Source organism: Manis javanica, chromosome 2 (genome assembly GCF_040802235.1).
Source record: "Manis javanica isolate MJ-LG chromosome 2, MJ_LKY, whole genome shotgun sequence".
Taxonomy (NCBI): Eukaryota; Metazoa; Chordata; class Mammalia; order Pholidota; family Manidae; genus Manis; species Manis javanica.
In genome coordinates this window covers 26,532,094-26,676,272 of record NC_133157.1, presented here as the reverse complement: position 1 = coordinate 26,676,272, position 144,179 = coordinate 26,532,094, and the positions used below count along the sequence as shown (strand labels likewise).

General features: G+C 35.9%; 5 protein-coding genes and 1 pseudogene across 5 annotated transcripts; 2 read left to right on the top strand and 4 right to left on the bottom strand.

The window, feature by feature from the left end:
• Window positions 1-2,219: 2,219 nt before the first annotated feature.
• On the bottom strand, window positions 2,220-3,173 carry LOC108388366 (olfactory receptor 13C3). Its single transcript, XM_017646838.3, has one exon. The coding sequence runs from the start codon at window positions 3,171-3,173 to the stop codon at window positions 2,220-2,222; it is 954 nt and encodes a 317-aa protein (XP_017502327.2).
• A 16,634-nt stretch (window positions 3,174-19,807) lies between these two features.
• Window positions 19,808-20,782, top strand: LOC108401859 (olfactory receptor 13C8). Its single transcript, XM_017668054.3, has one exon. It carries the CDS (start codon window positions 19,808-19,810, stop codon window positions 20,765-20,767), a length of 960 nt encoding a protein of 319 aa, XP_017523543.3. The 3' UTR covers window positions 20,768-20,782.
• Window positions 20,783-45,641: 24,859 nt separating this feature from the next.
• Window positions 45,642-104,746, top strand: LOC140847222 (olfactory receptor 13D1-like; annotated as a pseudogene).
• On the bottom strand, window positions 50,492-51,451 carry LOC140848087 (olfactory receptor 13F1-like). Its single transcript, XM_073230370.1, has one exon. It carries the CDS (start codon window positions 51,449-51,451, stop codon window positions 50,492-50,494), a length of 960 nt encoding a protein of 319 aa, XP_073086471.1.
• Window positions 80,233-81,583, bottom strand: LOC118966934 (olfactory receptor 13C2). The gene has a single exon (XM_036990562.2). The coding sequence runs from the start codon at window positions 81,581-81,583 to the stop codon at window positions 80,630-80,632; it is 954 nt and encodes a 317-aa protein (XP_036846457.1). The 3' UTR covers window positions 80,233-80,629.
• LOC118966935 (olfactory receptor 13C9) lies at window positions 95,570-96,526 on the bottom strand. Its single transcript, XM_036990564.2, has one exon. It carries the CDS (start codon window positions 96,524-96,526, stop codon window positions 95,570-95,572), a length of 957 nt encoding a protein of 318 aa, XP_036846459.2.
• Window positions 104,747-144,179: the final 39,433 nt, after the last annotated feature.

The window sequence follows — 144,179 nt, the reverse complement described above, 5'->3', positions numbered from 1 at the left end:
ACAGAGCTGTAAACATGTTTAGATAAATTCTTATAATGGTATTTAGGGTGGGTAATACCCTCAGACCTTTCTGAGGGTAATTTAGCCAGAAACTGAAGAAAGTTTATACCACCTGCCATATTAACTTCACTTCTTAGAAATTATCCATAAGTGTGTTGTACATCAAAAACAAAACAAAACAAAAACAAACTTTAACCTCAAATGTTCATAGTACATTAAGTGGTATATCAAGATAAAAACATGATGACTGTATTAACTTCTCATTACTAGGGGAAATATTTAAAATGATATTTTAGGAGGTGACCATAGTGAAACATTTTTTTACACTTTTTAGTATTTTTTAAATTGAAAAATTATTCATTTATTAATTAGAAAATAATATACCTAAGAATTTTTTGGAGATTTCCTGACTTTCTAGGGAGGGCAACTTATTATTGAATCTGTTAATTTTCTGATCATTGATTAGCATAAGCATCCTTGTTTACATCAAAGCCCTACCGAGTCGAATTTTATATACTTATGGAACATTCTAGCAAGTAGAGAGTTCAACCTGAAAACTTTCAGATAAGATACTGACATTCTTGGTATTGTGGGGGAAAATATAAAAAATTAGGGTGCTAAAGAATTGGTTAAAACAGTATAAATAATAACTTCACAGGCCTAAAACCTTGCTGTGGGTCAAAAGTTAAAGGGAATTTGAAACAAAGATCAAATACAAATGCGGGGCCTCTAGTAAGGAAGGAGGAGGAGAAACGCTTGAAGTTCAAAAGGCATCATCCACAGATCCTGGGACACCTTTCTCAAGAGAACCAAACCAATGCCAATGTGATCTAACCCAGAGAACAAAGAAGAACAACTGGAGGTTTTCTACAGTAACAACACTCCAATGCTGGTGAGACAGTGACAGGACAGCAGAATTTAAAGTCCAGATCATTTAAGTAGAAATTTGGATCAACCCAAAGGAAGTGGATTGGCAAAGAATTAAACCTTTAAGTAGGAAATATGGGATCATGTTGTGGCTCTAAGTCAAACAGAACAGAGGAAAACTGAGTAGGAAAATAAAATCAAAGTCCAGCTATCACAGTGGGCTAGGAGATTATAACAAAGTTGGATAGTGGGCACCAAAGATATACTGTGCTCAACACTGGCCTTCTAGAAAAAGAATCTACCGAAAAAGGGAGGGAAATTACAGATCTACTGAGGAGTTTCAACTGATTTTATTTCCCCCAATCATTGCTTTTAGCATTCTTTCTGAGCCTATAAGAACATCTCAGGCAGATTTTAACATTTCTGTTTATTTTTGACATAAACTCCCACCTTCCTCCCTTTTCTAGACAGCTCCTCTGCAGCTTCAAAAGCTCTGCAGACCTCCACTCAAGCCAGAAGCCAGACTCTCTCTTTGTAGGACCCAAAACCTTAAGAAGCTCTTTTGCAACTCCCCTCATTGAGTTTGTATTGAAAAAAATCAACTTTCCCATTTGTCCACAGAAACTATAGTGAAACGCCTCCCACCATGCCTCCTTATGCACTCCCTGCAAGGTAGAACACTCCCTTATTTCTTATCCCTGCCTGAACTTCTTTTTATATTGATATAGGGGGAAGGCCAAGGAGAATGTGATTTATATTAACAGAGTGACTTTAAGGGGGAGATATCTAGCTCTCATAATTACTAGCTTAGGATAAAAGAGGTGTTCACTAGTAACTTTCAGTCCTGGATTCGGATTCTTACCCTCAATTCTGAAATTCTAGGACACTGTGGAGCTGGAGCTATGCTAGGTGCTTCTGCAACCTTCTGAAACTTAAAATGGCATTGGGACTTGGTTTTATTTATTTCCTTATTACAATATAAGGTAATTATGGCTTATAAAGAATAGTCTATACAATGCCATTTACATAGTTTGTGGAATTGTATATTGACTCTGTATTTCCAAAATCCTGTGTGATCATTTTCTACTACATTTCCACCACAGTACACTAGAAGGATGAGATTCTGATGGAATTAATCATGCTTGTAGGATCTGAATCAGGATATGTTGGAAGCTGAGCTTATAGCAAACTACAGCTTTAAGTAATTCTAGCTGATTAAGGCTAGTGAAGGGGAAGAATACAAATATCTCTGCTTAACCAGGGCTTCCCCAAAGCAGGTTCTTACTGATTTACCTACAAGTCCATCTCTGTACCTGTTACACAAAGATATACAGTTTCTGAACAGAAAATACTTACAGAATAGGTTTTCGGTTTAGCAGATATTTTACAGCAGCTTTTACATCCTTATTCCTCAAGCTGTAGATTATAGGATTTAGCATGGGGGTCACTACCCCATAAAATAGGGAAATGAGCTTGTCTGAAGTTTGCAATTTGTTTTCCCCAGACACTTCTTGAGACTTGGGTTTGGCATACATAAAGAAGATGGTACCATAAAATATGATCACCACAGTCAGATGTGCTGAGCAGGTGGAAAAGGCCTTGCGTCTCCCTGTGGCTGACTTCATTCTCAAGATGGTGTAGAGGATGAACATATAGGAGAAAACAATGACCAGCAGTGGAAGAACCAGGAATGCCATATTTGATATCACCATGGTGATAATATTGAGGGATATGTCAGCACAAGCCAACTTGAGGACAGCTAATATTTCACATGTGAAATGATTGATAATATTATTTCCACAAAAAGGCAATGCCATGGCAAGGGATGTTTGCACAATTGAGTTGATTCCACCGGAGAGCCATGACACAGAAGCCATTAGCACATACACCATCTTGCTCATGATGATGGAGTATCTCAAAGGGTTACAGATGGCCACATAGCGGTCAAAGGCCATCATTCCAAGGAGCAAACACTCGGTTGATCCCATTGCAAACCCGAAGAACATTTGTACTGCACATCCAGAGAAGGAAATGTTTCTTTTCTTTGAGATTAAGCTCACCAGAGTTGAGGGGACAGAGGATGATGTATAGCAGATATCCAGGAAAGAGAGGTTGCCCAGGAAGAAATACATGGGGGTGTGAAGATGGGAATCAAAGATGTTTGCTATGATCAGAAGACTGTTGCCAATTAGAATCACTAGATACATTACTAAAATTATAACAAAGTAAATGATCTCAATCTTTGGATATCCAGAAAGACCCAGAAGAAGAAATTCTGATACAAATGTCTGGTTAATTTTGTTCATGTCATCTGCTTTCAGGAAGATCTAATATGAAATACATTCACAGCCAAGAAATAAATGTTACAAATTACCTGACCAATTCATTATTTTTTTGGAATGTACTGTAAGAAGTGTTTGCTTGACACTGACATCCAGTTACCTTCAACAATGTGTGTGACTAGAACACAGTGAAACTGGAGATGATGAAGTACGCATGCCCACTGCTGATACGTGAAGATGTACCTGTGATCAGACAAACACAGAAGTAATCTTTTCTGCTGTTGCAGGCATGTTTCTGGGTTGAGGTTTCTAAAACTCCTGACTAGTTATCGATCATAATCTTGACTTCTTCATCTGCCCCAGAAAGCAAGCAGGAGAGATGGCAAAAGACTGCTCAACAGGGAATGGTGCTGAATAAGCAATTATGAATGATGGCCAAAATTTCATAGCAACTTTTATATTTTTTAGTGCATATTTCTTCCTATGCCTTACACTGCATACCTGATATCAGTCAGTTTAACTTTGTATTTTATAGATGTTTAATAATAACAAATGGAATAGTGAAAACTGAAATTTAACATCTGTTCAAACATAATTAGTTGTATTTTTTGTTGATCTCATATTCCAGTCCCTCTAAGTATCTTGTGTGACTGTTCCTATGGCAAGACCATTTCATAGATCAGCTTTGCATAACTGTTACAATCTTTGGAGAACATTACACAGTCTCTTATATAATTCTGTAATTTCAGAGTGTATCTATAATTTACTCATTTAAGTCATCCTAAGAAAATAGTAATAAGATTTAAATATTGTATATAAATATGTATGTGTGTATAAGCACCACTTACGCTTTGTAAAACATAATCATTCTTTATATATCTCCATTTTTTTTCAGATATAAAAGAAGAAAACTTGTTCAAGATTAACCAGGTGGTAAATAATAAAGTGGAGCTTGAAGCTCAGATCAAGTCTTGTTCACAGTTTCATTAATTTTCATGAACATATAAATTGTCTGTGTATCTTGAAAAAGTTCAGATTCTAGTTCAGTGTTCAGGGCAGGTCCTGAGGTTCTGCATTTCTCTTAAGTTTCCAGGTGACATTTATGCAACAGGTCTTGGAAGCACTTGAGTGGCAAGGCTTTAATCTACACTATATTGGCAGATTATCTATGTTTTCCTGATTCAAATGTGTTTTCTTTTGCTTTATTATGGGTTGGAATGCCAACCTGGAAAATGACTAGTACACAGTTTCATGCTTTCCAGAAAACTCTATTCATATCTGTTGTTAAATACTCTTAGGAAAAAAAGAGTAATATATCCTTGAAAGAGACATTTTTTAAAAGCATGTTAAACTTGTTGCAGACTACTAAAATAGTTTTAGAATATAACTGACAGCCTATCTTGAACCCAGTCATATTCCAAACACAATAAGGATAAATGAAAGAATAATGTAAAGTATCTGCCATTACAAAGCTCATAAATTAAGTTAGGGATATAAGAAAAGTACTTATGACAATATAATATAAATATAATTACCTTACATAGCCTAGGTGAAAATTATATATTTTCCTAAAAGGAAGAAGTTTACAAGAAATAAACTAGGCAAGGGAGAATTCAGGAAGAGTTTCAGACTGAGGCCAGATCTAGAAAGATGGAAAGAATTAGACATATTTGGAAGAAAAGAGGGGAAGTGGAGCATCCCAAAAGTGAGAAGCTGAGCCAAAGTTAGGAGTAACAGATTGGCAGTGCATCCCCTTTGGATGGGGAGTTTCTGTAGCAGGATGGTTGACGAGCACAACTGAGAAGGAAAGTATGGCAGAGGCATAGAAAAACCCTAAAATCAGGCAGATAATTTGGCTCTTTGTTTGGTGGAGAAGGGGTCCATCACCAGAAAGCACAGAGAATGGTTGAGCACATAGACCCTGTAATATTAGTACCCTCCAAATTTGACATTATACTTAGGATTTTTTAGCAGAAACAACATTTCTTAGTAGAAACACAAGGAATTAAGCTATTTACATTAATGTAGTTGTCATGAATTACTGACTAGAGTGAAAACCAACCTTTCCATAATCACCACAGATTTGACAATAGTCAAAATCACAAATACAGGCCTCTCGTGGACTAGCGGCTTTAAGAATTTCAGCAAGCCACTCTTCCCCGACTCCAATACTTAGTTTGTCATGTAATAGTTGATAGGAAAATTACTGTAGAGCAGATATTACTTAGAGTCAGAAGCCCAACCTGACAGAGGGATTCTCACTACAGGAACAATTTAATTAGAATACACAATAGAACTATTTCAACTTTGAAGAGAAAGACAAACAGGAGAATATAAAAATCTCAATTTTAGAGATTAAAAAGTTAGCCCATAAAAGATTGTTAATTTTTATTTATTCAGCTTATGGCCAGGATTTATTTAAAGGAGAGGGAGAGAGAGAAAGAGGAAAAAGAGAGCTCTTCATTTAATTTATGTAGCCAACTCTTATTTAAGGATCCTTTGTGCCCTGTTTTGGATTTGAAATTAGTTCACCTGGCTGAGATTACATTGTTTGTAATGGGCAGAGGAAAAATCCAAAGCCCATTATCTTTACATTACTACCATACCTAACTGACAGAATTAAATAATTTGTATAGAAATCAAATGTCTATAGCAGGGAATGGTCAGCAAGAACCATAGAATAATTGGAATTACAAAGAAAACTTGACTATGTATTCAATATTGCCTAAAAGAAAGGGGCAATGACTCGAACTCTATACCACTTTCTATAATAAATAAAAATTCTCCCCAAGTGGGGCTTGAAATTGGTCAGAGGTTGCATTGTACAAGTGACATGAGCTCTTGGATCAGCACAGTCACTAATGCAAAAGGAAGAAGAACAGCAAAGACTCTGACACGTGGAGATGATCCAAGCCTGGAGAGCCTGTTGGCTTCCCCTTCCAGACAAGTGTAATGACACGCGCCACCAGAGGCTACCTAAACAATTTCTCCCTGCCACCTGCTTTAAGCCTCTCCCTTCTAGGCAGGAATCTCTTCACTAACTCAAACCCACCTTGAGCCAGGCTTGTCTTTCTACATTTGGTTTACTTCTGCTCTCAGTACTTTAAGTTGGTTATCATTTTAGATTGTGAGGTAACAAGAGACTTGGGGGAAGGAGTTCTATCTTGCTCATCCTTCTAACATTTAAACCTAACAAAATAGCTGCACATAATAAATGGGTTTGACTCAAAAGGTAAAGGCTCACTTTCTAGACTCAGATAATTTCCTGTGCAGTATTTGCTGTCTAATTATCAGGCAAAATTTAGTATGTTAGATTTATTATTCTGCTACAGGCTTTAATTTTTTGTAAGTATCTTTCAGTCAGTACTAATAAGCTGCTATCTTAGTAGTACACATAATTATCAGTTTAGGCACTGTAAGTATAGGGGATCACCTAATACTCATGGGAATATATATTACATGGATTTAGCATGTTGAAAAAGTGCCTCAGATTAAAATCAAAGTCTTTGGGGGGAGGTTTATACTTAAAATTTATAGCCTCACTCCTTTCATTTGTAAAACAATGATAAAAGCACATGCTTTATTTTCTTTACAGGGATATTATCAGGAAATACAGAGATAGCATGTGGAAATTGCTTAAAGATTAATAGGCATTATAAAAATCATAATAAAATCATAATAAAAATAATGGTTCACGGCTGTCTTTTGATGATAATAAACTGGTACCTGTACTGCATCAGGTTATTCCAATTACAGATTCATACTGAATAAGAGCCTTTACTATAGATTGAAAAGGTATAGTTTCATGGTATTCAAGACCTACCTTTATACTGATAACACAACTCCTAGAAAAACCAGGTACTTTCTTCTTAGTATTTATGTCAGCATTCCAAATTAAGGTCAGGGTCAACAAACAATGCCAGATTCTGCAGATGTAGAATAGTCAATATTTGTTATGCAACAGTTGTTGTAATTGTCCCCCAGTTCCCAAAGCAATTAAAGTTGGAATGAGAGAACTGTGGAATGAAGAAAGTTCTTTGTGTGTTAGAGACAGTGTCCCACAGACCCAATTAAGAGTGGTATTGGGAATATACTGAAGCTGACCTAAAGCTCAAAAATGAAAAAACATTCTCCCACCCATGTAACTTTTGGAAACAGAGGCAAATGTTCACCAAAGAAATATTATGAAATATGAGAGCTTTTTAGTTTCAAAATATATTTACCAGAATTCAAAGTAAATCATAAATCAAATGATAATTATTAAAATGAAATACTAGAACTTAAAAATGACATAGATATTAAAATTAAATAAGACAGATATCTGCTGTGTTTTAAATGCATAGTCACTTAACTTCTTTCCTTTATTTTCATTCTTTTAGATGAATTAATTTCATGCAGGATGTCATCACCAACCATGAAATAAAAAGAAATACAAATAGTAGTAAAATAAATTCATAGGATGAAAGTGAATCCATATGTTTTAGAGCATACAAGTTAAAAAAAAAAAGTCCAGAATGGATGCCTTGGGACATGAATTCAGATAGGTAGATAACACATTAATTAATTAAATCCTTTAGGAAAATGCCCTGAGCTATACTGTAGATATTAACACTGAGGTTCTGCAATGCTATCCTTCATAAATGAAGAAGAAATAGACTACCAGATCAACAAAAGCTGAGGGAGTTCATTACCACTAGACGCCCCCCTTACAGGAAATGCTGAAAGTTCTTCAAGCCTAAATTAAAGAATGCTAACTAGTAACATGAAAACATGCAAAAATATACAACACACTGGTAAAAGTAAATACATAGTTAGAGTTATAAACTGTAATTCTGTAAAAGGATGTAAAAAACCACTTAGCTATAATACAAATATGAAAGGAGAAGAGCATTAAAAATTACTAAAGCTACTATAATTGTTAAAGAATGAATGATATAAATAGAGGGAGGTAAGCTGTCACATTAAAAACATAAAAAGGAATAAATAAAAGGGGAGAGTTTTTGTATACAATCAAAGTTAAGTATCAGTGTAAAATAGACAGCTAATATCTTTATGATGTTTTATGTAAGCTGCATAGTAACCAAAAAGTGAAAACCTATAGTTGATTCACAAAAGATGAAGAGAAGAAAATCAGAGCATACCACCAGGAAAATTCACGAATCCACAAAGGTAGCCAGCAAGAGAGGAAAAAAGGAACAATGGAATTACAAAACAGTCATAAAGCAATTAATAACATGGCATTAGTAAGTCTTTATACATCAATAATTACTCTAAATATAAATGAATTGAATTCAATCAAAAGGCAAAGAGTAGCTGGATGGATTAAACAAACAAGAACCAACGACATGGCGCCTATATGTCTCGTTTCAGCCTTAAGGACACACATAGGCTGAAAGTGAAGGGATAGAAAAAAAAATAATCCATGCAAGTAAAGCCAAAAGAGTGGGGGTAGCTATACTGAGACAAAATAGATGTTAGGACAAAAAATGTTGTGGGAGACAAAATAGGTCATTAAATAATGATAAAGGAGTCAACTCATCAAGGAAACAACACATTTATAAATATATATACACGAAACATCAGAGCACCCAAATATATTGTGTAAATATTGAAAGATATAAAGAGAGTAATAAACAGTAACAATAATAGTAGAGGACTTCAATACCCCACTTTCACCAATGGATAGATAATCCAGACAGAAAATCAACAGGGAAACAAATGGACCTAACAGACATATATAGAACATTCCATCCAAGAGCAGCAGAATACACATATTTTCTCACATGTACATAGAACATTCTCCAAGATAGATCACATGTTAGGCCACAAAAAAAGGCTTAGCATATTTAAGAGGATTAAAGTCATACCAGGTTATCGTTCAACAAGAGGAAGCTGAACAATTTACAAACATGGGGAAACTGAACAACACACTCGTGAACAACCAAAGGGTCAAACAAAAAATCGAAAGAGAAATGGAAAACTGTCTTGAAACAAATGGAAATGCAAACACAATATATCAAAATCTATGGGAAGCTAAAAACAAGTTCTGAAAAGTTTATAGTGATAAAAGTATATATTAATAGAAAGATCAAAATAACCTAACTTTACACCTCAACTATAAAAAGAAGAACAAATGAAGCCCAAAGTTACCACAGGAAGGAAGTAACAAATAGAGTGGAAATAAATGACAGAGTTTACAAAATAACAGAAAGGACCAGCAAAATCATAAAACAGAAGAAAACAAAGGGGGAAAGTTCCTTGACATTGGTGTTGGAAACTCTATGTTGGATATGAGCAACAAAATCAACAAGTGAGACTACATCAGACTTAAAGCTTCTGTATAGCAAGAGAAACTATCAATAAAATGAAAAGGCAACCTACAAAATATGTATCAGATAAGAGGTCACTATCCAAAATATATAAATAAGTCATACAACTCAATAACAAAAAACAAGCAATCCAATTTTAAAAATGGACAGAGGATCCAAACAGACATTTTTCCAAAGACAACATACAAATGGGCAACAGGTACTTGAAAAAATGCTCATCACTAATCAGGAGAATATAAATCAAAACCACAATGAGATAGTACCTCGCACCTGTTTGAGTATCTACCAGCAGAAAGTCAACAGATAAGTATTGGCGAGGATGTGGAGAAAAGGGGACCCTAGTGCAGTGCTTTTGGGAATGTAAAATGCTACAGTGACCAGGAAACTAATATGGAGGTTCCTCAAAAAATTAAATATAAAACTACCATATGATCCAGCATTCCATTTCTGGGTATATATCCAAAAGAAATGGAAACAGCATCAAAAAAATATCTGCACTCCCATATTTGTTACAGCATTATTCATAATAGCCAAAACATGGAAATAACTGAAATGTCCATCAACAGATGATTGATGAAGATATATGTGTGAGAGACAAAGAGAGAAAGAATGGAATATGATTCATCCATGAGAAAGAAGGAAATCCTGTCATTTGGGATAAGATGAATGGACTTTGAGGGCATTATGGTAACTGAGACACACCACACACAGAGAGAAAAATACTGTATTAATATCACATATATGGAATTTAAAAGGCTTAACTCATATAAAGAGAGACTAGAATGGTGGTTACGAGGGGCTGTGTGGTGAGGTACGTGGGGAAATATTGGCCCAAGCACACACAGTCGAAGTTAGAAGAGGAATTAAGTTCCAGGAATATAACTGTGATCGTGGTATTTAATAATACTGTATTATATACTTGAAAGTTACTAAGAGACTAGATCTTAAATGTTCTCGCCACAAGAAAGAAGTGATAATTATGGGGTAGATGGTGATATTAGCTAATGCTACAGTATTATTCATACTGCAACATATAAGTATGTCAAATCAACATGGTGTATACCTTAAGCTTATACAATGTTATATGTCAATCATATGCCAATAAAAATTGCACAGTAGCACATAAAACATATAGATTGCAAGAAAGAGGCTAGAGAAAGAGGACACAAGCTCTGCTTCCTTTCAGGATGCTTCATTTGTTCAATAGCCCTGTGAACCATTGAAAAGCACCACTGCAAACAATAACTATAAATATTAAAGCAACACATAATTTCATAATATAAAAAATATAGAGTACCACAGGAGAAACTTAATGTATATGCTAAAATTGTCCATTTGTCCACAACTGTGTATTCTGAGTATTTACCACATTCAAGGTACATCTTGAGATGGTGCTGTGATACAGAAGAGTAAAACAGAAAATTATCTGCCATTAAATTGTCTTCAGTCCCTTTAGGGAATCCTGTTACATGTAGATACACAGGGAATGAATAATATCATTTTGTTCCACAATCTTTGTTACCAATCTTTAAAATGAAGATAACAACATTATGTATCTTATAAGATTGTAATAAGGTTTAGATAAACTGAATACATGTAAAGTACATAGAAAAATGCTCCTTCCCCCCACTTACTTGGTATTATCCATTATTATTTGTCATTAGATGTCAGGTGCCTGAGCAGCAAAACTTACAGTAAGTGAACTAAAGAAGAAATCTTTAGAAGGTTAAGGAGAAATTACCAATTTGAAAAACTAGGCTTGTCTGAAAATGCTTTAACAGGGGAATCCCGAGAAAGGAGGATTCATTTCTGGCACAAAAGATGAGTTTGAATGCAGACTTTTGTTATTAAAGTCAAAGAGGAATTGCTTTTCCTAAAAGGTCACATTCTCTTCCACATGCTTCAACTCTGACTTGGATTTAGAGTGAAAATAAATCGCAGATTTTATTTTTTATTAACATTTAATTGTCAGTTTCAATTGTTTATTCTTCTCATCTAACTTTCCTGCATTCATTGCAGACTGGGGATGCAATACTCTAAAAGCTCACTTCAGGTTCCCACTCATAACAAATGAGGCAGGACTGTAAATAGATGCAGAGAGCTGAAGTCACAAAAGCAGCATCTGAGATCTTTTTACCCTCTCACATACTGGCTGGACAACGTTCAGTAAAATATTTCACCTTTCAGAGTCTCAGTCTTTACACTTATATAACAAAAATAACTGTAGTAACTCATGGTAGTATTCTGAGAACCAAGTTAGATATTTTAAAATTCTATGCAATGGAAGGCAATTTATGCTAATAATCATGGAATGTTTTCAGATCATGTCCAAAAAGTAAAAATAATAATTAGAGACTTTTTTTCTGTTTTGAGCATTAAAAATCTTCAAATACTGTGTTAATGTAGAGAATGATCTGTTTCTTACTTGAATTGCATTACAAGAATATACCAATTATATAGTATAATTGGATCTAGCTACACTCTCCCTGGAGTTTTGGAAACTTTTTAATTCTCTGTGTTTAAATTCCTAACTTCAGTTTATTGTAAATATTAGGCTCCACCCTGACCAACCCCAAAAAGAATTTAAATTGCCTTGTTACACTAATGGTGGACTTTTGGAGGATATTTCTGGAGCTTAAAATGTACGGAAACACTTAGATAACCACAAAGGACCCAAGAATCTATGGGTCATCTTACATATTTTCTTTTTCCAAGACTAAGAGAACTAGTCTTGAACTAAAAACTCTGAGCCTGAGAGTCAGAGTATTTTAAACAGACACATCTATCAGTTGTACCAGAGGAATAAGCTGCTGGTAAGTTAAAACTGGAACAGAATAATTACAGCACCATGGTTGCTATCTATATCTAATTAATAACCCCTCACTTTATCTGGCTAATTATTACATAAAATAGAGAGAATTTCTTGAAGTTGTAAAGCAAAGCAGCTGTTAAGGAAGAAGATTGATCTCAAACTAAGCAAATGAAAACATTCTTAAGGCTCAGAGGTACATAAATGACATCATATTGTTTTCTTCTCTTGTAAATATTGTTTTTCAAATTATGGGTAAGATCAATTCTATAGGCTTTAACTGGGCATATTAATTTTCTCACCTGTCAAGTTTTCATCATTTAGTGTCATAAAACTTTGCATAATATTTTAGACCATTGCTGGATAACTTTCACAACAAAGCTCTTAGATAGTGATTGGCATGATTTCAAGAATAGAATACAGGTGCTTCCAAATCTTTGAGTTTCAAACTTAGGTACTCTAAAATAAAATTCAGTGCTCTTTGTCACACCTCCCTCTTTTATTTATTTTTTATTTTTTCTTTCTTAAGGTATCACTGATATACACTCTTATGAAGGTTTCACATGAAAAACAATGTGGTTACTACCTTCACCAATATTATAAAGTCCCCTCCATACCCAATTAAAGTCACTGTCCATCAGTGTAGTAAGATGCCACAGTCATTACTTGTCTTCTGTGCTTCACTCCCTCTTTAAAACATTCATTCTGCCTCTTCTCCCCACCCTAGCCTCCAACCCCGAGCAGACAGAATGAGAATATTAGATCTCCATTTGCTCTTAGAGGTATCGTTGCAAAACAGTCGTGTTCTCCCTTATTTTCTTCAGCTGTCAAGCAATTTGAATGTTATCATTCGATCTGTTACCTGCTGAAAAAAATTAATTCTATGTCACAAATATGTGCAACTGCAATGCAGTTATTTAACCATCTTCAACAGTTGCTATGACCACCATGTTTTTTAAAGATACAACTGATCCTTGAACAACACATTCTGAAATCATAGGTCTACTTAGAGGTGCATTTTTTTCAATAAATATACTGGAAAATATTTTGGAGATTTGCAGAAGTTGAAAAAATTTTTTTCTTTTCACTAGCTTACTTTATGTAGGAAAACAATATGATACACATACAAAATACATGTTAATTGACTGTTTATGTTATCAGCATGGTCCCGTCAACAGTAGGCTATTTGTTATTTTGGGAAAGTCAAAAGTTATACACAGATTTTTTAATGTGTTGGGGGCCAGTATCCCTAACCTCCATGATGTTCAAGGGTCAATTGTATTTTGAAATATTTTTAAAATAGCTGAGATGTCATACTACTGGTATGGGTATATTCAAAATAATTGTTGAATTCAAATTAATGAAAACAAAAAATATGATTCTTATATCTAACTCTGTAAATATGAATCAACATAAACTACCTCTTCCACTAACCACATCTGGAAGCTCTGTCATCCATGATCGCTACAATTAGTACCTCATTATACTAGTGCCCCTTAGTTCCAGTGTAAGATTTTACTTTGGAGAATAAATTGTGGGAATTAAAAATATACCAAAGGCCATTTATCTCTGTTGTTTTGATTACTTTTGACTGGGATTAATCTTGGCTAACAGAAATGTTCCAGAAAAAAAAATCTGAGCATCTACTCTTACATTGTGCTAAGCGCTTTAGCTTGTAGCATCTAATCTGTGGATGTCATATTCTCAATGTGTCTGTCATTCTACTTGGATTCCAAGTTTAACTAATTTAGCTTCTCTCCAATTGTCCCTAAAGCCAGTAAGATTAACACAGCACACATTTCCCTCTCTGAGATAATACAGTGTTATGGAAAGAGCATGGGCTTTAGAACCAATCAGTGCTTGCTTCCTACTCACAATTAATTAGGCCCAGAACACTAAGTCATTTACCTTCCCTTACCATTGCTTTCCTTGATTCTAAAGTGAAAAGGCAGTAGCTTAAGACAATTCTTTTGAAGCTTCAAAATAATAAAACTATATGAAAGGAAGATATTAAATTAACAAATACTGAAATATTTGTATAAAGAATTATTCTTTGGTTTTGAGATAAACCCATTACAATGACTTCATTTACTCATCACCATCCTCTCATCACCAACCCTAGTTATATTGCCTAGCATACACTAGCCTATTGCTATATATCTGTTGAAAGAATGAATGAACAAATATTTGGATATTACATTTAGCTTGCAATATGCTTTCATTGTACCATACATTGGATTCTCTCCTTAAGTCTATGAAGAAGCTATTGGTAACATTATAGATGAGATCATCAGACTCTGCAAAAAAGTGCAGCCCTCACTTACCTAGCCTTTGAAAGATCTGGCATTAGAGTTGGGTTTCCTAATAATGTAATTTCAGGTCTCATACTCTTTAATTGCAATAATTATGACCCAAGGAAGAATCAAATAGGTTTAAAGTTCCTATTCTATAAACTTAGCCATAAATTAACATAAACTTAGCATATGTGATAACAGTCAAACTCAGACCAGGCTGCCCCAATAATAGCAGAGCCCACAGTTGCTGAAAATGGCTATAAAATTAGCATAACATCACAGAGCTCCTGAGAGATGCAGCCAAGATTTTTTCAGCTCATGTCACTTAACTACTGTTGCTTATATATCCTACAAACTCTGGGACATCTAGAGGAAAAACTGAAGACAAAATCAATGTGTCCTTCTTTATCCAGTGAGCAATTCCTCAATAAACTCACTACTTCTGGAAGAAAGTTTCTAGGTGTAAGAGATGAAAGTCTTCCCTCCAAAAAGATATGGAATCTTATCCTGGCCCTCTCTGAAATGATATCCCCTTCTTTGAAGTCTATTTGTATTTAATTTTTGGAGTTTGGATTAAACATGGGTCATGATTCAGAGGCTTCCCCTAAGGGAAGCTGGCTGTTTCCTATAAACAGCCTCACTACCAATATTGTGAGTTCTTTTTGGTTTTTGGTTTGGCCTTTTTTGTTGTGTTTCTTTGTTTGTTTACAAAGTCCACATTCTGTTTCTTAGCTCCACAGACTAAAAATTGATTTGTAAGAACAAAAAGAGGCTGGACCTCATTCACAGGGATTGACTGAGACTAGGACACAGATACTAGTATGAAGCAGAGTACCATGCTTTGCAACGTGAAACAGGAAGGCCAATGGGGAGCAACCACTTAGTTCCTCTGCTCATTCCATTATTTCCTTCTGTGCAAGTGACCTGGATGCCAACCTTCAGAAAGGCCAAACAACGGGGTTGCACCTACAATAGCATATTTAGTGGAACAAGGCTAAGAGGAATTCCAGGGTAATCTATCTCTAAACTAGGGATAACCTTCCCAGTGGGACCCCAAGACATGAAATCTGTTCAGTAAGCAGTGTCTCCAGTTGACCCTAGGAACTTCCTTTCTGCATTGCTGACCAACAACTTTATGACTTATTTTTTCTTTTGCTAGATTTAAAATGTCATTTGTAAAGTGGCTGGTCTAGTTTTTAACTCATTTTTTTCTTTTAAGTGTCTTAATTATTTCCCTCCAATCCATTATGTGTTGTTTCACGGTGCCAGAAGTCAATTTTTACACTTATGATAGTCCTTTCTATTAAAACTGCATTTCTTAGCAGAGCTCCTTTATTGGCATATGTCCTATATTGCTCTGTATGATTTTTATGTTTTCATTTGTTCCCTTTTTAAAATTAGGTTTTAGTTCATCATATTCCTCTGTATTTCATTTTATATTCCTCTGTACATTATTTTCGTCAGTCCTTACAAAGCCACATATATTCTCCTATAATCATTGATTCCACTAATATTCTTCACCCCACTCTTATTTGATTTGTTCCTAAAAATGCATGTACCTTGTAACATATGTATTTCAAATTTATATGTAAACTTAATGTGCTATAAAACACAATATTGCATACTTTTTAAAACACTTTTCAGAGTTGTAAATATGTTGCTATGCAGACATCTAGTTCATTTGCTTTTCATTTCTGCAAACTGTTCCATAATGCAGGCTCTCATATGGTGAAACTATTACTCAGATGATGGACATCAAGGTTGCTCCAAACTCTTTTTACCACAAGCAGTGCAATGATGAGAATCCTCATGCTTCTCCTCTTATAGTCCTGGACAAGAACTTATATGGGACATATTCCCAGGAATGGAATCACTGAGTCCTGCCCAATTTTAATACAGCCACAGAGTTTTCCAATATACCTGTGTATACTCCCACTAGAATCCTACCCCTGACATGCTTGCCAACATTTGGCATTATCTACTTTTCTAATGAAATGAATGATACTTCATGGCTGTTTTAATGTTTTATGTTTAATGTTTTAATGAGCACTTTTCTAATTTTGAACATTTAATGAGCATTCTGCAGATTTTCCAAGTGTGCAAATCTCTCCATATACCTGTCAGCCATTTAGGAATTCTCTTCTGCATGTCACTAATTCATGTCCTTTAAACAATTCTCTGCTTTTTTAAAGCTTTACCTTTTTGATAAGCAAGAGGGTTTTTTTGTTCTCTGCTTCTTTTTTTTTTTGGTATATTCTATCAAGGGGGTTACTTGCTAGTTTCAGATATAACAACTATCTCAGAGAGTCTGTAAACTTTATCTCTGATATTCTTCACTGATATTAAACCCACCAAATTCTGCTTCTTAGTTTGTGCCATTTGGATTTTGTTTTAAAAGCTTTTTCTCTGCTACAAGTTCACAAAAAGTTTCTATATTGCCCTTTACTAATTTTGCAACTTTTTTCACATTCAAATTGTCAATCTGCCTGGTTTCCACCTTTATTTATAGTGATGCAAGGATCTAATTTTATCTTTTCCTCATATATAAACATAGTTTCCTAACATGGTCTCCTAAGCTGTTACTCCCTCACTACTTTGGGGTGACCGTTTTATGATATATCAAATTTTCATATAAACATATCTTTATGTGAGATCTTTTTTCCCTTCCAGTGGTTTATTAAATGTCCCTGAGCCATTATCATAATATCTTTATTATTATACCTTTGTAGTATGTTACAAATGTGTATGCCCCCTTACTTTTCTTTTATAAAATTAACTGTGCAAGTTGTGTACTTTTATTCTTCCATATAAATTTTAGAATGTATACTCATATAGCTAAAAAAAAACCCCAGCTAAACTTTAGAGCACATTTAATTGAATGTATAGACTAATTTAGGGGGGAAATGACAACCTTATATTGTCCCATCCATTAACATGTTCTACCTTTTCAGTTACTCATATTCTGTTAAGCTCTTTATGATAATTTTTAAATGATTTATGTAAGAGCTTTTGTGTGTACTTTATTAGGATAAAATCTACTTTGTTAATTTTATTAAATTCAATTTTATTATGCTTGCTAATCATAGTGCTAATACAGAGAAGCCTAGTGATTTTTCCACTGATTGTACTTCCAAAAGTCTTACAAATTTTTCTCATCAGTTCTTATACATTTTTTAGTCCCTTTTTACTGCTACTTCTACCATTTTTTTGTCTTATGATTATGACGAGGACTACCAGGTCCACATTAAATAGGAGCTATAAGAGTGGGCATCCTTATCTTAGTCCAGATATTAATGAGAATGTATAAACTGTCTTTATTATTAGGGAATAGCAATTTGCTATAGGTTTCTGGCGTAAGTTTTCTTTCAAGATTAGGAAATTACTTTCTGCTTGTGAACTTCAAATAGTTTATATGAAAATTCTGAATTAATCTTCACCAAATTTATTTCCTGCATCCCTTGAAATAATTTGTTTTCTTTAGTATGCTTATATCATGATTTATTGGTGATGTTTACAAAATCTTAAAGGAAGTAATTCACATGTCATACAATAATAGTCCTGCCTCCTTGAATTTAATGAATAAAACTATGTATCTGAATACATATTTAGACATACAATAATCTAATACAAATAAATAGATACACTGATTAGAGACTAATCAATACATAAACTAATATTTCATTATTATTTTACCAAAACTACAAAATGCAGAGTATTCATATTACTTCGCACTGATTACAATGGTGGTTTTCATACTATGCCCCTTCGTTTCAATGCTAGGCCTCCTTCTTAAACTCAATCAAGGGAGAAAGAGTAAATAAGGTACTAAAGGGATAGGGCTTTATCTTCCCTGCAAACCAGTGTAACTCCAACTAGGAAAATTGTTTTTTTGTTTGTGTTATATGTTATGCTTCTGTATAAATCCTATTTGCCAAAAAATAATGGCTGCAAAACACTGGTTTGGTTAAATGTATACATTTTGAATGAAAGCACTATTATTACTGTTACTCCCTAAGTGATAGTTCTTGCATGCAGTGAAAATAAGGAAATGAAGTGGGGCCTACAATATACAACACCGTATCTCTCTGCTCATGATAAAATTGGCTTTGTAAATACTTCCTATTTGTTTGTATTAAAGAAAATATTTATTTGAACACATACTTCCTCATCATATTGAGGTAGAACTGGAGTATATAAATAAATGTCCCTTTTTTTGATGAGCCTGATTTTTGCAATAAGGCTATAAAAAGATATTTAATGATGACACACCACCAGAACAAAAAAAACTGATCTCTAAAAAGAAATTCAACCACACAAAACTGCATTATGAGTTTAATAGCCCTGGACACTTGTACTGTCATGGGTTCTTTATTCCATGAACTAATATTGAAATTTCCAGCTTACATCTGCATTAGTTTAAAGATAAATATACTAATGTTATCTATTAAAACTTAAAAACTCACTTATTCAGATTTTAAAAGAAATCAAAACATTTTTTATTTTTGCTTCTAATGTATGGTAGGCCTACTATGCCTAGTGGATGGATGAGTTGGCTCTGCAGCAATGGGTCAAAAATTCAAATACATATATGATCCTGTCAGGTAATACAAATGACTGAGATAAACTGAGAATAATATGTTTATTGGCAACTATTATTCACTTACACTAACAACAAGATGAGAGGGAGGAGGTTAATCTGTTGGAATGGCGAACAAGCTTCAAATGCAGTGGGTAAACTGTAATAGGTCTATAATAGAAATGGGCCAGTGTTTTAAAATATTACAATTTATTTGAAGACAAACTGAAAATATACATTTTTATAACATATCTCCCGCTTTTGAAATGTTGACCTCTAGTTCAAATTTAAAGCATACTGCAGGAATCACAGCCAAACAAAACACATCTTTCTGCTGCATCCAGGCTGTAGGCCACTGATTGATGGTCAATATGTTAACGAATAGAAATGGCAATACACTGGTTTGGGATTCAAACATCATAGAATCAAATGTACCTCTCTTAACCCTGGGGAAATCAGAATAGGATTCCTACTCTAGTGGCCTGGATTAACAGTATGAAATTTGCCCCAGGGTTTTATTATTGCACGCAAATATAAAACTAAGTAGCACAGATTGTGACTCTTACAAGACATAGCTCTTACAGACACTGTATTAACAAGTATCTGTTCTATCATCCATAGAGTGCTGTAGAAGAAGAGGTACATGTAATATGGAAAGAAGCAATGATACCATACTGACAGAATTTGTTCTTGTTGGGCTTTCTGCCCACCCAAAGCTCCAGACAGTTTTCTTTGTGCTAGTTTTGTGGATGTACCTGATGATCCTGCTGGGAAATGGAGTCCTCATCTCAGTAATCATCTACGATTCTCACTTGCATACCCCCATGTATTTCTTCCTCTGTAATCTTTCCTTCCTGGACATTTGCTACACAAGCTGTTCTGTCCCACTAACCCTTGACAGCTTTCTGACAGTAAAAAAAAGGGTTTCCTTCTCTGGGTGCATGGTGCAAATGTTTCTGTCCTTTGCCACGGGGGTCACAGAGTGTGTGCTTCTAGGCATGATGGCACTTGACCGCTATGTGGCCATCTGCTACCCACTGAGATACCCTGTCATCATGAGCAAAGGTGCCTACATGCCTATGGCAGCTGGATCCTGGGTTACTGGGTTTCTTGACTCAGTGGTACAGACATCTCTTGCAGTGCAGTTACCCTTCTGTGCTAATAATGTTATTAACCATTTTGTCTGTGAAATTCTAGCTATCCTAAAGCTGGCCTGTGCTGATATTTCAATCAATGTACTCAGCATGGCAGGGTCAAATCTGATTGTTCTCGTTATTCCATTGCTAGTAATTTCCATCTCTTACATTTTTATTGTTGCCACTATTCTGAGGATTCCTTCCAGTGAAGGAAAACATAAGGCCTTCTCCACCTGCTCAGCACACTTGACAGTAGTCATTATATTCTATGGAACTACCTTCTTCATGTACGCAAAGCCCAAGTCCAAAAGCTCTGGTGGCACAGATAATCAGGACATCATTGATGCCCTCATTTCCCTCTTCTATGGAGTAATGACCCCCATGCTCAATCCTCTCATCTATAGTCTAAGGAACAAGGATGTAAAGGCTGCTGTGAAGAACATGGTGGGTAGGAAAAACTCTGATGGAATATGAGTACTGCTTTATGCTATGTGACTCCGAACCCACAGTGGCCACAGACACAAAATTCATAAAGAGAAAATCACCATGTCAAAACAAACTCACTATGTGACATTCAAAACCGTATGACAGGAATATTTAGGTTTGTTGTTGTCACTTAGCTTTTTGTTCTAACTTCAGAAATAAAATATGATTGTGGTTTAAAAAGATACTGTTAGGAAAATGCAAAATGTTAAAAATTTCTTAGGAAGCCCCAGCAAAATACAATCACCCTTAAAACTTTAGAAAATAATAAAGGCATAAGGAGTTCTCAAAAACACTTTGTAACCTAAAATATGTATACTGTCATAAATTATGCAAAGGGAATATTAATTAGAACATGACATATTATATATTCATTTCTAATTTGTTCATTTATTTACTGGTTATGTCCACTTTACATATGTGCTCTCTGAGAGTGGAAACTTGTCTGTTTATTACCCTACAGCAGAGACCTAAAATATAGCCTGGTACATACAGATGTTCAACAAATTTTTTTCATCAAGAAATGAACTGTACCATGAATAAAAGTAGAAATGTATGTCTGTCATACCTGAGGTCACAAATTATTCAAAATGAAAGTTAAGTCAATGCAATGTTATCTAAATAAACTATATTAACAATTTGTCATATGAACTCCCATAATATTACCTTTTATTTTCTATGTGATGTGTACTATAACACAGAAGAACTAGACTTGTTTACCAACTACGATAACTTTTCTAGATTTGAAACACAGTGAGACTAAGATGACTGAAAGAGTCCCCTGGTAATGCAAACTAAGTTGTTTTTTATTGAAATATTGTTGACATGCAATTTATATTGGTTTGAAGTATACAACACAGTGGTTTCTAAGTTTTGACTTAATGAAGTAGAGGTGGCATGGTAGCAGAGTTCCTCTTGGAGTTTGAAAAGAGACCACATTGTGATGAGGATTTATTTCCTACTTTGCATTAGATAACACAGTTCCTAAGCAGTAAAAGAACTAGACAGAACTGGTAATTGGCAAATCTTGCAATAGAAGGATAAGAAGGGGCAAAAGAGCAGGAGACAACTTGTTCAATAAATTGAAGAGCTATAGGGTTTTGGTGTTTGGCAACAAGAGAAAGATAGCTCAAAAGTGAGATCTCTCTTGACTTGATGAGCACAGCCACATGGCGGAGTGCCAGTGTGAGGATGGGAGCCCGATTTCAAATGAAGGAATTGAGTCAAATATGTCAATAGAGAAAGATGGTGGTGTGAGACGTGAGATAAAGGCATTCTCCCAAAACCACATATAATATGAAAAGATAATTAATACAAATACTGAAAGAACAACAGGAAAGAAGGGTACACCATGCTGCACACACATGGATAAAAGAACTGACCTCAAGGAACAGGTACCAAACCCATGATCTGGTGGGACCCAAGCCCTTCCCCCACACCAGCTCACCCGGCGGGAGGAAGAGAAATGAAGTGAGGAGAGAGTGGAGGCCAGAGACCATTGAACACCTAGCACTGGAGATCTCTGGGAGCACGAACCTACATTGCATGGTGCTCCGGAAATTAGTGAGATTGGAAAGCTGAGACAGTCATAATATCCTGAGAGACTGAGATTCCAGCCACTTGTGCAAAACAGGGATCCACATCTGGCTGCTCTGGGACAAAAGAAAGGCAGGCAGGCTGAGAGACTTCCTAACAGTGAGAGCGCTGCTAAAGGGGCAGAGACTTTACAGAGCTTACCGCTCCGGGGAAAGGAGAGATGAAAAAAGTTGCCCTAGAGCACTCTGCACAGAAGGTCGGGAACTTTCAAGACCTGAGGTGCTCCATCCCTCAGGCTGGCTATGCAGCTACAAGGCCCCCCACCATGATACACAGCCTGGTGGACTTCCACCCAGCTGGCCCACACCTGGTATGCAAACTGGCAGCCACTGCTCTGGCATCAGGCAAGTCAGAGGGAAGTCCTGCCTACAGCAGCTAAAAATGCAAAGCATACAGGCTTACACCTGTATATTCAGCACACTGGGTTCTGGCACTGGAGATAAGCATAGAAGATGGGAACCAGGAAACAGCTGTTTCCTTCCCCCAGTCACCAGCACTGCTCCTTTGCAATTGCTGACATCACTCCAGGTGCTGAGCAGCTCCAGAGAGTAGAGCTTCTGGGAAATAGAAGGTGCCACATACAAATATAAAACATGAAAGAAACCTGATTCAAACCCAAACCCCACAAACACAAGAAAAAGGGCCAAGTGAAACTGAACTCATCAATCTTCCAGAAAGAGATTTCAAAATAAAAATCATGAACATGTTCAAGGAGGAAGAGAAAAATGTTCAAGAATTCAGTGAAGAATTCCAGACAGAGATTCAATAATTACAGAATACAGCATCAGAAATGAAATATACAATGTAGGGACTTAAAAGCACTCTAGATGTAGTAGAAGAGATGGTAAATGGAACAGAAATTAGAGAAAATGAATATAAAGAAGCAAGGCACAAAGAGAAAAAAGAATCTCTAAGAATTAAAGAATATTAAGAGAACTGTGTGACCAATCCAAATGGAACAATATTCATATTATAGGGGTACAACAAAAAGAAGAGATAGAAAAGGGGATACAAAGTGTCATTGGGGAGGTAATTACTGAAAAATTCCCCAATCTGAGGAAGGAGATAAGTCTCTCAGGCCATGGAGGTTAACAGATCTCTCAACACAAGGTACCCACAGAAGACAACACCAAGACATATAATTAAAATGGCAAATATCAAGGATAAGGACAAAATATTAAAAGCAGCCAGAGAGATAAAAAAAGACTACATACAAAGGCTCTACTATCAGGTTATCATCAGACTTCCAACAGAAAGCTTACAGGCCAGGAGGGAGTGCCATGATATATTTAATGCAATGAAGCAGAAGGACCTCAAACCAAGAATACACTACCCAGCAAGTTTATTATTTAAATTTGAAGGAGGGATTAAACAATTTTCACATAAACAAAAGCTGAGAGAAGTTAACTCCCCAAAACCATCTCAATGGTGTATTTTGGAAGGACTGCTTTAGAAGGAGGTGTTCCTAAGGCTAAACAGCTGTCACCAGGGGTAATAAAACCATAGTAAAGAAAGTAGAACAATTAATTACTAAGCAGATGCAAAATTAAATCAACTATCCCTAATGTCAGTCAAGGGATAGAAAAAGAGTACAGAATATAATACCTAATATATAAAGAAAGGAGGAGGAAGAAAAAGAAGGAAAAAAAGAACCTTTAGATTGTGTTTTTAAAAGCATGCTAAGTGAGTTAAATTAGACTGTTAGATAGTAGAGAAGTTACCCTTTAATTTTGGTAAACATGAATCTAAAACCTGCAGTGGCAATAAGTACATATCTATTGATATACCCTAAATGTAAATGGTCTGAATGCACCAGTCAAAAGACAGAGAGTGACTGAATGGATAAAAAAACAAGACCCATCTTTATGCTGCCTACAAGGGACTCACTTCAAACCCAAAGACATACACAAATTAAAAGTGAAGGAATGGAAAAAGATATTTCATGCAACTAATAGGGAGAAAGAAAGCAGGAGTTGCAGTACTTGTATCAGACAAAGTAAACTTCAAAACAAAGAAAATCACAAGAGACAAAGAAGGACATTACATAATGATGAAGGGGTCAGTCCAACAAGAGGATATAATCATTATAAATATCTATGCACTCAACATAGGATCACCTACATATGTGAACCAAATACTAACAGAATTGGAGGGGGAAATAGAATGAAATGCATTCATTTTAGGAGACTTCAAAACACTTCTCACTCCAAAGGACAGACAAAAAAGACAGAAAATAACTACAGACATAGAAGCATTGAACTACATATTAGAACATATGGACCTAACAGACATCTACAGAACACTCCATCCAAAAGCAGCTGGATACCATTCTTCTCAACTCCACATGAAACATTTTCAAGAATATATCATATACTAGGACACAAAAAGAGCCTCAGTAAATTAAAAAAGATTCAACATGTACCAACCAGTTTCTCAGACCACAAAGGTATGAAACTAGAAATCAGTTATGCAAAGAAAATGAAAAATCCCACAAACATCATCAGACTTCCAACAGAAACCAACATGTTCCTAAATAACCAATGGATCAATGACTGAATAAAAACAGAGATCAAGCAATATATGGACACAAATGACAACAATAATTCAAAACTGCAAAGTCTGTGGGATTCAGAGAAGGCCATGAGAAGTGGGAAGTATATTGCAATACAGGCCTACCTCAGGAAAGAAGAAACATACCATATGAACAGTCTAAACTCATAATTAACAAAAGTACAAAAAGAACAAATGAGGCCAAAGTCAGTAGAAGGAGGGACATAATAAAGATTAGAGCAGAAGTAAATAAAATCTAGAAGAATAAAACAATAGAAACAAACAGTAAATGCAGGAGCTGGTTCTTCAAGAAAATAAACACAACAGATAAACCCATAGCCAGACTTATATAGGAGTAAAGAGGGTCTACACACAAAAATAGAATCAGAAATGATAAAGGAAAAATCACTACAGACACCACAGAAAGATAAAGAATTATAGGATAATACTACGAAAAATTAAATGCTAACAAACTGCATAACCTGGAAGAAATGGACAACTTTTGAGAAAAATACTACTTGACAAGGTTGGCCAAGGAAAAAACAGAAAATCTGAATAGACAAATTACCAGCAACAAAATTGAGTTGGTAATAAAAATACTACCTAAGAAATAAAGGACTGGAGCAGATGTCTACACTGCTGAATTTTATCAAACATTTAGTGAAGACCTAATACCCATACTCCTTAAAAATTTTGAAAAAGTAGATGAGTAGGGAATACTTTTAAAGTCTTTCTATGAGGCCAGCATTACTCTAATACCAAAACCAGGCTAAGATATGATAAAAATGAGAAAATTAGAGACCAATACACTGATGAACATAGATGCAAAAATACTCAACAAAATATTAGCAAACCGAATTCAAAAACACATTAAAAAGATCACCCATAATGATCAAGTAGGATTTATTTCAGGGATGCAAGGATGGTACAATATTCAGAAATTCATCAATATCATCCAACATATAAACAGAAAGAAGGACAAAACCACATGATCATCTCCATAGATGCCGAAAAAGCATTTGAAAAAATTCAACATTCATTCACGCTAAAAACTCTCAATAAAATGGGTGTAGAGGTCAAGTATCTCAACATAATACAGGCCATATAAGACAAACCAATAGCTAACATCATACTTAACAATGAGAAGTTTTTCCATTAAGTTCAGGAACAAAACAAGGGTGCCCATTCTCTCCACTTTTATTCAGCATAGTTCTGGAGGTACTAGCAACAGCAATCAGACAACACAAAGAAAGAAAGGGCATCCAGACTGGTAAAGAAGAAGTTAAACAGTCACTGTATGCAGATCACATGATATTATATGTAAAAACAGTAAAGAATCCACTCCAAAACTACTACATCTAATATATGAATTCATCAAAGTTGCAGAATACAAAATTAATACACAGAAATATGTTGCATTCCTACATACTAATGATGAACCAGCAGAAAGAAAATCAGGAAAACAATTCTGTTCACAATAGCATCAGAAAGAATAACATACCCAGGAATAAACCTAACCAAGGAAGTGAAATAACTATACTCTAAAAACTACAAGACACTCATGAGAAAAATGAAGGAAGATACCAATAAATGGAAATATATCCCATGCTCATGGATAGGAAGAATTAATATTGTCAAAATGGCTATCCTGCCTAAGCAATCTACAGCAAATGCAATTCCTATCAAAATACCAACAGCATTCTTCAATGAACTTGAGAAAATAGTTCTAAAATTCATATGGAACCACTAAAGACCCCAAATAGCCAAAACAATCTTGAGAATGAAGAATAAAACTGGGGGGATTACACTCCCTGACTTCAAGCTCTACTACAAAGACACAGTAATCAAGACAATTTAGTACTGGCTCAAGAACAGACCCATAGACAAATGGAACATACTAGAGAGCCCATATATAAACCCAAGCATAAATAGTCAATTAATATATGATAAAGGAGCCATGGATATAAAATGGGGAAATGACAGCCTCTTCAACAACTGGTGTTGGCAAAACTGGACAGATACATGCAATAGAATGAAACTGGATGATTGTATAACCCCATACACAAAAGTAAACTCAAAATGGATCAAATACCTGAACGTAAGTTATGAAACCATAAAACCCTTAGAAGACAACATTAGTAAAAAAATACCCTGAATATAAACATGAGCAACTTTTTCATGAATGCATCTCCTTAGGCAAGGGAAACAAAAGCAAAAATGAACAAATGGGTCTACATCAAGCTAAAAAACTGTACAGCAAAGGACACCATCAGCAGAACAAAAAGGCATCCTTTGGTATGGGAGAATATATGTGTTAATAACATGTCAGATATGGAGTTTACATATGAAATATATAAAAAACTCACATGCCTCAACAACCTAAAAGCAAATTACTCAATTAAAAAATGGGCTGAGGAGCTGAACAGATACTTCTCCAAGGAAGAAATTCAGATGGTCAACAGGCACATGAATAGATGCTCCACATCGCTAATAATCAGGGAAATGCAGATTAAAATCACAATGAGATATCACCTCACACCAGTTAGGATGGCCAGCATTGAAAAGACTAAGAACAACAAATGCTGGTGAGGATGCAGAAACAGGAACCATCCTACACTGCTGGTGGGAATGTATACTAGTTTAACCATTGTGGAAAGAAATATGGAGGTTCCTCAAAAGACTAAAAATAGAGATATCATTTGACTCAGGAATTCCACTCCTCAGAATTTACCCTAAGAATGCAGGAGCCCAGTTTGAAAAAGACATGCACCCCTATGTTTATTGCAGCACTATTTACAATAGCCAGGACATGGAAGCAACCTAAGTGTCCATCAGGAGATGAATGGATAAAGAAGATGTGGCACACATACACAATGGAATAATATTCAGCCATAAGAAAGAAACAAATCCTACCACTTGCAACAACATAGATGGAGGTGGAGGCTATTATGCTCCGTGAAATAAGCCGGCAGAGAAAGAGAACTATCAAATGATTTCCCTCATTTGTGGAGTATAAAAATGAAGCATAACTGAAGAAACAAAACAGCAGCAGACTCACAAACACCAAGAAGGGACTAGCACTTACCAAAGGGGAGGGGTGGGGGAGCATGGGTGGGGAGGGAGAGAGAAGGGCATTGAGGGGCATTATGATTACTACACACGTTGTGGGGGGATTATGGGGAAGAGAGTGTAGCACAGTGAAGACAAGTAGTGACTCTGTTGGATCTTAATACAGTGATGGACAATGACTACAATGGGGTAAGGGGGGCACTGGATAATATGGGTGAATTCAATAACCACATTGTTTTTCATGTGAATTCTTCATAAGAGTGTATATCAATACACTCTTGATAAAAAATTGTATAATACACTTTTGTGTATACAAAAAATTGTAAAATACACTTGATAAAATATTATATAAAAACATATGTCAAGATTCAAGATGGCGGCCTGAGAGGTGAGAAGGAGAATTCCTCCCAAAACCACAAGTATGAAAATATAGTCAATTGCTACAACTGACCCTAAAACAGCAACAAAAAAAAAGGCTGAACCAGACTGTATGCAGACCTCACGGACAGAGCAGACTTCACGAACACAGAGTAATGTATGAAAGCCTTTATCAGGCGGGACCCAAGCCCTTCCCCAACACTAGCTTACTGGCAGGAGGAAGAGAAACAGAGCAGGGGAGTGGGTGGAAGCCTAGAACTGAACACCCAGCCCTGGAAATCTGCTTTGGGAGCAGAAACCTACACTGTGTGGTGCTCTAGACGTTGGGGAACTCAGACAGGTGGAGGGTTTGAGAGACAGATCGCAGCCATTTGTGGAGAAGGGATCCACACCTGGCCGCTCTGGGACAAAGGAAAGGCAGGTGGTTTGGGAGGCTTCCTAGCAGTGAGAGGGCTGCTGAAGGAGTGGGGTTTGCATGGAGCTTGCTGCGTGGGGGACAGGAGAGCTGGACAAGGTTGTCTGGATGTGCTCTGCCCATCTGGTTGGGAATTTTGAGGAGCTTCAGGCATCCCATCCCACTGGCTACCTACTCAGCTCCAAAGCCACCCACTGTGACACGCAGCCAGCTACACCTCCCTCTTAGCCTGCCAGCACTGGTTCGCAAACCAGCAATCACTGCACTGGTGTCAGGCCAGAAAGAAGGAGGCCCAGCCTACAACAGATATAGACACAAAGCAGAGGCTTACACCTGTGTGCTTGGCCAACGGGCTCTGACACTTGAGACAAGCACTGCAGACGGGAATCAGGAAACAGATCTTCTCTCCCCCAAGGCACAAGCCCCATTCCCCTATGACCCCCAGTTTAACTCTAGGGGCTGAGCAGCTCCAGAGACTGGAGCTTCTGGGCACTAGTGGGCACCACACAGAAAAATGAAACATGAAAAGAACATGGTTCAGACAAAAATCACACAAACCCAAGAAAAAGGGCCTAATGAAACTGAACTCACCAATCTGCCTGAAAGAGAGTTCAAAATAAAAATCATAAACATGCTTATGGAGGTACAGAAAAATATTTAAGAACTCAGGAACAAATTTAAGTTGGAGATTCAATCATTAAGAAATTCCATATCTGAAATGAAACATACAATGGAGGGATTTAAAAGCAGATTAGATGTAGTAGAAGAGACGGTAAATCAAATAGAAATTAGAGAAGAGGAATGCAAAGAAGCTGAGGCATAATGAGGAAAAAGAATCTCTAAGAATGGAAGAATATTGAGAGAACTGTGTGACCAATCCAAGTGGAACAATATTAATATTATAGGTGTACCAGAAGAAGAGAGAGAAAAAGGGATATAAAGTATCATTGAGGAGGTAATTACTGAAAACTTCCCCAATCTGGGGAAGGAGATAGTCTCTCAGGCCATGGAGGTCCACAGATCTCACAACACAAGGGACCCAAGGAAGACAACATCAAGACATATAATAAGTAAAATGGTAAAGATAAAGGATAAAAACAGACTTTTAAAAGCAGTGAGAGAGAGAAAAACACATACAAAGGAAAACCCATCATGCTATCATCAGACTTCTCAAGAGAAACCTTAAGGCCAGAAGGGAGTGGCATGACATATTTAATGCAATGAAACAGAAGGGCCTTGAACCAAGAATACCATACCTGGCAAGGTTATCATTAAAATTTGAAGGAGGGATTAAAAAATTTTCAGATAAGAGGAAGTCGAGAGAATTTACCTCCTACAAAAAACCTCTACAGTGCATTATGGAGGGACTCCTACAGATGGAAGTATTTCTAAGGCTAAATAGATGTCACCCAAGGGATAGACAAAGAGCACAGAATATGATTCATAACATACAAAGAATGGAGGAGGAAGTAAAAGGAGGAAAAAGAAAAGAGAAGAACCTTTAGGTTGTGTTTATAATAGCACATGAAGTGAGTTAAATTAGACTGCTAAATAGTAAGGGAATTACCCTTGAACCTTTGGTAACAATGAACCTAAAGCCTGCAATGGCAATAAGTACATACCTGTCAATAACCACACTAAATGTAAATGATCTGAATGCACCAATTAAAAGACATAGAGTCACTGAATGGGTTAAAGAACAAGACCTGTCTTTATGCTGCCTACAAGAGACTCACTTCCAACCCAAAGACATATAGACTGAAAGTAAAGGGATGGAAAAAGATATTTCATGCAACTAACAGGAATAAAAAAGCAGGCATTGCAGTACTTCTATCAGACAAAATAGACTTCAAAACAAAGAAAGTCACAAGAGACAAAGAAGGACATTACATAAGGATAAAGGGGCCAGTCCAACAAGATGATATACCTATTAAAAATATCTATACACCTAACACAGGATAACCTACATATGTGAAACAAATACTACCAGAATAAAAGGGGGAAATAGAATGCAATGTATTCATTTTAGGAGACTTCAAAACACCACTCACTCCAAAGGACAGATCAACCAGACAGAAAATAAATAAAGAGACATAGGTACTGAACAACATAACAGAACAAATGGACCTAACAGACATCTACAGAACACTCCACTCAAACACAGCAGGATACACATTCTTCTCAAGTGCACTTGGAACATTTTCAAGAATAGATCATATACTAGGACACAAAAAGAGCCACAGTAAATTCAAAAAGACTGAAATTCTACCAACCAGCTTCTTAGATCACAAAGGTATGAAACCAGAAATAAATTACACAAGGAAAACAAAAAACCCCACAAACATATGGAGGCTTAATAACACGCTCCTAAATAATCAATGGATCAATGATCAAATAAAAACAGAGATCAAGCAATATATGGAGACAAATGACAACAATGATCCAGCAACACAAAGTCTGTGGGATGCAGCAAAGGCCGTGCTAAGAGGGAAATATATTGCAATACAGGCGTCCCTCAGGAAAGAAGTACAATGCCAAATGAACAGTATAAACTCACAATTAATGAAACTAGAAAAGGAAGAACAAATGAGGCCCAAAGTCAGTAGAAAGAGGTACATAATAAAGATTAAAGGAGAAATAAGTAAAATTGAGAAGAATAAAACAATAGAAAGAATCAATGAAAGCAGGAGCTGGTTATTCAGGAAGATAAACAAAATAAATAAACCCCTAGACAGACTAATCAAGAAAAAAAGAGAGTCTAAACACATAAACAGAATCAGAAATGAGAAAGGAAAAATCACCACGGACACCACAGAAATAAAAAGAATTATGACAGAATACTATGAAAAATTATATGGTAACAAGCTGGATAACTTAGAAGAAATGGACAACTTTGTAGAAAAATACAACCTTCCAAAGCTGACCGAGGAAGAAACAGAAAATCTGAACAGACTAATTACCAGCAAGGAAATTGAATTGGTTATCAAAATACTATGTAAGAACAAAATCACTGGACCAGATGGTTTCACTACTGAATTTTATCAAACATTTCGTGAAGCCCTAATACACATCCTCCTTAAAGTTTTCCAAAAAGTAGAAGAGGAGGCAAAACTCCCCAACTCATGTGTAAGGCCAAGATTACTCAAATACCAAAACCCGGCAAAGACACCACAAAAAAAGCATAAAATTACAGGCCAATATCCCTGATGAACATAGATGCAAAAATACTCAACAAAATATTATCAAACTGAATTCAAAAATACATCAAAAAGATCATTCATCATGATGAAGTGGGATTCATCCCAGGGATGTAAGGATGGTACAGCATTCGAAAATCCATCAATATCATGCACCACATCAACAAAAGAAGGACAAAAACCACATGATTATCTCCATAGATGCTGGAAAAGCATTTGACAAAATTCAACATCAATTCATGATAAAAACTCTCAACAAAATAGGTATATAGAGCAAAAACCTCAACATAATAAAGGCCATGTATAATAAACCCACAGTCAACATTATACTTAACAGTGAGAATCTGAAAGCTTTTCCTATAAGATCGGGAATAAGACAAGGATGCCCACTCTCTCCACTTTTATTCAGCATAGTTCTGGAGGTCCAAGCAATGGCAATCAGACGACACAAAGAAATAAGAGGCATCCAGACTGGCAAGGAAGAAGTCAAACTGTCCCTGTTTGCAGATGACATGATATTGTACATCAAAAACCGTAAAGAATCCATGCCAAAACTACTAGATCTAATATCTGAATTCAGCAAAGTTGTGGAATACAAAATTAATATACAAAAATCTGTTGCATTCCTATACAGTAATGATAAACTAGCAGAAAGGGAAATCAGGAAAACAATTCCATTCACAATTGCATCAAAAAGAATAACATACCCAGGAATAAACCTAACCAAGGAAGTGAAAGACCTATATACTAGAAACTACAGTAGACTCTTAAAATAAATTAAAGAAGACACTAATAAATGGAAATTCATCCCATGCTCTTGGCTAGGAAGAATTAATATTGTCAAAATGGCCATCCTGCCTAAAGCAGATTCAATGCAATCCCTATCAAAATACCTACAGCATTCTTCAATAAAGTAGAGCAAATAGATCTAAAATTCATATGCAAACACAAAAGACGCAATATAGCCAAAGCAATACTGAGAAGGAAGAATAAAGCAGGGGGAATATGCTCCCTGACTTCAAGCTCTACTACAAAGCCACAGACAATTTGGTACTGGCACAAGAACAGAACCATAGACCAGTGGAACAGAATAGAGTCCACATATTAACCCAAGCATATATGGTCAATTAATATATGATAAAGGAGCCATGGACATACAATGGGGAAATGACAGCCTCTTCAACAGCTGGTATTGGCAAAACTGGACAGCTGCATGTGAGAGAATGAAACTGGAGTGTCTAACACCGTACACAAAAGTAAATTCAAAATGGATCAAAGACATGAATGTAAGTCATGAAACCATAAAACTCTTAGAAAAAATATAGGCAAAAATCTCTTGGACATAAACATGAGCAACTTCTTCATGAACATATCTCCTCAGGCAATGGAAACAAAATAACAAATGAACACATGGGACTACATCAAACTGAAAAGCTTCTGTACAGCAAAGGTTACCATCAGTAGAACAAAAAGGCATCCTATAGTATGGGAGAATATATTCATAAATGACAGATCCAATAAAGGGTTGACACCCAAAACATATAAAGAGCTCACATAACCTCAACAAACAAAAAGAAAATAATCCAATTAAAAAATGAGTCCCCTATCCAGAATTTTATTGTTGTTAACAACCATTTGATCAATAAATATGAGGGATGCCCTCTCAAAAAAAGAAAATGGGCACAGGATCTGAACAGTCACTTCTCCAAAGAAGAAATTTAGATGGCCAACAGACATATGAAAATATGCTCCACATCACTAATCATCAGGGAAATGCAAATTAAAACCACAATGAGATATTACTTCCCACCAGTTAGGATGGCCATCATCCAAAAGACAAACAACAATAAATGTTGACAAGGATGTGGAGAAAGCGGAACCCTCCTACACTGCTGGTGGGAATGTAAACTAGTTCAGCAATTGTGGAAAGCAGTATGGAGGTTCCTCAAAATAGAAATACCATTTGACCCAGAAATTCCACTCTTAGGAATTTACCCTAAGAATCCAGCAGCCCAATTTGAAAAAGACATATGCACTTCCATGTTTATCACAGCACCATTTACAATAGCCAAGAAATGAAAGCAACCTAAGTGTCCATCAGTAGATGTATGGATAAAGAAGAGGTGGTACATAGACACAATGAAATGTTATTGAGCCATAAGAAGAAAACAAATCCTACCATTTGCAACAACATGGATGGAGCTAGAGGGTATTATGCTCAGTAAAATAAGCCAGGCGGAGAAAGACAAGTATCAAATGATTTCACTCATGTGTGGAGTATAAGAACAAAGAAAAACCTGAAGGAACAAAACACCAGCAGACTCACAGTACCCAACAATGAACTAACAGTTACCAAAGGGAAAGGAACTGGGGAGGATGGGTGGGAAGGGAGGGATAAAGGGGAAAATGGGGCATTATGATTAGCACACATAATGTAGGGGGTGGGACATGGGGAAGGCAGTATATACAGAGAAGACAAGTAATGATTCCATAGCATCTTACTACACTGATGGACAGTGACTGTAATGGGGTATGTGGGGGGGACTTGACAATAGGGGAAGTTTAGTAAACATAATGTTGTTCAAGTAATTGTACATTAACAATATCAAAAAAAACATATGTCAATAGAAGAAACACTCTATCCCTTTGAGGAATCTATGGGAGTTTAAATATAGGACACAAATCTAAAATAAAAGTCTATAACTACTTCTAAATTGTAAGGGTAAGCCCGAATATCTTCTTTTCTTCCTAATTACTGTTACTTCATTAGATTAAAAAAGTAAATTCATACATTAGCACTAAATAGTGCTGGATGCAGGCTATTAAACTACTTTTTTTAGCTTCAAATCCACTTTTCTACACTCAGCTTTGTGACTTAGGATTAGGACACTGAAAACCACATTTCTCCTTTGCTACCTAGTTTCTGCTAAATTCTTCCGAAACAGTAGTTACTAGAGAGAGAATGGGAGGTTGGATGAACAAAACACAAGGGCCTTGAGCCTCCCTGTTTGCTTCTTATTCCTGCCAGCACCACTCTGGCTATGGTTCATCACCATGAAAATGGCAGCTTCTTAGCTGCTTCCAGTACTCGTTTCAGTTTTTGTTTATTCCTTTCTATAACCCAGAACCAGTAGCCTTCTAACGCCATATCTTCAGAGGTTTGAATCTGTCGCTCAGCTTTTACTTCTAGTAAATAAACAGCTCTGTCAGGTGTTTAGTTTGTATTGACGCATCTTTAACAGCAATGAAATATGCAGTTCTCTCCTTCAGAAATGTAGGAAATCAGAGCAAAAGCAGTAGATTTGGTCAGACTGTCATATCCCTACACAACTCAGTAAAAGAAGGTACTGGGCGAGATGTTTATATTTATTCTTCAGTTGCTTTCTCATTTTAATAATGTAGATTATGAAAGTCTCTTAAGTGTACTAAAAATGACAAAATAATAATAATATAACCATATGAAAAGACAGCACTGAGTAGTTCACCAAATACTGAAATACTTGTGAGAAGGGCTAAAATTATAACTTTGAGAAAAAGAAACATAAGTATAATTTTTTTCATTAGTGCACACCTAGAAGGCACCTAAGATTTATGCCTGGTGCACAGTACACTATTTCCATAAATATGTGGCATTAATGCATAAGCAAGTAAATACATGAATAAACAAATTGAGGATCATACATAGAGTTTCCAAAATAATTTATCAAGATCATATTATTGGATCTCGTAACTCTTTAGGAGCTGATATTTCCCCAAGTTACTGAAGAGAAAACCTGGTTCCACAAGTGTAGAAATATTTGCATCCAGAATGGATATGAGAAGTCTTTCATTTGAAAAAACCACAATTATCAAGCTTAATAACCCAACCATTATGGAATATAGATTGTTCTAAGCATATATGGAACATATAAAAATTTCTATTCTGTTAAACTAAAAGCAAGAAGAAGCAAATTTCAAATAAACAGTCCATATTCTCTCAATTAAAAATAATTTATTAATTGATTAAAAAGCTCATCATCTGGGATAATTACAACACATGTCTAAATGAATAATGAATAGCAGTGATATACAAAATGTTTAAAAACTTCTATGGCAAGGACTTCAATATATCAGAATGAATACCTGCCATAAATAACCAGTGTGACCACTGTAATGTATGCCAATTAAATATCAACTTGGCTTATTGATCAGAAAAAAAATTACAACCAAAAAATTAAAACCTCATAAAACCAGACCTGAGCTTGTACCCAGAAGTGCAGCTGTACTAGTTATTTATAGTTGTGTCCTTTCTGATTGGTTGGTAGCTATGCCATAGTCTTTGCAAAATATGTTTAATATTACCCCTGCTAAGAAACCAAATATGATTGAATTCTGCCAAATTAAAATTTACTGGATAAAGAAAAAAATTTGGAGGGAAGTATTCATACTTAAATTCTTATAGGAAACTCGGCTTCATAAAGAAGAGAAAAAGTAAGAAACAGAAAAGGAAGATAAGGATAAGAAACTAGAGAATTTGACTGCAAAGCTAAAGTGCAAGGCATTGTGCTATATACTCACATTTTACTATTTCTTACTAAATTTTCACAATAATCTTCAACGGTATGTATTTCCTTGCTCTTAACTTATAGATGAAAAGACTGAAACTCAGAAAAGTGAAGATCATACAGGTTCTAACTGGGAAAGATAGTTTTCAAATCACAGTCTTGACTATAAAAATATATTATTTCCTTTACTGCTTACTTTTCATGAGGGAAATATCCTGAGGTCTGGTTCCATCTAAAACAGGAGAATTAATCCAAAGATATTAGAGGTAAAGAAAGTTAATATATTCTTACTGGACTTAACCTCAGAATTTCTTCAAAGCTTTTAACTGGATATGTAGTTGAACTCATGGAACTACAAAGACCAATCTTCTGTGCTTGTGGCAAAGGCCATGAATAAGAGTGGATAATACTTTGATTTTGTCTTGAGCCCAGTAATTCATTATACTGAGAAATTCAGTAATATTCCTGTACTTACAGGTAATACTAATAATCAAGAAAGAAGTGTTTTAACCAACCAGAAAACTGCTGAATAAACCTAGGTTCATGGGTATTTCAGTGATGTACTTTAGAGAAGCTGAATTTTTAGGGTGCAAGAATGTTTAGTTTATCAAGGGAGGCAGGAAACATTGAAGTTAGGAGACTGGATGTGCAGTCAGTCACACCATTTAGATGGAAATCTCACTCCACATCTACCTTAGCAGTCTATAGCCTATGTAAGTAATTTAACTTCTCGGAATCTCAGTTTTCTCAATGGTGTGGATCAAATGTACCAGCTCATCCATCCACTTTTCACAGCACTTCTCTCACTCTGTGGAACGTTCTTCATTTGAAAAACTAGGAGACAGGGGAATAGGGAGAGTTCTACTCTAACGGGTTTCCTTGCAGTATTAGTGAATCACTAGCTTGACGGCATTTAGCCAACATATGAAGATACAAATTAAACGCTAATATTGGATATTCAGTTTTATGCTGCAGAATGGTGTGATGTTTAACAAAAATATTACAGGTAATGTCTTTGCAATAAGAGAAAAGCAGAGCAACTATTACTAATCATATTCCCCTTCTTAGGCAAGTATGAAATAGAACCAGTAACAGACAAGGCAAGTAGTCTGCCCAAGAGGTAGAAAGAGAGGCATGGCTATGTAGAGTCACCAAGTTCACAAAAGGGAGAGCCTCAAGAAGCCTACAAGGAAATACCCTTAGTCTAAGAAAAGAAATGAGAGATACAGGCATTGGTGATATTAAAGATATTAATGTGGAGAAAAGGGACTATTACCCACTTGGTTCAGGAATGTCTCCTACAGGGCAGGCTTTGGAATGTCACCAGTGGTAAGTCCAAAGTAGTCATAGGATCGGTAGGACCCTAAACAAAGAAAAATAGCAATAATTTCACTGACCCCCAGATAGGAAATTCTTATAAATTCCTCTGGACAACCCCAGAGAAATTGGAAAAGAAAGATCCCTCTTTCCTATTGCAGATTAATTAGAAATAAAGCAATCACTTCAGAGAGTAATGTTTTCTGTTGCCCAGGGAAGAGAACACATTAAACATCACTAATGGTGCATATACATTTAATCCTCAAAAACCCTGAAAATATACATTGTTTTACACTGTAAGGAATGTGATGTCCAAAAAAGTTATACAAATTGCTCCAGATCACACCACTGGAAGTGGCACAGTGGGACTGGAGCACAACTGAACAGATTCCTAAATTCATACACTTCCCATCACCCCATCATATATCTCAATGTTTTTTAACTGCTAAAAGATCTTCCTATCCATCTAATTTACAAATAAACTGAGGACAGTTTTCAGTTCTAAATGACCTCTAATCATATAAAACATAGTAGTTCCAAAGAGGCCAATTGACCTAGGAAGACACCATTTCCTTCCTTTCTACTTGTTGTTTTATAGCCTAGTAATCTCTTCCCACAGGATTATAAAGCACAGTCTGATATTTACACCAGGGCACAGAACAACATCTCAGAGGACATCATTAAAAGTTGAGTGACCTACTTCTCTCTTGTATCAAGGTATAAATAAGTTACATAGGACAGGGATCCATGTGCTTGCAACAGTCGAAAGTAAGCTTGTTAAAGTGAGCTTGTAACTTTTTAACAACCCCCTTCCCTTCACAGGTTTTCTGGAGGGAATCTGGGACTGTTCCTAGGAGGTTCGTTTCTCTTTAGTTACAACTAAACAGTAAAGAATATATGAGATCATCATGTGGAAAATTCTAAAAGTGAAATCATTTTTTTCTGCAAAGAGAAAGCAGTTCTCTATACACTGCCATCAACAAACCATTCATAAAAAGTAATTATATAGGGTAAAGAAGACATATTCTCATGAAAACACTGAGTAGTAAGAGGTGATAAACTGCTGGGAAAGTGAATTTTATAGCACATGTATTTTGTTTAGTTCCATTGAATTAAAGAGATTTGCCACACTTCTCACCCCTCCATACTGCTTTAAACATAGCTTGTTTTACTCAAGTACATTAATTGCTTAACCGTAAAGATATTTGTGTTTATTACTCCAGAAAGACATGCAGTCATGCAGATAGTCCATTTTTATTCTTGGAAATTAAGTGAGTATAATCAATGTTGTGAGTTTTAAAAAATCCCAGAAATTGACCAAATCACATTTTCTGTTCTTGGATTTTTTTTCATAATTGCTCAAATTTTCAATGTAATTTTAGAGGACTCAAATTTGAAAATATCAAATAAATATATCATTTTAAATATTAACTTAGCACTCATCAGAACTCAATCAGTATTTGCAAAGTTGTTTGTGAAAAGAATGATCTAACTTTTGAACTGAAGAGTTCTTTTACTACAGTATTCACTTAAATCCAGGAATACCATACATCAGAAAAATCCTGTAGCATCTAGATTAGCATTCAGTAAGTATTCTGATTTTTACCCTGAATTTACATAATGTAGAATAGCATTTGAATATGGCACAAATTAAGTGTTCAGCTCAGGACCAGTAAAATGATAAATGGCAAATAAATAAAGAAAGGTATATAAAAACTCATACTAATCAGCATACGCTTGTAACAAGACTGTTCATCCATTAGAGTCAGAAATACTGTGGGACAATCATGACCACCCCCAAAGAGCAATTTTTTCTATTAGGGTTCTTTGGGGGGATACAGATGAACAAAGTATGTGTTCATGTGCATCTGGATACATGATCACATATTACAGCTTACATATATGTGGATGCCCAAGGTTCCTAAGTAGCTATATGATAGCTATTCATAACATGATCTATTGAGAGAATATTTGTGCTAAATATAACACAAATGTGAGCCAGGGCACTAGGGTTGACCAAATCACATTTTCTTTTGTTGGAGATTTTTTCATGATTGCTCAAATTTTCAATGTAATTTTAGAGGACTGAAATTTGAAACTATCAAATAAATAACATCATTTTAAATATTAACTTAGCACTCTTCACAACTCAATCAGTATCTGCCCCTTTAGCATCTAGGAGCATTGGACACAGGTATCTGCAGTGAGAAGGGAATCTGACCATGCTGACCTGTAACTCCTGTGCTCCTGTCATGCCCCGTTCTTCACCACCCTGCTCCACACAAATCTCCAGGAGAAGTAGGATGTGTACCTTGGCTCTGATGGCAAACAAAACATCCAAAATTACACACATGGTAATGACAGTCCTGACCCTTGAAAGTATGAGCCCTGCTTCTTCCAAATATTTTTTCACTTTGTTTTATAGGAAACTGCTGCATGTGAAGTAGAGAACATGTAGCCAGATTGCAGTATCTTTCATTCTGAGACACCATGCTACTACCTAGAAAATAAACTGAATGAAGGTAAGAGTGGAAGTTGAAAGACCAGTTACAAACTGTTAAGAAATGCCATTTTAAGGAGGAGTTCATGGTTTCTAAGAGCTGGACATTACTTACCTTTGTCCTTGCACAGTTTTTGTTCTGCAATGCTCCTGTTTAGCTAAACTGACTTGAATATACTTATCAAGCAAAATAAGCAGTTACGCCATTCTGAAAAAAATGTGTGTATGCTCTACACATTAATGATAAAAAGAGTTTAAAGACATGGAATCACTATTTAGAATAGGCTTGACCTAGGGTTATTTGTGGAATAAAAAGAAAACCAAATTCTTGGGAAAGTTTAACTTTTCTGAGAACTTTCGAACATACTCTGATTCTAGCCTCATTTATCAAATATAGACATATTCAATGAATACTCCAAGTATGACTGGGGAAGGTTTTCTTTAAGTCAAGATAATTGGGTCTATGGAATATGCAGAAGTCAGGGACTTCATCTCGGAGAATCCCAAGTTTCTGACACACATCCTCAGAGACTGAAGAAGTTTTTAAAAGTGCTAAATTGATTTCCAAAAGAAGCTGAGTCTCTTAAATATCAACTTTGGGACAAATCATAGGAAATTAGACTTGTATCATTGTTCTTTACTTTTAACATGTGTTCTTCCCTTGACATCCCCTTGAGAAGATTCATGTACAGACAAATTGCCTGACTGTAGCTATTCTATCTCATATTTCTTTTTAGGAAGGAGGAGAAACCACCTTTCAAACTGATAAGCTTCTGGTCTCATCTGAAAAATGCAAATGACATTCAAAATCCTGGGAATTTTTTCCATTACTTAATTGAATCGAAAGGTATGGATGATTTTAAAACCCAGTCAGGGGGTAAGATAAAGAGACTTTTTTGTTAAAATTATTTCAAAAGAAAAAATATTCTACCAATAAATACAAATATTTTTGGGTTGAGGTGGTAATTGCTGGTGAGATTTTGAAAGTGTGTGTGTGTGTGTGTGTGTGAAAGAAGTACAAACACAAGATATTTCCAAGACCAGGATATTATTTACATTTCTTTAAAAATCCCAAAATACTCCATGGAAGAAACTAGTAAGGAAGACAAAGTTGCTTGCAATGCAACAGACCCTTAAATATAATAGGCTAATGACTACTGTTATTAAATGTACAGTTCACTAAAATCTTAAGGAAAAAAAAAGTCCATGGTGATTTATTTATTATTCACACGTAAATTATGCACAAAAAGCATTTGAGAAAAAACATGTTATTGAGTAAAAACAGAATTAGAAACAAAAAAATGTATGACAGAAAAGTAACTATAACCTTTAGTTTGAGCTGCAGGTGATCAAGACAAAGGAAAACATAGTTACTTTTATTGAGTTCTCATTTATATAATTGAAATCCATTATCCTAGACCTTAATTCTCCACACTCTACCAAAAGGAGTTTGGGGCACATTTTTCATTTGAATTTGATACTGTGGATAATGTCTTGCTAAATAGAAGACAATGAATGTCTTAAGTGCTTTCAAACGAGGCAAATATATTTTACGTGAATATTTATCATATGACTCTTTGATGAAAGTTAAGTGCATCATACTAAATTGTGGTTTTATAAAAAAAATTGTATTAACAAGTAATTGTGCTGTAGTAGTAAAAATGGGGGTGGAGGGATCATAAAGATAAGAGTCTAATCATAGTTCTGGTATTTACCAAAAAAAGAAAACATTGAAAATTGTACTTAATCTTTGAAATTCAAATTAATTTTCTCCTCAGTGAATAATGCCTAATAATATTTGGGTTAAACTGAAGATTAAATAATAAAAAATAGATGAAGTGCTTCACACTAGGATCTCATATGTTGTCACTTACTCTCCCTCTTTGTGAGCTAAAATAATACACCTTTCCTTGTGATATATTACTTGAAGTTTAGAGTTTATAAACTCTATAAATTGAGAATTGGCAAGTCCATTCATATTTCCTAGTATCAATTGTCTTAACTGATCTTTTTAGGATAGCAGGATTATTTCCTCTAGTGAGAATTTAAAGTACAGGTGGTTTGTATTTTTCATTGAAAAATCTTAGTATTTTAAACATTAGATCTTCAAGTAGCTAAGTCGATAAAACAAAACAAAATAAAAACTTACAGGAAGTTAGAGAGCTTGATTTCTGGCTTAGATTAAGAAGTCATAAACTTTCCTTAAGTCTCTTGGAATAATAAAACAGTGCCAAGATGAAGTCTTAGCATTAAACCACAGAGTAGTTATTTCTTATAAAGACCAAGGGTTGGGAGAAGGGAATCAGAGGATGGCTAGGATCCAGGCTGCTCAGATGCTTTACAAATACGAATGTCATCTTCTAGTGACCAGGCATCAGTGATCTACAGTCTCTTTTGATAACATCTAAGTAAGGCAAGAACTCAAGTTCTTTATCTTTGTGTACCTCCTAGAGACAAGAAACATTGTCACCTGGAAAATTTTGACAGTAGAGATTATAAATGCTTTTGGTCCACTAAAAATAGTGTGTTCCTATAGATAACTGGACAGAACACGCCAGTATAATTCAGCATCAATGTGTAGTCTAGAATCCTAAGACAATCACTGTAATATTTAAATTGTTTGAGCATTTTTTATTCTGAGTTAATCTCCTCAACATAATGGATATCTACTTCAGTCTTTTTCTCTTTTTTATTATATTTTTCATTTATGTGTATCAAGTTTAGAAATTTGGGTGATTTAGCAAAGTAAAAAAAAAAAGATCTCTAAGATAACCATTAATGTTTTGGATAGTTCTTTTCCATCTTTCAGTTTCTGTTTTCACTTAATCACTTAAATTCCTGTTTTCTGGAGTCCATTTTATAGGAAAGTAAACTTTGGTGGAGAAAAAATTTCAGGCACAGTGCTATTCAACAGAGTACTAGCCGACTGCTTCTTAAAAGTTGCAATAGTTTTGCAAGAGTAATGAAAGGGATTTTCTCCACACTGTCCATTAGTCCTTTTTCCCCATTTGAAAGCATTAAAGCAGATTGGTGGTTTCTCTTGTGGATGTTTGTGGCTGAAATTTTTTTTGCAACACCTTTTTCAGGGCTGTTAAAATGCCTACCATAATTATTATCTGCAACTAATTCCCTAATGGAAATCAACCTTTAGGAGATGGTCCTAGAAAAGAGAGGGTATATGACCTGATTCACATCTTCCCTGCAAAAATTTCACTACAAACCCCAGGCAACTGATGTTCCTTCAAAGCCTGTATCAGAATTTTATTTCCAGATTAAAAGTAGGTTGTCTACATTTGCCTCTATTAACCTACAGTCAATCAGACTCCAATCTTCATACCGTATAAAGTATACCCTGGCCTACCCAACCTTTCCTACCCTCTTTATAACATATGTCTACAAAGTAGGGTACAGCTTGAATTGAATGAAACTCCTCCTTTGCATAGCCAATACATGTATAAACATTCTATTATGCTGGTTAATATGTCTCACTATCATAAACTGGAGCTTCATAGAAAGCAGCATATGATGTTGGCAAATGATGATCACAGAATGAAATGGCAAATCCTATACTAAAAACAGCCATTGTTTGAAAACACTAAGCAGAAACTCATCTGTTGGATTAATTTTTTTCCTCTAGGGATAGTTTATTTTTATTTTTATTTTTTTATTTTGGTATCACTAATGTACAATTACTTGAACATTATAGTTACTAGACTCCCCCTATTATCAAGTACCCCCCACATACCCCATTACTATATCCATCAGCATAGTAAGATGCTATAGGATCATTACTTGTCTTCTCTGTATACACTACCTTTCCCATGTCCCCCCCCCTTCTACATTATGTGTGCTAATCGTAATGCCCCTCATTCCCCTTATCCTCTAGGGATACTTTTTAAGATGAGTAGAATAACTTGAAGATGAGGAGGTATTTTAAAAATTATGTTCTTTGATTTTATTATAAAGAATGTCATCTATTATTATGTATTCTTTAAATTCGTTTACAATTAAAGTCATTTGCTCCATGCTCTATGTTACACAACTTAAATGCTTGAGCTGACATCAGATTCCTTTTTTTAAAAAATATTGACCCTAATTGCAAATTCAAGAAATGGAAGAGGAAATGACTTTCATGGACAGAAATAAAAGGCAGGCTCTTCTGTATGCAATACGGTTAGTTGCTTACATATCTGCAAATCTAAAGAATATAAAACTGATTGCAAAGCACTTACACAGAAGTCTCACTCCAGGCCTCACAAAATGTTCAGCTGGGCCTCTACTATTCAGCTACAATCCTACATACAACTGAAGCACCCACGGCACTCTCCAAAGGTACTGGAAAGAGATGGTCTGAAAAGCCTTGTAGTCATCTGAGTTCTGTAGACAAGCAGCATCTGCAGCATGTCTTATATGCATGCCTGAAGAATTCGTTCTTCAGGGACTTTCGGAGTACCCAAGAACAGAGGGAACATGTTAATAAATGCAAATCTTAGAATCCACTTTAGACCCACCAGTTCAGAATCTTTTATAATGATTGTCCACATGATTCATCTGTATATAAAAATGTGAAAGCTTTCCATTACACAAGTGGCTCTCTTCCTAAATTGCAAATTGGGGTCATTTGGAGAACATTATGTAAAGATGCTTCTCAATCCATTGAAAATTTGCATAATTTTGCAAGGACAATAAGCATGTAGTTAAAAGGGGGGAGGGAAGTGTTACAAAGTCACAAAATGCAGATTTGAATAGTATCTCACGCAATTACTGTGTTTTTATATAGATTTTACCACTATGGATTTCATTCTCCTCAGAGAACCATAGTGATGATAAAATGAGTAATGTGTGTGAACATATTTATCAACGGAAAAACCCTAAACCAATGGTACTGTTAATGACTGGTGTGGAATAAAATAGATCTTTTTAAACAGATTAAGCATGCCTTCTCTAAAATTATATTTAACACAAACCCTGTGAGTGCACTGAATTGGAAATAATACATGCTTGTTAAAAATTCAAATAGTTCTTCCCTGACTCAGAACTTGTACATAAGGATCTCAGAAAGTGGAATACAGAATTCTGTATTTCTAGTAAATATGCAGTGTAATTATTACATATTCAATCCCCTGCCTTATGACATAGAAGAAAAATTTGAAAAGCTAAACTCAAAGTTGTTAAAACCCTTCTGAGCAGTGCTAAATTGTCACCCTCCTCCAATCACTTTATACAACAACACTGGACAGATTTACTAAACTCATATGCAGCTTTCTCTTCTGGATTACTCCCGGCATAAAAAAGTGAAATGGAAAGGACCAACTGGACAGAGATTGAATTCATTCCCCAGGGACTTTCGGAGTACCCAAGAACTGAAAAACTCCTTTTCGTGATGTGCTTGATGACGTACCTGGTGACCCTACTGGGGAACAGCGCCTTGATCATCCTAACTTTCCTGATTCCCTCCTCCAAATGCCCATGTACTTCTTCCTTGGTAATCGTTCCTTCCTAGGCATTTCGTACACATCCTCCTTTATCCCTTCAATATTGACACACTTCCTATCAGAGAAAAAAACCATCTCCTTAACTAGATGTGTTGTTGACACATCTGTCTCCCACACTATCGGGTCCACAGAGTGTGTGCTCCGGGCAGTGATGGCATATGACCATTATGGGGCCATTTGCAACCCTCTGAGATACCCCATCATCATGAGTAAGACACTTTGTATTCACACGGCAGCTCTCTCCTGAGGACTGGGTTTTCTCAACTCATTGACAGAAACTATTCTTGCAGTATAGTTGCCCGTCTGTGGAAAAAATTGAAGTAACAACCTTATATTGGTTTTAAATATACAACACAGTGATTCAGCAGTTACCTGTATTGAATCCTCACCCCCACTAGTTTAGTTACTATCTGTCAACATAGGAAGATGTTACAGAATCATTGGCTATATTCTCCATGTTGTACTACCATCCCTGTGACCAACTTATATTATGAATGAGAATTTTTGTGTCCCTTCATCACTCACCCTCCCCACCCACCCACCCCAACCCATCCCCCAGGTAACCATCAGTTCCTTCTCAGTGTCTATGAGTTTACTGCTGCTTTGTTCATTCTGTTGTGCTTTGTTTTTATATTCCACAAAAAAGTGAAATCATATGGTATTTCTCATTTGTCTTTCTCCTTCTGGTTTATATCCTTGAGCATAATACCCTCCCACCTATATATTTTTCTGGGATTTTTTTTTTCAGTATATTTCATGATGAATGGCTATGGAATAAAGCTGGAAGAGAAAGAGATACAGATAGACAGACAGAGATATCTTGGGGAGTTTTATGCTTATTTCGCTAGGCACTGCCAGAGAGTTAGGCCTACACTTTTAATACAACAATAGACATTCAATATATTTGAAATTACAAGTATATTCCAACTGGCTGAAGGTAGAGTCTAGGCAGAAAAATAAAGTTCAAAAACTGATTCCGTCTAAGTGATAAGCTCATAACCCCAGTTGATTTGAGAGGTGGTCTTTTGGAGTTTACAAACAAGGCCTTTAAAAAAATAATTAATATATTATATAAATTGCGCCTATTTCATGGAAGAGGAAATTAGACTAGGATGTTTAAGAAATTGCCTAATATCACAGCTTGTATAGAAAAACCAAATTGGATTTCTTTACTTCAGTTATCAAGTGTACTGTTCTTTCTCCTATACCACAGCTCTGACCAATTATAGGAAAACATAGTCAATCATTTCATAATCTGTCCTAAACTTCTCCCTAGACAACGTCATGCACACAGGGATCAATTTCCATCTCTGTGCAAAGGACTTCCCAATATATAGCTTCAGACATGATTTCTTTCCTCTAGGTGAAGACACTAATCTGTCCTCACCCAGAAGTTTCACCCTTAATGCACAGTCAACCAGTCAACCAATTTACATCCTTATCTCTGTGACATCATCATCGCTAATCTTCTCTTCTCATTCCATCAGTGGCTGCATCAGAGATCCTTGTTTAGACCAATGGAATCATCTGTGATGACTATTTGTCCATATCTGCTATATCCTCAAATCCAAACCTACAAATCTGTTATTTCCCATATTCATCCTGTCTTCATCAATTGTGTTCTTTTTAAGTCTTCATTGTCTCCACGGGCCCTAGTGCAACAGTCCTCTAGCTCATCTTTCTCATTCTCAATCAATCCTCTATACTGTCACAAGACCAGAGTTTCTAAGAGTCCAACTGATCACATCAAGAGTGAAAGGAAATCTTCACTAACTTTCCATTTTTACATAATAAAGCCCAAGATTACAAGATTCTTGACAATCCTACCTCATCAAAATATTTCACCTTCATCTCTTTAATGAATGCTAATCAATGTCCTGAAGGGATCTTTCCCTTCCCTTGCATTTGGTAACAAATGAGTAGCAATTAGTTGCTGGTTTGGATTTCTCTTCTCACTTGATTGTCAGAACAGCCTCATGATATAGGCATTGATGTATACATCTTCCAAATTAAGTAATCAAAGCTCAGAGAGGTCAAGTTCAGTTCTACAAGGTCACACAACTAAGAAGTAGAAGAGCAGGAATTCAATCCTGAGTTCTTTAGTCATAAAGCCCACAATTTTCCACAATACCACATCATCACTCCTGTTGCAGCAAGAACTAAATTAACAAGTAGTAACATTATAGATGAGAAATGAATGTTTTTCCCCCAAATTTTAATTTCTTCAACAAGAGTATGTACAACATTTGGTAGAGTAATGCTTTGTGATTTTGAGAATCAGGTTGTCATATATTTTATTTTATTTGCTAATGAGGGTTCAGTGGAAAGGATAATGAACAGGATTCTTGGCATTAACACTCATTCCCACTTGAACATTGCTCCACTTTTTTTTCACAGACCTTTTTGTCATGATATACACCTATTGTTCTTCAATACAGTCTGTGTGTTTTTAAAAGGGATTATTTCTTATGTGGAATATACCATTAAGCCTGACTTCCAATCTCTCCTTTTAATTGTATTTTAAAATAAGCAATGCTAAGCCCATCCTGCTATTACATGCATTAAAATAACCAATTATAAAATATAAAAATGATTAGTTATAAGCAATAAAAGAATGAGAGATTCATAGTTATCTGGAGTGTGCTACTGAAATTCACTCAAATCAGTCACAGTAAACCACAGGGCTAGTACCTATGATCCTATCAAAAACCTTAAGAGGTTTTCACAGAGTGAAGGCAGCATAATAAGCTTGTAGATATTTGGTGAAGGTAGTTGTAAAAAGGTACCACTTGAAGATAATAAACCCAAGGCCAAATAACAGAAAATTTTTAAAGGAATAGAAACTTTACTTAGGAAGGCTCCATATAGAAATAGAGGTTTGTAAGGCTTGGATCGTTTGTACCTCCTCATCCATAGATCAGATTCACCCACCCTTTACGCAGGCAGTAAAGATGACATATCTGAATGAGAGTGGAATGAGTGAATATGACTAGTTGGAATTAGGAAGTACCCTAAGTCTGAAAGCTCTTCCACTGTTACTTAGGTACACTCTCCTTCTTCCATTACCTCCGCTCTCTGACCCTTCTATTGCTCTTCCAATGGCCATAGATCATTGCCTTCAAGGATTATCACTGAATCATGATTGGTCAATCTACTGACCCCAGTTTAATTGCCTGTCTCGAAGAGGTTCACTCTGGATAGACTAGATAAATTTTTGGTATTATTTTCTCACATGCCCTAAAGTTATCCCAATACATTTTCTGTCTCTTTCTTGTTCATAGATGGTCAACACTCCACCTGGGTCCAAGCCATCACAATTCTATTGATTCCAGTGACAACTCCATGATAAAGAGCAACTAAGTTTTACACATCAACAACATAGTCATATTGTTCAGAGGGGGAATACAAATGTTATGCTGCTGAGTATACATTTTTTAAATTTCTTGTACATTGCAGTTTATATAATGGGATGTCATATATTTAATACTTTACACCAATTTAGTGGGTTTTGGAAATTGATAAGTGTATAATACAGTGTCATTACTTTCTTTTTAAGTGCTAATGGCTTCATTTATCTCCTTGGATGTAAGAAACCAGGTGTCAGGCAAAGACACTATTTTAAAGGGTACTAGTAGTTCTCTGAAACACACTTTACTTTCTCTGGATTTGTACAATATTGCTAGCACCCTAAGACCAAAAACATACTAAACACTATGAGATTGTTTTTTCTCCTGACTGCTACTCCTCCACCCTATTTAGGATATACTGTGCAGACCTTTTACATTTGTGAATAGACATTCACATCACACATCTAACTGCATGAACAAATATATCCATATGTATAAAACACAGCCACACTTTATAGAATATGCAATTATTTCCATTAAATTTAGCTGTGCTGAAAAAGAGTTAATATTAGTTTCCTAAGGCTGCCATAACAAAATACCACAGTTTGGATGGCTTAAACAGAAATTTATTTGTTCACAGTTCTGGAGCCTAGAAGTCCAAGACTAAGGTGTTGGCAGGTTTGATTTCTTCAGAGGCCTTTCCTTAGCTTTCATATGGCCATCTTCTTACTATGTCCGTTCCTGTGCATAAGATCCCTGGTATCTATGTGTGTCCACATTTCTTCTTCTAATAACCACACAACTCAGGTTGTAAAAGTACTCATACTAATAGCATCATATTAACTTAACCACTTATTTAAAGGCTATATCTCCAAATACAGACACATTCTATAGTACTAGGGATACTTAGAGCTTCAATGTAAGAGTTTTTTTAGGGACATGAATCAGCCTAAAACAAAGGTCAATTATATATTGGCTTAAAAATCTACTAGAGTTATTACATTTGTATATTATATATGTATAATTTTGAATATTCAAAAATACACTAACTGAAAGTTCTATTTATACCACAAATCAAAAATTGAAATTTGTCATGAGACCTTTTCCATAAGATATTACAATGTATATCAAATTCCATATATTCATATGTAAGATATATCTATATTATCTTAGAATTTCAGTGGTTGGTCAAGGAAGAGACTTAGGAAATCACACATCTCATTTAAAATGAGAGTCTTACCCCCATTATCCCAATTTTCTGGTATATATAAACAACTGAACATCCCTTATATTAATATTTATCAAAATTATTTGCTACTAGTGATTAAAAGAGCACAAAGGTTGTTCCTATTTAACAATTTTTTCACAGCCGCCTTTACCTCTTTGTTCCGTAGACTATAGATGATAGGATTCAGCATGGGGGTTACTCCAGCATACACCAAAGCCATAAATTTATCTATTTCCTGTGAATCTACAACTGAGGGTTTTAGATACATGGAGAGAGCTGTCCCATAGAACAAAACCACAACAGTCAGGTGGGCTGCACACGTTGAAAAGGCTTTGCTTCGTCCATCCACAGAGCTGATTCTCAGGATGTTGGAGAGAATAAATGCATAAGAGATACAAACGAGGAGCATTGGCATAGGGAGAAGGAGTACAGTGATCACCAGCATGATTAACTCCACCTTGGGTTTCTCTACACAAACCAGTTTCAAGACAGCCAGAATTTCACAAGTGAAATGATTGATGATGTTACTTCCACAGAAAGACTGATGCAGCACAGACGTTGTTTCCACCAGGGCAGTGAGACAGCCTGTCACCCAGGAGAAAGCTGCAATCTGCACACAAGCCCTCTTGTTCATGATGATGGGATATCTCAGGGGGATGCAGATGGCCACATACCGGTCATATGCCATCATGGACAGGAGCACACACTCAGTGGAGCCCATGGCAAGAGAGAAGTACATCTGAGTGGCACATCCTGAGAATGAAATGGTGCATTTCCCTGAAATGAAGTTTGCCAGCATTGGAGTGAAAACAGAAGAGGTGTACCAGACATCCAGAAGGGAAAGGTTGCTGAGGAAGAAGTACATGGGTGTATGTAGGTGGGAATCCAGGATGGTGATAGAAATCAGAATAACATTACTCAGCAAGGTGATCAAGTACATCAGCAGACACAGCACAAATATGATAATCTCAATTTTGGGGTAGTGAGTAAATCCCAGAAAAATAAAATGTGAAATGACTGTCAAATTGGCCTTGACCATTTTATTCCTTCTTGTGCACCTGGGTTAGTAAATCAAAGCATAAGAATGTCAACTCTACCAACTTTCAAGGGGTTTTTATTAGGACTACTTTAAAAGAATCATTATTCTGACAATATCATATTAAATATTCATTCAATCATTCAACATTTATTGAATATAAGTCACTGAAGATCTAAAGCTGAATTATATAAAAGCTACTCTCATGCAACCTACAATAAAACATAAGACAGTCAAGTAAAGAAATAATTACAAAGAACATGACATATGTATGCCCCAGGGAACTAGGCAAAGACAGAGAATAAGAATCCTAACTCTATGATGAGGATTGTTGCTCTTTGAGACATTTTGAGACTTACTTTATGGAAAAATGCATTGGACCTAATCAAGTTAAGAACCAGGGAGGGCTGCTGGGCAAAGAAAAGATTTTTTGTAAAAGTTGCAATGAAGAAGGTCTTGATTGTACTTCATAAACTTGGAAATTACATATGTAACAGATGGACAGCTACACACTAAGGAATACAAATAGAAGATAGACAAGAGTCCAATCATTATAATATTGCTACCTGATTTCTGTCTTTAAGAAGGCATTTATAAATAGTGAATGATCTTGAGCCCATACTCTATTAGAAAGAAGTCATTTTCAAAGTTAAGAATTTTCTAATGCAAATCAAATTACTTCAATATATCTCACAATTGATTATATAAGGTATGTTTAAAAACTACTGTCCTACAAGATTGAGTTCAAATGAAAACAATTAAAAATACACAAGCCTCACTTTTTCATCAATGCCTACTTTTCCAACATCATCTCCCAACATTCTACCTCCACACTCTGGTCTGAAACAACAACCAGCTCATGGTTCCTCTTACATTCCATGCCATTTGATATTTATGCATCTTTAATCAGAAATTTATCTACCTGGAGTGCCTATCCTTTCCAGCTCCAATCTTGTTTTTCGTGAATATTTTATCCAGTCATCAAAACTGCATGACATTGTTTTAAGCACAGCTTTATTATCTGTAGATACTTATGCTCGAGTATATCACACTCAGCTATAGCATGTGTGTACATCCCTACTTCTCTCACTCCTGAACTATGAGCTTCTCAAGAGCTTGTTTCCCACAATACTCACAAAGTAATTATTCACATTTAAGATTTTTAGTAACACCCTGCTGCCTTGAACATGGTAATTTTTTAAACATGTTCAAATTAGTACACTTCCACTTATCTGAGACATTAAAGAACCTAGTTAAGAAACAAAGTTGATGACCTCTTAACTTTAAATATTTGATGCAGAGTAAAAGTGGGCAAAGGCAATGACCACTTGTTCTCTTGGAAGACGATGAAATGCTTCCTTCCCAAGGGTCCATTTTCTGTAGGGAATTAAGGTACTGTATTAAATCCAACCATGCTACTAACTGATTCGCAAAAGTATGCCAATCACTTGACTTCCTTGAAACTTGGATTTCTAACCTATACAAGTAGGATGACTAATTCCAATTTCTGCAAATCTGAGAGATCTCAAATAACTTATTTCAAATTCTCCCTGCACCACCTCAACTCCATGGCCTCTATTTTTCAGAGAATCACAAAGGATTTATGATTTCATGGTCTGCTTTGCAGACCCTTAATTGTCTATGTTTGGCTCCAGTGCTAGTCCATATTGATTTGGATAAAAAACTAAGCACCTTCTTCACAATATATAAAATTTCAATCCCAATCCATTAGTGAATATGAAACACCTTACTGATTATTTCCAGAAAGATCAATGTTAGACATTCCTGGTCTCAAGTCCATTTCAGTCAGCATGCACCACTACCTCGACTGAGGGTTTCTCTGGTAGTCTTTCCCCACCCAAGCACCCAATTTTCTTGCTCTAGCTCTGGTTCCTCACTTGCTTTCCCCTTTCTCTTCTTTTTTCACCATGGTTTTTTCCTCCCTTTTAGAAACAAAGCCTTCTCCATTTCTCATGCAGATTGAATTCCCACTCACCCCCTTATTTTTATCTTACATCTTAGTCAGAATCCCATTTATATGGTCATTTTCTTCACATGCTTTCTATTTTTCTGAAAAGATTTTTTGATTCCAGTGCTAAATATAAAATGTTTCCCAACAAACTCCCTTGCTTTCTAATTGCACAGACTGAATAGACTCAGAGACTGCTGATCTAACCTTTATTTTAAAGTTGAGAGAGGCTTAGAGGGGTTCATGACTTGTCTGATGTACATGAGAAAGTCAAGGTCATAAAGCCAAAAGTTCTATGCCATATTCAGTTATTTTTTCAACCCAATATTTTTCTTGACAATACTACTTGTTAAAGTAAATATCAACTCTATTCTGATTCTCTGGCCTACCTGAAACCCATTAGTACATTTTGTAAAATTGAGCATGCAGAAAGATAAGGATAATATCTAATCTCATTTACCTCAGTGCATGTGATGAGCATCTTCCTTTTTGGCTAGTATGTCCTTCAATATTCAGAGTTAAAGTTGATCTTCAGTATATTTTTTCTTCTGACTCTTGTACAGTGTTCCACAGTGTAAAAGAAACTGAATTTTGTAATTATGATAGTAGTCTGTGAAACCTATTAAAGTGAGTTGTACAAAGGTACTTTTATTTAGAACATTGCAATGAAAAAGGATATGGATGTTCTAAGTTTGCAAAAAATTAACCTGTCTTGTCTGATTCAGAAAGTCTCAAAATATATTAATTATAATTTAAAAAATAGGTTCTTAAGAGAAATCATGGCATGATGATTTGTTCTGCCAAAATCACTACCTATGATATGCTCCAAAAAACTTTTTAGTAGTCTTAGTTCTGGGGATAACCCTCTAAGTCTTATGTTACTATTGGGGACCTTCCAAGTCCCTTAACAATTTAAAGTTGTGATTCTGAGACATAAAGAAGAAACTTTCCAGTTCTCAAGAGTGTGATTCTCCAAGTTCTATTAACTAATTAGGAACAAAAAGTTAGGTAATTTTTTGAAAAACTATTTTGTTACTTGGGCCAGTAAAAGACCTGATTCCTGTGTAGCATATTTTTATGGAACCAGGTAGCTCTATTCTTTTTTTCCTCTCTTTTTAAACTTCTTAATAATGTTTATAATTAAGGTACATACAATAGAATGCACAAATCTTAGTGTACAGCTTTTTGAATCTTGACATGTGTATACACTCATGTAACCATCAGCCTTGTCAAGATATCAAATTTTATCACTATTTTTTTTTCTCTTTGCTGAGTCACTCATCCTCCTATCCTCCATCCCCTATGGTAACGAGCAGTCTGGTCTCCGAATTTACAGTCTATTTCAATTGTGTTTGTTTGTTTTGTTTTTTAGATTTCACACAAAAGGGAAACCATACCATATTTGTCTTTCTCTGTCTGACTTATTTCAGTTAACATAACACCCTCAAGGTCCATCCATGTTGTCACAGACAGCATGATTTAATTCAATTTTATGGCTGAGTAATATTCCAGTGTGTATATATGTACCACTTCTTTTTTATCCATTCATAGATTAATGGACACTTAGGTTGTGAAATGCAAATCAGAACCATAATGAGCTATCACTTCACCACAGTCAGAATGGCTAATAACAACAAGGCAGAAAATAACAGGTGTTGGCAAGTATGTGGAGAAAAGAACCCTCATAAACTGCTGGTGGGATTGCAAATTGGTGCAGCCACTATGGAAAGCAGTATGGGCATTTCTCAAGAAAACTAAAAATAGACATACCATATGACCCAGCAATTCCACTTCTGGGAATTTACCTGAAGCAAACAATATCAATCCAAAGAAGATACATGCAGTCCTGTGTTTACTGAGTAGCATTTTTGAAAGCAGAATTGGAGGAAACTATTTGCCTATTTCATTCCTTTTATAGATTGCCCTTGAGATTCACAGCAAGTGTTGCAACAAACAGAATTGTAGAAATGCCTTTCCATATGGTCTTTGAGCTTGTAAAGTCACCTATTTATTTTCAGAAATATGTCCAAATATCTCAGTTATCTGAATAATAAAAGATAAAACATCCTTACTGAGATTTTAAATAGCAGCAAAATGAAGAGAGAGGAATGATCAATCAGATAATCTATTATTATCAAATGCCACATGAATAAACTAAGTTCCTAGGACAATATTTGTGATTTTATAAAGATTATATAATAATCTCTGTATTCTTAATTTATTCCTAAGCTCACCTACTCTGGTTTTGGCTACAGGCATGCAATTTGATATGGTCACTGGGCATTAGCAAATATGATGCAAGCAGAGACTTGTAAACCACTGACACACTCAGGTGAGCCCTTTTCCATTTCTGCTACTGTCATGAGAGTATGTCCAATTAGCCACCTGGAGGATGAAATACACCCTCAGCAGAGATGAGTTGCCCCAGTTGCCACAGCCAAGGACAACCTCCATGAGCCAGCAGTTAATCCCCAACGAGTGAGTCCAGAACAACCAATAAGTCAACTCACAGCTGATTTAAGATGCAAAGGTAAGTTAACTGAGATCACCAGACTCCAGGCCAGGTAAGTTGTATTTTGTAGACTTAAATACATCTTTACCAACATTGACTTACCTGGACCTTTGTCCTTCTTAAAAGAACTACTGTTTTATGAATTCGTCTATCCCATTTTTATCCATAGAAAAATATCCTGATTAGTCCAAGCCTAGCAACTTACTTTCTAGAAGCTTTACATTTTTACTCTTCATATTAAGAAACATAATTCACCTGAAATTAATTTTCCTATATATATGAGGAAAGGGCCAAGACTTACTTTTTTATTACATGGATAATATTTGACTCAACATGATTTACTTAGAAGAAACCTTCCCCACTGCACTGCAATGCCACTTTTGAGATAAACTACTTGACCATATTTGCTTGACTCTGTTAGGGTCTCTTGTTCTGTTCCACTGGTCTACCTGTCTATCCTTTCACCAATACTACAATGTCTTATTAACTGTAGCTCTATAAGTCTTGATTTCAGGTCCTCTAAAATTTTTCCTCTTTATGAATTCTTTTGCTGGTATTGGAATTCACATATTTAGCATCTGCTTATCAGTTTTCACATTCTACCTTCTAGAATTATGATTGGGATTGCCTTCAATTTACCTGTCATTTTAGAAAGAACTGACATCTTTTATATTACTGAATATTCTAATCCATTAGAAATATTTATTTTCCTTAGAAAGATATTTAGGTATTCCTTAATTTCTCTCAATAATGTTATACTGGTTTTTCTTGTATAAATCTCTTCCACAGTGTGGACTCTGAGATTTTTTTCATATATTTTTATGTTTTCGATGCTATTAAAAATTATGCTTAAAATTATATTTTCTACCTTTTTATTATTGGTATATAATGATTTTTCTTTGTCTAATTCATATTAGCAATCTTGCTAAATCCACTTATTAATTCCAATACTATATAAACTATTGGGTATCCTATGTACACATAGGATTATTTGTAAATAACAGATTTTTTCTTTCTCTCATTTATATAATCTGTCATTACTTATAGTATTGATTACGGATTACAGTACATCATTGAATATAAGTGATGACAGCATGCACTCATCACATTTTACTTCATTTATTATAAATACTGATGTATATGAATTTTTATTTAACAATTTACTCTTTGTTTTCTATTAGTCCCCAATGTTCTATGTTATCTTTTCTCTCTCCTTTTGTGTTTTCTTTGGAGCAGTTTGTCATTTACACCTTTTTTTGAAGTTTTTTTTGAAGTGTAAATGGGCATAGAGATAAAAATATATATCCCTAATTTATAAGGTTATAATATATATTCTTTTATCACCTTCTAGAAAATGCTAAACCTTTAGCTCCAATTAACCTGTCATAATTTTTCTGTTTTGCTATTACAAGTTTCAATTCTACATATAACTTAGAAGCTGAAAACATTATGATTTTTTGTTATACTTGATGTTCATTTAGATTAACACATATATTCATCCACCCTCCTGCTTATTATTCCTTACTACCTCTAGACAATGTTTTTCTTATATAAAGAAAATTCACTCTATCCTCTAAAAAAAACTTAGAGTAGGGGAAATTGAATTTATCAAGAAGGATTGAAACCATTTATAGTCAGATTTCAGATTTTGAAAAGTTTAGCCACAATCTGCTTCATCTCCATTTCTACATTTATCTTTCTAGGGTCCAAACTGAGACCCTTGAGTTTATATAAGGGAATTTTTGCTTTCATGAGTCCCAGACTTCAATTTTTACCTCATACGCACTGTGAAACTGCGGAAATCCCATCTAACATGTTTAGTCCCTTTCTGCTCAGTTTCCAGGCCTTTAACTCTAGGCAGCCTAAGAATCAGCAAATGCCCCATGTAAAAAACCAATAAAACTGTTCAATCGTTTATCTGTACCTCTCTTCAATTCAGGACCTTGGCCTCCCTTAAATTCAGAATGGGATGTCTTGACAGGTCCAAGCCCCAAGATTTGTCTTCTGAGACCAAGGAAATCGCCCAAATCTGTTCTTACTTTTCTGTCACAAAGCAGCATCCCTCTGCTGAGTTTCTAGCCTATCAAGGGGCAAAACTGAAGAATCAGCAAATGTACCAAGAGAAAAAAAACAGAATACAGACTGTTTGGCTCACATAAATGAGCTGCCCTTCTCTCCAGAATCTTAGCTCTTCATATCCTGACTTCCTCACAAGCAATCTAACTAATTCTTTAAAATTACACTACCCAGCTTGTCTAGTTTTCTTAAAGTGGAACCATTAGTTACTCCACTTAGATGTTCACTGTTGTTAGCTTTTCTTTACTTTTTAACAAATCTACCTCCCTGACTAGAGTGTAAGCGTAAGTGTCTGTTATGTTCATCAATGTACTGTGTGTGCCTAGAAGCATGCTAAGGAAATTCTAGGCACCAGAGAATGTATTTGAATTGTATTGAGTATGTTCCCGGGACTGAATACATTCTCTATTGTGAAAGAAGATTGTTTACAGCTTACTACTCTATAAACTTCTAGTATTTTAGGGTGCATTAGTGTTTACCCCCTTGTACTAAACGGTTCTGCTCATATTCTAGATTAGGAAGAAATGTTTAATCCTGGGTAAGTTATTATAGAAATAAGCAATATTTACTATTACAGTATATTCTTGAGTATATGGGTATATTCAGGAACTGAGAAAAATAAGGTAAAATGAGGCAATTTAATTTGAAAAATTTATTGGCACCTGCCTGAAAATGGCTAAAGACTATTTAAAAGTAGCTTTTCAGATTCCTTAAAAATTAATATTCCCTCTTTGACACAAATAAGTAGATTGTAGAAAACATAAACTACTTCTAGACTCAAAATATGACAAATGTAAAAATTCCATTTCCTTAGTTCAGGTATAAATAAGCTCCCATGGATCCTAGAAAACATCTAACGTTTTTAGGGGAACACAACAAAAAAGAAAATAAATCCAACAAAAAACTCTTGGTCACAATGTGATGTTTAAGAAATTAAAAGCAAATTATAATTTCATAGTAAATGGTGGAAGAGATCATTATAATAGAGTATCTGGGTAGATCTGATCTGGCCAATAAATCTGTAGTGTGAATAGGTTCTGAGATAGAATAACTTGTGCCAAGGTAAAGGAAGCCCAAAACCTCAGTATGAAGCTTCACATGTTTTAGCAGAGACCAAGATCAACTGCCCTGAAGACCTTATGTCCTAAGATAATTTCTGCTCATGGACCATTAATAGATTCTCACATATTATAAAGCTTGTTTAAAAACATAAGTTAGAAGAATAGTAGAGGAAAGGATTAAACATGGTGGCATAAGACGTGAGACAGAGGCCTCCCACTGAAAATACATATAATATGAAAATATAATTCGACTAATCCTGAAAGAGCAACAGGAAAGAAGGCTGCACCAGACTGCATACACCTGGAGAAAAGAACAGACCTCAGGGAACAGATAATGTACAAAAGCCATGATCCGGCAGGACCCAAGCTCTTCACCCACCCAGATCACCGGCAGGAGAAAGAGAAATGGAGCGAGAGGGAATAGAGGCCTGGGACTGCTGAACACCTAGCCCTGGAGATCTGCTCTGGGAGCATGAACCAACATTGCATGGTGCTCTGGAGATTAGTGGGGTTGGAAAGCTAAGACAGGCAGAATATGTGGAGAGACTGAGATTCCAGCCGCTTGTGGAGAGTATGGACCATATTCAGCTGCTCTGGGACAAAATAATGGCAGGCAGTCTGAGAGACTTCCTAACAGTGAGAGGACTGCTAAAGGGGGCAAGGATTGCATAGAGCTTGATACCCAAGAGAAATGACAGGTAGAGAAAATTATCCACCTGCACTCTGCCAAGCAGGTTGGGAACTTTGAGGAGTTTCAGATGCTCAATCCACCTGGCTGGATACACAGCTCCAAGGGCTCCCACCATGATATGCAATGTGCTGCACATTCCTCCTGGCGAGCCTGACCCTGGCTCACAAACCAGCAGCACCTGCCCTGGTGTCAGGCCAGCCAGAGAAAAGACACACCTATAGAAACTACAATCACGAAGCACAGAGGCTTACACCAGTGTGTTTGGCCCACTGGTTCTGACAGTGGAGACAACCATAGCAACCAGGAAGCAGGAAACAGCTCTTTCCTACCCCCAGGCTCCAATACCGCTCACCTGCAACCTCAAACATTGCTCCAGGAGCTGAACTGCTCCAAAGGGTAGAGCCTCTGGGTAGTACTGGGTGCCTTATACTAATATGAAACATCAGAGGAAACCGGCTCAAAGCAAAATCCTGCATACACTAGAAAAAGAGTCAAATGAATCCAATCTCATCAATCTTCCTGAAAGAGATTTCAAAATAAAATCATAAATATGCTCATGAAGGTACAAAAAAACTTCAAGAATTCAGGAACAAATTCTGGTAGGAGATCCAATCATTAAGGAATACAATGGAGGATTTTAAAACCAGATTAGATATGGTGGAGACGATAAATGAAATAGATATTAGAAAAGAGGAATAGAAAGATGGTGAGGCACAGACAGAAAAAAGGATCTCTGAGAATGATAGAACATTGAGAGAACTGTGTGACCAATGCAAATGGAACAATAAAGGTAGTACAGGGGTACCAAAAGAAGAAGAGAGAGAAAAAGGGATAGAAAGTGTCTTTGAGGAGGTAATTGCTGAAAACTTGCCCAATCTGGGGAAGAAGATAGTCCCCTCAGGCCATGGAGGTCCACAGATCTCCCAACACAAGGGACCCAAGGAAGACAACACCAAGACATATAATAATTAGAATGGCAAAGATTTAGGATAAGGAGAGAATATTAAAAGTAGCCAGAGAGAGAAAAAAGACCACATAAAAGGAAATCCTAACAGGCTATCATCAGACATCTCAGCAGAAACCTTACAGACCAGGAGGGAGTTGCATGATGTATTTGATACAACAAAGCAGAAGGGACTGGAACCAAGAATACTCTAACTAGCAAGATTATCATTTAAATTTGAAGGAGGCTTTAAACAATTCCCACATAAGCAAAAGCTGAGAGAATTTAGTTCCCAAAACCATCTCTACAGTGTATTTTGGAGGGACTGCTACAGAAGGAAGTATTCCTAAGGCTAAACAGCTGTCACCAGGGGTAATAAAACCACAGTAAAGAAAGCAGAACAATTAATACCTAAGCAAATGCAAAATTAAATCAAATATCCCTACAGTCAGTCAAGGTATAGACAAAGAGCAAACAATATGATTGTTTAAATATTTAAAGAATGGAGGAGGAAGAAAAAGCAAGAGAAAAAAGAACATTTAGATTGTGTTTGACATAGCATACTGAGTAAGTTAAGTTAGACTCTTAGATAGTAAGGAAGTTAACATTGAACCTTTGCTAACCAAGAATCTAAAGCTTGCAATGGCAATAAGCACATACCTATCGATAATCACCCTAAATGCAAATGATCCGAATGCACCAATCAAAAGCCAAAGAGTCACTGAATGGATAAAAATCATAAGACTCATCCTTATGCTGCCTACTAGGGATTCACTTCAAACCCAAAGACGTACACAGACTAAAAGTAAAGGGATGGAAAGAGATATTTCATGCCACTAATAGGGAAAAAAAGCAGGAGTTGCAGTACTTATATGAGACAAAATAAACTTCATAAAAGAAAGTAACAAGAGACAAACAAGGACATTACATAATGATAAAGGGATCAGTCCAAAAAGAGGACACAACCTTTACAAATATTTATGCATCAAACACAGGAGGACCTACATATGTGAAACAAATACTAACAGAATTAAAAGGAGATATAGAATGCAATGCATTCATTCTAGAGAACTTCAACACTCCACTCACTCCAAAGGACAAATAAACTAGACAAAAAATAACTAAGGAGACAGGGACACTGAACAACATATTAGAACAGATGGTCCTAACAGAAATCTACAGGACTCTACACCCAAAAGCAGCAGGATACACATTCTTCTCAAGTGAACATGGAATATTTTCAAGAATAGATCATATAATGGGCCACAAAAAGAGCCTCAGTAGATTCAAAAAGATTGAAATTGAATCAAGCAGATTCTCAGAGCACAAAGGTATGAAACTAGAAATAAATTACTTAAAGAAAATGAAAAATCCCACAAACACATGGAGGCTTCACAAAAAGCTCCTAAATAACTAACAGATCAATGACCAAACAAAAACAGATCAAGCAATGTATGGAGATAAATGACAATAATTCAATACTGTACAATGTGTGTAATCCAGTGAAGGCTGTGCTAAGAGGAAAGTATATTGTAATAAAGGCCTACCTCCAGAAAGAAGAATCCCACATGAACAGTCTAAACCCACAATTAACAAAACTAGAAAAAGAAGAACAAATGAGGCCCAATGTCAGTAGAAGGAGAGACACAATAAAGATTAGAGCAGAAATAAATAAAATTGAGAAGAATAAAACAATAGAAAGAATCAATGAAAGCAGGAGCTGGTTCTTCGAGAAAATAAACAAAATACATAAACCCCTAGCCAGACTTAACAAGAAATAAAGAGAGTCTACTCACATAAATAGGATCAGAAAAGAGAAAGGAAAAATCACTGCAGACACCACAGAAATACAAAGAATTATTAGAGAATACTATGAAAAATTATATGCTAACAAACTGCATGACCTAGAAGAAATGGACACCTTTCTAGAAAACTACAACCTTCTAAGCCTGACCCAGAAAGAAACAGAAAATCTAAACAGAGAAATTACCAGCTATGAAATTGAATTGGTAATCAAAAAATTACCTAAGAAACAAATGCCTGAACCAGATGGTTTCACTACTGAATTTTATCAAACATTTAGTGAAGACCTACATCCCATACTCAAAGTTTTCCAAAATGTAAAGAGGAGAGAATAATTTCAAACTCATTCTATCAGGCCAGCATCACTCTAATACCAAACCAGGCAACGACACCACAAAAAAAGAAAAGTACAGACCAATAACCCTGATGAACATAGATGCAAAAATACTCAACAAAATATTAGCAAACTGAATTCAAAAATGTATAAAAATATCATCCACCATTATCAAGTAGTATTTATTCCAGGGATGCAAGGCTGGTACAATTTTTGAGTATCCATCAACAACATCCAACACATCAACAAAAAGGACAAAAACTACAGGATCATCTCCGTAGATGCCGTAAAAGCATTTGACAAAATTCCACATCCATTCATGATAAAAACTCTCAACAAAATGGGTATAGAGGGCAAGTACCTCAACATAATAAAGGCCATATATGACAAACCCACAGCCAATATTATACTTCACAGCAAGAAGCTGAAAGCTCTTCCTTTAGATCGGGAATAAGACAAGGATGCCCACTCTCCCCACTTTTATTCAAAATAGTTCTGGAGGTACTAGCCATGGCAATCAGACAACAAAAAGAAATAAAGGGCATCCAGATTGGTAAAGAAGAAGTTAAACTGTCACTGTTTGCAGATGACATGATATTGTACATAAAAAACCCTAAGGAATAAACATCAAAACTACTACATCTAATATCTGAATTCAGCAAAGTTGCAGGACACAAAATGAATACACAGAAATCTGTGGCATTCTTATACACTAACAATGAACTTGCAGAAAAACAAATCAGGAAAACAATTCCATTCACAATTGCATCAAAAAGAATAAAACACCTAGGAATAAACCTAAACAAAGAAGTAAAAGACCTATAGCCTGCAAACTACAAGACACTCATGAGAGAAATTTAAGGTACCAATAAATGGAAACACATCATGTGCTCATGGACAGGAAGAATTAATATAGTCAAAATGACCATCCTGCCTAAAGCAATCTACATATTCAATGCAATTACTATCAAAATACCAAAGGCGTTCTTCAATGAACTACAGCAAATCATTCCAAAATTCATATGGAACAACAAAAGACCCCGAATACCCAAAATAATCCTGAGAAGGAAGAATAAAGCTGGGGGGATTATGGTCCCCAACTTCAAGCTCTACTAAAAAGCAACAATAATCAAAACGGTTTCTTACTGGCACAAAAACAGACCAATAGACCAATGGAACAGACTAGAGATCCCAGACATAATAAACCCAAGCCTATGTGGTCAATTAATATATGATAAAGGAGCTATGGACATACAATGGGGAAATGGCTGCCTCTACAACAGCTGGTGTTGGCAAAACTGGACGGCTACATGCAAGAGAATGAAATTGGATTATTGTTTAATCCATACACAAAAGTAAACTTGAAATGGATTAACAACCTGAATGTAAGTCATGAAAACATAAAGCTCTTAGAAGGCAACATAGGCATAAATCTGAATATTAACATGAGCAACTTCTTCCTGAACGCATCTCCTTGAGCAAGGGAAACAAACCAAAAATGAACACATCGGACTACATCAAACTGAAAAGCTTCTGTACAGCAAAGGTCACCATCAGTAGGACAAAAAAATCATCCTACAGTATGGGAGAACATTTGTAAATAACATCTGACAAGGAATTAACATCTAAAATATATAAATAATTCACATGCCGCAACACCTCAAAAGCAAATAACCGGATAAAAAAAATGGGCAGAGGATATGAAGAGACAATCCTCCTAAAAAGAAAGTCAGATGGCCAACAGGCACATGAAAAGATGCTCCACATCACTAATTGTCAGGGAAATGCAATGAAAACCCACAATGGGATATCACCTCACACCAGTTAAGCCAGTATTGAAAAGACTAAGAACAACAAATGCTGGCAAGGATGCATTGAAAGGGAAACCCTCCTACACTGCTGATGGGAATGTAAACTACTTCAACCATTGTGGAATGCAGTATGGAGGTTCCTCAAAAAACTAAAAATAGAAATGCCATTTGACCCAGGAATTCCACTCCTAGAAATTTACCCAAAGAATGCAAGTTCTCAGATTCAAAAAGACATATGCACCCCTATGTTCATTGCAGCAGTATTTACCATAGCCAAGATATGGATGGAACCTAAGTGTCCATCAGTAGATAAATGCATAAAGAAGAGGTGGTACATGTATACAATTGAATACTATTCAGCCATAAGAAAGAAACAAATCCTACCATTTGCAACAACATGAATGGAGCTGTAGCATAGTATGCTCAGTGAAATAAGCCAGGCAAAGAAAAACAAGTGCCAAATGATTTCCATAATTTGTGGAGTATAACAATGAAGCAAAACTGAAGGAGCAAAACAGAAGCAGACTCACAGTCTCTAACAAGGGAGTAGTGGTTACCAAAGGGGAGTTGTGTGGAAGGGCAGGTGGGGCGGGAGGGAGAAGGGGATTGAGGGGTATCATGTTTAGTACACATGGTGTGGGGCATCACAGGGAAGACAGTGTCGCGGAGAAGGCAAATAGTGAATATGTGGCATCTTACTAAACTGATGGACAGTGACTGCAATGGTGTATTGGGGAGGACTAGATAATATTGGTGAATGTAGTATTCACACTGTTTTTTCATGTGAAACCTTCATAAGAGTGTATATCAAAAACACCTTAATAAAAAAAAAGAATAGTAGAGCCACATAATAGAAGCAGTAGAGATCCTAAACGATTTTAACATAAAAAGGTGTTCAAATTTTGCCAAGTGCTTTTTCTGCATTGTGTAATTTTTCCTTTTGTTCTCCATTAACCTAATATCTATACTCCTAAGTCTATTTTAGTAATAGATTTTTCTGACATTAGACCACTTTTGAATTCTTGGCATATATGCTGGTTAAACATGTTATCTTTTTAAATACACTATTTGACTGGGTTAGCTAATATTTTAATTAGGGATTTTACATTTCTGGTCATTACAATGAAACTTATATATTTTAAATTTGTTAAAACTTGCTTTATGGCCCATTATTTGCTCAATTTTTTAGAAATGTCCTACTGTACTTGAAAAGAATGTTTATTCTGTAGTTGATAATTGCAGTGTGCTAAATATATCCATTGGATCATAATAGTTCAAACTGGGGTTCAAAACATCTGTATACTTAGTGATTTCTTTTACCTGCTTGATCAATTATTGAGATGAACTACAATCCCCTATGAATATAGATTATATTTGTCTATTTTTTCTTCCACATCTAAATTTTTTGTTTAATATAAAAAAACTTAACTTAAAAAAAATACCTGTCAGTAAAAATATTTATTTCCAGAGTAGATGAGAAATTGCTCTGATTCACACTAATTTAGTCAGTGTTATTAGTGATAGGCTGGCATCCCTTCTAACTGGATCCAAACATTAAAAAATGAGCACACATATACTCATCAGTAAATGTGGATCTATTAATTTATTAAACATTCTACCAAAATTTGACAGCTGCTGAATTCTTGACCAAATTTGTTTCAGACCAGTATTTTCTATGTGTATCAGGCAGGATGCAGACACATATCTACATGTGTCCAGAATAATGCTTTATGACTCATGAGGGAATTTGACAAGAAAAACATTACTGTGCTTGTAGTCTTACGGTGACCTTTCTTCAAAATTCATTCTGTATGCAGGGCATAGCTTCCAGAGGGCTCAATATAATCTAAGGAAGGCAGTAAATTCACAGAAAATTCAGAAAAGTGTTATTCTTCAAAACTCAAGATATTTCACGGATGTGATAACTCAATGTCATATTAACCAAGTACATTTTGTCCCAGATTTACACAGATTCCAGGAACTAATTCCCCCAATCTAACGGAGAGTGGAAAGTGTATTTTTTCATTTTTTAATTCATTCATTCATTCATTCATTCATTCATTCATTCATTCATTCATTTGTCTATCTGTTTATTTATTGCATTTTTTAAATTTTTGGTATCATTAATATCCAATTAAATGAGCAACATTATGGTTACTAGATTCCCCCCATTATCAAGAACCCACCACACACCCCATTACAGTCACTGTCCATCAGCATAGTAAGATGCTATAGAATCACTACTTGTCCTCTCTGTGCTATTCTGCCTTCCCCAGGTCACCTCCCCATCACCAATACATTACAATAGCCTTTTGTCCCCTTATCCCTCCCTTTCAACCCATTCCCCCTTGTCCCTTTTGCTTTGGTAACTGTTAGTCCATTCTTAGGTTCTGTGAGTCTGCTACTGTTTTGTTCCTTCAGGTTTTTCTTTGTTCTTCTGCTCTACAGATGAGCGAAATCATTTGGTACTTGTCTTTCTCCATCTGGCTTATTTCACTGTGCACAATACCCTCTAGCTCCATCCATGTTGTTGCAAATGGTAGGATTTGTTTTCTTCTTATGGCTGAATAATATTCCATTGTGTATATGTACAACTTCTTTATCCATTCATCTACTGATGGACACTTAGATTGCTTCCAATTCTTGGCTTTTGTAAATAGAGCTGCGATAAATACAGGGGAGCATATGTCTTTTACAAACTGGGCTGCTGCTGTATTCTTAGGGTAAATTCCTAGGAGTGGAATTCCTGGGTCAAATGGTATTTCTGTTTTTAGTTTTTTGAGGAATCTCCATACTGCTTTCCACAATGGTTGAACTAATTTACATTCCCACCAGCAGCGTAGGAGGGTTCCCCTTTCTCCACAACCTCACCAACATTTGTTGTTGTTTGCCTTTTGGATGTTGGCCATCCTAACCAGTGTGAGGTGATATCTCACTGTGGTTTAAACTTGCATTTCTCTGATGATTAGCGATGTGGAGCAACTTTTCATGAGCCTGTTGGCCATATGAATTTCTTCTTTGTAGAAGTGTCTGCTCAGATCCTCTGCCCATTTTTTTAATTGGCTTATTTGATTTCTGTTTGCTGAGGTGCCTGAGTTCTTTATATATTTTGGATGTCAACCCCTTATGAGATATGTCATTTATGACTATATTCTCCCATACTGTAGGATGCCCTTTTGTTCTACTGAAGGTGTCCTTTCCTGTACAGAAACTTTTTAGTTTGACATAGACCCACTTGTTCATTTTTGCTTTTGTGTCCCTAGCCTGGGGAGATATGTTCATGAAGTGGTTGCTCATGTTTATGTCCAAGAGAGTTTTGTCTATGTTTTCTTCTAAGAGTTTTATGGTTCCATGACTCAAATTCAGGTCTTTGGTCCATTTCAAGTTTATCTTTGTGCATAGTTATGCAGTAATCCAGTTTCATTGTCTTACATGTAGCTGTCCAGTTCTGCCAACACCAGCTGTTGCAGAGGCTGTCATTTCCCCATTGTATATTCATGGCTCCTTTATCATATATTAATTGACCATATATGCTTGGCTTAATATCTGCACCATCTATTCTGTTCCACCGGTCTGTGGGTCTGTTCTTCTGCCAGTACCAAATTGTTTTGATTACTGTGGCTTTGGAGGAGAGCTTGAAGTAGGGAAATGAGATACCCCCTGCTTTACTCTTCCTTCTCAGGATTGCTTTGGCTATTCAGGAACTTTTGTGGTTCCATATGAATTTTAAAACTATTTGTTCCAGTTCATTGAAGACTGCTGTCGGTATTTTGATAGGGATTTCATTGAATCTGTAGATTGCTTTAGGCAGGTGGCCATTTTGAAAATATTAATTCTTCTTGCCCAAGAGCATGGGATGAATTTCCATTTATTAGTGTCCTCTTGTAGTTTTCAGGGTATAGGACTTTCACTTTGTTTAGGTTTATTTCTAGGTATTTTATTCTTTTTGATGCAATTGTGAATGGAATTGTTTTCCTGATTTCTTTTTCTGGTAGTTCATCATTAGCGTATAGGAATGCAACAGATTTCTGTGTATTAATTTTGTCTCCTGCAACTTTGCTGAATTCAGATATAACTTCTAGTAGTTTTGCAGTGAATCTTCAGGGTTTTTTATGTACAATATCTTGTCATCTGCAAACAGTGAAAGTTTGGCTTCTTCCTTACCAATCTGGATGCATTTTATTCCTTTATGTTGTCTGATTGCCATGGCTCCAGAACTATGTTTAATAAAAGTGGGAAGAGTGGGCATACTTGCCTTGTTCCAAATCTTATGGGAAAAGCTTTCAGATTCTTGCTGTTGAGTATGATGTTGGCTGTGGGTTTGTCATATATGGCCTTTATTATGTTGAGGTACTTGGCCCTCTATATCCATTTTGTTGAGAGTTTTTATCATGAATGGATGTTGAATTTTGTAAAAAGTTTTTTCGGCATCTATGGAGATGATCATGTGGTTTTTGTACTTTTGTTGATGTGGTGGATGATGTTGATGGATCTTCGAATATTGTACTATCCTTGCATCACTGGAATAAACACTTATTGATCATGGTGTATGATCCTCTTGATGTATTTTTTTGTGTGTCATTAATCTACAATTACATGAGGAACACTATGTTTACTTTACTAGGCTCCCCCCTTCACCAAGTCCCCCCCACAAACCCCATTACAGTCACAGCCTATCAGTGTAGTAAGATGCTGTAGAGTAACTACTGGTCTTCACTGTCTTGCACATCCCTCACTGTGGCCCCCACCACACATTATACATACTAATTGTAATGCCCCCTTTCTTCTCTCCCCTTATCTCTCTTTTCCCACCCATCCTCCCAGTCCCTTTCCCTTTAGCAACTGTTAGTCCATTCTTCGGTTCTGTGAGTCTGCTGCTGTTTTGTTCCTTCAGGTTTTTCTTTGTTCGTATACTCCACATATGAGTGAAATCATTTGATACTTGTCTTTCTCAGCTTAACTTATTTCACTGAGCATAATACCCTCCAGCTTCATCCATGTTGTTGCAAATGGTAGGATTTGTTTTCTTCCTATGGCTGAATAATATTCCATTGTGTATATGTACCACATCTTCTTTATCCATTCATCTACTGATGGACACTTAAGTTGCTACCACTTCTTGGCTATTGTAAACAGTGCTGTGATAAACATAGGGGTGCATCTGTCTTTTTCAAACTGGGCTGCTGCATTCTTAGGGTAAACTCCTAGAAGTGGAATTCCTGGGTCAAATGGTATTTCCATTTTGAGCTTTTTGAAGAACCTCCATACTGCTTTCCACACTGGTTCCCACCAGCAGTGTAGGAGGGTTCCCATTTTTCTACAACCTCACCAACATTTGTTGTTGTTTGTCTTTTGGATGGTAGTGATCCATCCTGGTGTGAGGTGATAACTCATTGGGTTTTAATTTGCATTTCTCTGATGACTAGCGATGTGGAGCAACTTTTAATGAGCCTGTTGGCCATCTGAATTTCTTCTTTGGAGAACTATCTGCTCAGCTCCAGTGCTCATTTTTTAATTGGATTATTTTCTCTTTGTTTGTTGAGGTACATGAGCTCTTTATATATTTTGGATGTCACCCTTTTATCAGATCTATCATTTATGAATATATTCTCCCATACAGTAGGATACCTTTTTGTTCTACTGATGGTGTCCTTTACTGTACAGAAGTTTTTCAGCTTGATATAGTCCCACTTGCTCATTTTTGCTTTTGTTTCCCTTGCCCAGGGAGATATGTTCATGAAGAAGTCGCTCATATTTATGTCCAAGAGATTTTTCCCTATGTTTTTTTCTAAGAGTTTTATGGTTTCATGACTTACATTCAGGTCTTTGATCCATTTCGAATTTACTTTTGTGTATGGGGTTAGACAGTGGTCCAGTTTCATTCTCTTACATGTAGCTGTCCAGTTTTGCAAACACCAGCTGTTGAAGAGGCTCTCATTTCCCCATTGTATGTCCATAGCTACTTTATCATATATTAATTGACCATATATGTTAGGGTTAATATGTGGACTCTCTATTCTGTTCCACTGGTCTGTGGCTCTGTTCTTGTGCCAGTACCAAATTGTCTTGATTACTGTAGCTCTGTAGTAGAGCTTGAAGTTGGGGAGCAAGATTCCCCCCCACTTTATTCTTCCTTCTCAGGATTGCTTTGGCTTTCAGGATCTTAGGTGGTTCCATATGAGTTTTTGAACTATTTTTTCTAGTTCATTGAAGAATGCTGTTGGTAATTTGACAGGGATTGCATTGAATCTGTAGATTGCTTTAGTCAGGATGGCCATTTTGATAATATTAATTCTTCCTAGCCAAGAGCATGGGATGTGTTTCCATTTGTTAGTGTCCTCTTTAATTTCTCTTAAGAGTGTCTTGTAGTTTTCAGGGTATAGTTTCCTCACTTCCTTGGTTAGGTTTATTCCTAGGTATTTTATTCTTTTTGGTGCCATTATGAATGGAATTGTTTTCCTGATTTCTCTTTCTATTAGTTCATTGTTAGTGTATAGGAAAGCCACAGATTTCTGTGTGTTAATTTTGAATCCCACAACTTTGCTGAATTCATATATTAGTTCTACTAGTTTTGGAGTGGAGTCTTTAGGTTTTTTTATATACAAAATCAAGTCATTTGCAAATAGTGACAGTTTGGCTTCTTCTTTACCAATCTCGATGAATTGCATTTCTTTGTTTTGTCTAATTGCCATGGCTAGAACGTCCAGTACTATGTTGAATAACAGCGGGGACAGTGGGCATCCCCGTCTTGTTCCCGACCTTTAAGGAAAAGCTTTCAGCTTCTCGCTGTTAAGTATGATGTTGCCTGTGGGTTTGTCATACATGGCCTTTATTATGTTGAGGTACTTGCCCTCTATACGCATTTTGTTGAGAGTTTTTATCATGAATGGATGTTGAATTTTGTCAAATACTTTTTCAGCATCTATGGAGATGATCATGTGATTTTTGTCCTTTTCTTTATGTGGTGGATGATGTTGATGGATTTTCAAATGTTGTACCACCCTTGCATCCCTGAGATGAATCCCACTTGTTCATGGTGTATAATCCTTGGTGTACTTTTGAATTCGGTTTGCTAATATTTTGTTGACTATTTTTGCATCTATGTTCATCAGGGATATTGGTCTGTATTTTCTTTTTTGGTGAGGTCTTTGCCTGGTTTTGGTATTAGGGTGATGTTGGCTTCATAGAATGAGTTTGGGAGTATTCCCTGCTCTTCTATTTTTTGGAAAACTTCAAGGTCAGTGGGTAGTCTGTCTTCTCTGTATGTCTGATAAAATTTTGTGGTATATCCATGAGGCCCAAGGGTTTTGCTCTTGGTTAGTTTTTTGGTTACTGCTTCAATTTCATTAATGATAATTGGTGTGTTTAGATTTTCTGTTTCTTTCTTGGTCAGTCTTGGAAGGTTGTATTTTCCCAGGAAATTGTCCATTTCTTCTAGGTTTTCCAGCTTCTTAGCATATAGGTTTTCATAGTGTTCTCTAATAATTCTTGGTATTTCTTTAGGGTCCATCATGATTTTTCCTTTCTTTTTTCTGATTCTGTTGATGTGTGTTGATTCTCTTTTTCTCTTAATAAGTCTGGCTAGAAACTTGTCTATTCTGTTTATTTTCTCAAAGAACCAGCTCTTGGTTTCATTGATTTTTTTCTATTGTATTCTTTTCAATTTTATTTATTTCTGACCTTTATTATGCCCCTCCTTCTCCTGGCTTTAGGCCTCATTTGTTCTTCTTTTTCAAATTTTGATATTTGTCACTTTAGACTCTTCCTTTGGAATTCTTCCTTCTTTAAATATGCCTGGATAGCTATATATTTCCATCTTAAAACTGCCTTCACTCATCCCACAGAAGTTGGGGCTTTGTGTTGTTGTTGTCATTTGTTTCCATATACTGCTGGATCTTTTTTTTAATTTGGTCATTGATCCATTGATTATTTAGGAGCATGTTGTTAACCCTCCATGTGTTTGTGAGGCTTTTTGCTTTCTTTGTACAATTTATTTCTTGTTTTATACCTTTGTGGTCTGAGAAGTTGGTTGGTAGAATTTCAATCTTTTTTAATTTACTGAGGTTCTTTTTGTGGCCTATTATGTGGTATATTCTGGAGAACGTTCCATTTGCACTTGAGAAGAATGTGTATCCTGTTGCTTTTGGGTGTAGAATTCTATAGATGTCTATTAGGTCCATCTGTTGTACTATGTTGTTCAATGCCTCTGTGCCCTTATTTATTTTCTTTCTGGTGCATCTGTCCTTTGAGTGAGTGGTGCATTGAAGTCTCCTAAAACGAATGCATTGCATTCTATTTCCTCCTTTAATTCTGTTAGTATTTGTTTCACATGTGTCGGTGCCCCTGTATTGGGTGCATATATATTTATAATGGTTATTTCCTCTTGTTGGACTGACCTCTATCATTATGTAATGTCCTTCTTTATCTCTTGTGACTTTCTTTGTTTTGAAGTCTATTTTGTCTCATACTAGTACTGCAACACCTGCTTTTTTTTCCTTGTTGTTTGCCTGAAATATCTTTTTCCATCCCTTAACATTTAGTCTGTGCCTGTCTTTCAGTTTGAGGTGAGTCTCTTGTAAGCAGCATATAGATGGGTCTTGGTTTTTTATCCATTCTATTACTCTGTGTCTTTTGATTGGTGCATTCTGTCCATTTACATTTAGGGTGATTATTGAAAGATATGTACTTATTGCTATTGCAGGCTTTAGATTCATGTTTACCAAAGGTTCAAGTTAGCTTCTTTCCTATCTTACTGTCCAACTTAACTCACTTACTGAGCTATTATAAACACAGTCTGATGATTCTTTATCTCTCTCCCTTCTTATTCCTCCTCCTCAATTCTTTGTATGTTAGGTGTTTTATTTTGTGCTCTTTTGTGTTTCCTTTGAATGCTTTTCTGCGTAGTTGATTTTATTTTTGCCTGTAGTTAGTATTTGATTGTTCTGCTTTCTTTGCTGTGACTTTATTTTCTCTGGTGACATCTATTTAGCCTTAGGAGTGCTTCCATCTAGAGCAGTCCCTCTACAATACTCTGTAGAGGTGGTTTGTGGGAGGCAAATTCCCTCAACTTTTGCTTGTCTGGGAATTGTTTAATCCCTAATTCATATTGAAATGATAGTCATGCTGGATACAGTATTCTTGGTTTAAGGCCCTTCTGTTTCATTGTATTACATATATCATGCCATTCACTTCTGGCCTGTAAGGTTTCTATTGAGAAGTCTGATGATAGCCTGATGGGTTTTCATTTGTTGGTGATCTTTTTCCTCTCTCTGGCTGCCTTTAATACTCTGTCCTTGTCCTTGATCTTTGCCATTTTAATTATTATGTGTCTTGGTTTTGTCCTCCTTGGGTCCCTGCTGTTTGGAGTTCTGTGTACTTCCGTGGTCTGAGAGATTATTTCCTCCCCACGTTCAGGGAAGTTTCCAGCAATTATTTCTTCAAATACACTTTCTATCCCTTTTTCTCTCTCTTCTTCTTCTAGTACCCCTATAATGCAGATATTGTTCTGTTTGGATTGATCACACAGTTCTCTTAATACTCTTTCATTCCTGGAGATCCTTTTATCTCTCTCTGCATCAGTTTCTCTGTGTTCCCGTTCTCTGATCTCTATTCCATTGACAGCCTCTTGCACATCATCCATTCTGCTTTTAAGTCCTTCCATAGATTGTTTTATTTCTGTATTCTCCCTCCCAACTTTATCTGTTAGCTCTTGGATTTTTCTCTGCAGCTCCATCAGCATGGTTATGACCTTTATTTTGAATTCTTTTTCAGGAAGATTCATTAAATCTATCTCCCCAGGTTCCCTCTTAGGGGATGTCTGGGTTATTCTTGTCTGTATCAAATTATTCTGCCTTTTCATGTTTATAGAGTTCATTGTAGGCAGTTGGCGCATGTGTCAGATGGGAGAACAAAGTCCCTTCCTGCTTGCCTGTTGCCTTCCCTTTCTGTGATAACAGTGACCCCTAGTGGCTTTTGCTGGGCAGCTGTGTGCTAACGGGGCCTCTGAGTCTGGCCTGGGTGGCTGCGGACGGGGCTCTGCACAGCTGCTGTTGGCGTGCCCGGTCTCATTCTGTTGCTCCACTATGGTAGGGCTGTGTCAGGGGGTAACTAGCAGGAGGCTGTTTATCACCGTGAGGCGCCCCAGAGCTGTGCTGCCTCCCAGAGGGTTAGGGCTTTTGGAGTTCCCTGGGATTCCCAGCTGCTGGGCTGTGTGTGCTGGAACACTTCCATCCAGCTGTGAAGCTCCTGTCCCTTTAAGACTTTCAAAAAGCACACACTTTTCTTTTGTTCCAGGGGCACTGGCTGTGGGGATGTGATTGCAGATTTTACTGTTACGTTTCCCTAGTATTCAGCACATCATACACTGTGTGTCTGCACTTCCAGTGTGGATGACTAGGGCTGGGTATTTAGCAGTACTTGGCTCCCACTCCCTCCCTGCTCCAACTCCTCTCCTCCCATCGGAGAGTTGGGGTGGGGGGGGTGCGCTTGGGTCCTGCTGGGCTGCAGCTTGTATCTTACCCGTTTCATGAGGTGCTGGGTTCTCGCAGGTGTAGATGTAGCCTGACTCTTGTCCTGTATCTTTTGGTCTCTCTTTTAGGTAGTTGTATTTGTTGTATTTTTAAAAATATATATGGTTTTGGGAGGAGATTTCTACTGCCCTACTCATGCTGCCATCTTGGCTCCTCCGCCCTCTTGATGTATTTTTGAATTCAGCTTCCTAATATTTTGCTGAGTAATTTTGCATCTATTTTCATCAGAGATATTGTTCTGTAGTGTTCTTTTTTTGTGGTGTCTTTGCCTGGTTTCGGTACTAGAGTGATGCTGGCTCCATAGAATGAATTTGGAAGTATTACCTCCTCTTCTATTTTTTTGGGAAACTTCAAGGAGAATGGGTATTACGTCTTCTCTAAGTGTCTGATAAAATTTAGTGGTAAATCCATCTGGTCCAGTGGTTTAGTTCTTGTATACTTTTTGATTACTGATTCAATTTCATTGCTGGTAATTGGTCTGTTTACATTTTCTGTTTCTTCCTGGGTCATTCTTGGAAGGTTGTATTTTTCTAGAAAGTTGTCCATTTATTCTAGGTTATTGAGTTTGCTAACATAAAGATTTTCATAATATTCTCTAATAATTCTTTATATTTCTATAGTGTCTGTAGTGAATTTTCCTTTCTCATTTCTGATTCTGTTTATGTTTGTATATTCTATTTTCCTCTTAATAAGTCTGGTTAGGGGTTTATCTATTTTGTTTATTTTCTCAAAGAACAAGCTCTTGGTTTTATTAATATTTTATATTGTTTTATTCTTCTCAATTTTATTTATTTCTGCTCTGATCTTTATTATATCCCTCCTTCTGCTGACTTTGGGCCTCATTTGCTCTTCCTTTTCCAGTTTCCGTAATTGTGAATTTAGACTATTCATTTGGGATTGTTCTTCCTTCTTTAAATAGGCCTGAATTGCTATCTACTTTCTTCTTAGAACTGCCTTTGCTGTGTCCCACAGAAGTTGGGGCATTGTGCTGTTGTCATTTGTGTCCATATATTGCTTGATCTCTGTTATAATTTGGTCATTGATCCATTGATTATTTAAGGAGCATGTTGTTAAGCCTCCATGTGTTTGTGAACCTTTTTGTTTTCTTTGTACAATTTATTTCTAGTTTTATACCTTTGTGATCTGAGAAGTTATTACTAAAATTTCAATCATTTTTAACCTACTTAGGCTCTTTTTGTGGTCAAGTATGTGGTCTGTTCTGGAAAATGTTCTATGTGCACATGAGAAAAATGTATATCCAGCTGCTTTTGTGTGTAGAGTTCTGTAGATGTCTGTTAGTTCCATCTGTTTTAATATGTTGTTCAGTGCCTCTGTCTCCTTAGTTATCTTTTGTCTTGTTGACCTGTCCTTTAGAGTGAGTGGAATGTTGAAGTCTCCTAGAATGAATGCATTGCATCCGATTTCCCTTTTTAATTCTGTTAGTATTTGTTTCACATATGTAGGTGCTCCTGTGTTGGATGCATAGACATTTATAATGGTTACTTCCTCTTGTTAGACTGACCCCTTTATCATTATGTAATATCCTGAAAGTGTGTTTTTTAATGTCAGTCGATTCAGAGTCATAGCAAACACATTTTGACTTTTTCAAACTCCCTTAGAATTTGTGGAATTGCTAATGTCAGCTCATTTTTGAAGATTCCAATTTATTTAGCTGATTCTATATCAACTATATGTCAATAAAAAAGAGGAGAAAAAATTATATTTTGGCCTTATAAGGCCATTAGCAAGTAGAATATCAAGGATATCTTATAAGGAATGTCTTGATGCAATAAGATACACAAACAGACAAAAACAAAAGTAAATATATGTGCAAATGTATGACCATAAGGCAATTTTACCTAAAGAGAAGAGGTAAATCTGTATCCATAATGAGGAATAGGGAAGTATTTAAAATTGTTACTATTTGCCTATAGATATTACTCCATTATATTTTAATACTTAATGTTAAATATGAGTAATAGTTCAAGGATTACAAGCTCAAAATAGATTTCTCATTGTATACTCCTCATCTCACAAGAGACAAAAGCAAAAAGAGTGATCTAATGAAAAGATATCATGTCCCAGTGGAAAAAAACAGAGTTATTTTTTTTGGACTGTCATGCATTTGTTATTTCATAATCACATATCATTTTAGATGGGTTGGTTGCCAGTCCTCCCAAATAAAGAAGAAAAGGATAAACAATACTTTTATAAACAGATGATAGTTTTATTGTCCTAACAAGGAGCTACCAGAAATAATTACCATGCTAGTAAAATATTGCTTTAAATAACACAGGTCCAAAAAAAGTTATTATTATAGTTGGACATTATACAGTTTTCAGTAACAATTAACAGTCTATTTGGAGCATGTTTTCTTAACAGAATATCTACAACTCAATGAAAGACTCATCCACTTAATCTGAAGAGTCCCTGGGAGTACCTCATGTGCTGCATATTTTGTGCCCAATCTGTCCCTCTTTGGATACTGACATCATAATGTTATGATCTGCTATTTCTATCAGTTCCCTGGAGCCTGTCACTTCTGCTGCTTCTAATAGGCCTTACTATTTAGGATGACTGTGTATTAGATCATTTAAACTAGTACACTTTTGACTGTGAAAGGAAGAACTGTTACTAATTACATCAGAACAACTGTTAATTAGACTCCTTCTGGGAAAACACAGACTTATGGTCACCACTGCAACACTGTTTACATTAAAACCATGATGTTTCAATGCCTGCAAAACATATCACACACAAAAACAATAGGTATTTACTTTGTTACCAGCACCCAAAAACTGCTTTTTATACCCTGGCTGACAGCAGATACTAAGCTTTGGCCTGCACCTGATCATTTCCAAAGACCAGACTAAAGTTCATGGAGTCAGGCTGGGAAAACAGTCTCTGGACAGATATATAGATATATATCACACTCACTTCTCTCAGAGTCTGGGTGCTAATAAATTTAAGCTAAAAATTAGAATCTGAACACAGTGAACTCTATTAACATAACAATAAACTGGAAACTAAGGGGGAGAGTTGGATGATGAGGAATCTTCATGAAAGCTAATGTATAATTAGGGTTCTCTTTATTCATTTTCTGCATTGCCATTGCCTTATATCTTACTCATATCTCCATTAGTAAATAGAAGCCCAGAGCTGGCTATAGTTCAGGAAATGAAGGGAAGGTAAATGAATGCATGAGATGAAACAAAAAGGACGAAGAACTGCATCAACAGTGATGATAGTGAAGAACAGGCAGAAATGACAAGCAATGAAGCCGACATAGTGGTCTGGAATAAGATGATCAGCCACAACTAGAAGTCTCTAAAGACTCACAGTCAGTCACCTTTGAGGGATTCTATGTCCATCTGAATGGTACAATGTTCTCTTAAGAAAGTCAACTAAATTTCAAAAATTGCTAGTCTATCTGTTTGCTAAGTATTTTCCAAGGAATGACCACTCTGCATTATGGTGGTACCACTTTCTGGGCAGGTGTAGATGACCAGTAATGAATCCACAAGCTCAGAAAATGTGAATCAGCAAAATAATTCAAACACTTTTTAAAAATCTTATTTTGGATAAACTGGGTTCTAGCCAGCTTCTCGTTGACTATCATGATGTCAATGATGAGAGAAAGTAATGAAAACAAATAACACAAAATAATATATGTGACCTTTGCAGAGAAGAAATTCCCAAGAACTCCACCTTGGTAATCAATATATTTGATGTGAAGGCAGGCTGTGAACCTAGATACAAAACCTCTACTTGGGTATGCTGACAGCTTCTGGTATGAGACAAAGTTTGGCTCAGTTTCCCAAAATCTAAACCTTTCTGTATGGAGAAACTATATTTTAAAATATTTTATCCCCACACAGTTTCATAAAGCACACAAATCCAAGAAAAAATCAGTCATATCTTTTCCTTTTTTTTTTTCAAGTTAGGTACAAAAGTCTATGAAAGCTTTAACTTGTGATTCTCTGTTAAATTTCATGGGGGATAAAAAATGGCAATGAAATAAAGAAGCCATTCAACTTTCCTCTTTGTAATATGGTTTTCCATACAACGTACCCTTCTGCCTCATGTCTGAACTACAAGGGGGAAAATACATGTGTACTTTACAGCTAAAATTAAATATGTTTTTTTAATTTGAAGGATAAAATAGAAAACCAATTTTTAATTCTAAATTAACAATTAATAAATAATATTGGATTTTAACTAGTATTAAGCTAAAGCAAGTCAAACAAATAAAAGAAATCAAATAACTTAATATCTAAAGTTTTCTATAGTTCTAGTTCTAAAAGAAACATAAACTAAACTACATAAAATTAAAAATAAAAAAATTCTAATATGACAGCAGGTAAGAAAAAAACAGATATAATATTTAAATAAAAATCGACATCTAATAAGAAAATTTGAAAGTGTGAAATTCAGTTCAAGAATAGATAAAATAAAGGTAAAAATTTTAAAGGTGAAGGTTACCATAACAGAGGAAAGATAGATAAATCGCAAATAAAAATCAAATGTAAAAACCCTCTAAAAGGTAGACCCAGCATTCATTAAAAACAGATCCTTGTTGGATCAGCAATCTAATTCATGAATGAAGATCCAGTGGGACAGAGGAAAAGATATAGTTCTACTTTTACCAGTGATAACTGGCTTAAAATCTATTTACATTCAATTTTAAAAGTTTTAAAAATCAAGTCCAAGTCCAAACATTTAGATCTCACTTATCAGAAGGTCTTTGGAAAGAAGATTGCCAAAGTAGATATGCTGCAGGTAGAAAACAATAGTAATTTGATGCCTCATAGTTAGAGATAAGCAAAAAGTTATTTAAATAATATAGATATAAAAGTATAGGTATGTTATAGAAGAGACATATAATAAATATATTATTATGAACTGATATAAACATAAAATAATAATTCTAGAACCAAAAAGTTCAATAGTAACAAATACTTGGAAGATAATCAGCATTACATACTTAAATAGACACTGAGTAAGTTAAATTATTTTAGCAATTCCAGAATTGGAAATTTACAATTTTAACTGAGTTTTAAAAATCTGAAGCCAGGTTTCACTCTGTCTTGTAAAGAAAGTAAGTGTGAAACTGGTTGTGGAAATAATTTTATCACAAAATTTTTTTTAAGTTTTAATACTAGCGTAACTTTTTTCCTGTCTGGAAATCTCTCTCCCTAGTACTCTATACTTTTATATGCCCTCATTGTCAAGATCCTCAAACACACAACTATAGTTACTGACCCTTAAAACACTGAAATTCACTTACTTAGTTACTGTCATTATGCCCTGTGCCACAAAAGAATATTTTAGGGCTTGAAAGACTTGAGAGATGAATTTGACACAGCAGCAAGGAACTACCTATATGACTTTTTGGTTTCCCTAATTAATTTCCACACTGTGATTATAAAAATTAGGTGCTCTTTTCCATTTACTAGCTAAAAACTTTTCTTCTCAGTAGTTGCTTCACTGCTTCCTTCACATCCTTGTTTCTGAGACTGTAGATTAACGGATTCATCATAGGAGTCATCACCCCATAGAACATGGATATAAGTTTGTCAGTAGCATCCAAGTCATCTGAATTGAGTGTCTCTTTAGACTTGGGTTTCATGTACATGAAGAGAATGGTTCCATAGAATATTATCACCACAGTCAGATGAGCTGAGCAGGTAGAGAAGACTCTCCTTCTCCCCTCAGAAGTGTGAATTTTGAGGATACTGATGATGATTATTGAGTAAGAGATAATGATTAATAACAGTGGTGTCAATATGAACAACGATGTGGCCACAAGCATGATAAACTCATTGCCTGAGATGTCTGCACAGGCCAATTTCATGACAGCCAGAATTTCACAAGAGAAATGATTGATGATGTTATTCCTACAAAAAGGCAATTGTATTACAAACACAGTTTGTACTGCAGAGTTGACAATTCCTATGATCCAGGACCCAGCTGCCATTAGCACATAGGAATCTTTTCTCATAATGACAGGATATCTCAGAGGATTGCAGATAGCCACATACCGGTCAAAGGCCATCATGCCCAGGAGCACACACTCTGTTGTCCCCATGGCCAAGCCTAGAAACATCTGCACTGCACAGCCAGAGAAAGAGATCGTCTTTCTTTCTGAGAGGAAGCTCACCAGCGTGTTGGGAATGGAGGTGGTGGTGTAGCAGATGTCCAGGAAGGAGAGATTTCCCAGGAAGAAGTACATGGGGGTGTGAAGGTGGGAGTCCAAGATGCTGATTAAAATAAGGGTGCCATTGCCCAGAAGGATGACCACATACATTATTAAGATTAGCACAAAAAAGAGTAGCTCAAGTCTTGGGTAACCAGAAAGCCCCTTTAGAAAGAATTCCACCAGAAGTGTTTGGTTCTCCCATTTCATTTTACTGTTTCTCTTTTACCTGTAAGACATTAGAATTTATTAAGACAAATTATATATCTTACTTTGGTTCCTTTCAAATGTGTATCAGTGTAAAAGTATCATACTCCCAGAGATAAATAAAAACAAAAAAGGAAAAGACTAAAGAAAAAAAGGAGAAATAAAGAAACGTGGACCAAGACAGGAAAGGTTTGTGTGGAAAGAAAGAAGGGAAGAGGAAACTAACATATTTCAGGCTATATGCAACATGATTTGTAATTCATTTAGTCTCATCACAGTTCTAGGAGAGGTACTTACACACATTTTACATTCAAATAAATTAAAGCACAATTATTAAGTAAACTTGACTAAAGGTAAATATATAACAGAGCTAACTCTTAAACCTACGTCTTCTCTGCCAAGGCCTAAGCTCATTGTCACATTTGTCATCACATATGTAAGCTAGAGGTTATAATAAAAATAAGCTTTGTGTTATATGTAACTTCACAAGAAACCTCTCTTTTTGGCTACAAACTACCACACAATAGATCAGTGATCTTTTCACTCCTTGAAATTATATTGTGTTTATTACCTGTCATGCCCAGTAGCATGTGGGTACCTTTCTTGTTTACTTCCACAGTCCTAGTGCCTACAACAGAGTAGATGTTCAAAAACACTTGCTGAATAAATGAATAAAATTAAAGGAAAAATAATGACTGACATTTCTTATTCTGTGTCTGTCCTGTACTGTTTTGTGTGTGTGTGTGTGTGTGTGTGTGTGTGTGTGTGTGTGTGTGTGTACATTAATTCATTTACTCTGAATAGCAACCCTATTAGGCAATTGCTATTATTATTAGCATCACCATCTTCATTAAATAGAAGATGAAAATAGAGCAAACAGAAAAGTTAAGTAATTTGCTTGAGGTCAAGTTAATATAGCTAAATAAATGATAGAACCTGGACTTAAGCCCAAGCCATATGGTTGAAGAGTACAAGATCTTAATTGTTCAATTTACAGAGAACTTGGCTCAAAGGCTAGAATATATTGTAATCTAACTGACAGTAGCAACATCTCAAAAGAAATATTACACCAAAAAAGGTAATTCATCAGAAAGAAGCAAGATTTCAACATAATGATTTGATAGCAAATTTTGGATGATTTTTCCTATTTGCCTCCTAATTTGCTGGTGTCTAGAGAACTGCAGTAAACATGATAAAGTGTATTGGAATTTGTATGTAAGATGATAGATAGATAAATAGATAGATAGACAGATAGATAGATACATAGATAGATAGATAAATAGATACTGAAAATGGTGTTTAAAAAACTCAGTGTCTAAATTCCCAGGAAACTTCCTAACAGAAATTTTCTAATACCCCTCACTATGATTCTTTGGGTGGCTATGCACTGGTACCCCTTAGGGGAAAGGCATGGTTTCATCTCTAATGACCTTAACTCCTAAGGGTGAGGAGACAAGCACTCCAATACAGTCTCACTGGATATGCAAATTGGTACATCCTCTATGGAGAACAATTTGACAATATTTATCAAACTCACAAACTCACAAGTGCATACCACCACATATTTACTTTTAGGTAATTATCACCAGCTATGCTGACATATCTGTAAAGTGATTTAGATACATATTGAATCATTAAAGTGTTGTTTGTATTAGCAGATATGGAAGCAATTAAAATTTCCATAAGGGGACATAGAAATAGTGGAATATTATTCTGCTGTCAAAGATAAGAGGCTTTTTGCACATTGATATAGAAGTATCTTCAAGAAATATTTAGTGGAAGGGGATTCTGTGAAAAAGATGGCACTGTAAGAAGGCAAGACACACATAGAAAATCACATAGAACATGAAATTAAAGCAAATATAGCTAAGCTTGAAAATGATTTGTAGACTTCAGAACAGACTGATTACATCTAGGGAAGAAGAGAGGACCCCACAGTAAAGGGTGCCAGTCCTGCTCGCCGGTAGTCCCTGCCATTGTGACAGGCCAGAGGGAAGACAGCTCTGCACACAGAAGCTCCAGTGGCACAGCTCCAATTACTTTCCCTGCTCATGCAATCAGCCAACAGCCCACACAGCACACCTGAAATTAGATCACTACAAGTCAGACACAGAGATGTCACACATACTGCATGCCAACAGCTGGGGATCCTGCACAGGAAATTGAGCTCTGGGTACTAGATGGCATCACCTACACAAGGTTATTTTTCCATAGGGAAGACTAAAAGAAAAATGAAGAGGCAGAGGAATTTGGTCCAAACAAAACTAACAGACAAAAACAACAGGAAGAGGCCCCCCACTGTAATACGCAGCCTGCAGTTCCTTCCTCCTAGCCTACCGGCACTGGCTTGCAAGCCAGCAGTCACTGCCCTGGTATCAGGCCAGTCAAAGGGAGGCCCCGCCTACAACAGCTATAGATGCAAAGCACAGAGGCTTACACCACTGAGCTCAGCTCACTGGCTCTGACAGTAGAGGCACTATAGCCAGGAAGCAAGAAACAGCTCTTTCCTCCCCACAGGCACCAGCGCTGCTCCACTGTGACCCCTGACCTCACTCCAGGAGCTGAGCAGCTCCAGAGACTAGAGCATCTGGTCACTAGAGGGTGCCACATAGAAATATGAAATGTCAAAAGAACCTGGATCAGACCAAAATCTCATAAACCCCAGAAGAAGGGACAAAAGAAACTGAACTCACCAATCTTCCTGAGAGTTCAAAATAAAAATCATAAATATGCTTATGGAGGTACAGAAAAATATCAAGAACTCAGGGATGAATTTAGGATGGAGATTGAATCATTAAGAAATTCCATATCTGAAATGCAATATACAAAGGAGGGATTTAAAAGCAGATTAGATGTAGTAGAAGAGACAGTAAATGGAACACAAATTAGATGAGAGGAATACAAAGAAGCTGAGGCACAGAGAGAAAAAAAGGATCTGTAAGAATGAAAGAATATTGAGACAAATGTGTGACCAAACCAAACAGAACAATATTTACATTATAAGGGTACCAGAAAAAGAAGAGACAGAAAAAGGGATAGAAAGTGTCATTGAGGAGATAATTGCTGAAAACTTCCCCAATCTGGGAAAGGAGATAGTCTCTCAGGCCATGGAGGTGCACAGATCTCGCAACACAAGGGACCCAAGGAAGACAACACCAAGATATTTAATAATTAAAATGGCAATGATCAAAGATAAAGACAGACTTTTAAAAGAAGACAGAGAGAGAAAAATGATCACATACAAAGGAAAACCCATCAGGCTATCATCAGATTTCACAACAGAAATCTTACAGGCCAGAAGGGAGTGCCATGGTATATTTAATGTAATGAAACAGAAGGGCCTCTAACCAAGAATATTCTACCCAGAAAGTTTATCACTCAAATTTGAAGGAGGGATTAAACAATTTCCAGATAGCAAAAGCTGAGAAAATTTACCATCACAAACCAACTCTACAGTGCATTTTGTAGGGACTGCTATAGATGGAAGTATTCCTAAGGCTAAATAGCTGTCATCAGGGGAAATAAAACCACAGCAAAGTAGAACAATTAATTACTAAACAGATCCAAAATCAAATCAACTACCCCCAAAGTCAATCAACTGATAGACAAAGAGTACAGAATATAATACCTAATATATAAAGAATAGAGGAGGAAGAAAAAGGAGGAAAAAAGAAAAAGAACCTTTAGGTTGTGTTTATAATAGCACACTATGTGAGTAAAATTAAACTGTTAAATAGTAAAGGAATTACCCTTGAACCTTTGTTAACCACAAATCTAAAACCTGCAATGGCAATAAGTACATACCTATCAATAATCACCATAAATGTAAATGGTCTGAATCCACCAATCAAAAGACACAGAGTCACTGAATGGATAAAAAAACAAGACCCATCTATATGCTGCTTACAAGAGACTCACTTCAAACCCAAAGACATACACAGACTGAAAGTAAAGGGATGGAAAAACATATTTCATGCAACTAATAGGGAGAAAATAGCAGGAGTAGCAGTACTTATATCAGACAAAAGACTTCAAAACAAAGAAAGTCACAAGAGACAAAGAAGGACATTATGTAAAGATAAAGGGGTCAGTCCAACAAGAGGATATAACTATTATAAATATCTATGCACTCAACACAGGAACACCTTCATATATGAAAAAAATATTAACAGAATTAAAGGGGGAAATAGAATGCAATGCATTCATTTTAGGAAACTTCAACACACCACTCACTCCAAAGAACAGATCAACCAGACAGAAAATAAGTAAGTAAACAGAGGCACTTAATAATAAATTAGAACACATAGACCTAACAGACATCTACAGAACATTCTACCACAAAGTAGCAGGATACACATTCTTCTCATGCATACATGGAAAGTTGTCCAGAAAAGGTCACATACTAGGACATAAAAAGATCCTCAATAAATTCAAAAAGATTGAAATTGTATCAACCCTTCTCAGACCACAAAAGTATGAAATGAAACTAGAAGTAAATTACACAAACAAAACAAAGAGCCTACAGACACACAGAGGTTTAACAACATGCTCCAAAATAATCAATGGATCAATGAACAAATTGAAATAGAGATCAAGCAATATATGGAGACAAGTGAAAACAACAACTCTACAGCCTAAAACCTATGGGATACAGAGAAGGCAGTTCTAAGAGGAAAGTACATAGCAATGCAGGCCTACCTCAAGAAAGAAGAACAATCCCAAATGAACAATCTAAACTCACAATTTAAGAAACTAGAAAAGGAAGAACAAATGAAGCCCAAACTCAGTAGCAGGAGGGACATAATAAAGATCATACAATAAATAAATAAAATTGAGAACAATAAAACAATAGAAAGAATCAATGAAACAAGGAGCTGGTTCTTCAAGAAAATAAACCCCTAGCCAGGTTTATCAAAAAAAGAGTGCACACACATAAACAGAATCAGAAATGAAAAAGGAATGATCACAACTGACACCACAGAAAAACAGAATTATTACAAAATACTATGATTATTAGGTTGGACAGCCTACAAGAAATGGACAACTTTCTAGAAAAATGCAACCTTTCAAGACTGACCCAGGAAGAAACAGAAAATTGGAACAAATCAATTAACAGTAAAGAAATTGAACTGGTAATAAAAAACTACCTAACAACAAAATATCTGGCCCAAATGGCTCCAAGACTGAATTCAAACATTTAAAGAAAAGCTAACACCCATCATGCTTAAAGTATTCTAAAATGTAGAAGACAAGCAAATACTTTCATACTCATTCTATGAAGCCAGCATCCCTCTAATACCAAAACCAAACACCACAAAAAAATAAAATTATAGACCAATATCCTGATGAGCATAGATGCAAAAAGACTCAACAAAAAATTACCAAACCAAATTCAAAACACATGAAAAAGATCATCCATCATGACAAAATGGGTTTTATCCCAGAGATGCAAAGACAGTACAATATTTGTAAACCAATCAATATCATGCATCAATAAAAAGAACAAAAATCACATGATCATCTCTATATTTGACAAAATTCAACATCCATTCATGATAAAAACTCTCAAAAAAATGGCTATTGAGGGTAAGCACCTCAACATAATAAAGGCCATAGATGACAAACCCACATAATTAACAGTGAAAAGCTGAAAGCTATTCCACTAAGATTGAGAATAAGACAAGGATGTCCACTCTCACCACCTTTACTCAGCATAGTACTGGAGGTCCTAGCCATGGCAATCAGACAACACAAAGAGATAAAAGGCATCCAAATTGGTAAAGAAGAAGTTAAACTGTCACTGTTCGCAGATGACATATTATACATAGAAAACCCTAGACTCCACCAAAAAACTGTTAGAACTAATAACTGAATTCAGCAAAGTTGTAGGACACAAATTTAATACACAAATCTGTTGTAATCCCATTCACTAACAATGAATTAGCAGAAAGACAAATCAGGAAAACAACTTCATTCACAATTGCATCAAAAAGAATAAAATACCTAGGAATAAACCTAACCAAGGAAGTGAAAGACCTATACCCTGAAAAAACTAAAAGACAACACTCATGAGAGAAATTAAAGAAGAGAGGCAAATCTATCCCATGCTCATGGATTGGAAGAATTAATATTGTCAAAATGACCATCCTGCCTAAAGCAATCTACAGATTCTATGCAATCCTTTCAAAATATCAACAGCGTTCTTCAACAAACTAGAACTAACAGTTCTAAAACTCATATGTAAGCACAAAAGCCCCCAAATAGCCAAAGCAATCCTGTGAGAGAACAAAGCTGGAAGGATTACACTCCCTGACTTCAACTCTACTGCAAAGCCACAGTAATCAAAACAATTTGTTACCGGCACAATAATAGACCCACAGATCAATGCAACAGAAGAGAGAACCCATATCTAAACCCATATGTATATGATCAATTAATATATGATAAAGGAGCCATGAATACACAATGGGGAAAAGACACCCCCTTCAACAACTGGTGCTGGGAAAACTGGACAATTACATGTAAGAGAATGAAACTGGATTACTGTATAACTCCATACACAAAAGTAAACTCAAAGTGGATCAAAGACCTGAATGTAATTCATGAAACATAAAACTCTTAGAAGAAAACAGAAAAAAATCTCTTGAATATAAACATGAGCAACTTTTTCCTGAACACATCTACTCGAGCAAGGGAAACAAAATAAAAAATGAACAGTGTGACTACACAAACTAAAAAGTTTCTGTACAGCAAAAGATCAGCTGAACAAAAAGGCAACCTACAGTATGGGAGAATATATTCATAAACAATTTATCCAATAAGGGGTTAACATCCAAAATATACAAAGAACTCACATGCCTCAACAGCCAAAACCAAAATAACCTGATTAAAAAATGGGCAAAGGACTTGAACAGACATTTCTCCAAAGAAGAAATTCAGATGGCCAATAGGCATATGAAAAGATGCTCCATATCACTAATCACCACGGAAATGCAAATTAAAACCACAATGGTATCACCTCACACTAGTTAGAATGGTCAATATCTAAAAGACAAAAAACAACAAATGCTGATTAGGATGTGGAGAAAGGGGAACCCTCCTGCACTGCTGGTGGGAATGTAAATTGGTTCAACTGTTGTGGAAAGCAGTATGGAGGTTCCTCAAAAAACTAAAAATAGAAATACAATTTGACCCAGGAAATCCACTCCTAGGAATTTACCCAAAGAAAGCAAGATCCTTGATTCAAAAAGACATATGCACTCTTATGCTCATCGCTGCAGTATTTACAATAGCCAAGACATGGAAGCAATCTAAGTGTCCATCAATAGATGAAAGGATAAAGAAGATGTGGTACATATACAAAATAGGATGTTATTCAGCCATAAAAAGAAAAGAAACCTTCCCATTTGCAACAACCTTGGATGGATCTAAAGGGTATTATGCTTAGTGAAATAAGCCAGGCAGAGAAAGACAAATACCAAATGATTTCACTCATTTGTGGAGTATAAAAACAAAGCAAAACAGAAAGAACAAAATAGCAGTAGACTCACAGACACCCAGAAAAGACTATTGGTTACCAAATGGGAAGGGTTGGGGAGGATGGGTGGGGAGGGAGGGAAGGAGATTAAGGAACAGTATAATTCTGAATCACAATTTGGATAGATCACTGGGTTGGTAGTACAGTAGAGAGAAAACAATTAATGACTCTATAACATTTTACTACATTGATAGACAGTGACTGCACTGGAGAGGTGGAGGACTTGATAATATGGATGAATATTGAAACCACTGTGTGTTTTATGTGAAACCATCATAAGATTGTATATCAATGATACTTTAATAAAAAAAAATTTTAACACATATTTAGCGGAAAAGTAATGTTCAAACAGTATATGTGGCATGTTAACATTTGTGTAAAGAAGATTGTATGTGTGCATAAACATGTATATATTATATAAATATGTGTTTTTGCTCACATGAAGACTATTTCTAAAATCATAAACAAGAATAGTTTCTTATCTCCAGAAAAGAAAACTGATAGTTTATTAGCAGAGTGGAAGGTAAGCTGTTTACTGTGTCTATCTTTAAGTACTTTAAAAGTTTTTGAACCTTGTGAATATATATCCTATTCATAAAATAAGTAACATCAAGCTAGAATTCTTGTCCTAGAGATTCATAGCCTTTTTCCTTTCATTTTTCCAATGGTATGCTATTATCACACTGCCCATTGTCACAGAACACAACCCTTTATGTTTGCAAATTGTTCTAACTTGTCCAAACTACACAAAAAAAGGGAAATGGCTGAGGACTTAGAGGTACTTTAAATATAGTCACGTTTCAATACTCAAGGTAATTTAAATAATGTTATTAGGATTTCCATCTTCTGTCCCACTATCAAGCTGGAAGCCATTCTCTGACATGGTGAAGGGTCTATCGTTACACCACATGTCACTACCTTTCCATTAAATGTTCCTGCTTTTATGAACTAGTAAAATTCTTGGAATAAAATTACAGCTCAGTAAGTGTTTACTATTATTCTTTTTCCATTCTCAAGTCAAAGATCCCTCCTTCTTAGAATCCTTTGTCCACTTAACTTTATGGTATATTTTGCTCTAAATCTTATGTCCATCTTCTCATTTTCAGGCATCACTAGTCTCCTCAGGATCACCCCAAAGCCACCCTGATTTCCCTATTCTTAACTCCTCTTATCCCCAACTTAACAAATATAAAATTTTCATTTTATAGAAATTTTCAAATTTTCTGGGTTAGGGTATAAAACACTTGAGATCCCAAAGAGCATTAGGAACATATGGAGTTCTTTGACTAGTGAAGATTATATGCACACCTGTAAAAGTTGCCTCTGCAAAACACATTGCTTCATGAACCACCTCCATGTTACACAATGTTATCAAGCACATTCCACAACATTTTAAGAACACAAGCCTGGCAGGCAGGCTTAATTCAAATGCCATCTCTTCCCCTTATTAGCTAGAGGGCCTGGACATGTTTCCAGTCATCACCTCTCCCAGCTATAGAATGAAGATTAAGATAGCACCTACATCATATATTCGTTGATAATATTTAATGTATGTAATTCAATTAGCACAGTAACAGTTCACACTGTTAGCGATTTCCTTCATGCCTCTCTTTTATGGTTCTTCCTTCTGTTATGATCTTTTTAGATCTCTGAACCAGTCATCATTGTCTATATATATATATATATATATATATATACACAGTCAGGTATATATAGCTTAAAGTATTAATCAGATTAGAGTGTTTTGATCAATAATATTGACTTAACTTATATACAAATCCTAATACACTTTATCACAGTCACTCCAATCCTCTGGATACCATCAAATTAGGTGACAAATAAGAAAAAATCTCACCCAAATATCTGCCTTATGTCAAATTCAACTCATTCCATAAAAAATATGGTTTTAGTAAGGTGTTCCTTGTCTCAAAATGCATAAATAACTTTTTTTAACTAAGACTATTTTAACATTTTTAGCAAGCCTCTTATCAGAAAAAAGAAAAATCATTCACTTTTACAATTACAAGCTAATGATAGAAAAATAAATATTCAAAGTAGCCACCAATTTTGCATGCAAACACACTAGGATAATAATGCCCAGCAGATCTCTTATTGGCTATTCATTGCTTTGGTAAATTATCTTTTGCAGATATCAGGAAATGATTATGTTCGGTTTCTTTTTTAAGTCCAAACTGGACATAGTATCCTCATGTGTTATCTCTCTCTAGAGTCCCTAGGACACACAGTACCTGGCACATACTTCACCTGGTTCTCAGTTGACTGAACCAAATGGAAATGAGCTGTTGCTAGAAGACTAGCAAAGACTTATTTGTTATGAACTTTATACTCCAGAACATATAGCCCACTGTCTGCCATGTGGTGAGCCCCAATTAGTTCAAGTAGATGACAGTGTCCAAATACTTTGTAATGCACTAAAAAGCTACACATTGATGAAAAGTAATTCATATGGGCAAATGCCTTTTAGTTTTTAGTTTTTTGCACAATTGCCATTGCATGCAGAACTGTTATTTTGGTCTTCTAGCTTTTTTATCCCCACTACATCTCCATAAATAGACCCTAAATTTCACTTCCAATACTCAGTCTCTCCTCATTGAGAAAAATAGCCCATTTTCAAACTTGATACCTTAAACCTATCAGTCCAATGCTTGCTTATAGATAATAAATTTGCTTCCTGTGTTTGTAGTAATTTACCTTCAGACAAGAGATTTCCTCTCCTTCTAGGTCACAGCAAGAGCAGATACTTTTGCCTTAGTTTTCTACGTGTAGCCAATCTTCATGACTTCCCGTTAGCAGCTGAGTCTCCACAAAGGTAGCTATGGGACAGTAATCATTTGTCATAGAAATTCATTGACTGGTTAACATTTATAGAAACATGATTCTTACAAGGGTGATTACTATGATAAGTTCTCCTAGTTCAGGTAAAACATCTCATTAGATTCCTCTACCCAAAATAGGAAGAAAACTAATATTGAGCAATAAAGTTTAGGAATAGGGAAACATGCCCCTGACATCCCCCTAAAACACTGCTCCACTATGCAAACCCATAAATACCTAAAGAATCTGCTTCCAGCTTTAGGACACAATTTAAATGTTCTTAAGGACATCCTTAACATCCATGTACAAATTTAAATTGCTGCATAGATGAAATATGTATAAAACTTATGAGACTTCAGAAATAAAGCCCTAAAGACCTAATTATAGGAGGCCTATTACTCTATTTCATAGATAAAATCAGAAGGGGGCTCTTGTATTATCATAAATTTTCCCCAGCTGAATTCCCTCTCAAACTCTGTCTTTCTCTCTCTCCCCACTCTCTTACACGCACACACACACACACACACACACACACACACACACACACACACACCATTTCTGAAGCATACTTATTTACTGTACAAATTTTCTATTCACATTACAGAATTTACTTGTAGTTAAAAGTGCCTTTTTGAATAAACGTTTGTGTTGTAAATATTCTAAAAGTAATACATACCTATTGTAAAAGAAGGATTTTTTAAAGAACAGAAGGAAGGAACAAAAGAAGGAAGGGAGGAAGAAAGGAAAGAAAAGGCAAAAAAAGGTAGGCAAGGAAAGAAAAGATATCCTCAGGCAGTATATAGAGTTGTAAACACCAAAGCTGAAAATATGCTATAATTAAACAACCTAGTGATAACCATAATTTAAAAAGGAACCTAAGCTTCATTATAAAAAATGTTAACGACTCAGGCTAAAATCATTTGCCCCTCTCTCCTGAGCATCCACGGAGGCACCTGAAGACTGAAAATTTTTGAGTGATTTTTTCTCCTCTTTTGCTTTCTCTTTCCTTTTCTTTCTTGTCTTTATTTTTTTAAATTTATTTTTAATGAAATCAGTTCAAATTACTTTGTTAGGCTAGAACTCTAGAAGTGAAATAAATGGTCAAAATAAAAAACTTGTATGAATCCAAAGGATAATACTAACTTAAACTCCCACCAGCGTTATGATGTTGCTGATTTTCTTTTGCTCTTTTTATCACTGGATGTTGTCAATATTTTAGTTTATTTCTCATCTAAAGGGCTTAAAAATGGTACCTCATTATTGCTTTAAGTGACATTTTTAATTACTAGAAATATTTAACTTTTTGTGTGTCTTAAATAGCATATTTTCTTTTATATGTATTGTGTACTCAGGTCCTCTACCCACTTTTCTATTAGGTATTTTATGTTTTCTAATCATCTCTGTTTACATGAAATTTATTGCACACCTAGTCAGTGAAGCTGATACTAAGAATCTCTGTGAAAATAAAATTGTCAATCGTATAGTATCTATCATCAAGAATCCTATAGGTGGTGAGAAAAATTTTCATGTAATCAGATAATTTCAATAAAAGATGGCAAATGATGCAATAAAAATAATGGCTTAGTGTGCTATGGAAGAATAATAAAATAGCCACTATCCAAAAGATAAGAAATAACAAATGTTGGCATGGATGTGAAGACATGGGAACACTCCTACACTGCTGGTGGAAATGTGAATTGATGAAGCTACTGTGGAAAGCAGTACGGAGACTCCTCAAAAACTAAAAATAGAAATATCATTTGACCCAGGAATTTCACCCCTAGAAATTTATGAAAGAAAACAAAATCCGTGTATCAAAAAGATCTATGTACCCCTACGTTTATAGCAGAACTATTTACAATAGCCAAGGTATGGAAGCAACCTAAGTGAATGAAAAAACATGTGGCACATACACAATGGAATATTATTCAGCCATAAAAAATAAATCCTTCCATTTGTAACAATATGGATGGATCTAGAGGGTATTATACTCAGTGAAATAAGCCAGGAAGAGAAAGACAAATAGCAAATGATTTCCCTAATTTGTGGAGTATAACAACAAAGCAAAACAAAATGAACAAAATAACAGTAGACTCATAAACTCTGAGAAGTAACTGATGGTTACTATGGGGGAGAGGTTAGGTGGCTGGGTGGGTAGGGTGATGGGGATAAAAGGGCACAAAAATTCTCAATCATAATATGTTAGTCACTGGGATACTAGTAAAACATGGAGAATATAGCCACTGATTCTATAATATCTTCCTATGCTGACAGATAGGAAAAGCACTACTGGGGGTGAGGATTTAACAAAATGGGTAACTTTTGAAACTCTGTGTTGTGTATTTGAAACCAATATAAAATGTATATCAATGATACTTTAATAAAAAAGGGGGTAGTCTAATGAGCTTGTATTTATAAATAATATTCATGCCACTGATAAAAAGTGAACTGGAAAAATGAAATTAATATATCCCAAATTCCAAAACATTAAACTCTTATTTGTCTGTATAAAATACTTCTGCTCAACATCCTCTGAATTCACAGATCCATCAGTATAAAATTTATCCAACCAAATAGATTTCCTGAACACATTTCTGTTGGTTTATATATGAGAAGTGTTCTTCAGATAGAGGAAAAATTTGAAAGGAAAGCCAAAGCATATCAAGATAATGATACCTCATGTCTGATATACCCAAATCCTCTACTTCCTCAGATCACTAAGGTCACAAAACCAGTTATTAATAGAGATAAGACATGAAGGCAGGTCTACACTAAAAATCAAGACCATAGCTACTCTTCTAAGATTTGGAAAAGTATTGGAATTTCCTTGGGATATCGAAGGACTCTATCTTCTCTTAAATGGGTACTGATATGACACCAATTCAACCCAAAACTAGTCCACATTATTATCTAGACCAGTACTGGTCTTCAAACTCAGTTTTAATTTTTCAAAATGTTCTTCTTGCTAAAGCTAACCTGTAAGCGGAAACGAAGAAAGGAGATAAGGATATCCTGGTTGACTGCATAGGCCCCACCCTTAACCCCCATTTACCCATTCTCTCAAATGCTGAGCACCCTTGAGTTCCACAGAAAAACAACATTATCAATATTGAACAACAAAATAGTATTTAGTGCCTTAAGAGGATTTGGAGATTAAAGTGAAGCTACAACACAAGGCTCTCCACTGGAGAACATGGGTGCAGTGCTTCTGGGTGTGTCTGTTTTGCTTTGGTCACCGCAGAAAGCTTTATTTCTTTTGAAAGATTTAATGAAGTGTGTCTATAGAATAATGTTATATTTAAAAAACATAAAAAAGCATATAACACCCAATTCAAATAATGAAATGAATACAGAATATGAAAGATATTGTTGAAAATGTTAGAAAGAGGCAATCTCCCATTATTAGAGTAATAGGTTATCGCTCTTCCTCATGCTACCATCCTGTGTCCTGCAAATGCTCTACAATGAACATGAAATCATTTTAAAATGTGACATGTCATTATAAAAATCTTTAAATAATATATGAAAGCACAGAAAAAGTAAAAGTAACCAAAATTCCAACATAATTCTCAAGTTTCAACAATATCCAATGTGTTCAAATCCAGTACATTTTCCATTCACTTGCTAAAGAACTTTCTTGTAAGTAGGTCTTTTACTGCCTCTTTCACATCCTTGTTTCTGAGACTGTAGATTAACGGATTCATCATGGGAGTCATCACCCCATAGAACATGGATATAAGTTTGTCAGCAGTGTCCAAGTCATCTGAATTGAGTGTCTCTTTAGACTTGGGTTTCATGTACATGAAGAGAATGGTTCCATAGAATATTATCACCACAGTCAGATGAGCTGAGCAGGTGGAGAAGGCTTTGCTTCTCCCTTCAGAAGTACGGATCTTAAGGATGCTAGAAATGATTAATGAGTAAGAGATGACAATCAAGAGCAGAGGCATCAGTGTGAACAATGTTGTGGCCACAAGCATGATGAACTCATTGCCTGAGATGTCTGCACAGGCCAATTTCATGACAGCCAGAATTTCACAAGAGAAATGATTGATGATGTTATTCCTACAAAAAGGCAATTGTATTACAAACACAGTTTGTACTGCAGAGTTGAGAACCCCTGCAAACCAGGACCCAGCTGCCATTGGCACATAGGAAATCTTGCTCATGATGACAGGATATCTCAGAGGATTGCAGACAGCCACATACCGGTCAAAGGCCATCATGCCCAGGAGCACACACTCTGTTGTTCCCATGGCCAAGCCTAGAAACATCTGCACTGCACAGCCAGAGAAAGAGATCGTCTTTCTTTCTGAGAGGAAGCTCACCAGCGTGTTGGGAATGGAGGTGGTGGTGTAGCAGATGTCCAGGAAGGAGAGATTTCCCAGGAAGAAGTACATGGGGGTGTGAAGGTGGGAGTCCAAGATGCTGATTAAAATAAGGGTGCCATTGCCCAGAAGGATGACCACATACATTATTAAGATTAGCACAAAAAAGAGTAGCTCAAGTCTTGGGTAACCAGAAAGCCCCTTTAGAAAGAATTCCACCAGAATTGTTTGGTTCTCCCATTTCATTTTACTGTTTCTCTTTTACCTGTAAGAATTCAAAGAATTTGTTTAAACATAACGATTCATTTGCTATGGCAAGTCCCAGTTCACCAATTCACAAATATAAAAACTTGCCATGACCCAATAAGAAGGAAGAAAAAAAAACGGAAGGGGAAGAAGAGAGAAAAGGTAAGGGAATGAAGAAATAAACAATGCAGAAAGGGAAATTAAAGGGAGAAACTATTATATCACCACTCTGGGTCAGCAACTTTGTGAGCTTTTTCCATATGTTACCTTATTTAAACCCCACAATTATTAGTATTTTAAAGATAAAGAACTAATTTCAGGTAAACTAAGAGAGTTTCAGCCTAATATCATATAATTAACATGTAGCAAAGTCTAGGCTCAAACTCAAGCCTGCTTGTGGCCCATAATTATCTGAGTTTTTTTATAAACTAAAAAACAATAAAGAATACATATCAGAGATTTGATTATAGTTATCTTGTTAAGGTAGTCTAGCTCCTAGGACAGGAAAATTCAATAGTAACACACTGGAGATTAAACACTGAAGGAAGTGTATCAATTTCATGGGATAATGGTCAAAAATAAACCCACACAGTGTTTATTGACTCCCTGATTGCCCAAAAAAGGGATGAAATTCATGTAAAGTCCAATAATCTACAATCTTCTTGTTAAAAGCAAGTATCTTATTGGGTGGAGATACAGTAAATTTTTAAGTTTTATTTTAAAAACTATATTAAAGTACAACATACAGTAAAATCCATTTGTCTCTTTCAGTGTACAGTTCTACTAATTTCAAACCATGTGTAGATTCATGTAACTATCACCATAATAAGGACATAGAAATCTCTATCATCCTAAAAATTCCTTTGTGCTATCCCTTTATAATTACTCTCATAAATCTGGGCAAAAACTATTATGCTTTTATCTCTGTAGTTTTCTTTTCCAGAAAATCATACAAATGGAGGTGCAGATCCACTGTTATCTGGCTTTTTTCACTTAGCATAAAGACTCTCTGATTTATCCAAGTTGTTATTGCTGAGTAGTATTCCAATATAAGAATGTACTGTAGTTCATCTATTCACCTGTTGAAAGACATTAGGTTGTTTCGAGTTTGGGGCAATTATTAATAGAGTGGTTATAAAACTTATGCCTATATTTTCATGAGGACATAAGTTTTCATTTTTCTAGGGTAAATATCCAGGAGTGGCATACTGGATAATATAGCATGTGCACATTTCAGTTTGTAAGAAACTGCCAAACACTTTTTCAGAGCGGCTCTATCAGTTTTGCATTCCAACCAGCAATGTATGACAGTTCTAATTGCTTCCAATCCTCATCAACACTTGGTATTGTGTGTGCATATATATATATATATGTGTTAATTCATTCTCATAGAAAAGTAGTGATATTTCATCATAATTTTAGTTTGAATTTCCCTACGGACTGTTTAGGGAATTTTTGGCATCTTCATACTCTCTTTAGTAAAGTATTACTCATGTCTTTTGCCCATTTTTAATTGGGTTGTTTTACTTATTGTTGAGTTTTGAGAATTCTTTACATATTCTGGTTATGAAACATTTATTGGATATATGACTTGCATATATGTCTACAAGTTTGTGACTTGTCTTCTCATTCTCTTAACACAAATACCTTTATTGCCATTTTAATTGGTTGCTGTTTGAGTCCAATAGAAACAACATTATGACCAAAAATACATTTTCCAACATTTTCTTTGATACCTTTCCCTTTGGCTGATGGAATACCCATTGTCATCACCCAAGGATTAGAAATGATAGGTTTTGCATCCAATGACCTTGACTCATAAAGCCTCAGGTGATTCTTTCCAATTTTTCCTCAAAAATAGTACCTCCCTGCCCAATCCAACACACAGGTTTCTGTGAATATATTTCTTCATGGACACAGAATCTATCGAAAGTGCTTTAATTCACTCACAAAACCAACAGGCACCAAACATGTAGAATATTTCTTCTTATTCAGGAAATGGCTCAAATTTTAGATCTCAATTGAATCCTTTCAAGTAGCTTTAATTGCCTATCTATGCGTTTGGCCATTATTAGGGTACCTCTTTCATCCTATTTTGCCCTTATTTCAATCAACTCCATCTTTCATAATTTGGGATTCTTTTATACCCTGAAGATGCTTCTTTTACTCTCAGTCCCAGATTCACAATCTTAAGGCTAACCATCCAATTCCAACTCCTTAGTAAATGATGACTGAGAAGCAATTGCACTCTGCAAGCCCACTTTATCTACTGAAAAAAACATGCATTTTGTGGTAAGAAATTGAGGTTTTTACTGACATGCAAATGTATTTTAGAGTTAATGTCTACAAAAAGATTCTATGAACAATAGAAAACTCTAAGCATGAAGTCACAGGGTGTTAAAATATTAAACCAGTAAATGCAAATATATCTCCCAAGGCCCAACCACAAAAAGGAATAGATAGGTAACAAGTTTGGAGGGAAACATGCTTAGAGATGGGCTTCATAATCCATAGGAAGAAGCCCAAAGCACCACTCAAGAAGAGGGTGTGGGCAAATCTGTGCTGCAGAAACAGCTGTAAGGGACTCCACCTCCTGTTTCCCCAGCTTTGCCTCTTCCTAACCGAACTCCGTCTGGGGGCTTCCACCAGATAAAAGCTGTAGCTTCAGTCCATGCTACCCAACTCAGTCCTCTCTGAAACCCTCTTGTCAGTGGACTGGATCGATGACAAGCCTGTGTCTTTGTGCAGAACACAAAGATACACTCTATATGGCTTCTGTATGGATTAAACCTTTCTATGATCAGCAAAAATTCAGGGCTAGGGCCCCACATCCACGTCCCCTCTGCTAACGGGGCCAGTGACTAGCTATGTGAGCTTGGCAGTTTACATAACTTCTGTGTCTAAATATCTTTATCTAAAACATGGGGATTTTAATAGCCTCTTTGTCATGTTCTCAGGACAATAAATAACACAATGCTTATGAATCATCTAGCATATGGTAAGCACTATTTTGGTTTCCCTCATCTTCCACTGACTTGATATTTTTCAAGTTCTTATACATGTCTGTCTCCAGTTTCATGCTCCTACAAATCTTTATCAATCAGACCTGTTCAGGTATTGACCTCTTCTTACCCCATCTACCTGCTATGCAGTTATACAAAACTTGTGTCACTTTGTAATGAAGAACATTATACGAATGCCATTTAAAACAAGGAAATCACAGGTTGACATTTTTAAAGAAAGGCTATTTCAATTAATTAATCTACAAGTTAAATCATTATGTTTGTTTCTGTCTGTCTCACAAATATTATATCTACAGATATCATACCAGCTACAAATCCAATGTTATTACCAAAAACAAAAGAAGTTTTCAAAAATAAGTAATAAGCTTTCCAGGTACCAGTGAGAGTCCAGGACAGGAACTGTCTGCTCATGATTAGCACTGGATAAACATTTGCTAAGTGGAACCAAAGACAACTAAACTGGTGCTGAGGTAGACTGTTACAGAATCAGAAACTTGGTGACACCAGCCTACTTTACATTCTGTATCAAGAGTACAAATCTGATGCCTATTACTACAGCAACTTCAGTACACCAGTGAGAAATGACATCACTAAACATATAGGCACTTGAAGTGAGCCAAGGACCAGAAACTATATTCTGACTAAATAAATCTTTATTCCCAGTAAAAAAAATACTAGAGAGGAATATTCATCTTTTTTGGATACTCAAATTACTTTGGACATCACATTACTCTTTTGATCATATTTTTCACTTTTTCTCCATTTTCTCACTATATCCAAGAAAATCCTGTTAGAACATTTTTATATCTATTCTCTATAGGCTCTCTATAGTGAAAAAAATATTCTATCCCCAAAATACATGGGTTATAAACTCGGTTAACTGACTGACCTGCCCTTGGATTTGGGTTGTTAGTATGTTTTTAGCTATTAAATCTAAATGGGATGTTGACTCACCTTCTTTGATACCTTTCCCTTTGGCTGCTTTGATCTTCTCTTTGCAGCCTATTGTACAAAATCTTTCATGAGGTTGAAGAATACTTGAAGGTGTTACCACTAGGAGCCATGTCACATGACTTGTCTGGAAAACATTGATGGCAAAGGTTCAATTTCAAAATTGCTTTAAAACCTTCTATAAACTATAGCCAAATATGATTGATTACAAAGGGAGTGTATCTTGATTTTGGTGGTTCAAAAGTAAGATGAAAATGAATATTTGAAAATATGGAAGATTTCATTTGCTCTTTAAGCCCAGGTAGAAACATTGCCTCACTGTGAAAATCCAGAGAATCTTCTTCAGGCCCAGGAGGATAATTTAAATATTTCTTGCTCTCAGGGACTTACTTACTTTTCAAAGTCATAACTTTAAATTGCTAGATAGGAAGGACAGTTAAAAACTTTTCAAACCATCAAGAATAATCCCTTGGAGAATTAGTTAAATTAGATTTATTACTGTATTTCATGTAACCAATCAGAAATCTTGAGGATATTTCTTATCCTGTTCTGAATCTACCCTCATGTACTGCTGGAACCCTTAATCCAAATATATTCTAATGGCTTTGTCCAGACCTTTGTTCATCCTACCATTTTTCCTTTTCTTTTTTTTTGATAAAAAGAAAGACCTCATTTAGCTACATTAACTCTTGGTTCTTAATAATAAGAATGAAAATAAAAACTTACAAAGTTATAGGCATTGTTATAAGAGTTTCCAGGTATTATTTAATTTATATTAATTAGTGAAGAGAACATTTTTTTTATTGTACAAAATGATCTAAAAATTGTTGCATTAGCTCTGAAACTCAAGAGTGTTTATGTGAATATGAGTGGTATTTTGAAATTGACAAAACTTAAGATATAATAAAAACCTAGCTATTGAGTTTTCTTATTGTAACTCTACAAATTAATTTGTAACCGAATTCTACTCCATATTGTAGACATCTCCAAAGAATTCACCTAATCAGCTATATATATATCACCCAGATTAATTAATTGGCATACAATCATCATCTATTAAACAATTAGTAGGTAGTGGTGAATATACATATTCCAGGTGCTCTCGGCTATCTTCTACTTCTTCAGGTAGCACCCTTCTTTCCTTGATTTGCTTCACCCAAAATAACGAATGCAATTTGTTTACCACAAAGCCACTAACCTAGGCAAAACAGACTATGACTAAAGGTGTGAAGATAATGGGGGGAAAAAATTACAGCACTGAACAGGAAACAAGTTAAAACTGGTTGCCTAGTGTTATTGTTTCTGAAGTTCATTGACCTGATCACAAGGAATTGCTTCCTGGATATCTCAGCTCCAGGTTTACCAAAATGAGGCTAAGCTTCCTGCCCAAGAACAGAACTCTTTATCCATTTTTTCCTTTCTTCTCCACAAGTCACAAAGGTTTCTCAAAATCCTATATCCAACATTCCTTAAAAGAAGCACACAAACAAGTCACATCAGAACAATGTTTCAAGCAAATTCAATTATTTTTACTTTTTTTTTAGACATAGAAGTTTTATCTCTATCTTATTAAAGCTAGGGTATGGTGTGAGTAAAATTGCAATACTTGCAGAATTTCTTGCCTGGCCTTAGTGCATCACCACATAATTAGGTGTTTCCAAGAGGTGGAGAGAAGTAGTCCATCTCCACATCAATAGATAATGACAAGGGCTAGTAAGGGCATATCTGTACTGGAGAGTTTGGGTAGGACCCCTTCTTCTGCAGCTGGGTAATGAGAGAAACGGGAGAGCAGAAGCAGGTGACTGCTTGTAAGAAATAAATGAGTTTCTCTCACTTTATTTCTCCCTTTGACTGATTTCGGTTTCAGAGGTATTTTGCCCGGGGATTTTCCCCCCAGAGTCAAAATCTCCAAAGCCATTGTGTAAAAATATGTAGTAACTCATCCATTGGACCAATTATCTTGCTTATCTAGGAATATATTTTGCACCTATAGTTTATCATGAGGATACAGAGCTGTTTTTAACAGGACATTCTATGATTCATTTACTATTAAACAGGAAGTTCATTTGCTAATATTTAACCTTTAATATTTTTTCAAATTAAAGACATTTGCTCCATGTTCCTTGAGGCATAACTCAGGCGATTTAGCGAACCCAAAATTCATTCTTTAAAAAAATATTGGCCCTAGGTGCAAGTTCAACAAGATTAATGAATGATGTTCAAATGGACAGCGCATGGTGCAATCTGATTGCTTGTATATCTAAAATCTAAAGAACATGAAACAGCAATAAACTTCACAGAAGTGTCACATTCAAGTCTCACCAGATTGTTCAATATCACATTATCTCTTTTCCAATTGCTATTCTGCATACAACTCAGCACCGACGGCACTCTCTAAGGCACTGGAGGGAAATTACCTACAAGACCTACTCATGTGCTCTGTAGGAAAACTGCAACTGCAGGACCCCCCCCAAAGCATGTTAATCAATGCAAATCTCAAGACCTACCTCGGCCCCACAGAAGCAGAGCCTCTATTTTTCAAAGGCCCCCAGGTGGATCACTGTACTAAAGTCCGAGACACACTCTACTAGATCAGTGCCTCTCATCCTTGGTTGCAGATAAAAATTGTGTACATTGCATTTTTTTAAAAAAATGCCTGATTCCCACCTGTTAGCCAACTTATTGAATTTTTGGTCAACAATAAATTGTAGTTAAAAATTCCGTGAGATTTAAAATCAAAAGAAACAGAATTGAAGAGCATCTAGTTATGACTACTAACTTATGATTTTATTTAAATTTCTTCTCTCTGGATTTCATTTTCCTCAGAAAGTCACAGTGATAATAGAATAAGTAATGTTTGTGAACACATTTGTAAACTATAAAACCCTAAAAAGAATTATATTGATGTGACTGTCATACATGTAAAATCAAATAAGTAAATCTTTATTGAAAAAAATGAGGCATGCTTTCTCCAAAATATTGATTTCTAAAGTGGACGTTGTGGATCAACTGCATCAGAAATAATAGATGTTTGTTAAAGATGCAAATTATCCACCACCCCCAACTCAGACTTCGTGCATCACAATCTCTGGAAACAGAATACAGAAGCCTGCATTTGTAGTGAGTTACCAGTGTAGCTAAACTGCTTTATGAGCTAAAAGAGGATTCCAACAAGCTAAACTCCATGAGGTTACTGCTACTCCAGTTAGTGCTCACATAGTTGTTGGACCTTCTACCCCAGTTATCTCTTACTTTATATAATTTGGGACCACTCATTTAACTCATATGCCGTTTCTCTTTCTGGATTATTCCAAGGATGAAAAGGGAAAATGAAAAAGACCAGTTAGAGAGCTGAAATTGAGATCATACTGAGAGATCTTTCTGAGTACCAAGGAACTGACAAAAATTCCTTTTTCTAATGTGCTTTATGATACACCTAGTAATCTTCCTGGGGAGCAGCACCTCAGTCATCATAACTCTCCTAGAATCCCACCTACACACACCCATATCCTTCTTGTATATCTGGTACACAAACTCTTTGTCCCCTTGATGCTGACAAACAACCTATGCTGAAAGAAAAATTATCTCATCCACAGATTGTGTTTCATAAATGTCTATCTCTTTATGTAATGTGGTCCACAAAGCATCTGTTCCTGGCAGTGATGGGTACATGACCTATAGTGGCCATCAGCAAATCTGAGAATGCCCACAATCAATTAGGCATATTTTATTTAGAAGGCACTATCTCCTGAGGATTAGTATTCCTAGTGGACTGGCATAAAATGTAGTGACATTTAAGAATGTTCTTTTGTAGAAGATTTATCATTAATTGCTTTTTGCACAAAATATTGACTTTCATAAAGCTGCCCTGACCTGCACAAATACCATGTTGAATAAGGACATTATATTGCTTGGCAATGTAATATTTTCATTTGCTCCATTACTGATAATTTCTGGTTCCCATATTTTTATCGACTATACTATACTTAGAATCAATTCAGCTGAAGGAAAAAAAAAGGCCAATTTCATCTGCTCAGCCACATAACAGTGGCAATTGCATCTTATGGGTCAGTCCTCTTCATATACATGAAGCTAATGTCAAAAGACATGATTTAGGCAAACTGATTCACCAGTTCTTTAGGTTAGTTGTGCTGTGGTCAATCCTATCACCTAAAGCCTGAGGAAAAAGGAGGTGCTTGAAGCTATGAGAAAATTAATAAGTAGACACTGGTTCTGGAGAAAATGATAAGAAACTGACATCTTTGTGGTCATGTACAAAAAGTCTCATATGTGTTGAGGCAAGTATTTAAATATAAACAGAACAAAAGAAGGTCACATAGGCCACAGAATTTCAGAGCTAGAAATTTCAAGATCAAATTATACTGTAATTATAACACTTTTTGAAAATGACTGTGATCTCTTAAAATATGTAGGGCTAAATAGTCTAAGAAATGCAAATTAACTATGGGAACAAGACAAAAAATATTTGAAAATAAGCTTGTTCAAGATAATCGAACATACACAGCTCCTTAACAAAATATTTATCTTTCCATACACTTTGTTAGAAATACTTTTGATTAAAGTTTTTTATTAATTCTTTTATATAAGTTTTTTGGGTTTTTTGGTATCATTAATCTACAATTACATGAAGAATATTATGTTTACTAGGCTCCCCCCTTCACCAAGTACCCCCCACAAATTCCATTACAATCACACTCCATCAGCATAGTTAGATGCTGTAGAATCACTACTTGTCTTCTCTGTGTTGCACAGACCTCCCCATGCCCCAACCCACACCATACATGCTAATCATAATGCCCCCTTTCTTTTCACCTAACCTTCCCTTCCCACCCATCCTCCCCAGTCCCTTTCCCTTTGGTAACTGTTAGTCCATTATTTGGTTCTGTGAGTCTGCTGCTGTTTTGTTCTTTCAGTTTTTCTTTGTTCTTATACTTCACATATGAGTGAAATCATTTGGTATTTGTCTTTCTCCACTTGGCTTATTTCACTGAGCATAATACCCTCTAGCTCCATCCATGTTGTTGCAAATGGTAGAATTTGTTTTCTTCTTATGGCTAAATAATATCCCATTGTGTATATGTACCACCTCTTCTTTATCCATTCATCTACTGATGGACACTTAGGTTGCTTCCATTTCTTGGCTATTGCAAATAGTGCTGCAATAAACATAGGGGTGGATCTGTCTTTTTCAAACTGCGCTGCTGTATTCTTAGGATGAATTCCTAGAAGTGGAATTCCTGGGTCAAATGATATTTCTATTTTGAGCTTTTTGAGGAACCTCCATATTGCTTTCTGCAATGGCTGAACTAATTTATATTCCCACCAGCATTGTAGGAGGATTCCCCTCTCTCCACAACCTTGCCAACATTTGTTGTTGGTTGTGTTTTGGAAGGTGGCCATCCTTACTGGTGTGAGGTGATATCTCATTGTGGTTTTAATTTGCATTTCTCTGATGACTAGCAATGTGGAGCATCTTTTCATATGTTTGTTGGCCATCTGAATTTCTCCTTTGGAGAACTGTCTGTTCAGCTCCTCTGCCCATTTCTTAATTGGATTACTTGCTTTTTGTTTGTTGAGATGCATGAGCTCTTTATATATTTTGGATGTCAACCCTTTATCGATCTGACATTTATGAATATGTTCTCCCATCCTATAGGATGCCGTTTTGTTCTATTGATGGTGTCCTTTGCTGCACAGAAGCTTTGCAGCTTGATATAGGCCCACTTGTTCATTATTGCTTTTGTTTCCCTTGCCTGGGGAGATATGTTAGTGAAGAAGTCTCTCATGTTTATGTCCAAGAGATTTTTCCCTATGTTTTCTTATAAGAGTTTTATGGTTTCATGACTTACATTAAGGTCTTTGAACCATTTCAAATTTACTTTTGTATATGGGGTTGGACAGTGATCCAGTTGCATTCTCTTACATGTAACTGTCCAGTTTTGCCAGCATCAACTGTTGATGAGACTATCATTTCCTCAGTGTATCTCCATGGCTCCTTTATTGTATATTAATTGACCATATATGTTTGGGTTAATGTCTGGAGTCTCTATTCTGTTCCACTGGTCTATGCCTTGGTTCTTGTGCCAGTACCAAATTGTCTTGATTACTGTGGCTTTGTAGTAGAGCTTGAAGTTAGGTAGTGAGATCCCCCCCACCCCACTTTATTCTTCCTTCTCAGGATAGCTTTGGCTATTCGGGGTCTTTGGTGTTTCCACATGAATTTTTGAACTATTTGTTCCAGTTCGTTGAAGAATGTTGTTGGTAATTTGATAGCAATTGCATTGAATCTGTAGATTGCTTTAGGAAGGATGGCCATTTTGACAATATTAATTCTTCCTAGCCAAGAGCATGGGATGTGTTTCCATTTGTTAGTGTCCTCCTTAATTTCTCTTAAGAGTGTCTTATAGTTTTCAGGGTATAGGTCTTTCACTTCCTTGGTTAGGTTTATTCCTAGGTATTTTATTCTTTTTGATGCAATTGTGAATGGAATTGTTTTCCTGATTTCTCTTTCTATTAGTTCATTGTTAGTGTATAGGAAAGCCACAGATTTCTGTGTGTTAATTTTGTATCCTGCAACTTTGCTGTATTCCAATATTAGTTCTAGTAGTTTTGGAGTGGAGTCTTTAGGATTTTGTATGTACAATATCATGTCATCTGTGAATAGTGACAGTTTAACTTCTTCTTTACCAATCTGGATTCCTTGTATTTCTTTGTTTTGTCTAATTGCCATGGCTAGGATCTCCAGTACTATGTTTAATAACAGTGGGGACAGTGGGCATCCCTGTCTTGTTCCCAACCTTAGAGGAAAAGCTTTCAGCTACTCCCTGTTCAGTATGATTTTGGCTGTGTGTTTATCATATATGGCTTTTATTACGTTGAGGTACTTGCCCTCTATATGCATTTTGTTGAGAGTTTTTATTATGAATGGATGTTGAATTTTGTCAAATGCTTTTTCAGCATCTATGGAGATGATCATGTGGTTTTTGTCCTTCATTTTTTCCTGTGGTGGATGATGTTGATGGATTTTCAAACGTTCTGCCATCCTTACATCCCTTGGATGAATCCCACGTGGTCATGGTGTATGATCCTTTTGATGCACTTTTGAATTCAATTTGCTAATATTTTGTTGAGTATTTTTGCATGTACATTCATCAGGGATATTGCTCTGTAATTTTCTTTATGGTTGGGTCTTTGCCTGGTTTTGGTATTATGGTGATGTTGGCTTCATAGAATGAGTTTGGAAGTATTTATTCCTCTTCTATTTTTTGGAGAACTTTAAGGAGAATGGGTATTATGTCTTCTCTGTATGTCTGATAAAATTCTGAGGTAAATCCATCTTGTCCAGGGTTTTGCTCTTGGGTAGTTTTTTGATTACCACTTCAATTTTGTTACTGGTAATTGGTCTGTTTAGATTTTCTGTTTCTCCCTTGGTCATTCTTGCAAGGTTGTATTTTTCTAGGAAGTTTTCCATTTCTTCTAGGTTTTCCACCTTGTTAGCATACAGGTTTTCATAGTATTCTCTGAGAATTCTTTGTTTCTGTGGCATCCGTTGTGATGTTTCCTTTTTCGTTTCTGATTCTGTTGATGTGTTGATTCCTTTTTTCTCTTAGTAAGTCTGGCTAGAGGCTTCTCTATTTTGTTATTTTCTCAAAGAACCAGCTCTTGGTTTAATTGATTTTTTCTATTGTTTTATTCTTCTCAATTTTATTTATTTCTTCTCTGATCTTTATTATGCCCCTCCTTCTGCTGACTATAGGCCTCATTTGTTCTTATTTTTCTAATTTCCATAATTGTGACTTTAGACTCTTCCTTTGGATTGTTCTTCCTTCTTTAAATATGCCCGAGTTGCTATATACTTTCCTCTTAAGACTGCTTTTGCTGCATCCCACTGAAGTTGGGGCTTTGTCTTGTTTTTGTCATATGTTTCTACATATTGCTTGATCTCTATTTTAATTTGGTCTTTGATCCATTGATTATTTAGGAGAATGTTGTTAAGCCTCCATCTGTTTGTAAGCCTTTTTGCTTTCTTTGTACAATTCATTTCTAGTTTTATACCTTTGTGGTCTGAAAATTTGGTTGGTAGAATTTCAATCTTTTTTAATTTACTGAGGCTCTTTTTGTGGCCTAGTATGTGATCTATTCTGGAGAATGTTCCATGTTCACTTGAGAAGAATGTGTATCCTGTTCTTTTGGATGTAGAGTTGTACAGATGCCTATTAGATCCATCTGTTCTAGTGTATTGTTCAGTGCCTCTGTGTCTTTACTTATTTTCTGTCTGGTAGTTCTATCCTTTGGAGTGATGGTGTGTTGAAGTCTCCTAAAATGAATGCATTGCATTCTATTTCTTCCTTTAATTCTTTTAATATTTGTTTCACATATGCTGATGCTCCTGTATTGGGTGCATATATATTTATAATGGTTATATCCTCTTGTTGGACTGAGCCCTTAATCGTTATGTAGTGTCCTTTATCTCTTGTTAGTTTCTTTGTTTTGAAGTCTATTTTGTCTGATACTAGTTCTGCAAAGCCTGCTTTTTTCTCCTTGTTGTTTGCATGAAATACCTTTTTCCATCCCTTGACTTTTAGTCTGTGCCTATCTTTGGGTTTGAGGTGAGTCCCTGTAAGCAGCATATAGATAGGTCTTGCTTTTTTATCCATTCTCTTACTCTGTGTCTTTTGATTGGTGCATTTAGTCCATTTACATTTAGGGTGATTATTGAAAGATATGTACATATTGCCATTGCAGGCTTTAGATTCGTGGTTACCAAAGGTTCATGGGTAGCTTCTTTTGTATCTGTCTAACTTAACTCGCTTATGAAACTATCATAAACACAGTTTGATGATTCTTTCTCTCCCTTCTTATTCCTCTTCCATTCTTTATATGTTAGGTGTTTTATTCTGTACTCTTTTCTGTTTCCTTTGACTGCTTTTGTGAGTATTTTATTTTATTTTTTGCCTTTAGTTAGTATTTGGTTGGTCTGCTTTCTTTGCTGTGATTTTATTTTCTCTGGTGACATCTACTTAGCCTTAGGAGTGCTTCCATCTAGAGCAGTACCTCTACAATACTCTGTGGAGGTGGTTTGTGGGAGGCAAATTCCATCAACTTTTGCTTATTTGGGATTTGTTTAATCCTTAATTCATATTTAAATGATTATCATGCTGGATACAGTATTCTTGGTTCAAGGCCCTTCTGTTTCATTGCATTAAATATATCACGCCATTCTCTTCTGGCCTGTAAGATTTCTGTTGAGAAGTCTGATGTTAGAGTGATGCGTTTTCCTTTGCAGGTGACCTTTTTTCTCTCTCTGGCTGTCTTTAATACTCTGTCCTTGTCCTTAATCTTTGCCATTTTAATTATTACGTGTCTTGGTGTTGTCCTCCTTGGGTCCCTTCTGTTGGGAGTTCTGTGTGCTTCCATGGTTTGAGCGACTATTTCCTCCCCCAGTTTGGGAAAGTTTTCAGCTATTATTTCATCAAATATGCTTTCTATCCCTTTTTCTCTCTCTTTTCCTTCTGGTACACTTATAATGTGGATATTGTTCCATTTGGATTGGTCACACAGTTCTCTTTTCTTTCATTCCTGGAGATCCTTTTATCTCTCTCTGTGTCAGTTTCTCTGTGTTCCTGTTCTCTGGCTTCTATTTCATTGATAGCCTCTCACATCTCATCCATTCTGCTTCTAAGTCCTTCCAGAGAGTGTTTTATTTCTGTAGTCTCCCTCCCTAGTTTGTCTATTAGCTCTTGCATTTTTCTCTGCAGCTCCATCAGCATGGTTATGACGTTTACTTTGAATTCTTTTTCAGGAAGATTGATTAGGTCTATCTCCCCAGGCTCCCTCTCAGGGATTTTCTCTGTTAGTCTGGTCTGGATCAAATTCTTCTGCCTTTTCATGGTGATAGAGGTAGTTGTGCAGAGCTGGCACATATGTAAGCTGGGAGAACATCCCTTCTTGCTAGTTGTGGCCTTCCTCTCCTGTGAGAATGATGACCCTTAGCAGCTTGTACTGAGTAGCTGTGCACAGATGGGGTCTCTGATTCTTGCCCAGGTCACTGTGGAGTAAGCTCTGTGAGGCTGCTGTGGGCATGGCTGGCATCAGGCTGCTGCTCTGCTACGGCGGGCCATGCTGGAGCCAGAATAGGCGGGAGGCTGTTTATTGCTGTGAGGGGCCTCAGAGCTGCACCTTTGCCCAGGGGGTTAGGGCACCTGGAGTTCCCCCGATGCCCAGCTGCTGGGCTGAGTGCACCAGGACGCCTCCATCCAGCTGTGAGGCTCCTGTCCCTTTAAGACTTTCAAAAAGCACTCGCTTTTCTTTTGTCCAGGGGCGCCAGATGTGTGGACCCACTTGCAGGTTTTACTCTTCCAATTCCCTAGTATCCACCACACCACACACTGTGTTTCTGTGCTCCTGGTGCAGATGGCTAGGGCTGGGTATTTAGCAATCCTTGGCTCCCACTCCGTCCCCGCTCCAACTCCTCTCCTCCCGCCTGGGAGCTGAGGTAGGGGTGGTGCTTGGGTCCCGCTGGGCAATGGCTTGTATCTTACCCCCTTTGTGAGGCGCTGGGTTCTTGCAGGTGTAGATGTAGCCTGGCTGTTATACTGTATATTCTGGTCTCTTAGGAATAGTTGTATTTGTTGTATTTTCAAAAATACGTATGGTTTTGGGAGGAGATTTCTGCTGCTCTACTCATGCTGCCATCTTGGCTCTGCCCTGGGCAAAGGCACAGCTCTGAGGCCCCTCACGGCAATAAACAGTTTTTATTTATGCTTTTTAAAAAATTATTTTACCCAGAAACATAATCTGGCCCCAACCTATATTTCCAATTACATATTTCATCGTTTCCCACACACCTTGCCACCATTGCTTTTGCACATACTGTGCTCCACTCACAGCATAGTTACCTATTTATTTCATGTTTTTCTCACCTAAGAACAATAGCACATACCATTTTCTCTGAATTTCATATTTCTCCCTCTTGTACAGTGAAATCTTAGAAATAAAAGAAGAAATAAGTCAGATGTTACATTTTCTGTAAAGTCTTCCCATATGTCCTTGGGCTAGTTATTTCCTCCCCCATGCTACTCTGACCCTAACCTACTACAGAAGGCTTTTTTTAAATGCTATAACCATTTGAAAGCTTCTAAAATATTCCAAATGGCAGAACTGTGGCTCACTGTTCTCTGATGTAGTCCAAAGCCAAGTTAATTAAGAATAGCAGGTAGCCATTCACTGTTTAATTAATCAAGTAATGAAAATAGAAAACAAATAGTAAAAATACAAGTCCAAATATCTGAAATAACATACAGGGAAGTTTAAAAAATGGATTCTATATATTATTTCATCCCTTGAACTACAATTCCCAATACTTTTCCAAATGAAAAGGCCCTGATACAAATCAAAATTGTGATTCTCCAGAGAAATGACCACATCATTAATAGACAATGTTTCTTTCACTTTTGAAGAGTTTCTCATAGCTCTTCTTGTCCTTCTGAAATATCTCTTGACTTTTAACTTATTTTTCAAATGTACATTTGACCCTTGAAAAATGCAGGGTTAGATGTGCCAACCCTCCATTCAGTCAAAAGTCCATGTATAACTTTTGATTTCACCATAATGTAACATAACTAATAGTCTGCTGTTGACCAGAACCCTTGTCAATAATATCAGTTGATTACCACATATTTTGTGTTTTATATATATTATATACTGTGTCCTTACAATAAAGTAAGTTAGGGGAAAGAAGATGCCTTCTCAAACTGTTAAAAATCTAAAACAAAATTTCCAATATATTTATTGAAAAAAATCAACATATAAGCAAACCCATGCACTTCAAACCCATGTTGTTCAAGGGCCAACTGTATTCTAAAATTAATATAAGATATATAAGGCAGATCATGGGCTTAAGTCTTGGACCATTTATGACCTGTATGACCTTTATATGATCCTATTTATCATCTACCTTACAGAACCATCTGGAACTAATCCTTAGTAGGGAAAATATCATATCCAACATTGAATTTCCAGCCTCTAACAGACACATACATGTTTGAATAAATGAGAGAAGTATAAAACACAAAACTTAAGGCCATAGTTACATTAGCACTCTCTACCATAATTAACTAAAGAAAACAATTTTAAAAGATAGTGCATATATATGACACCTGGCACATTATATGTATATATTATGCATTAATTAAATAACACTGCCTTTTCCATTTATTGCCTTCCTCATTCGCTCTCTGGTTCTTGAAAACAAGGACATTAAGCAAGGATCCCAGGTATCTGTATCTGAATGAGACAGTGAAGGACAATCATATGCTGCACTTTTCACCAGCATTAATTAATGAAAAGGAACTTAAAAATAGCATACATAAGTTACCTAGCACATTTTATGTACTTATTATGCATTATTTAAATATTACTTTTCATACCATCATTAATGTTCATTTGTTTTCTGAGTTCTAGAAAGCAGTTTATCATGGATTCCAATGGTTATATTTGAATAAGGCACAAAAAGGAGGGAGCATTAACAGTAAGTGAACAAAGAGGATGCTGTGGCTAAAGGAAGCGAACACTGGATGTCAGCCTTCATTTCACCTGATCAAGTATGGAATGGACTAAGGGTAGACCACAGGTAGAAAGATACTAAAAAGATAGATTTTAAAAAGGAAGATAATAAAACATAACGAGCCCCTCTTATGAGCCAGCTTCTTTCCTGTAATGCCATATTTAACCCTTATTGGGATAATATAATACATTCAAATATAATATTGAAAATTCCAAATTATCTCACCCTTATGGTACATGCAACTCTTGCTTCAGGAGGATTTCAAATTCCTTATTCACTGTAGCATAGTCTCTTTTCCAAATATCAGCATTAAATTATTTATGAAGTATATTAGGAAACAACATATGTATGATCATTTAATGAATCAAGGAAGCCATCACAGAGAAGGGAAGAAATACAAATATAAAAAAAATCAGAAGGACTTCTGATTTTTGTTGCTTTCACTATGGCCAAATAAACACCTACCAGACTCAAGCATATTAAATATGAGAACTACAAACTTTGCCCAAAACACACACAAAAAAATCACTTGGATGAAGTAATGTTTCGGTATGAATTTCACATTTTTATGGCTATAGGCTGAACAAGGCTCTGTGTGAGGTACTGAAAACTGAAAGCAAAATGGCAGTCTTTCTAGAAAAGCCAGCAGAGTTTTGGTAAAATGTAGCCACTGTAAATAAAGTAAGAGGGGAACTCAAGAAAAGGGAGAGAAAAGGAAATGCCAAATTCACATAAAAATCTTGGCCATATTCTGATTGAATATATTGACAACTCAGCTAAAGATGAAAAAAAACTTGAACTGAGATATTAACTGTTAATGAAAATATCAAATTTTCAATTTGAGTGAAACCAGAGATATCCTAAAATAAAAACATTAAAAAATTCAGAGAAATTTAATTGAATTCAGAGTCTCTATAATACCACACAAACAATGTCCAGAATAATATCCAAAATTACTCATTATACAAAGAATCAGGAACATGTGACCACGTTCAAGATAACAAGGCAATCTATGGAAACCAACCCTGAGATAGCCCAAGTGTTAGAATTAGCAGAAAGGCTGACAAGGCAACTACATAAACATGTACTTATAACTATTTAAATGAAGTAAAGGAGAATATGCTCACAGGAAAAGTGAATAAAAATAAAAATAAACACATGGAAATTCTAGAACTGTATAATACAATATCATAAATTTTTTAATTCAATAAATACATTCAGCAGCAAGAATGGAGGTGATAAAGAATCAAGGATGTGGAGGCAAATTCAAAAGGTCTAACCTACATCAATTGGCAACCAGAAAGAAAAAAAAGAAAGAGTAAAGACAATAGCAGAGATTAATAAAGTATAAGGCAAAATTCTCAACAAAATATTAGTAAACAGAATTCAACAATGCATTAAAAAAATCATACACCATGATCAAGTGGGATTTATTCCAGGGATGCAAAGATGGCTCAACATCTGTAAATCAATCATTATGATACACCATATTAGCAAAATAAATGGTAAATTCATATGATCATCTCAATAGATACAGAAATAGCATTGGATAAAATTCAACAACCATTCCTGATGAAACTCTCAATAGACTGAGTATTGAGGGAACACAATTCAACACAATAAAGCCCATATATGACAAGCTCACAGCTGATTTCATACTCAACAGTGAAAGGCTAAGCATTTCCTCTAAAATCAGGAACAAGACAAAGATGCCAACTCTAGCCACATTTATTCAACACTGTAATGGAACTTTCAGTCAGAGCAATTAGGCAAGAAAAAGAAATAAAAAGTATCCAAACTGGAAGAAGTAAAACTATCTCTATTTGTAGATGACATGATATCATATAAAGAAAACCCAAAAATAAACTGATAGGACTAATAAATGAATTCAGCATAATTAGAGAACACAAAACCAATATACAAAAATCTGTTGCATTTCTACACTATCAATGAACTATCAGAAAGAGAACTTAAGAAAACAATCCCATTTAGAAATGCATCAAAAAGAATAAATAAAAATCCATAAAATATAAAATACTGAGGAATTAATTTTACCAAGGGGATGAAAGGCGGTTACACTGAGAACTATAATATGCTGATGAAAACAACACAAAGAAGAAATAAAGTCCATATATGACAAACCCACAGCTAACAACATACTCACTGGTGAAAAGATAAAAGCTTTTCCTCTAATATCAAGAACAAGACAAGGATGCCTACTCTCACCACTTCTATTCAACACAGCACTCGAGGTCCTAGCAATTCAATCACACAACACAAAGAGATAAAAGGCATCCAAATAGGTTAGGAAGAAGTTAAACTGTCACTATTTGCAGATGACAGGATATTATACATAGAAAACCCTAAAGACTGCACAAAAACTATTAGAACTAATAACTGAATTCAGCAAAGATTCAGGATAGAAAATTACTACACAGAAATGTTGCATTTCTATGTACTAACAATGAAGTAGCAGAAAGAGACATCAGGAAAACAAATCCATTTAAAGTTGCATCAAAAAGAATAAATATCTAGGAATAAACCTAACCAAGGAAGTGAAAAACCTGTAGTCTGAAAACTATAAGACACTCATGAGAGAAGTTAAAGAAGGCACCAACAAGTGTCAATTAATCCCATGCTTATAGACAGAAAACATTAACATTGCCAAATGGACATCCTGCCCAAAGCAATTACAGATTAAATGCAATTCCTATCAAAGTATCAACAGCATTCTTCCAAAACTAGAACTAATAATCCTAAAATTCATATACAACTACAAAAGACCATGAGTAGCCAAAGCAATCCTAAGAACAAACCTGGGGGTATCACTCTCCCTGATTTTGAGGTATACTATAAAGCTACAGTAATCAAAACAGTATGTTACTGGCATAAGAACAGACCCATAAATGAATGGAAAAAATAGAGACCCCAGGTATAAACCCATGCATATATGGTCTATTAATACATGATAAAGGAGCCATGAATACACAATAGGGTAAAGACATCCTCTTCAATAACTGGTGTTTAGAAAACTGGACAGCTACATGAAAGAGAATGAAATTGGATAACTGTCTGACTCCATACACAAAGTAAACTCAAAATGGATAAAAAACCTGAATTAAGACATGAAACCATAAAACTCTTAGAGGAAAACAGGCAAAAATCTCTTGAAAATAAGCATGAGCAATTTTTTCCTGAACACATCTCCTCAGGCATGGGAAACAAAAAATGACCAGAGTGACTACATCAAACTAAACTTTCAATACAGCAAAGTACAAAATCAGCAGAACAAAAAGGCAACATAGAGAATATACTACAATATGGGAAAATATATCCACAAACAATTTATCCAATAAGGGATTAACATCCAAAATATATCAAGAACTCATGTGCCACAACAACAAAAAACAAATAACCTGATTAAAAAATGGGCAGAGGACCTGAACAGACATTTCTCCAAAGAAGAAATACAGATTGCCATAGGCACATGAAAAGAGGTTCCACATTTCTAATCATTAGGGAAATGCAAATCAAAACCACAATGAGATATCACCCCACACCAGTCAGAATGTCCACTATCCAAAAGAGAAGAAATAGTGTTGATGAGAATGTGTAGAAATGGGAACCCTCCAGCACTGTTGATGGGAATGTGAATTGGTACAACTTCTATGGAAAGCAAAATGGATGTTCCCCCAAAACACTAAAAACAGAAATACCATTTGACCCAGTAATTCCACTTCTAGGAATTTACCTGAAGAAAACAAAATCCCTGATTCAAAAAGATATATGCACCCCTATGTTTACTGCTGCATTATTTATAATAGCCAAGACACAAAAGTGGCCTAAGTGTCCAACAGTGGTGACTGTATCTTATGGGTTAATCCTCTTCATGTACATAAAGCTAATGTCCAAAGACATGATTTAGGCAAACTGATTAACCCATTCTTTGGGTAAGTTGCCCCATGCTCAGTCCTATCATCTAAAGCCTGAGAAACAGGAGGTGCTTGGGGCTATGCGAAAATTAATGAGTAGACACTGGTTTTGGAGAAAATGATGAGAAACTGCCATCTTTGTGTTCATGCACAAAAGAAGCTCATATATTTTGAGGCAAGGGTTTAAATACAAAGAAAGCAAAAGAAGGTCACATAGAATCAGATTTTCAGAGTTAGAAATTATAAGATCTAATTATAGTGCAATTATACCACTTTCTGAAAATGACTTTCTGAAAAGTGATCTCCTAAAATATGTAGGGCTAAGAAGTCTAAGCAATGCAAGTAAACTATGGGAACAAGACAAAAAAATCCAACATACATAGCTACTTAACAAAATACTTATCTTTAAATATGCTCTATTGGAAATATTTTTGAAATAGTTCTTGCTTATGCTTTTAAAAAATTATTTTACCTGGAGACATAATCTGACCTCAACCTACATTTCCAACCACATATTTCATCTTGTGTCCTACCCATTTTGCTCCCATTCCCTAACACATACTGTCCTGCACTCACTGCATAGTTATACAATTCTATCATGTTGCTTATCTCCTCAAAACAATAGCACATTCTATTTTCACTGCATTTCATATTTCTCCCTCTTTTCTAGTGAAATCTTATAATAACAGAAGAAATAAGTCAAGTGTCACCTCCTCTGTAAAGCCTTCCAGTACTGCCCTGAGTTAGTTTTTCCCTACTCTATGATACCCTAACCCTAAACTACTACAGAAGATATTCTTTTAAACTATAACCACTTGCTGGCTTCTAAAATCTTCTGAATGACAGAACTTCAGCTTACTGTTCTCTGATGAAGTCCAATGCCAAGTTAATTAAAAATAGCAGGTAGTCATTAACTGTTGAGTTAGTTAATTAATGAAAATAAAAAATGAACAGTGAAAATGCAGTCAAAAAATCTGAAACACCACATAGAGAAATAAAAGAAATGGACTCTATATATTATTTCATCACTTGAACTATAATTCCCAATACTTTTCCAAATGAAAAGGCCCTGATAAAAAATCAAAATTGTGATTCTCCCTGAGAGAAATGGCCACATCATTAATAGACAATGTTTCTTCCCATTTGAAGAATTTCTCATAGCTCTTCCTGTCCTTCTGAAATATCTCTTGACATTTAATTTATTTCTCAAATATACAGTTGACCCTTAAAAAATGCAGGGGTTAGATGTGCCAATGCTCCATGCGGTCAAAAGTCCATGCATAACATTTGCACAATAACATAACTACTAATAGCCTACTGTTGACCAGAAGACTTGTCAATAACGTCAGTTGATTAGAACTGATGTATGTAATATGTTACAACATATATGTTACACTAAAGTAAGCAAAAGGAAAGAAAATGTTTTCACAAATTGTTAAAAATCTAAAACAAAATTTTCAATATATTTATTGATAAAAATCCACATATAAGCAGACTCATGCAGTTCAATCCCATGTTGTTCAAGGGTCAACTGTATTATAAAATTAACATAATATAGGCAGACAATGGATTTAAGACATAGTGACCATTTATGACCTGCATGACCTTTATATGATCCTAAATTTTCTCCTCTATATTACAGAGCCATCTGGAGCTAATCTTTAGTAGTGAAAATATCATATCCAGCACTGAATCCCTGCCTCAAACAGACACATACATGGTTGAATAAATAAGAAGTAATCAAAACAAGAATGAAGGCAGTACTTACATTAGCACTATCACCATTAATTAATGAAAATAATTATAAAAGATAGTGTGGAGATTGGATTAAAGATGGTGGCATGAGAGGAGAGACAGAGGCTTCCTCCTAAAATTGTATACAAATAGAAAATATACTTGGAGCAACTAATCCTGAAAGAGCAACATGAAAGAGGATGGCACCAGAATGCATACACCTGGAGAAAAGAGCAGACCTCACGGAACAGGGTAATGTACCAAAGCTGTGGCCTGGCAGGAACCAAGCCCTTCCCCCAGCCCAGCTCACCAGAGGGAGTAAGATAAATGGAACAAGGAGGGAGTGGAAGGCCTGGGACTGCTGAATACCTAGCTCCAGAGATCTGCTCTGGGAGCACAAACCTACATTTCATGGTGCTTTCATGAGACTCGTGTGATTATGGGGTTGGAAAGCTAATACAGGCAGAATTCCTGGAGAGACTGAGATTCCAGCCACTTGTGGACAGCAAAGATTCATATCCGGCTGCTCTGGGACAAAGGCTTATACCTGTGTGCTCGGCCCACTGGTTCAGGCAGTGGAGACAGGCATAACAGCCGGGAAGCAGGAAACAGCTCTTTCCTCCCTCCCAGGCATCAATATTACTCCCCAGCGACCCACAACATTACTTCAGGGGCAGAGCACCTTCAGAGTAGAGCTTCTGGACACTAGAGGGCGCCATATAAAAATATGAAATGCCAAAGGAACCTGGTCCAGGGTAAAATTAATATAACTCCAGAGAAAGATTAAATGACATGGACCTTATGACTCTTCCAGAAAGGGAGTTCAAAATAAAAATCATCAACATGCTAATGGAGGTACGGAATGATATCCAAGAACTCAGGAATGAATTAAGGTTGGAGATCCAACCATTGAAGAGCATAATGGAGGGTATTAAAAGCAGGTTGGATACAGTGGAGGATACCATAAATGAAATAGAAACTAGAGAAGAGGAATACAAAGAAGCTGAGGCACAGAGAGTAAAAAGGATCTCTAAGAATGAAATAATATTGAGAGAACTGTGTGACCAATACAAATGGAACAATATTCACATTATTGGGATACCAGAAGAAGAGAAAGAGAGAGGGATAGAAAGTGATGGAGGGATAGTTGCTGAAAACTTCCCCAATCTGGGGAAGGAGACAGTCTCTCAGGCCATGGAGATTCATAGATCTCCCAACACAAGGGACCCAAGGAAGACAACACCAAGACATATAGTAATAAAACTGGCAAAATTCAAGGATAAGGACAGACTATTAAAAGCAGCCAGAGAGAGAAATAAGATCACATACAAAGGAAAGCCCATCAGCCTAACATCAGACTTTTCCGCAGAAACCTAACAGGACAGAAGGGAGTGGCATAATATACTTAATGCAATAAAGCAGAAGGGCCTGGAACCAAGATTACTTTATCCAGCAAGATTATCATTTAAATTTGAAGGAGAGATTAAACAATTTTCAGATAAGCAAAAGCTGAGAGAATTTACCTCCCACAAACCATCTCTACTGTATATTTTGGAGGGACTGCTACAGACGGAAGTGTTCCTAACGCTAAATAGCTGTCACCAGAAGAAATAAAACCACAGTAAAGAAAGTAGAATAGCTAATTACTAGGCAAATGAAAAATTAAATTAACTATCCCCAAAGTCAATCAAGGGATAGAATACAGAATATGATACCTAATATATAAGAATGGAGGAGGAAGAAAAAGGAGGAGAAAAATAAAAAAACCTTTAGATTGTGTTTGTAACAGCATATTAAGTGAGTTAAGTTAGACTCTTAGAAAGTAAGGAAATGAACCTTTAACCTTTGGTAACCACAAATCTAAAGCCTACAATGGCAACAAATACATACCTATTGATAATCACCCTAAATGTAAATGGACTGAATGAATGGACTGAATGAAATGGACTGAATGGAAAAATGAATAAAAAGACATAGAGTCACTGAATGGATTAAAAAAAAAGACCCATCTATATGCTGCCTGCAAGAGACTCACTTCAAACCCAAAGACATACACAGACTAAAAGTGAAGGGATGGAAAAACATATTTCATGTAACTAACCCAGACAAAAAAGCAGGAGTTGCAGTACTTGTATCAAACAAAATAGACTTCAAAACAAAGAAACTAACAAGAGACAAAAAGGGACATTAGGGAATGATAAAGGGGTCTATCCAACCAGAAGATAGAATCATTATACATATCTATGCTCCCAACACAGGAGCACCCACATATGTGAAAAAAAAACTAATAGAATTCAAAGGGGAAATAGAATGCAATGCATACTTTCTAGGAGACTTCAACACTCCACTCTGAAGGACAGATAAACCAGACAGAAGATAAGTAAGGAGACAGAGACACTGAACAACACTATAGAACAGATGGACCTAACAGACATCTACAGAACTCTACACCCAAAAGCAACAGAATACATATTCTTCTAAAGTTCACATGGAACATTTTCAAGAATAGATCATATACTAGGACACAAAAAGAGCCTAAGTAAATTCAAAAAGATTGAAATTGTACCAACCAGTTTCTCAGATCACAAAGGTAAGAAACTAAAAATAAATTATGCAAAGAAAATGAAAAATTCCACAAACACATGGAGGCTTCACAACATTCTCCTAAATAACCAATGGATCAATGACCAAATAAAAACAGAGATGAAGCAACATATGGACATAAATGACAACAATAATTCAACACCACAAAATCTGTGGGATGCAGCTGAGGCTGTGCTAAGAGAAAAGAATATTGCAATACAGGCCTAATTGAAGAAAGAAGAACAATCCCATATAAGCAGTCTAAACTCACAATTAATGAAACTAGAAAAAGAAGAAAAGATGAAGCCCAAATTCAGTAGAAGGAGGGACATAATAAAGATTACAGCACAAATAAATGAAATTGAGAATAAAACAATAGAATCAATGAAAGCAGGAGCTGCTTCTCTGACAAAATAAACAAAATAGATAAAACCTTAGCCAGACTTATCAAGAAAAAAAGAGTTTATACACATAAACAGAATCAGAAATGAGAAAGGAAAAATGACTACAGACACCATAGAAATACAAAAATGTATTAGAGAATACTATGAAAACCTAGATGCTAACAAACTGGATAAACTAGAAAAAATGGACAACTTTCTAGAAAAACACAACCTTCCAAGGGGGCCAAGGAAGAAACAGAAAATCTGAACAGACCAATTACCAGCAACGAAATTGAACTGGTAATAAAAAATCTACCTAAGAACAAAACCCTGGGACCAGATGGCTTCTCTGCTGAATTTTATCAAACATTTAGTGAAGGCCTAGTATCAATTCTCCTTAAAGTTTTCCAAAAAAATAGAAGAGGAGGGAATACTTCCAAACTCATTCTATGAGGCTAGCATCACTCTAATACCAAAACCAGACAAACACACCACATAAAAAGAAAAGCACAGACCAATATCCAGGATGAACATAGATGCAAAAATACTCAACAAAGTATTAGAAAAACAAATTCAAAAATACATCAAAAGTATCATACATCATGATCAAGAAGGATTTATTCCAGGGATGCAAGGATGGTACAACATTCAAAAATCCACCATCACCCACCACATTAAAAAAAAGGACAAAAACCACATGATAATTCCATAAATGCTGAAAAAGCATTTGACACAATTTAACATCCATTCATGATAAAAACTCTCAATAAAATGGGTATACAGGGCAAGTACTTCAACATAATAAAGGCCATATATGAAAAACCCACAGCCAACATTATACTGAAGAGCAAGAAGCTAAAAGCTTTTCCTTTAAGATCGGGAAAAAGACAAGGATGCCCACTCACCCCACTTCTATTCAACATAGTACTGGAGGTCCTGGCCATGGCAATCAGACAACACAGAGAAATAAAAGGCATCCAGATTGGCGAGGAAGAAGTTAAACTTCCCCTGTTTGCAGATGACATGATATTGTACATAAAAAAAACCCTAAATACTTCACTAAAAAATTACTAGATCTACTATCTGAATTCAGCAAAGTTGCAGGATATAAAATTAATACACAGAAATCTGTGGCATTCCTATACACTAACAATGAACTAGCAGAGAGAGAAATCAGGAGAACAATTCCATTCACAATTGCATCAGAAACAATAAAATACCTAGGAATAAACCTAGCTAAGGAAGTGAAAGACCTATATTCTGAAAACTACAAGACAAGCATGGGAGAAATTAAAGAAGATACCAATAAATGGAAACACATCCCATGCTCATGGATAGGATTGTCACAATGGCCATCCTGCCAAAAACAATCTACAGAGTCAATGCAATTCTTATCAAAATACCAACAGCATTCTTCAACAAACTAGAGAAAATCATCCTAAAATACATATGGAACAACAAAAGACCTCGAATGTTAAAAGCAATCCTGAGAAGGAAGAATAAGCAGGGGGCATCTCACTACCCAACTTCAAGCTCTACTACAAAGCCACAGTAATCAAGACAATTTGGTACTAGCACAAGAACAGACCCATAGACCAAAGGAACAGACTAGAGAGCCCAGATATAAACCCAACCATATGTGGTCAATTAATATATGATAAAGGAGCCATGGACATACAGTGGGGAAATGATGGCCTCTTCAACAGCTGGTATTGGAAAAACTGGACAGCTACATGCAAGAGAATGAAACTGGATTATTGTTTAACCCCATACACAAAAGTAAACTTGAAATGGATTAAAGAATTGAATGTAAGTCATGAAACCATAGAACACTTGGAAGACAAAATAGGCAAACATCTCCTGAATATAAGCATGAGCAACTTCTTCCTGAACCCATCTCCTCAAGAAAGGAAAACAAAAGCAAAAATGAACTCATGAGGAAGAGCCAATATGATGGCATGAGTAGAGCAGTGGAAATCTCCTCCCAAAACCACAGATATTTTTTTAAAAAAACAAATACAACTATTCCTAAAAGAGAGACCAGAAGACACAGGGTAACAGCCAGACTACATCTACAAATGTGAAAACCCAGTGCCTCATGAAGGGGGTAAGATACAAGCTGTAGTCCAGGTCGTGACATCACACCAGCTCCCAGCGGGAGGAGAGGAGTAGGAGCGGGGAGGGAGAGGGATCCCAGGACTGCTGAACACCCAGCCCTAGCCAACCTCACCAGGAGCGCAGACACACAGTGCATGGTGTGCTGGAGACTAGGGAAACGGAACAGTAAAACCTGTGAATCAGTCCCCATGATGGTTGCTGCAGGGACAAAACAATAGCAAGTGCCCTTTGAAAGTCTTAAAGGAACAGGGACCCCACAGCTGGGAATATACCAGGGTTCCCTGGGCGTGCTAATCCCCTGGTCGGCAGCACAGTTTGAAGGCCCCTCACTGTGATAAACAGCATCCCGCCCGTTCCACCTCTGGCGTGGCTCCACCATAGCAGAGCAGCAGCCTCAGGCTGGTCACGCCCACAGCAGCAGGCCAGAGCTTCTTTAACAGTGGCTGGTCAAGAATGAGAGGTCCAGTCTGTGTGCAGCTGCCCACCACAAGCCGCTAGGGGTAGCTGTTCTCCCAGGAGAGGAAGGCCACACAATTGCAAGAAGGGATGTTCTCCCAGCCGACACAAATGCCAGCTCCCCACAACTACCTCTATTGTTATGAAAAGGCAGAAGAATTTTATCTAGACAAAAAGCACAGAGACAACCTCTGAGAAGGAGCTTGGAGAGACAGACCTAACCAATCTTCCTGAAAAAGAATTCAAAATAAAGATCATAACAATGCTGATGGAGCTGCAGAGAAAAATACAAAAGCTAATGGAAAAAGTAGGGTGGGAGATTACAGAAATAAAACAATCTCTGGAATGATTTAAAAGCAGAATGCATGAGATGCAAGAGACCATTGATGGAATAGAAACCAGAGAACAGGAATGCATAGAAGCGGACACAGAGAGAGATAAAATGATATCCAGGAATGAGAGAATATTAAGAGAACTGTGTGACCAATCCAAATGGAACAATATATGCATTATAGGAGTACCAGAAGAAGAAGAGAGAGAAAAATGGATAGAAAGTGTCTTTGAAGAAATAATTGCTGAAAACGTCCCCGAACTGGGGGAGGAAATAATCAAACAGACCACAGAAATACACAGAACTCCCAACAGAAAGGACCCAAGGAGGACAACACCAAGACACATAATAATTAAAATGGCAAAGATCAAGGACAAGGAAAGAGTTTTAAGGGCAGCTAGAGAGAAAAAGGTCACCTATAAAGGAAAACTCATCAGGCTATCACCAGACTTCTCAACAGGAACCTTACAGGCCAGAGAGAATGGCACGATATTTTTAATGCAATGAAAAAGAAGGGCCTTGAACCAAGGATACTGTATCCAGCACAATTATCATTTAAATATGAAGGAGGGATTAAACAATTCCCAGAGAAGCAAAAGCTGAGGGAATTTGCTTCCCACAAACCACCTCTACAGAATATACTAGAGGGACTGTTCTAGACAGGAGCACACTTAAGACTAAACAGATGTCACCAGAGAAAATAAAATCACAGCAAAGAAAGCAGACCAACCAAATACCAACTAAAGGCAAAAAATAAAATCAACTACCCAGTAAAAGCAGTTAAAGGAAACACAAAAGAGCACAGAATAAAACAACCAACATATAAAGAATGGAGGAGGAGGAATAAGAAGAGAAGAAAAGATTCTCCAGACAGTGTATATAACAGCTCAATAAGTGAGCTAACTTAGGCAGTAAGATACTAAAGAAGCTAACCTTGAACATTTGGTAGCCACGAATCTAGAGCCTGCAATGGCAATAAGTACATATCTTTCAATAGTCAACCTCAATGTAAATGGACTGAATGCACCAATCAAAAGACACAGAGTAACAGAATGGAGAAAAAAGCAAGACCCATCTATATGCTACTTACAAGAAACTCACCTCAAACGCAAAGATAGGCACAGACTAAGAGTCAAGGGATGGAAAAACATATTTCAGGCAAACAACAGAGAGAAGAAAGCAGGGTTTGCAGTACTAGTATCAGACAAAATAGACTTCAAAACAAAGAAAGTAACAAGAGATAAAGAAGGACATTACATAATGATGAAGGGCTCAGTCCAACAAGAGGATATAACCATTCTAAATATATATGTACCCAACACAGGAGCACCAGCATATGTGAAACAAATACTAACAGAACTAAAAGAGGAAATAGAATGCAATGCATTCATTTAGGAGACTTCAACACTCCAAAGGATAGATCCACTGGGAAGAAAATAAGTAAGGACACACAGGCACTGAACAACACACTAGAACAGATGGACCTAATAGACATCTATAGAATTCTACATCCAAAAGCAACAGGATACACATTCTTCTCAAGTGCACATGGAACATTCTCCAGAATAGACCACATACTAGCTCACAAAAACAGCCTCAGTAAATTTCAAAAGATTGAAATTCTACCAACCAACTTTTCAGACCACAAAGGTATAAAACTAGAAATAAATTCTACAAAGAAAGCAAAAAGGCTCACAAACACATGGAAGCTGAACAACTTGCTCCTAAACAATCAGTGGATCAATGAACAAATTAAAATAGAGATCAAGGAATATATGGAAACAAAAGACAACAACAACACAAAGCCCCAACTTCTGTGGGACACAGCAAAAGCAGTCTTAAGAGGAAAGTATATAGCAATCCAGGCACACTTGAAGAAGGAAGAACAATCCCAAATGAATAGCCTAACATCACAATTATCGAAAGTGGAAAAGAACAAATGAGCCCTAAAGTCAGCAGAAGGAGGGACATAACAAAGACTAGAGAAGAAATAAACAAAATTGAGAAGAATAAAACAATAGAAAAAATCAATGAAACCAAGAGCTGGTTCTTTGAGAAAATAAGCAAAATAGATAAGACTCTAGCCAAACTCATTACGAGAAAAAGAGAATCAACACACATCAACAGAATCAGAAATGAGAATGGAAAAACCACAACAAACTCCACAGAAATACAAAGAATTATTAAAGAGTACTACAAAAACCTATATTTTAACAAGCTGGAAAACCTAGAAGAAATGGACAACTTCCTAGAAAAATACAACCTTCCAAGACTGACTAAGGAAGAAACACAAAAGTTAAACAAACCAATCATGAGCAAAGAAATTGAAACGGTAATAAAAAAAAACTACCCAAGAACAAAACCCCTGAGCCAGACGGATTTACCTCGGAATTTTATCAGACATACAGAGAAGATATAATACCTATTCTCCTTAAAGTTTTCCAAAAAATAGAAGAGGAGGGAATACTCCCAAACTCATTCTATGAAGCCAACATCACCCTAATACCAAAACCAGGCAAAGACCCCAACAAAAACGAAAATTGCTGAACAATATTCCTGATGAACGTACATGCTAACATACTCAATACAATATTAACAAACCGAATTCAAAAATATACCAAAAGGATCATACACCATGACCAAGTGGGGGTCATCCCAGGGATGGAAGGATGGTACAACATTAGAAAATCCATCAACATCATCCACCACATCAACAAAAAGGAAAAAAAAACACATGATGATCTCCATAGATGCTGAAAAAGCATTTGACAAAATTCAACATCGATTCCTGATAAAATCTCTCAGCAAAATGGGTATAGAGGGCAAGTACCTCAACATAATAAAGGCCGTATACAACAAACCCACAGCCAACATCATACTGAACAGCGAGAAGCTGAAAGCTTTTCCTCTGAGATTGGGAACAAGACAGGGACACCTACTCTCCCCACTGTTATTTAACATAGTACTGGAGGTCCTAGCCATGGCAATTAGACAAAACAAAGAAATACAAGGAATCCAGATTGGTAAAGAAGAAGTTAATCTGTCACTATTTGCAGATGGCATGATATTGTACCTAAAAAACCTTAAAGACACCACTCCAAAACTACTAGAACTGATATTGGAATACAGCAAAGTTGCAGGATACAAAATTAACACACAGAACTCTGTGGCTATCCTATACACTATCAATGAGCCAATAGAAAGAGAAATCAGGAAAACAACTCCATTCACAATTGCATCAAAAAGAATAAAATACCTAGGAATAAACCTAACCAAAGAAGTGAAAGACCTATACCCTGAAAACTACAAGACACTCTTAAGAGAAATTAAAGGGGACACTAACAGATGGAAACTCATCCCATGCTCGTGGCTAGGAAGAATTAATATCATCAAAATGGCCATCCTGCCCAAAGCAATATACAGATTTGATGCAATCCCTATCAAATTACCCGCAACATTCTTCAATGAACTGGAACAAATAGTTCAAAAATTCATATGGAAACACCAAAGACCCCGAATAGACAAAGCAATCCTGAGAAGGAAGAATAAAAGGGGGGGTATCTCACTCCCCAACTTCAAGCTCTACTACAAAGCCATAGTAATCAAGACAATTTGGTACTGTCACAAGAACAGAGCCACAGACCAAAGGAACAGATTAGAGACTCCAGACATTAACCCAAACATATATGGTCAATTAACATTTGATAAAGGAGCCATGGACATACAATGGGGAAATGACAGTCTATTCAACAGACGGTGCTGGCAAAACTGGACAGCTACATGTAAGAGAATGAAACTGGACCACTGTCTAACCCCATACACAAAAGTAAATTCGAAATGGATCAAAGACCTAAATGTAAGTCATGAAATTATAAAACCCTTAGAAAAAAACATAGGCAAAAACCTCTTAGACACAAACATGAGTGACCTCTTCCTGAACATATTTCCCCAGGCAAGGAAAACAACAGCAAAAATGAACAAGTGGGACTATATTAAGCTGAAAAGCTTCTGTACAGCAAATGACACTATCAATAGAACAAAAAGGTAACCTACAGTACGGGAGAATATACTTTTAAATGACAGATCCGATAAAGGCTTGATGTCCAAAATACAGAAAGAGCGTACCCACCTCAACAAACAAAAAACAAATAATCCAATTAAAAAATGGGTAGAGGAACTGAACAGACAGTTCTCCAAAAAAGAAATTCAGATGACCAACAGACACATGAAAAGATGCTCCACATCACTAGTTATCAGAGAAATGCAAATTAAAACTACAATGAGGTATCACCTCACACCAGTAAGGATGGCTGCCATCCAAAAGACAAACAACAACAGATGTTGGGCGAGGTTGTGGAGAAAGGGGAACCCTCCTACGCTGCTGGTGGGAATGTAAACTAGTCCAATCATTGTGGAAAGCAGTATGGAGGTTCCTCAGGATGCTCAAAATAGAAATACCATTTGACTCAGGAATTCCACTTCCTGGAATTTACCCTAAGAATGCAGCACTCCAGTTTGAAAAAGACAGATGCACCCCTATGATTATTGCTACACTGTTTACAATAGCCAAGATATGGAAGCAACCTAAATGTCCATCAGTAGATGAGTGGATAAAGAAGACGTGCTACATATACACAATGGAATATTACGCAGTCATAAGAAAAAAACAGATCCTACCATTCACAACAACATGGATGGAGCTAGAGGGTATTATGCTCAGTGAAATAAACCACGCGGGTAAAAATACCAAATGATTTCACTCATCTTTGGAGTATAAGAACAAAGGAAAAAACTGAAGGAACAAAACAGCATCAGAATCACAGAACCCAAGAATGGACTAACAGGTACCAACAGGAAAGGGACTGGAGAGGATGGGTGGGTAGGGAGGGAGAAGGAGGGGAAAGAAGAAAGGGGGTATTATGATTAGCATGAATAATGTGGGGGGTGGGAGGATGAGGAGGGCTGGGTAACACAGAGAAGTCAAGTAGTGATTCTACAACATTTTACTATGCTGAAGGACAGTGACTGTAATGGGGTTTGTGGGGGGACTTGGTATAGGGGAGAGCCTAGTAAACATAATATTCTTCATGGAATTATAGATTAATAACAAAAAAAAGAGAAAGAAAAGGGGGATTTCTCCCTGATAGGATAAAACTGCAAATCAACAATTAATGTATGCTTTACATATCCTTAATTTTTATCTTTCAAAGGGTGTCAGATGATCAGCTATGGAAGTACATTTTTCTAATAATATTCCTTTCTCTTAAAAAAAAAAGTACTTCCTGTGTGGTGATCTCCAATAGGTTCTTCACAATGGTATAAAGGGCATAACAAAGTGTGGGCAAAGGGGTTGTTTGTGTTTATACAGAGGATCAAAGCCTAATTTGGCTACACAGAAAATGAATTAAGATACGATATGAAGAAGAACTTCCAACATCAACATCCTCTGGAAGAGTCATTCCAGAAAATGAACATCAAAAAACTTCAACAAAGATCCTGGCGCTGCTGCAGTTGTAGCTGCATTCATCCCACAGGTTCCTGGACTTGCCATTGGAATGAAGGAGATATCTAAGCTGGCCTGTGCATACAGTAAAACAACAAATTTGACTGGATTTATACTATTGGAACTCAACCAAGAATTAGGAGAAGTGCAAGTTGCAGTGCTCCAAAATCATGCAACTATAGACTATCTACTGTTAAAACAACACATGGGATATGAACAGTTCCCAGGAATGTGTTGTTCTAATATGTCTAATTTTTCTCAAACTATTCAAATGCAGTTAGACAATATCCATCATATCATTGATAAGTTTTCACAAATGCCTAGGGTGTCTAACTGGTTTTCTTGGTTTCACTGGATATGGCTGGTAATTGTAGGTCTGCTTTTGTTATGTAGCTGTATTCCTATCATGTTAAAGTATGTGCGCAATTTAATTAGTAGTTTAAAACCTATACATGCTTAGGTTACTCTACAAGAAGATATGCCAAATAAATAATCAATCTTCCCATGTTTTCTTCCATCTGCTACTTCTATAGCTCTTCTTCTTCCTTCCTAATTACAACCCTTTAGTAAAATTAGTGCCTCATATCGAATATTACTGAGTATCGTAATTCTTCCAAGTGGTAAAGATACCTCAAGACAAATGCTGAGCATAGAAGCCACAGGGCATAAATCTGCAAAGAAGTAAAAAGCTAACTTTTTCAAACAATATTGCTTCTCTCTCACTTACCGACTTTACATTTCCCTGTATGGCCCCGGAAGATGACTGGTTAGCCAGAGACGGGAAAGATTCCTCAAGGGAGGAACAACCTAAGACAGGCACAGTCGCAGGGGGAACATCAGGAGAGAAATTGGGGACCAACAGAGGGGAGGCTTAGAAACTCACCCTCACCCTTGTTCTGAGAGAAATCTTCTGCATCCGTAGATGTTTCGTTGCCCTTGTCTAGCTTGGATTAATACTTAGTCTATACACACAGACCTGATCATCTACATTTGCCCGCTTACAGCACTAAATTATGTTTTCTACCTTTATCTTGCATCTACCTACCACTTCAGCATTTTATAAAAAAATAGTAATAACAATAAGGGAGAAATGTGGGATTCACATATAAATCGTATAAAAATCAAATGAATAATCATATCTGACTTGATTGTTTATAGTTCATGATGCGTGATCAAAACCGTCAGTTTCTGTGATATGACTGCCCTTGCACTGTTCACCATGTAAGAACTTACTCACTATGTAAGACCTTGTTCACCATGTAAGAACTTGTTTGTTATGCTTCAGAAGATTGGAGACTATTGGAGATATAGGTTTGTGGTTGATTAATGACTGTGCATTGAGTCCCCTATACAGAATTTTATTGTTGTTAACAACCATTTGATCAATAAATATGAGAGATGCCCTCTCAAAAAATAAATAAATAAATAAATAAAAATAAATACATATGCACCAAACACAGGAGCACCAGCATATGTGAAACAAATACTAATAGAAATGAAGGAGGAAATAGAATGCAATGCTTTCATTTTAGGAGACTTCAACACACCACTCACTCCAAAGGATAGATCCACCAGACAGAAAATAAGTAAGGACACAGAGGCACTGAACAATACACTAGAACAGATGGACTTAATAAACATCTATAGAACTCTACATCCAAAAGCAACAGGATACACATTCTTCTCAAGTGAACATGGAACATTCTCCAGAATAGACCACATACTAGGCCACAAAAAGAGCCTCAGTAAATTAAAAAAGATTGAAATTCTACCAATCAATGTTTCAGACCACAAAGGTATAAAACTAGAAATAAATTGTACAAAGAAAGCAAAAAGGCTCACAAACACATGGAGGCTTAACAATATTCTCCTAAATAATCAATGGATCAACAACCAAACTAAAATGGAGATCCAGCAATACATGGAAACAAATGACAACACCACCACAAAGCTCCAACTTCTGTGGGATGCAGCAAAAGCAGTCTTAAGAGGAAAGTATATAGCAATCCAGGCATATTTAAAAAAGGAAGAACAATCCGAAATGAATAGTCTAACAACACAATTATGGAAATTGGAAAATGAAGAACAATGAGGCCTAAAGTCAGCAGAAGGAGGGACATAATAAATATCATAGAAGAAATAAATAAAATTGAGAAGAATAAAAAAATTGAAAAAAATCAATGAAACCAAGAGCTGGTTCTTTGAGGAAAATAAATATAATGGATAAGCCTCTAGCCAGACTTCTTAAGAGAAAAAGAGAATCAACACACATCAACAGAATCAGAAACAAGAAAGGAAAAATCATGACGGACCCCACAGAAATACAAAGAATTTTCAGAGAATACTATGAAAACCTATATGCTAATAAGGTGGGAAACTTAGAAGAAATGGACAACTTCCTAGAAAAATACAACCTTCCAAGACTGACCAAGGAAGAAACACAAAATCTAAACAAACCAATTACCAGCAAAGAAATTGAAGCGGTAAACAAAACATTACCCAGGAAAAAAACCCCTGGGCCAGATGGATATACCTCAGAATTTTATCAGACATACAGAGAAGATATAATACCCATTCTCCTTAAAGTTTCCCAAAAACATAGAAGAGGAGGGAATACTCCCAAACTCATTCTATGAAGCCAACATCACCCTAATACCAAAACCAGGCAAAGACCCCAACAAAAAAGAAAATTACAGAGCAATATCCCTGATGAATGTAGATGCAAAAATACTCAACAAAATATTAGCAAACCGAATTCTAAAATACATCGAAAAGATCATACACCACGACCAAGTGGGATTCATCCCAGGAATGCAAGGATGGCACAACATTTGAAAATCCATCAACATCATCCACCACATAAACAAAAGGAAAGACAAAAACCACATGATTTTTATGGTTTATCCACAAAATCTCCTTAGATGCTGAAAATGCATTTGACAAAATTCAACATCCATTCATGATAAAAACTCTAAGCAAAATGGGTATACAGGGCAGGTACCTCAATATAATAAAGGCCATATATGATAAGCCCACAGCCAACATTATACTGAACAGCGAGAAGCTGAAAGCTTTTCCTCTGAGATCAGGAACAAGACAAGGATGCCCCCTTCCACACTGTTATTCAACACAGTACTGGAGGTCCTAGCCATGGCAATTAGACAAAACAAAGAAATAGAAGGAATCCAAATTGGTAAAGAAGAAGTTAAACTGTCACTATTCTCAGATGACATGATATTGTACATAGAAAACCCTAAAGACTGCACTCCAAAACTAGTAGTTCTAATATCGGAATATAGAAAAGTTGAAGAATACAAAATTAACACCTAGAAATCTGTTGCTTTCCTATACACTAACAATGAACTAATAGAAAGAGAAATCAGGAAAACAATTCCATTGACAATTGCATCAAAAAGAATAAAATACCTAGGAATAAACCTAACCAAGGAAGTGAAAGACCTATACCCTGAAAACTATAAGACACACTTAAGAGAAATTTAAGAGCACACTAACAAATGGAAATTCATCCTATGCTCTTGGCTAGGAAGAATAATTTCATCAAAATGGCCATCATGCCCAAAGCAATATATAGATTTGATGCAATCCCTATCTGATTAGCAACAACATTCTTCAATGAACTGGAACAAATAATTCAAAAATTTATATGGAAACCCCAGAGACCCCAAATAGCCAAAGCAATCCTGAGAAGGAAGAATAAATCGGGGGGGGGGATCTCGCTCCCCAACTTCAAGCTCTACTACAAAGCCACAGTATTCAAGACAATTTGGTACTGGCACAAGAACAGAGCCACAGACCAGTAGAACAGAATAGACACTCCAAACATTAACCCAAACATATATGGTCAATTAATATACAATAAAGGAGCCATGGACATACAATGGGGAAGTGACAGTCTCTTCAACAGATGGTGCTGGCAAAACTGGACAGCTACATGTAAGAGAATGAAACTGGATCACTGTCTAACCCCATACACAAAAGTAAATTCAAAATGGATCAAAGACCTGAATGTAAGTCATGAAACCATATAACTCTTATAAAAAAAACATAGGGAAAAATCTCTTGGACATAAACATGAGAGACTTCTTCATAACATATATTCCCAGGCAAGGAAAACGAAAGCAAAAATGAGCATGTGGGACTATATCAAGCTGAAAATCTTCTGTACAGCAAAAGATACCATCAATAGAACTAAAAGGTACCCTACAGTATGGGAGAATATATTCATAAATGACAGATCTGATAAAGGGCTGACATCCAAACTATATAAAGAGCTCACACACCTCAATAAACAAAAAGCGAATAATCCAATTAAGAAATGGGCAGAGGAGCTGAACAGACAGTTCTTCAAAAAAGAAATTCAGATGGTCAACAGACACATGAAAAGATGCTCCACATCGCTAGTTATCAGGGAAATGCAAATTAAAACCACAATGAGATATCACCTCACACCAGTAACAATCACCACCTTCCAAAACACAAACAACAACAAATGCTGGCAAGGTTGTGGGAAAGGGGAATCCTCCTATACTGTTGGTGGGAATGTAAATAAATTCAACCATTGTGGAAATCAGTATGGAGGTTCCTCAAAAAGCTCTAAATAGAAATACTATTTTCCCCAGGAATTCCACTTCTAGAAATTTACCCTAAGAATGTAGCAGCCCAGTTTGAAAAAGACAGATCCACCCCTATGTTTATCACAGCACTATTTACAATAGCCAAGAAATGGAAGCAACCTAAGTGTGCATCAGTAGATGAATGGATAAAGAAGATGTGGTACATATACCCAGTGGAATATTATTCAGCCATAAGAAGAAAACAAATCCTACCATTTGCAACAACATAGACGGAGCTAGAGGGTATTATGCTCAGTGAAATAAGCCAGGTGGAGAAAGACAAGTATGAAATGATTTCACTCATATGTGGAGTATAAGAACAAAAGAAAACTGAAGGGAAAAAGGAGCAGCAGAATCACAGAACCCAAGAATGGACTAATAGTTACCAAAGGGAAAGGGATTGGGGAGGATGGGTGGGAAGGGAGTGGTATGGGTGGGGGAAAAAGAAAGAGGGCTCTACGAATTGCATGTATAGTGTGTGAGGGGCATGGGGAGGGCTGTGCAACACAGAGAAGACAAGTAATGATTTTACAGCATCTTACTACACTGATGGACAGTGACTGTGAAGGTATATGTGGGGGGATTTGGTGAAGGGGGGAGCCTAGTAAACATAATGTTCTTCATGTAATTGTAGATTAATGATACCAAAATAAAAATTAAATTAAATTAAAAATAAAACAAAATGACAAAGAGGAAAGGAATTTTTTCATACCACCAAGAGATATAATTTATTAAAGCAGTCTTCACAAGATTTCCTAAAATAGAAAGCTGTTTTCTAATATTAAAAATATATATGACTTAAATGAATAGAAAACTTGTTAAGTTAAATGTATGATGCAAGATATACTCTAATGAATGCAAGAGTAGCAAATGAATTTTAAGAAGTGTCATTATAAATTTCCTTAAACTTTTAGGAAAAATGTTATCTTGCTTAAAAAGAAAAACTTTTCTCTGGTTAAGTTTTTATTTTTATTAAGGTATTATTGATATACACTCTTACGAAGGCATCACAAGAAAAACAATGTGGTTACTACATTCACCCATATTATTGAGTCCCCCCCCACACACTCCATTGCAGTCACTGTCTATCAGTGTGCTAAGATTCCACAGAGTTACTACTTGTCTTCTCTGTGCTACACTGTCTTCCCCGTGATCCCCCACACACACCATGTGTAATAATAATACCCCTCAATCCCCTTCTCTCTCCCTCCACACCCATCTTCCCCCACCCATTCCCTTTGGTAACCGCTAGTCCCTTCTTGGAGTCTGTGAGTCAGCTGTTATTTTGTTCCTTCAGTTTTGCTTTGTTATTATACTCCACAAATGAGGGAAATCATTTACTACTTGTCTTTCTCTGCCTGGCTTATTTCACTGAGCATAATACCCTCTAACTCCATCCATGTTGTTGCAAATGGTAGGATTTTTTTTCTTATAGCTGAATAGTATTCCATATCTTGGCTTCCATATCTTGGCTATAGTAAATAGTGCTGCAATAAACATAGGAGTGCATACATCTTTTTGAATCCGAGAACTTGTATTCTTTGGGTAAATTCCTAGGAGTAGAATTCCTTGGTCAAATGGTATTTCTATTTTTAGTTTTTTGAGGAACATGCATATTGCTTTCCACAATGGTTGAACTATTTTACATTCCCACCAGCAGTGTAGGAGGGTTCCCCTTTCTCTGCATCCTCACCAGCATTTGTTGTTCTTAGTCTTTTCGATGCTGGCCATCCTAACTGGTGTGAGATATGCTAATTATCAGGGAAATGCAAATTAAAAACACAAGAAAAACTTTTTTAATAGACTGTTTACAACTCCAACAAGGAAGTAATGAAAAATATTTTTAATGGTCCCTTTGAAACTTAGTTTCCTATACTGAACAATTATTATCAGTGTTTTATTGTTATTCCTGATGGAATTGGATACAGGGAGAGGGAAGTAAAACTTACCAAACTTAAACTCTAAGTAATGATGAAGGAGTCATCAACAAATTTCTCTCTGCATGGTATGTTTCCTGCTAAAGTTTTCCATCTTATATGTAGTTATTTCTGCAGGAACTACCAATTCCCTACAGCACATCAGATTGTATAGACCTCAGCAAAGGGACCTTCATTACTCCTACAGTATTTTTATGTAATTTCAAATTCAGTACTCACAAGGTATTATTTTCATCAGACAATTCCTCTACATTCACATGATAATCACCTATCTATCCTCTAACAGTGCTGTTCTTAAAACAACTAGTTATGTAATCACTAAAATTTCTCAGAACCTATTCTTATTTGCAACTTTAATGAAAGCTAAAAGATTGAAGTTGAACCCAAAGAAATTAAATGATAATCAGGATGAGAGAAGCAGCTATTTCTTTCTGTATGTAACTCATATTCTTATACAGATGTGGGATTTTTTAAAAGCAATGGTTTAATTATGAGACACTATTGATTACATACTATCTAAATTAATAGTAGCTACACTGTAATAATGAGTGAGTTGATTATAGGATACAACTAGTAATGTGTATGCCCAATGTACATTATTGTCTTTTTAAAGAAGAAATTCAGACATTGGCCAATACAGTTAACACTATTGTTATTAGGGACAAAGAGCTATTGACTATAAATTCCATTCAACAGATCTAAAAGATTTAATTTTCAAAGGATTTTGAATGGTACAGTAAATTAATAGCTCAGTATTTGGGAGGGGGTTGAGGAAAGAAATTATTCAAGTTGAATATAAAGACTATACTTAAATGACAAACAGAACACTGCCATATTAATCACTGTTAAAAGTGAAAGTCTGTTTTCAAGGCAGTTACTAATCAAAACAAAAGCCAGTGTACTAGATGAGATTAAAATTCCAGAATATAAGGTGAAAGCAAATTATAGTAGACAGTGGAGAAAAATGCCAAGTAATCATAAAAAAGAAGACAGAATTTTAATAAAGTTCTTATACTCTGTGTTTTCTATAACTAGGTTACAGTAGGGAATTGCACTACCTTGTTTAAACCAATAATGTTAAGTACAATGATGAAATCATAATAAATTATAAGTATAATGATGCAAGAGTATAATGTGTGCAGAATTACATTATCTTTCATTAAGTATACTGTACCTTACCAGAATTTTTCCTTAATAGCTACTCTCAGTTTTTAAAACATAGAAAACAGCTTTCTTTGATTTGCCTTTTACGAGATAAAGAGCATAATGACAAACCCTACCCTATGGTTCTACGGATAGTTGCTCTTCCTGCTTTTTTTTCTGTGTCTGTCATACAGTCTACACTTTATTTTAGGATTTGGCAGGAACACTTACATTTCACATTTTAAAACATATATAAGGAGTTTTTGATCAAAATTAGATAAATTAGCACTAATATTTTTAATATAAAATATGCAAAGCTAGTGCCAATAATGAGACATAAAAGTTGGCCTAAACCAAAGAAAACAAAATCCCTGTTCAAAAAGATATATGCACCCTGATGTTTATTGCTGCAGTGTTTGCAAACAACCTAAGTACCCAAAAATAGATGAATGTATAAAAAAGATGTGGTACATATGCACAATGTAATATTATTCAGCATAAAAAGAAAAGAAATCCTGCCATTTGCAACAACATGGATGCATCTAGAGGGTATTATGCTCAGTGAAATAAGCCAGGAGAAGAAAGACAAATACAATATGATTCCACTTATTTGTGGAATACAAAAACAAAGGAAAATAGAGGGAACAAAACAGCAGTAGACTCGTAGACACTGAGAAATGACTAGTGGTTACCTAAGGGGAGGGGTTGGCACGGGTGAGGGAGGGGGATAAAATGGCACAATAATTCGCAATCACAATATAAGCTGATTAAATGGAATGTTGAACCACTGTGATGTACAATTGAAAGCAACATAAAGATTGTATAAATCTTTATGATACTTAATAAAAAATACCCAATTTAAAAAAATCTATAATGGTGATTAACATGGACTCTAATAAAGTGATCTAAACATCAAAAAAAAGTTGGCATAAAAAGAGGTTATGATGTTTTCTACAAAAAGAACTTAATATAGTTTTTTAAAAGGGAAGCATAGTTTGGTGTCAATAATAAACAACCATATTATATTTTAAGATTATTTAATTTGTTACATGCATCAAAGAAGAAAAAAGAAATAGCATTAACAAAACAGAATTCAGCTATAATGGAATCTTATCTTCAAATAACTGAAGTGAAATAACCATAAACTATTAACTAGCTAAATTATCTTTTAAGACTGAACATAAATAACTTTTCAATATTTTATCATTGTCTGAACCTATTAAATGAACTATTGAAGAATATACTTAAGGAAGAAGACAATTCAAACTAGATGGAAACACTGGAATAAAAATTTTAAAAAGAAAGCAATAGTTAACAAAGAATTAATAAGTACATGAATAAATCTATAAATTTATAACCTTTATTTTAAAAAATAAAGCAATGAATCTGGGAATTTAAAAACCAGGCCATAGAAATAAAATTCTAGAACCAATATATTGAAGATGATAAGAGAGGCTGGCAATCAGAGGTAACTGTTCTAAGATCCTCATATTGTTCAGGATGACTGCAGTATGTTAGGTTTAGACTTTGCTGTATTAAGCATGCATCATTTAAAAGTAAGGCTTAACATCAAAACAATTGAAATAAGATACCAAACTTAGAAGCCAGTCAAGGAAATAAAGAAAAATTCATCAATCTGATAAAAGTAAGGAAAGTTCAAATAATAATAAAAAAGCAGCAAGTAGAAGAGCATAGTAGAAACCACCAAATAAGAAAAATTAAAGACATACAATCAAAAACATTAGTATCCATCATAATAGATATAATTTCATTAAACATACATTTAAAAGATAAAGAATCTCAGACTGGATTCTCTTTGATCTAGCTGTATTCTATTTATAAGAAAAATATCTAAAACTTGACAAAAGGAGGTTGAAAATAATGGGGTGGAAACTCCATACCAGACAAACAGCAACCAAAATTATTGGTTAGAGTAGACAGAACAGACTTTGAAGCAAAAATCAACAGCAGAAAGATCAGAAAGAAAAAATACTCTTCAACCTATCTGTATAAAACACAGCTTAAAAGTAAAGAAAATTTAATCTTCAGAATTATAAGAGCATACAAATTTTGTGAAGAGAAAAATAAAAAGTGATTTTAATACATACCTCTCTCAAACAGATCAATTATAAAATTGTGAAACTAGAAGATGTGAATTCTACAGTTAGTAAGATTAATTAAAACATATAAGTGTAAGATAGATACTTTAATATATAAAATATATATTACTATCTATACAATTTTATATTCAACACTAGAGAACATATATTTATAATACAGACCAAATCTTAATGAATATTGAAAAATTAAAATCACTCAACCACAATTTGTAACTACAACATAATAGAATAAGAAATCAATAACAAAAATATGACCCAAGATATTTTGTATTTGCAAATATAGAAACATGGTTCAAAATAATTGGCTAGAAAAGAAGCCATAATGGAAATTATAAGATATTAGAATTTGACAATAAAATTACCATCAAAACTAGTTGATGCAGTTTAATTCTAGAAGGAAATTTATAGACATAAATAAGTACATAGATATTTCAATCTTCAATCAAATATATATATATATGAAAATAAGAAAGATTGAAAATTAATGCATTCAACATTCAATTCAAACAGTAAGAAAAAATTAAGAACAGGAAAAAAAAAATCCAAAGACAAGGAAGTACTGCATCACTTGCTTAAAAAATTGCAAGGCCAACCAGATATAAACCCACAGATATGTGGCCAATTAATATACAACAAAAGAGTCATGAATATACAATGGGGAACAAAGAGTATCTTCAATAACTGGTATTGGGAAAACTGGACGGCTACATGCAAGAGAATGAAACTGGATTACTAACTCCATGAAACAGTGAACAAAAATTGATTAAAGACCTAAATGTAAGACATGAAACCATAAAACTCTTAGAAGAATACATAGGCAAAAATCTATTGAACATAAGCACGAACAATATTTTCCTGGACACATCTCCTTGGGAAAGGGAAATGAAATAAAAAATGAACAAGTGGGACTACACCAAACTCAAAAGCTTCTGTACAACAAAGGACACCATCAGCAGAACAAAAAAGCAACCTACAGTTTGGGAGAATATACTCATAAACAATTTATCCAATAAGGGTTAAACATCCAAAATATATAAATAATTCAAACACCTTAACACCAAAAAACAAATATCTGAATTACAATATGGATGAAGGATCTGAACAGATATTTGTCCAAACAAAGAAGAAATATGGATGGCCAACAGGCACATGAAAAGATGCTCCACATCACTAATCACCAGGAAAATGCAAATCAAAACCACAGTGAGATATTACCTCACACCAGTTAGAATGGCCACAATCCAAAAGATAAGAAACAACAAGTTTTGACAAGGATGTGGAGACAAGGGAATCCTTCTACACTGTTGGTGGGAATGTAAACAGGTACAAATGCTGGAGAAAGCAGTATGGAGGTACCTCAAAAAACTAAAAATAGAAATACAATTTGACCCAGTGAATCCACTCCGAAGAATTTACCCAAAGAAAACAAGATCCATGATTCAAAAAGACATATGCACCCCTATGTTTGTCACAGCACTATTTACAATAGCCAAGATATGGAAGTAACTTAAGTGTCCATCAATAAATGAATGGAAATAGAATTTTATTCAGCCTATAGAATTTTACACACTATAGAATTTTATTCAGCCATAAAAAATAGAGAAATCCTGCAATTTGTGACAATATGGATGAACCTAGAGGGTATCATGCTTAGTGAAATAAGCAAGGTGGAAAAAGACAAATACCATATGATTTCACTTACATATGGAATCTAAAACCAAAATAAAATGAATAAAATAACAGTACACTCATAGACACTGAGAAGTGACTGGTGGTTACCATGTGGGAGGGATTGGGGTCGATGAATGGGAGGTGTGAGGGGATAAAAGGGATCTAAAATTCTCAGTCATAATATATGTTGGTCACAGGAAAGGTAATACAGCATGGGGAATATAGCCACTGATTCTGTAACATTTTCCTATGTTGACAGACAGTAGCTGCACTAATGGGGGTGAAGATTTAATAATATGGGTAACTGCTGGACCACTCTGTTGTATATTTGAAACCCATATAAGCTTGTATACCAATGAGAGTTCAAAGAAAAATTGCCAGGGCAAACAGTTTCCCTAAAAACTCTAACAAATTCTAAAGAACAGTAAGACTCTCTCCTAATCATTTGTTTCAGAAAATGGAATAAGAGGAAGAACTTCTAAAATTAATATTTTGAGTCTACTCCACAGTGAAAAAACTGCACAACAAAAACAGAAAGGAAAAACATATGTCACTCTACTATAGATACATATCAAAATCCTAAATAAAATTTAAGAAAAATAATCCAGCAGTGTACTAAATAATGTATAATGTCTAAGTAAAATTTATCCCAGGGATCCAAGGAAGTTTAACCGTTAGAAAATATATTAATGTAATCCACAATATCAATTAAACAAAAAAGCATGGCCATTTTAATAAAACCAGAAAAAGAACATGCATTTATACCATAAGAAAAATCTTAGCAAATTAAAACAGAAGGGAACTTCTTCAACCTGATAAAGGATAGCTATCAAAACCAACAATATATAAAGTTAATGATGAAATATTAAAACACATTTATTTTAATGTTCAAAATTAGGTTTAAAATGCCTGGTTTTGCCTCTTCTACCAACACTGGACTAGAGTGCAATTTAAAAAATAATAAGAAATAAGAAATATAAGGATTATTATGAAGGAAAAAAGAAAATTACCCCTATCTCAGACAAGACACTTATCTACATAGAAATGAAGAAAACTTATAAATGAATTATCTGAATAATGGCTGCTGAATTAAAGATCAATATCAAAAATCTAAACCACTGTTATACATTTGAAACCAATATTAGATTGTATATCAATATTACCTCAATAAAAAAAATCAGTTGTATTTCTTGCATCAGTCACAACCAGGTAAAAAGCATATTTTAAAAAGAATTTCATCCACAAGAGCAACATATATGTCAAGGGCTTATGAATAAATCAGATAAAAAGGGCACAAGTACTTCATGAGGAAAATTAGAAATCTTTGTTAAAAAACACAAAAGGAAACCTAAGTAAACAGGGAGGAATATTTTGTAGATATATGTATATTTTGTATCTAAGAAATTCAAAAAAGGTAATCCTAGACATCGATTCAAGATGGCAGCATGAGAAGTGAGACAGAAAACTCCTCCCAAAACCACATATAATACAAAAATATAGTTAATACACCTAATCCTAAAGGAGCAACAGGAAAGAAGGCTGCACCAGACTGCATACAACTGGAGAACAGAGCAGACCTCACAAAACAGGGTAACATATCAAAGCTTGATCTGATGGGACCTAAGCCCTTCCCCCACCAAAGCTCACCAGCAGGAGGAAAAGAAACAGAGCAGGGAGTGGGTGGAAGCCTAGGACTGTTGAACATCCAGCCCTGAAGATTGGCTTTGGAAGCACAAACCTACATTACATAGTGCTCTGGAGATTAGTTGGGTTGGAAGGCTAAGACAGGCAGAACACCAGAGAGAGTGAGATTCCAGCTGTTTGTGGATGACAGGTATACACATTTAGCTGCTCTGGGACAAAGGAAAGGTGGGTGGTCTAAGAGGTTTCCTAGCAGCAAGAGGGCTGCTGAAGAGGTGGGGTTTGCACGGAGCTTGCTGCAAAGGAAAAGGGATAGGTGGACAAAGTTGTCTGGGCATGCTCTGCCAAGCAGGTTGAAAACTTTCAGGAGCTTCAGGCGCTCCATCCCTGTGATGGCTACTCAGCCCTGAGGCCCCCCACTGTAATAGGCAGCCTGCTGTGCCTTCCTCCTGGCCTACGGCACTGGCTGGCAAACCAGCAGTCACTATTCTGGTGTCAGGCCAGCCAGATGGAGGCCCCGCTTACAACTATAGATGCAATTCACAGAGGCTTACACCTCTTTGCTTGGCCCACTGGCTCTAACAGTGGAGATAGGCAATACAGACGGGAAGCAGGACATAGCTCTTTCCTCCCCCCCCAGGCACCAGTGCTGCTCCCCTGTGACCCACAACCTCACTCCAAGGGCTGAGCAGCTCCAGAGACTAGAGCTTCTGGTCACTGGAGGGTACCATATAGAAATATGAAATGTCAAAGGAACCTGGTTCAGACAAAAATCTCAAAAACACCAGAAAAAGGGCAAAATGAAACTGAACTCATGAATTTTCCTGAAAGAGAGTTCAAAATAAAAATTATAAACATGCTTATGGAGGTATAGAAAAATATGCAAGAACTCTGGAATGAATTTAGG

Excerpts from the sequence above, each read along its gene's own strand:
- LOC108388366 (XM_017646838.3), bottom strand. The coding sequence starts at position 3,173 with ATGAACAAAATTAACCAGACATTTGTATCAGAATTTCTTCTTCTGGGT.
- LOC118966934 (XM_036990562.2), bottom strand. The coding sequence starts at position 81,583 with ATGAAATGGGAGAACCAAACACTTCTGGTGGAATTCTTTCTAAAGGGG.
- LOC140848087 (XM_073230370.1), bottom strand. The coding sequence starts at position 51,451 with ATGGTCAAGGCCAATTTGACAGTCATTTCACATTTTATTTTTCTGGGA.
- LOC118966935 (XM_036990564.2), bottom strand. The coding sequence starts at position 96,526 with ATGAAATGGGAGAACCAAACAATTCTGGTGGAATTCTTTCTAAAGGGG.
- LOC108401859 (XM_017668054.3), top strand. The coding sequence starts at position 19,808 with ATGGAAAGAAGCAATGATACCATACTGACAGAATTTGTTCTTGTTGGG.